Below are 119,212 nucleotides of genomic sequence, written 5' to 3'. Positions count from 1 at the left end.
CAAATTTTCAATTTTGCAGTTAGTCATCATGATGACTGATACTAACTCCGTGACCCCCCCCTGAATGCCATTTTAATGAGCCTGAATTTTATCACATAGCAAAGTAAAGCATTATTACTTGAACAGAATTGCAGATGAGATGATTAAAAATAGTTTCTGAATCCTCTAGAAATGCAAAAGAGGTTATTAAATTGCAAAAATGGCTAAGAGCCTTACAACGAAAAACCCTGTTGGTTCAGATTGAAAAATTTAAGTTACATCGGTAGCCAGTTTCTGGCAATAATGACGACTCAGAAGCAGATTTGTACTATTAAAAAAAGCAGATAGGCGCCATAGATATGAAATTTTACAGCATGGATATTCATTACATTGAACTAACTGATTTGCCATAATTGGCTAAAATTGCATCAAATCAAGTTTTTTATTATTTTGCTACAAATATAGCCAATTTAGGCAGATCTATTGAAATATTTGTGCAAATTAAATTAGCCATAGGAATGTACTATTGTTTTACATCAATTTCTGAGCATTTCAAATATGAAAAAAAACATAGATCTCTAAGATTCTATGCCTAAATAAGGAAATTAACAACTCATTCCCTAAAGTTCACAAAAATAGAAAAATTTCAATTTTTGATACTAAATTAGTCTGAATTAGTAAAGGTTGTAAGATTTGTCCGAAATTAGCCATTCCTGTTTCAAAGGGCTTATACCCTATGGTGATTTTTGTTTTGTTTTTGATGAAGTGACGTGCAAACACATCAAAGAAATTCTTAAAACAACAGTTTTATCAGTAAAATCCTTTGTTTAAGAGAAATATCTTTATCAGGCGTTTTGTAAAAGTTCTACAATACCTTAAAATAAATTCTAGCATTTTTCGAATAAACAATGCTGACTAGATTCAGGGAAATCTCTACTTACCCATTATGGTTCCTACATCATAATAATGGTTTATAGAGAGCATCGATTCCTTGTCAAAGAACTCTTCTCTGATTTCTCGTAGGATTTGGCCAAAACATTCTTTTCTTGGACCTCCAAAATCGTCTGCTTTCTGAGTACAAAAGATAATATCAAAGTTAACAATATAATAAGTTGATACAGATGAAATCCAAATTCTGAAGAAAAAAAACAAAAAACTTTTATTTCATGCAAAAAAGTATACAGTTGAGTTATTTACTAAAAGAGCCATTAGAAAATTTAACATGATTAGCTGAATAGCGTCAATTTTTGAGCTGTTGTGATTTTGCTTTTGGGCATACTATAATACATTTTGGACAATACTTCAATACTTACCTCACAATAAAACTGGACCCGGATACACATGAACTTAAATTCAAGATCTCTGATTTCTTCTAATCCAGTTTTAAGAAGTCCCTTCCGATCTACCATTATGAAATTGACAGGCCCTTCTTCTGTAGTAAGGACATCACGAATCTCCAAGCTTCTGCCAAGAACTAGACGGGTTTGCATGAATCTTAATAAATCTACAGGGCTGTTTGTGGTAAAACCATAATCGATTATTTCACTAAGAGTTTTCTCAAAGTCAAAAGTTTTTCTAACTGCATCAAACTCTTCATCTTCTTGATGAATAATTCTGTCGTTTTCAAATGAGATGTTAAATGCTGGTTGCTCTCCACCAGGTGTTACATGATTTTCGCTTTCATGAAATTCCTGAGCTTCTCTGTAAGCAGGTACATGTGGTAGGGGAATTTCATCGTGGTTAAGTGATTCATTTGTTGATTGTTCAGCAGGAGAATGGGTCGAAATGAGCAAATAGCTATGTTCAGAATCTTCATCTCTTTGGTTAATTGGATTTAGAACTGATGGTAGTTCAGTTTCAGAGTCAATGTCACCTTGGTATTCACAGGATTGCACATGCCCTCTCAATTCATTGATGGGAAAATCTTTTTGGCATACGAAACATTTATCCTTGATTGCACTTTCTTCTTCGTCATCTTTCAAAGGTAAAATTGAGAGACACTTTTGTATGGGTCGAATAAAAAGTGTTCCTTGATGACCTATTGAATTCTTTAAAGATTGGGCATTTAAAGCACATTTCATTGGAAAAAGAGATTTTGTATTTATATCTACCTTCATTACTTGAAAGCCCCCAGCCTCCTTTAAAGCTGGAAAACCTATTATTTGTCCATCACTATTTCTTTCGTCAGACATGATTGTCTGGTATATCTTTTCTTCATTATCCTCGTAGGCCAGCTTAATTCGTTTGACTCCCAGTCCAGCGTTAGATAAAATGTTTCTTTGTGTTGGATTGGGCATATTCTCCTCATCCATGTCAGAGAGACAGATAAATTTGGCATTCCATGTTTTTTTTGATTTGTTATTCTGTCTTTTTTTTTGCTTTTGTTTGCGGTCCTTGTAGGAACTAAATAGTTGTTGCCTTTCATTTAAAACTCTTGCTTGGGTGGTTGGATTTTTGGTTTGCTTGCACATGTCCTTCAGACAAATTCTGTCACCAAGTCTCATAATTCCAAGCCGTTTAAGATCATCACGCGAGGCAGACACCACAATTGTGGGATCTACCTTTTCCTCCATAAATTTTGGTAAAAGATGTGTTAAGTTTGCTTCGGCTAATATTTCCTCCATTGTTATGTTTTTATCTAAAAATAACAGCAAAGTCAAAATAATTTATCAAAAGATTAATCAAATAAGAAGTAAAGCTGCTAATAGGTTTAAAGGAAAAAACTACTACCCACTACGGACCTGAAAATGTCAATATAGATATTGTAACCCACTATTATACATTCATATACTAATATACAAGAAATAAAATGCTCAATTGAGGTTTCCATTTTTTGATTTATTTATTTCTCTTCTTGATAGTAAATAGAATAGTCATAGTACTAAATTGATCTAAATTCTGTTGTCACAACTGCCAGATTAGCTTGTGTATCAAAAACCCTTAGGATGATAAAGATGTAGTAGTTGTTGATGCTACATATTTCTGTAAAGCTAGAGCTAGATGTCGCGCTTCAAGCTCTTCCAAGCAAAAAAAAACATTGATGCTATTGTTTTCAAAAACCTGCAAAGCTTCTTAAGCGCTTAAATTCTATTGTAATGCCACCTGACTCCTACCTAGCCCTGACACACTTTTCAGCAAAAGTTTAACATCTAGCCTTTCAGGCTTTTATAAATCTATGGTTGATGCCCTTAAACAAATTTTGGTCCAACGACAGCATAAAATATAAAATATATATAAAATATATACTCATTAACTCAAAATTACAGCTTTTCTGCTGTTTTATTGTGACAGACATAAACATAGTTTTATCTTGGGTTGGTTCAACTATTAAAAATCCAATTTTTTTTATCCCCCCCTCTTTTTTCCCGACCATAATTATTTATATTTTTTGCTTTCCCCCAGTTATTTGACGATTTTGCAGTTCCCCCACATGGTTAACATAAAATGCCTCAAATCAAGTTTAAAGTTATGGAAACCTTGAAACATAGCCTTGAAACTGTTTGAAAATTAAGTTTTATTGAGAAATTGGTTTGGTTCAAGTAAGGTTTGCTGATTTTATTGCTTAAATATCAAAAGTTAAAAAATTTATTGCAAAAATGGTATATCCTAAAACTCAATGCTGAATTAAATTACAGATTCAAATTGATTGAAAGGAGATATTATCTGAAGTGCTTCGCAATAATGGCTGATACCACAATCTTCCCTCTGATCATGGGATATATTTTGAAGTTCTGATATGCAGTCCTCACTCAGCAAGATACCATCAAATTCAAATATTGGTCTTACTCCTTCATTTTCTTCTTCATTACGATCCAAGTAACCTTCTGCTCCATAAAAGTCATCCACATTGATAGGAGCGAGACCAACAGGGTTTGTAATTTGTCCTGTCACCCAGAGGCGCTGTGGCGAGGAGTTGACCGTCCTTAATCTGTGGGTTGACCAAGCTGTTCTCCATCTGCAAAGTTTTTCTGTTATCATTGGTAGATACACGTGGTGCAAAGCTGTAAGATGCAAAGTGTTGTTCAAATCGAACAAATTTTCTTCTCCCAAATAGGTAAAGATGTTTGAAAAGTATGAAAGGACACCTGCATAAACATCACGCCACAGCCTTTCCACCCTCTGGTTGTGGGTGCTCTTTCCAGTGATCATACTTCTTCTAGAAACTCCCCTTTTCTCAATCATGAAGTCTGCAACTAAAACGTTTTCTTTTCCCTTGTCAGAACGCACTCTACTAGGTAGACCATACTCATCAACTGAAGTTTTAAAACATTCAAGAATAGTCATTGCCTTATTATTATTTGTACAGTAAAGCCCAACAGGTAGACGACTGAACCCATCGACTATCCCAGTGATAATAAAATTCCACCGTACAAGTTTATGATTTGTGTCCAAGTGCCACAGATGGTTTGGCCCTTGAACACTGTAAACTCGACGATGTAGTTTCTTTTTTTTCCTATTCATCAGACCATCATTTTCATGAATACGATTCAAGCTTTCTCGTAATGCTTGCCGAGGAATTTTGATACGCCTTTCTTTCAGCAGTTCTCTCAGCATCACTTCACCACAATGAGGAAATTCATCAACTAGTTTAGTCAAAAGAACATCCAAATTTTCTTCATTAATATCTGAAAAATTATGTTTAGATAAACCATACTCTTCCATACGTCTAAATACAGTGCGCTGAGAAACATTCAACATATTTGCAATCTCCGCAATCAAACAGCCATCTTCTAAGAAATGTTCAAGTATTTCTTTGGGAATAAGAAATTTTGGTGCCCCATTCGTGTTGATTTTTACTACAGTCTCTCCACCAAAAGAACAACATTTGATCCTCAAACTCATAATTGCAGAGTTGTCATTAAGTCCAAGGGTCTTAAAATCATCTTTGGTCAATTTGGAAATAATATCTGATGTAATGTTTTCGTCCCTGAAAGACTGAATGAAGCTATTTAAACCCAATCCTCCAAGGACTGTACATAACTTTTGATCACCCATTGCAAGATGTTTAATTTTTATTGTCAAAATTTCTAAAATAAAATATTTAAAGGGAGGGTGCGCTGCTTAGTTTTAGTATAGGATACAAACCAATTCATTCAAAAATGAAAATACTATTTTCAAATTGGGCGGCAAATTTTCAAAATTTTAATAAACTTACTACATACACTAAAAGTGCTAGTTTTAGTGTTTGGCATCACCCCAAATGACAGCAGTTACTACACTGCGTAGCAAAGGTTTTCAAAACTTTAAAAAACAATACCACCACGACGGTAACTGTCTTGTAGTAACTACTTGCCCCCCCCCCCGTACATACCTCTGAGGCACTACACAACAACAGACTGTGCTCTCAATCAAAAGACATCACAAGTTACATTATAATTAAAAAATATTCCTTGGAGTTAAATTACAAACCTCCTTGAATGGCTTGAATTATGAGAGAATCATAACACATCATTTATAGCAACAAATATGGATGAAACACTCAGCAAAAGTCAGTAAAAAGCTTCATCCTTCATCAACTAAAACTTATTTTTAAAACTGAGGGCACTCTCATAATAACAAAATTTCCAAAGTCTTTAAGCTCAATATGGGTACACCAAGCGACTTCAAACCTTCTAAAAATGTTTTTACTGACTTGAAGACGACCCATTAAGATTTTCAAGCTGTTCTAGTTGCTAGGGAAGGTAGGATTGCTGTTAATTACTAACAGGCGGGAAAGTGGACGTGGTTATACTCAACTTTAAGCCAAAAAAACACTGAAGAAATCAGGGGGGGGTCAGTAGTAAAATCTCAGACATAATGACATTTACTACAGTGGTGGTGTGACAAAAAATGGAGAAAAAAATTTACTACCCAGGGTAGTAAAATACCAAAATAGGTGGTATCTATATTTAAATTTTTTACTACCTGTGTAGTAAAAACTGGTAAAATTTGCTAATTTAAACTATGCTATGTTTGTAACTTAACTTTTGGGATAACTTTCTGGAAAAATCTGAAAATTTTTGTGATTTGAAAAAAATTTCTGTTGGAAAGTTGCATTTGCTGCAAACAAGAATTTTCGAAATTTTTTGTCAAAACTTTTTAATTCTAAGGGCTACACACTTTTTTTTATAAGAATATACTTTATAAGAATATTCAAGATGAAATTGGCCGAAAAATTAAGAATAATCCTAAGATTATTGCCATCATGAAATTTATTTTGCCAACTATAAATTTCTATTTTTATCTTTTTATGTGAGCCTAACTCTCTTAATTTACTCTAAAATTTCAAGAATTTCAGGAAATTCGTCTTGGTATTGTATTATTGAGGTATGGCTTAAAAATTGACTAAGAATGCCTTAAGAATATTATAAGATGATTTTTCCCAAAAAGTTAAGAATATTAATGGTGAAATGGAAAAACACCATTCTTATAAAAAAAAAGCGTGCAACCATTAATTTTTTGCAGTACTGTAAGTGAAAAATGTATCACAAAATAATGACTTTTCAATTTATTTTGTAAACCGGTCCGGATAGCAATAAAAAATAGGTGGTCTCTATGTCATATTGTCCCAAAAAATTTTACTAACAGGGTATTAAAATACTTCTTCCAAAAATCTGGGTGGTGGTATGTAAAAATTCATGAATATCCTTTTATTACTCATATACAGTATGTCTGAGATTTTACTAAGTACCGTAAGTTGGTCTAATATCGGCATCCCTCGTCTAATTCCGACACCCTTCTTTAGAGACAAAAAGAACATGAAGGCTTGAATCACTGATTGAAAAAGGATTATTCCTCTCTGACCACTACAGTTTCAACCTTTCTATCAAGTTCAGCTGATAAAAAGGGTGTCGGAATTAGAAGCTTGAAATGTTTTGTCCCAGTCTGGAATTCAGGTAACTAAAGCTGAAAATCTTTGGCGTACATAGACATCAAAGTACCGTTCAGGCACAGTGGCATAAACATCGTGCTTTATAAATAGACCTTTTTTCAAAGAGGCCACCCTGTTGAATAATTATGTAGTCCAGCAGAAAAACAATGATAAAACCATGCATAATTATTATATACAATATGCAATGATACAGTAATTTTATGGCTGGACTACATAATTATTCAACAGGACGTCCTCTTTGAAAAAAGGTCTATTGTAGATACTTTTTCATACGCTTATGTATTTTGTACTGTACTGACGATGACGATAGTCGAAAAGCTTTTACAATAAATTGAACAAATTTTTGTTTTCTTGATTTTTATCGAACATTACTTTGCATGGCATTAATCATTCATCATGGCATAAACATCATTTTCAAAGTTTGCTAAAACTTCAATATTGGCGTAAAAAATTATTCACAAAATAGCATCAAATATATACTCCATAATCCATCGTTTTTTCGGCTTTTGTTCCGCTTCTGTTTACATTTTTCGCTGCTTCGCTGCTCCCCATGCTCAACCATTTTTTTGCTGTAACACTGTGCTTCAAATGTCCACGAGAATGAATCAGTTCCATGTTAGTCATAGTATATTCTCATTGGCATGTCTCACTCACTAAATCTTCTGTAAGAAACTCAATGTTGGTATCATCAGTTTTTAGCACGTTTTGGCGCAAGGATTACTCTTTGAAAAATTACTTTCGGCACATGCAATATCCATATATAGGGTACTGGGTTCAGTAGGGTTTCGGTAGAGCAGCGTATAAAACTGTCCAGACACTGTCAGACTGTGTGTGTAAAACACACTGTCATTCATTGTACATTGATTGAAGATGTCATCCATTTCTGACGACAATCGTATAAGGTTTGATCCAATATCAGTAGTTTGATAGTTATTCATTCAGTAGCAAACAATATCCCTCAACTAAATCCAGTTTTAGTTGTGAGCAACTACGTTAAAAAGATATTAACCAAGCAAAAATCTTGTGAGCTGTTTGTTGTTTTAGACTGGCAGTGCAAACGGGTGCAAACGGGGAGAGGATAATTACAAGGTCTCAAAAGAAGGTTGTCTACTACTCATTCCGACATCGACTTATAACCTGACTGAAATTCGAGCCGTTACTAGCAACCCTGCGGGGCCCAAGGCGCCGAGTATGCACCCGGCACAGTGACAAGCCGTTACTAGCAACCCTGACCCTACCTAACTGTTAATTAATCAATTCCAAACAACAAAACCCCCGGAAAATTTAAAATGTCGGAATGAGCAATAGACAACCTTCTTTTGAGACCTTGTAATTATCCCTTTCCGTGCAAACGGGACTTTCGATTTCTCGCTTTCACAAGAGCTCTGTGTACTAGTGTATATGTATAAGAATTGCGAAGCGATCCAGGCAGTCACTCGATTCGCAAGTTGCAAGCAAAATATTTATAGGGTCCCACACTAGACATTGCAAGTTAAAATAGATTCATAACCAATTCGTAAATGTAAACCCCGCGAACCCCGACAACTGCTCAGGTTCAGGAAGACCGAGCCTCTTTAAGGATACACTCAATCACTTCAGATGTACAAACTTCGACGTTTACTTCTACGGGTTTGAGGAAAAATATATGAATTCTTTCATGAATCGTTGTGAAAAGTTCAATAATCATTTGTCCGCCCTGAGTATTTTCATTTCTTAGTTTTTGTTTTAGACTCGTTTTACTTCCGGTTTCGAACAACTCCTTGCGTTCAAAATCGAACTTTTGAATCTTTCTAATTTTAAATTTCGAACGTTCGAATAAAAATAACATTCGAAAACTTTTTTCCTAACACAAACACCCCTGTGTCATAGACCCGCTGGAAAACTTGGCAAAAATTTCGCCCCGGGAGGGAAAATACCTCTCTAGCCTCTTCAAAAGGTCTTCCTTGCAAAGAGCCCAGAGAATCAAAAAAGTTAAACAAACTTTAAACATCACTCGATTTATTGAGACAGGGATGTGAAATACAGAGGATTTCAAGACTAGAATTTAATAGAAATAAGTTGACTCATGTCCCACTTATGTAGTTTCAAAATTCAATAACCATATTAATTAGGAATATTAACAAAGTTCTAAACGCTGTAAAATCCTGAGATAAAAATAAAGAAAAACCGGATAAAAAAAACTGAGATATAGAAAGTATTCTTCACAGATTCTACTACGTATAACCTCTAAATTTTACTGGCTGTGATTTTTTTCAAAGTTGGGAAACTCTTATCTTAAGTTTGCTGGAGGCAAGTACTTGGCAGTCTTTTACCCTTATACTCGAGTTGTTATGACAAACAGGAGCAAACTCTTCACAAGTAGAAAATATGTGACTTTTTTTGTACACAGGAATTTAAAACAGTTAAAATGCATCCATGAACATAATGTCATGTTTTGTCGTTGTATTTCGACATTTTACAAGTCATTACCATTAATTACCATTACCAACAATAAAATCCTTTTTAATACAGTCACATGTCAACGTTCTATATCTCTGACCATCGTCATCGATGCGTATTCATAAACAACAAACAACCAAAGATCCCATATCATTGAGGGTCGGTAAAGCCAAGATTTCAAAAACAACGACAAACAAACATTTCTCCTTCCACTCACTGAATAAGGGGAGGAATAAATTCTTCCAGGTTAGCCATATCCAAAAGCGCAAAATATTTTTGTTCCCATCAATTCAAAACATACAAAAAGTCCAGTGACACTTCAACATATACCAATAAGATTCAATCTAAACCAAAAGGAATGGCTTTCCCACCATATGTATACAGTTAATTTCTTCAGCTTAGATCCTCTTCTTGCAATGAAGCAACAACTCTGTTGAGCCTTGCCTGTCGATGAAAGAATAAAAATTCCATCTTTTTTCTTCTCATTCCGCAAATTTTTTCAAAACACCAATTTCTCTTTTCAAAACAACAATAAATGTTTGTTTGTTGTTTTTAGTCAACATTCGAATTTGGAAATGTTCGAAAGCCCTTCGAAAGTCTTTGCTCGAGTCAATGCAATGACTTCTTGAAAAATGAGCGCCAGTTGAACGCTTCTTGAACGCGTCCAGCCCGCGCTGATTTTCCGATCTCTTCTTTAGATCTCCTAATTTAAACCTTAAGGAGATAAAAAAAGGCTTATCTACTAACGATAACCACGTGTATTATCTCCGTAGCTTTTAAGAATTGGTATATCTAAACGCACGAGGCGACACTTTTTGAAAAAAACGAATTAAACCATCCGTAATTCCAGGTCTCTCCGCCGTGATTCTAGGTTTCATCTAAGGAAGGGCGGACGGCTTTCTCAATCATTTCTGCGTTTGAAAGATTGGATATATATAGTAATTTTTCATTTGCGCTCCCCAGCGTAGGTGAGATTTAAAGGTACATATACACGATAGCAAAACTGCTTCGCTCATGTATATTCGCTTCGCAAAAATGCACGAAAGTTAAAAAAAATATCACGAAAAAAATCTGAAGAAACAACATGAATCATGAATATGAATATTTTTCTGGCGAGCAAGTCCGCTACGTGAAGCAACAAAAGCCCCTGCGGGGCAATAACTAGGTCATAGTTTGCACTAACTGCCACCGCTCTCATAAAGGTCACGTATTTAAACAAAGCTTAACAAGACGACTTAAAGTCGAAAATTTCGCCAATTGTATGATGAGTTTTGAGATGAAATAAATGTCTTCGAATCTCCGAAAAAAGCTAAAAAAGAAATACAAAATACCTTTTTTGAAGGAATTATACGGTGTTATATACACCCGACTCGTCTGAAACTGATGTCAGCAAAATTTTAATAAAAGAGTCCTTTCAAATTTGTAAATAAAAGGAAGAAAAAAATCTTGCTCCACATTTTTCTTTATTCATTACAAAAGATTCTATTTATTTCAATCTGCTGAATCAACATACATTATAACTATGTAAAAGGTCAATTCTTTGCCACGGAAAGTCATGTGACATCTTTTTCAACCAATAAGATTTAATAATTTAGAGGGTAAAACAAACACTATGGTTTAACTCACTGAAAGATTATGTCTACTGTAAACACACAATTAATCTTTAGTAAGTGTTCTGTTGTACCCCAGTTCTGACGTCATGCCGTGGCGAAGAATGGCTTTAATTCATTAATTCTTAATAATCATAGAATCTTTCGTTAATCTTTTCTAAAGAAGTACAAGCAATGCATTGGAGAGACTGTCGATATTGAGTAAGTTACGGATTACGCTTTTTGATTTTGACTGGTTGAAAAATTTTAAGTTGATAAATAAGAATTGAAACCTTAGCTTACAGTACAAGATTTGCAAAATCGCAACTAAAAATTTCCTTATTTTAACAGAGTCTTATAAAGTAGACGCTTCTAAGAAAAATAGATATGCTCATCTTCTTCGCCATCCATTGTTTATTTTGTAAGAACTAATTGTCGAAAGGCATATAACCCTCAATAAAGAGTTATTGATTTGATTCTTATAAAGAAGATGCTTATAAGAAAAATAAATATGTTTATCTTCTTTGCCATCCATTGTTTACTTTGTAAGAACTAGTTACCGAAAGATATATTACCTTCAATAAAGAGTTTTTGATTTGATTCTTTTAAGAAGACGCTTATAAGAATCATCTTCTTCGCCATCCATTGTTTACTTTGTAAGAACTAATTACCGAAAGATATATTACCTTCAATAAAGAGTTATTGATTTGATTCTTATAAAGTAGATGCTTATAAAAAAAATATGCTCATCTTATTCGCCATGCATTGTTTACTTTGTAAGAACTAATTACCGAAAGATATATTACCTTCAATAAAGAGTTTTTGATTTGATTCTTATAAAGAAGACCCTTATAAGAAAAATAAATATGCTCATCTTCTTCGCCATCCATTGTTTACTTTGTAAAAACTAATTACCGAAAGATGTATTACCTTCAATAAAGAGTTATTGATTCAGGAGACTCTTTTGTGATATGGTCCAAGTATACAAACATCCCCACTACTACGATAAAAATACTCTTCCAAGTAAATTATCGACTCGAACACGTCCAAACAGGAGACACAATGATGAGCTGATACCAAATTTTGGTAAAGATGGATTCCGAGGCGCACAAACCAACTTCGTTCTTTTACAGTTTGAGTATACAAACTGGAATAGATTACCAAGAACGTTGTTGAGCCAAAGATCTGTCCAAAATTTGGTATCAGCTCATTGTGTCTCCTGTTGGACGTGTTCGAGTCGATAATTACTTGGAAGAGTATTTTTATCGTAGTAGTGGGATGTTTGTATACTTGGACCATATCACAAAAGAGTCTCCTGAATTCAAGCGTGGGGAGGTCAAGTATGCGCAAGCGTTCTTCATAGGACATATCTTTGCAGATAGGCACGAGTCTTGTGGCGCGTCTTTGTACACCCTCGATCAAATTAACATATTTTCGAAGTTTAGGTGACCATACCGACTGAGCATACTCCAAGTGCGGACGGACAAACGAAGTATATAGTACTAGGAAGATGGATGGATTCAGATGTTCAAAGCTCCTGTTAATCACTCCTAGTATTGAATTTGCCTTCTTTACCTGCTTTGCAATATGCTCCTCGAATGTAAGTTCTGAGTCAATCACAATCCCAAGATCTTTCTCTTCAAAAACATGTTCAAGCTGATTTCCATCCAAACAATATGGATAGGCATGTTTGATGTCAGAGAATTTGCCAATAGTTAGTACGTGACATTTGTCGGGATGGAAATTTAATAACCATTCTTTCGACCACTTGACTAGCGCGTCTATATCCTGTTGGATGGAAATAGAGTCTTCGATAGTGTTGACCTCTTGGAAGATTTTGGTGTCATCAGCAAAAAGGAGTATAAATGATGATATCACTCTTTCAGGAAGATCGTTGATGTAAAGAACGAACAATAACGGTCCAAGGACACTACCCTGTGGGATACCACTAACCACGTGATCCGTTGTCGAAAATGATTTATTTACTTTCACTGATTGGGTTCGTCCATTTAAAAATGATTTTACCCAAGACATTATCGGACCATCTATGCCGTATGCTAATAGTTTCTTGCATAAACGACAATGAGGTACAGTGTCAAAGGCCTTTGCGAAATCAAAATAGATACTATCAATCACTTTTCCCTCCGATGTACTTTCACAGCACGTATCCAAGTAATACAACAGTTGCGTAACGGTGGATCGATTTTTGATAAAACCATATTGCTTGTTCGATAAAAGATGTTGACCAAGAAGATGCTCCATAATATGCTTTCTCACTATTGACTCCATCAGTTTGCATACTATTGATGTCAAGCTTACAGGTCGATAATTTACTGCAAGATTTTGAGCACCTTTGTTCTTATATATGGGTATTACGTGACCTTATTTCCAATCCTTCGGTAGAGACCCTTCCTTTAATGATGTGTTCATTATTACTTCAAGAGGTTCAGAGACGTAGTCAGATAACGACAGTAGCATCTTAGGATGTATTCCATCAGGACCAAATGATTTATCATCGAATGGATTTCATCGATTACGGACTCAGTTCTTTTCTCGAAGTCCGGTAGCTCCCCAGGAGGCTCTCTTGTGAAAACACTGCAGAATTGACGTTGAAGTATATTCGCCTTTTCATGGTCTTCATGTTTCAAAGAATTTTTGTCATTTGGTGCCTCAAGTAATGATGATACCGTACTGGAAGATTTCATTTTGCTCCTGACATGTGACCAGAAAACTTTTGGTTTTGTTTTTGAATTGTTGCAGATTTTCCGTTCGTAATTTCTATGGGCTTGTGTCATCATTTTCGTCACTCGGTTGCGTACACGGGTGTATTTCACGCGATTCTCGTCTTTCTCTCGCGGCGATGATTTCATCCCTTTTCTATGTAGACGCTTTTTCTTTGCTATTTCAGTTCTGAGATGTTTTGGAATAGGAATTCTTCCTCTCTTTCTCCAACCCTCGCCTCCAATCGTTTTGAGCGGGATGAAACGGTTTTGCAATTTGCTTACTTTATTCTTAAAAACTTGCCAAAGTTCCTCGACTGATTTGTCATTAGCCGCATCTAGAAAAATCGTTTGCCAGTTACCTGTTTCAAGATCTTGCTTCATTGCTTCAAAATCAGCATTATCATAATTGTACCTTGCCGATGTGGGCTTTACATATGCATTGCACTTTATGCTAAAGGTCAGGGAACTGTGATCGCTTTTACCCAATGGACTGAGATATTCAAGATTTTGTGTTTGGTTGGCTTCTCCTGTTAGAATGAGATCAACCAAAGATGGTTCATCGGTTCCACGGCATCGTGTTGGTTCGTCTACGTTCTGATGGAGGAAAGACTCTTTGCTTTCTTCCTGATGTTTTGTCGTCCAATTTTCCCAGTTAATTGTAGGAAAGTTGAAATCCCCTACAAAGCATTTATGGGAATATTTTTGGATGGATGAAATATCGTAAATGAGCTTATTATAAGTCTGATGTTGTTTTCATTCGACATGTTACTGCTGGTAGGGCTGCGGTACATGCATGCAAAAACCAGTAAGTCATTACCACTTAGGCGAACTTCTATGATACAAGCTTCAATAAAGTTGACTTGATTTATTGATTTGGTCACATTAACAATCAAATGCTGAACTGATGCATGGGCAAGAATGATAACTCCTCGGCCAATGTTGGTATCCATATTCGTATGACAAACAACTTTATAATCTTTGAATTCGTACTCGTGTAGTTCTCTTAGTGTTCCATGTTTTGGTTTTACTTCACATATGGCAACAATGTGTGGTTGTTGTTTCTCTACGTTTTGTATAAGTTCTTTCTTTTTGCCTGATGTTAGAATATCAGCGTTGCAGTAATAAAACTTGATACCATTTATTGTTAGATCATGGCGAGGGACTTGATTCAGACTTTTTTGATTTATTGTTCTTTTGTTTTTTGTGTTTGAGTGAGATTTTTGAACACAACTTTCTTGGTTGCATTCTCTATTTGGGGTTTCGTCTTGATCTTGATGAGGAAGAATCCGTTTTTTGAATTTCCCCGCACTCTCCATTTTTCATTTTCAGAGTTATTATTTGCGTTACATTCTTTAGCTTGGTTCGAAAGTTTTTTTAATTGGTTTCTTTCATCGGTTGTTAGATCTTCAGTGATACTGACTGCCCTATATTTTTCAATACCCTTAAGAAGACAAGATTGCCAAAGAGTGTGGACTTTTCTCTCTCGTTTGAGAGACAAACCAAAAGAGGTCGCTTCTTCTCTTGTGATGGACTTCCAAAACGAGTGACACGCTTGATTTCAACCCGGGAGTGTGTATCTCTAACAAGATCTTTTGCCCACTTGAGGTCGTCATTAGTTTCTTGCTCAGTTAATCCGTGAACAATGATGTTGGGAGACCGTTTGAATTTATCGTTCTATTCCACGTCCTCCTCTCGCCATGCTTCACGAATTGCTTCCTTCATTGTTGTTTGTTTTGATTCGGATGTTCCCGAGATCTTAGTAGCGTCAGCGTACGACTTATTTAAAATGGATTTTAGCTCAGTTTTGATCAGTGTTTCTACATCCTCTTTGAACTTCTCCATGTTCGCGTCCATTTTTTTGTTCGACGTACTCTAAAGTATGGAGTGCAGGATTCTTGTCCATTTTTGGACCTACCCCGGTGGGGTGGAGGTCCTATAAATTAACCTGTGTTCGTCCGTCCGTTCGTCCGTTCGTCTGTTACCAACTTTTCTCAGGATTGAATCATAGAAATCTTTTGATTTTTGGTACAAAGGTGCAAAATGGTGGTGGCCAAAATGTGACGGAGCCCGATTTTCGAAAAAAAAATTTTTTGGGCAAATTTGGGCCAAAAAAAGGCTATAAAACGGGTTTTTTGGACTTTGTGAAAAATTGGATTATTAATTTTTTCTGATTTTTTGCATGAAAGTAGGGTACCATCATAGGTAAAAGATGGCTCAAGCAGATTTTTGCAAAAAAATTTTGTTGGCTCAAAAAACACATGTCTATCTATAAGAATCACTATTAATAAGCATACATCGATGTTCTTAGCCATATTATTATTATTTTTATTGCCCCCGCAGGAGCGCAGCGACGAGGAGGCACTCATAGCTTCACGCATAGATATTGGACTAGAATCTCGATTTTTTGCGAATTGTTTGTGCGTCGTAATCGGCTTTCCGGCCAATTAAGTGTTCCGCAAAAATATAGCGGTAAATTATACAGCGGTAAATGTTATACATATTTTCATATTACGTTATATGCTATTACCATTATTGCGTATTACATTTTATTAGTTTTGATTTAGTATTGAAAAGCTGAAGCGAGTGTTATAAATGCAAATTATAGAAAAAGTATAGTGATTACACCATAACACGAATCATGAAACTCAAACGGTTTGAGTTTCATGCACGAATTACAATATTACTTGTGCAAATCAAAACAAACAAAATGGCAGACTGGTTATGATTATGAGCTGATTCATATTGACTGGAAAAAGTGTTTTGTATGTCACATTTTGTTTCTTGTCTTTGAAACTGAATACTAAATACTGTAATTTAGTCAGAAGTTCATTTCAGCAATAATTTCAATTCTCTTTCTGGAGTCTTTAAAGAAGTTTGCTCAAGTTTTCAAATGTACATTTGATATTTTTATTCAAACTGTAATTTATCTTTGTCCTGTTATTATATTAATAACTAGCTTTATTGTTTATAGAGCTTCTTGAGCTTTAAAGACCATCATATGGTCGTAACTCGAGAAAGTCCTTCTTAACTTGGTAAAACAAGATACCGGCAAAGTACAAAAAAGTTGAATGTACAAGTTGAATCCAAAAGTGGTTGAATGTGTTGAATGTCAATCAATGTTTTTTTTTTGGTCTTCAAAATAGATTTACCTCACTTAGAGTGTCTTCACTGTTTGTTCAGTGTGGTAAATCTATTTTAAAAACCTGAAAAAAGTTTGTTTACATTCGTTTAACTTTGCATGCGCACGTTCAACTTTTTCATGCAGTTAGGTGTGATAGCCTAAATATCTTACGCTCCAGGGGTTTGGTGGAATAGCTCCAATTCTAGCTTTCCAAGTTAACGCATTTAACGGTGGTTAGACTAGGCACACAGATGACAGACAGTCATACAGGAACACCATAAAGTGAGAGTATATAGCTAAAAGCTCAAAAAGTCTAGTTTCCTGAAGGCCCGTCTCTTCATTGTCTGCGCTGCAATCATATCTTAATGGCTTCAATCCTTTCAGCTTGGAGAAAAGATTGCATCATGAAAAAGTACTATGCACTTGAAAAAAAATTAGGCACATTTCAACTTTTCGACTGTACGTCTGAATGGACCACAATGACATTCCTTTATTTTTTTTTTGACTGCAATCACAGCGTATGCAAGTGGAGCCCGGGCCTTAGCTAGGATTGGTCTATTTCAGATGGCGCAGAACTTTTTGATAAATTTTATCATCTTATCATCTTACTATTGTTTATTAGGCAAAGTAGCAAAGAGAATTGTTGAAATATATAGCAGCCAATGAAAAATAAACAAGCTATTTCTGATTGGTTACCTTGTTGATTTATTCACCGCTATATATTTTGCCTACAACCTAAGATGTCTGCAGCATTATCGGAAAAGGTCTATTTAGTGAATGATCATGACATATATTGTTGTAAGAAAAAACAAACAAACAAGGAGATGTGAAAGTCAGTAAGATAATGACACCATGATTTTCGAAATATGTTTTTGAAGAAGCTTTTCCAGCTTTTCCTTGAATTTTATTAAATTGTCAAGCTGCATGAATTCTTCAAGTATTTTGTTAATGGAATATGATTTTTTTTTCAACCAATCAATAAATAATTAAATCAATGAATTATTCCTGATTATTTTTTATGCTTTAATTTTTAAAGCATTAAAAGCTTTATAAGTGCATGACATGACCTTTCTGTGGGGGCATTTAGTGAAAGCTATGACTAGTTAGTTTTTTTTAAGATGAAAATGTCACGGTGGAGCGCAATGGTTTGAGTTTTCTAGAAACACTTATTATTTTTTTTGGCTGAAAAACGAATATTTATCTATAAGAATCACTATTTATAAGCATAGATCAATGTTCTTAGCCAAATTATTATTTTAATATTATTTTTTCTAAACAAAGAAAATGTCACCTTAGAGTGCGATGGTTTGAGTTTTCTAGAAACACTTATTTATTAAGCTGTGTGTGCATTTTTCTGATAGTGGATTGTTTTTATAAAGAAAGCTTTAAATAGCTTTTTTATTTCTTTTTCAAAAATCTTTTTCAATAGTGTTGATAGTTTCTCTCAATAGATACGCTTTCATTTTCTTTATTTTTTTGTATTTTGACCAGTTATAGTAGGGGGAAATTTGTAAAATCGCTCGATTTTTTTAGTCAAAGCACTTGTTATACATTTTTGGAAAGTACAACTATAGAGGAGTCCGAATTTCAATGTTTCCAATTTCTTTCGGACACTTTGGTGTGATTTTCGGACAAATATGACGGTCTCAGGCAAAAATCATAGGGTCAAAAATTAATGAAAATTTTAGCTTGAGAAAACGGAGACCTGTTGTATATTTTTGGAAAGTTCTCAAAAAATTAGGATTAGAGATATATTGCAAGTATAGGTAATTTCAGTACCTAACTCGAGATATTGAGCTTCAAAAAGCGCAAAAACTGGACAAAACAGCTGTTGCTGGCTGAAAAACACGGTTTTCAAGGGTTAATATCTCGAGTTAGGTACAGAAATCACCTATACTTGCAATATATCTCTAATCTTAATTTTTTGAGAGCTTTCCAAAAATATACAACAGGTCTCCGTTTTCTCAAGCTAAAATTTTCATTAATTTTCGACCCTATGATTTTTGCCTGAGACCGTCATATTTGTCCGAAAATCACACCAAAGTGTCCGAAAAAAAATTGCTTTGACCAAAATAATCGAGCGACCTCAAAAAAATGAACAAATTTCCCCCTACTATTATGTCTTATGTGTTTCATTGTTTCAATGTTCATTGATTAGTTTGATAACCAGGTAGGTCCATAAAAGTATCACTTGTTTTCTTCAGTTCTGCAAGTTCTTTTTTCTTTGAATCAGCTTCAGTCTTGCTAGCTTCACATTTCTTGAGAATTTCTTTCTCCTTTTCTGCTTTCACCTTTATGATATTTTCACAGTTCGTAACGTCTCTTTTTATGATTTGACTTGCTGACTTGTAGAAGGATACTTGTTGGCAATGATCTTTGACATTTCGACACAGTTTATGCAAATAAACTTGATGCCCTTCTTTTTATCTTTGATAAGCTGTATATAATAAGCTGGAAGTTCAGTGCAAGAGTAATGTACACTTCTCATGCATTCGGTACAGTTAAAACGGTCCTTTTTACGATCTGTGATGCAATGCGATGGTCGGCATGTTTGAATTTCTTCTATGCTTGTATTGAGCTCGCCAGATGCAGAGGGTGATGGTGATGGTGAACTGACTCGGCTACTGCGAAGAATCTTCTTCATCTTGGTTGATGGTGAAAGAATTTTCGAAAGATTGGTCAAAAATTGGTCTGAACTCGAGAAAAAAATTTGACGTCTAATTTTTTTTTATGACTTTTATTTTTTTCTTCAAATATTGAGTTTCAAAACTCAGATTAAAATTGAGTTTTCTGGCCGTATAACGGCCACAGAAAAGTGCTTGGAATTTTCACTGAGTTAAAAGAGTTATAACTCGTCATTAAGTTGTTGGGTTTTCTTATTAAAATTTTCACTAAAAATCAACATTTTAGCCAATTTTAAAGTGCTAGGAACAGGGGGGGGTCGGTACTAAAATCTCAGACATCATGACATTTAGTGACGTGGTGGTACTGCAAAAAAGCTCAAAAATAATTTTAGTACCATGTGTACTAAAATACCAAAAAGGGTGGTCCCTTAAAGAAATATTTGAAAAATCTTAGTATTTTGTTCTAAAATCAGCCAAAATGGAGCATTTTTTTAACAATTTATGAAAAAATTTGATTTTTTTTTTCAGGAATTTTCGAAAAAATGTTCAGAAATCTTTCAGAATTTTTCCAATTTTTTTAAGTATTTTTTAAAAATATTTTTATGTACAGTTTAGCACAGTTTAGTAATAAAATTACATTATTTTGCAGATTGATGTGCTAAATTCGACTAGGTTTGTAACAATGACCCCATTTTGGTAAATTTAAACCCGTAAAAGGGCAAAAAATGGGTGGTATCTATGTTAAATTGCTCAAAATAATTTTAGTACATGTGTACTAAAATAACATTTTCGAAAAATAGGTGGTGGTATGCAAGAAATTCTTGAAAATCCTTTTAGTACTCATGTATGTCTGACATTTTAGTACTGACCCCCCCCCTGCTAGGAAGCCAAATAAAAAAATCAGTCTTTAGAAAACATCTCAAATGCAATCCTTTGTTCAAAACAACCCGGAACAAATCGGATTACATGTTTTTTTTTTTATAAGCATACAAAAATCCGAAAACAGGCTCAGAGATGCTTATAGTTCGAAAGCTTAATAAGGCTGAAAAATGCTTGAGGGGATGCTTAAATCTAAAGCATAAATTTAGGGAAATACTGAAAATCCGTGAAATTCCAGCCAAAAAAAGCCAAAATCAGGGAAAAAATATTTTTTGTAGGCTCAAGCAATGCTTTGCCATATGCTTAATTTTTCCCCATATCTGAGCCTACATATGCTTATAAGTGCAATGCTTATAAAAAAAAAACATGTAAGTCATAATTTCAATTATATCGCGTTAATCAGTATCAGTACTCTTTTTAAGAGAACGAATGACCATTTTGCAATGCATTCATACTATGCAACCACTTACAGTAAGATAAGTTATTTCGAATTTAAGAGTTAAAAGAGTTATAACTCGGCATTACATTTTTCGGCAAATAACTCATTAATAAACCAACAAAGCTTCATGATGACGCCGAGTTTAGTTAATGAAAAGCGAAATAAACAACACAGTCAATCAAAAAATATCAAAATATCTGTTTAGGTACAACTCGGACTACCCTTTCGTTGTGAATTCGGCTTATTTGTAACTTTTTCAGTAAAATAGTCAAGTACTGTGATCAATGAATCATATGAAAATAAAGTAAAGCGCTTTTTGAAAAGCTTTTTAAGCATCCTTGATAAAGGTCAATCACAAAGAAGACGAAAAAATATTGAATAAAAAATGTTTTTTTTCTCAAATTGCATAAGTGCGCAGCTCGAAATTACAAAAGTGCGCAGAAAAATAACCAAAGTGCGCAGAAAAATAACAAAAGTGCGCAAAGAAATTACAAAATTGCGCAGAAATTACAAAACTGCGCAAAAATTACAAAACTGTGCAAAAATTACAAAACTGCGCAAAAATTACAAAACTGCGCATAACACACCTCTTAAAAGTTCATTCCATAAGTACTCCCTTTCAGACAGGGAGTACTTTCCTCTTGAGTACATGTTTTCAAGGTACTGAACTGAGAAATCAGTTTTCTCTTTACCAACACTACAAGTCTTTGAGTGTTCCGAAACTGCCGAGGTACGTGATTTTGTTGTGGTAGTTTTACCAACATAGAGTGATAAGCACGAGCACGAAATACCACAGTTTGAACATGATAAAGAATTGTCAAAAGGATAACTACGACCTAGTTGGTGATTCAATATGAATATTTTTGTTACGAATATCGTTGGAGCAAACAACACAACGTCGAGAACAGGCTTGGAAAGTTACTTTTGATATAGTTTTGAAATAATTGAAGAACTGTTACATTTTACAATATCAAGTTTGATTTGATGATGAATGAGGGTTTTGTTGATACGACTAGCAAAGCGTTCAACTGTTCTTTCATATGATGTACCTGAGAGGATGACCCATCTAACAGAATTAACTTCGGTTTCTGAACGTTCAGTAGGAGTAAGGTTATACTCGCAATATATAGGGGTAAGGTATACTCGCAATATATCTCTAATGTTAATTTTATGAGAGCTTTCCAAAAATATACAACAGGTCTCTCTTTTCATAGCTCAAGGTAAAAGTTTTATTAAATTTTGACCCTATGATTTTTGCCTGAGACCGTCATATTTGTCCGAAAAACACACTAAAGTATCCGAAAAAAAATTAGGAACCTATGTTATTTTGATTCCCCCACCCCATCCCTGTATAACAAGTGCTTTGACTAAAAAAATCAAGCGATTTTACAAATTTCCCCTACTATTCTCAAAAAAAGGTAAAGACGAAAAACAAAATTTTGTTCATTCTTGACGTTTCGATACTTCTTGTGTATCATGATCACAAGCAAATGTTAGCTTACAAGCAAAAACGTGTTGATAAATCAAAATTTCAAAATCACATCTAGCAATTATAGGTCATAAAATTTACATAATTGAACACATACATATAATTATTCAAAAAAGCTTTAGAGGATAAAAAGATACCGTTTTATTTAAATGCCGGAAATATGCCGGAAATCACCGTTTTTGCAGATTTTCATTAGACTTTATCCTTATATTTCTTTGTTTTTTTTTACACAAAAACATTATTGATTACAAGGTCCACCATCAAGCATGATTCAATTGTCAATAAAACTGATTTTTGCAACCGAAAATTTCTATTTTCCCTACTCCCCTTCCTTCTCCCCCCATCAACAATCAATGATGAAATTTAATGTGTTATGAATTTTTGTTAAACGCTATATCTTCTGACTGATTGTTTCCATTTTTCTCCTTATTAAATCTAACTTTCATCATCAGGTAGGTCCATTCAGCATCTTCCTTGTTTTATTTAAGTTCGCGTTAACCCCAAAAAAATGTTTGAAAAACTATGAAGGAACTTTGTTGTGACTTAAGATTCTTCATATACTTAATTTTTCACTTTATTTCTATCTAGGATAACCAGAATTCATGGAGAATACTAAATCTAAAGAAGTAATAACTTCAGATGAACCGGTTCAATCAAGTGGAGATTCTCCAATAAATAATGACGTAGGACACGTGAATCCAACAGCGTTAAATGATACAAACCTTAATGGAAATAATACGATCCATTCTGAAAACAATACGAACCCCTTGCAATACCAACTTCAACTCGTCGTTGTTAGTTGGGTCAGTCGATATGTGTTGCAAGAGCTACTACGAAAAGTCAACAAAAATTCTGCAGCAGGAGCCAGTGTAGTCTTAGAGGAACTCGACATAACTGAGCTGATGAAGCAACTCAACAAAAGTGATTTTTCAGTCCTTCATCCTCAAGCTAAGGTAAAGCATTGTACAAATAACAGCAATAGCCTAAATGGACAAGTAAAACATAAGGGATGTTGTAAAGATTGTGATCGTTCTAATCAGGAACATAAAAAAGATAAAAAAACTTGCATGCATTGTAAAACTACATGGCAAAATTGTAAGGATAATCAGTACGTTTGCTGTGAAGAAGATTTGTGTGAACATTGTTTAAACTGTGTAGTGAAAAACACTCAATCTGCAAGTTGGAGGGATTTGTTTCAAAAACTTAAACAATGTGATAACCCATTCGAAAAAATTAACCATGGTAGTAAATCAACGCCCCAAATCGCAAACAAAAACCTCAGTTCATCACAGAAAGACCTAATTAACATTTGCCCATCGCAAAAATTACGCATGTGCGTATTTACTATGAAAATATTAAGAAATCTAACCATGCACTTGACACCCAAAAAGTGTCAGGAAATCAAAACTGCGAAATATACAAAGGATCCGTTTTTCAAGTCGTGGAAAGATATTACAGAAACTATATCATATGCTCTGAAATTTTCTTTGAACTATTTAAAGGAAAAGGGTTGTATCACTTTAGATAAAGTCAACGAGAATGTCGATATCTTAATCGACGTTTTAACTCCACCATTTGTTATACCCTTGTCAACTCAAAAGATTGAAAAATTCCTCTCTACCGATCAGGAGTTTAAGAGTCAAAATGACTGTGGGCAGAAAATAAATAAATTATTAGATGAATTTAAAAAAATGAGCCAAACACTTAAAACAATGTCTAACAAATTGGCTGTCAGGATGGAGGCAACATTTCCCTGCCCTGGTAAAGAAGGCTTTCATTTAGATTGTTCGGAAGCAGAAAGCATGAAGAGAGAATTAAAGGAATTCGCAAAAAAATTCTCGACAAGTGGATATTCACATAACATCATTGTGACCGATTTTGATTCTACCCTGAAACCGAAACGAGCTCAAATCGAGATTGAATTAAGTTCAGAAAATACATCATTGACAAAATATAAGGATCCAGAATCTTCCGAATCTAAGATTTTATTCACGAAAATAAAGAAAATGGTTTTGAATAGATCAAAAGCAGTTGCTGTGACTCGGAAAAGCTGGCGCCAGGGGTCTATTATAATACAGATTTCAATTTTGAAAGAACGCAAAGCTGAATGGAGCCCAGAAGAACTTACCCAAATTGAAAATTTGTTACCGTTATTTGACCAAACTATCCCAAATTTTTTACACTTCGAGTGCAATTCCTCTTCAAAAATGGTCAACCCTACAGCCAGTATTGAATTCGCAATTATCACTGAATCAAAGATGCCATATGATAAGGACGACGTTATTCACCTATTACGCCAATATTCGAGCCATCCTACTATGGACATCGAGAAAATTTGTAAGTTTTTTATATATCAATTTTTGAATAAACTTATTTTGGTGACAGATCTAAATTTGGCATATTTTAGCATATTCACCAAAAAATGCTGCCTTTTGGTCTATAAGACTCATAGACAAAAAAAGGAACCAATTTATCCTGCCATATCGGCAAAGTTAAAAGAAATTGATGTCTCGCCAAAATAAGTTTCTCTCCAAATTTAAGAAATTTTGATGGGAATTTAATTTGGCGGACGGCTAGATAAATTTAATTTGGTGATTGTAGAACATTTTAGAGAAGAATTTTCATTAGCATAAAACCTGTTTGTGCCCTAATATACCCCAAATCTAAGAAGTTCATAAACTTGATTGGCGGGTTGGAATAAATTTGGTGGACGGTGGAAAATACTCGGGCAATTTAAGGGCTCTGACCATATTTTAATGGGATAAACTTTCGCGGGGGTTAAATTTTGCGAATTTCGCGAAAATCTGCGAAATTAAGTCCCGATGGAAATTTGGAAGGGCCTCCTCCGCGAAATTAAGTACCCGCGAAAAATTTGAAATCTTTCTTCGATCTGCAAAAATTTTAAATATTTATCGTCGTTTTTTCGTCCCGCAAAGGTAAATAGGACACTATCATTGTTTTCCTGTGAATATTTTTAAATTTTAATATATGATGCTTCAAAACAGGACATAGATCAGTATTCTGTTTGCAAAATTTGGAATCCCTTTAGAAAAATTAGATTTAGTCCTGATACGCGAAATTACGCGAAAAATCCGCGAAATTAAGTCCCCGCGAACGTTTATCCCGTCAGTCAGAAAATTTGTTAAGGGATCTGAAGATAGAACTTTTGTTTTGGCTTCTTTGACATCTTTGACAGAAATAAACAGTAATTTGATTTTTTGGTCCTAAGTATTAAGTCTTAAAACTCAGAGTTAAAACTCAGAGTTAAAACTCAGAGTTAAAACTCAGAGTTAAAACTCAGAGTTAAAACTCAGAGTTAAAACTCAGAGTTAAAACTCAGAGTTAAAACTCAGAGTTAAAACTCAGAGTTAAAACTCAGAGTTAAAACTCAGAGTTAAAACTCAGAGTTAAAACTCAGAGTTAAAACTCAGAGTTAAAACTCAGAGTTAAAACTCTACTTTCCAACGGTACTTTAAGCTGGGTGTCCACTGAAAAATAATGAGTTTGTCGCAAATAGCTGTTGAGAAAAAATAAATCCAGACATATGTCTGGAATTAAAAATCTATTGTTCTTTTTTACGACGAAGTAAAAAATAATAAATGATGTAGAATGAAAACGTTTTCATTTTTCATCGCTAATTTCTTTTTGCCCTATCGCAAATAAAACAATAAGTTTTTAATTCCAGACATCTGTCTGGATTTATTTTTTGCGACAAACAAATTCACGATGAACTTATTTTTTCCAGTGGACACCCAGCTTTAGAGCACTTAAAAATCACTTGTGGTTTTCAAATTTGAGTGAATTCCCCTTTTGTACCAAATATTACGGTGGGGATTGTAAGGCATGTCCAAATCTTTCAAAATGAACTTAATTTTTAATCACCGTTTACACTCCTATCACTTCATACTTCGACAGAAGTAATAATTATAATCAAAAAAGATATTAGGAAAAAAACAAAAAATGCTGACGTCAGCAAAACTTGTTTTTTGAATAACTCCTGTTTAGCTGATGGTATAAACATGAAATTTGGACCAAAGTTGTACAACATTAAAAGGATCAATATGAAAAAAATATTTTGAAATTATGATGACGTCAGAACTTTATTCCAAAATTTCGTATTATTCTCTGATTTCTGCTGATATCAGCAAGATTTGAAGTAACATTTGATGCAGAATAAGGGCAAAAGCCAAAAGAAATATTTCAATTATTTTTGTTTGTAATAGCAGATCTTTGGAAAGAATTTCAATATTTCTCTAAAAAGCATCACAATTGTATCTTTTCAAGAGTCGATTTTAGATTTTTGGCCTGATAACCATGATCCCTCTATTACTTGCCCTGATGCACTTTCCCAAATCTTGAAATTTTGAATCTCCTTTCTTTTTAAGCCACTCGCGATACCGAATCTAAAGAATTTGAGATTGTTTATGACAAATCGAAACAATTATCATTTAAAAAGAATTTTGCTGACGAAGAATCCTCCATACCAGGTGAGTGAATTGTAAATTATCCCAAATTATAATATACCAATATATCGATATATCCCCTTTCTAAAGTCTGTGTCAAAAAGGTGTCCATTGTTTTCATTTTTTACCATAACTTTCCAAGCATTTGTCGTATAAAGGTTTGCTATAGTTGGAAAAATATTTGATGTGGACATTTCTTTCCACTATTTAGTTTTTCAAAATTCGTTTAACAAAGTGAAAAAAAAAATGAAGAGGAAAAGAGTGAACTTCAGAAACTTCTTGTAGAATAGCGCTATAATTACCATTTTCACAAGATTTAAATCTTAGACGAGCAACACTGTGTAAAAACTTTTCAAAAATATTAAATCCGTCAAAAGATATTTAACAAAGTGTTCAACTGATTGACCCCTAAAATGCGTGTTTTTAGCTGTTTTTTTTGTAGTCCAGCAGAGTAAACTTTCTTTAATATCTTTTGCGATTGAAGTAAATGGTCTTGAATTAAGTTTATAGTAAACTTTCCAGAAATAGGAAATTTTTATCCTGGCATCTGAAATTCCAAAAAATTTCTGCTTGTTTCGCTTATAACTAAATCTTTATTGTTGGAATCTGGAAAGAATATGGTTTTTGAGACCAAAAGTCTGGAATTTTCAATTTGGTGAACCTGTAGCAGCTTTGCTCACCCCACTGGAATATTGTTGTTAAGAAATGGCCCCGTTGAAAATGATAAAAAAGTTAACACATACCACTCAAAATGACCTGATTTTAAAATATCCAAGTAGAACTTTTCTCACAAAAACGTCACCCACTAGAATCTTCTCCTTCCCCTTCTTCTAGAATCCATTATTTGAATGTGGAATACCCGGAAAAGGCAAAAAGAAATTTCGCCCGCCTGTGACTTCTATGGTAATTTCCACGTTATTTGGGTTCGTTATGTTATTGTGCTTAATTTTTTCGATAGCTTCAATCGTTCAATACGGTTTAACGTATTTGAGTAAACGCTTTTACGAAAATGTGCCATGGAGTATGGATGCCATAATGTAAACAACCATCTGTCAGACCATTTTTCAAAAATTTCAGTTGACAACAAAAAAAAAACAGCCACACATTATCACATTAGCAAGACAGCTCTCTTCTCCCAGAGGAAGTGGTAAAAAACCTGAAGAATGATACTCGAGTAAAAGTGCGAGCAACAGCAACGTCATTTTACAAGCAAAAGATGCCTTCTAGCTTAAAAAATCAGCAGGATCCTGCCTTGACAAAAATTGCCATCTTTGTTTCGCAAGTATGCAAAAGTGAAAGTAGCAGCAACGACAGAAAAACAAACATCTCACACTCGATGGGATAGTCAAACTCGATATAATTTTAGAAAGACTTTTACTTTTTTCAAAAATATGTATAATTTTCAAAAAAAAAACGACAAAAACAGAGCCAAAGTTTTACTAAAATTAATTTTCAATAAAATTTACAAGGTAAATGCTTCTTTTCGGTGGCTAACAGGTGCCATTCTTCAATTCAGAGCAAAGTCGACTTTTCTTTATTTTCGTGAACCAAATCGGTTGCATTTCTCGAACATATACAAATTTACGTCCCGCGTACGCAGACAAATTATAGTCTTTTTTCTGAAATAAGAATTAACTTTTTGCTAGACTGAAATGGGAATCTTATACAAATCAACATAAAAAGGCTTGCGGAACGAGCGTTCTGTTTTCGCAAAGCGATTTCAAAATGTACAAGAAATCGACGACTCCATTATTAATACAGAATTTAAAAAACAAACTAATACGACCTTTACATTTCACCTAAAATTTATTGCCAGTGAGTCTTGACAATAATGCCAAAAAGAGGTTTTTGAAAAAATTAAAAGACATATTAAAAAAGTCACTTGTAGTCGATTTTGTAATTTTTAATTTATTGAAGTGTATTTCACAGGTTTATTGAACTCTATGAAACAATCTTACATCTTTACAATTTAAAGATCTTATCATTCCATTCGTTTGTCAATTCTAGTTTGAATTTCCCTACGGACGGTGCATTTACAACATTGGTTGCCAAACCGTTCCAAGTATCAATGCTCCTATAGTAAAGTGAATTCGTTTGGTATCCTTTAATGCCGTCTTCAGAGAAATTTCTCTTTAATTCGAGATTGTGCTTACGTTGAGGTCGATTTCGAAGAACGAGTTTCTGACATAGGGAAGATTTATCATAGACATTAAGATGTTTATATACTTCCACCATGTCCCCAATTTTACGCCGGATCTTGAGGCGGGGTAGGATCATGACTTGTAAACGTTCTTCATATGAATGGTTTCTATAACCACCGGCAAGTCTTGTGGCCCTACGTTGGACACTTTCAATTACATCAGAGTGTTTGATCAGCCGTGGAGACCAAACAGCTTGCGGGTACTCAAGGTGAGGTCTCACAAATGCAATGAAAAGTGTGCGGAGCATCTCGGGAGATAGGAAGTCGAAGCTTCCTCGGGTAAATTAATGCGCAGGATCATTTTGAAAAAAATTTTTTTTGAAATTTTGCTGATGTCTGCACTTTATTGCAAATTTTCGTATATTGCTGATTTCTGCTGACGACAGCAAAATTAAAAAAAAAATTATGCAAAAATGTTTTTATTAATGATATGCAACTTTTGTCCAAATTTCATGTTTATACCATTAGCCAAACTGGAGTTATTTAAAAAACAAGTTTTGCTGACGTCAGCATTTTTTGGTTTTTGCGGTTTTTCGCAAAATTGGCAAAACCTGAATTTAAGTAACACCGATTTTCATGTTCTACATCGTATTGCGCTTCTTTAAAGGTATAATTTATTATGCTAAGAGGGGTGATGATGGGTCCGAAAGAGTAACGAAAATTTGGACACGCATTAATTTACCCGAGTCTATTAATCAATTCAACTATCGAGTTAGCCTTCTTGATCTTGGTGTAGATGTGTTCTTCGAAATTCAATTCACTATCAATAATCACTCCAAGATCCTTCTCTTGACCAACATGTTCTAGGACAGAGCCAGCGATCTCGTAAGGATGTGCATGTTGAATTTTCCAGAATTTCCCTAACACGTGGCACTTGTCAGGATGGAATTTCAACAACCAGTCATCAGACCGATATCGTGATGAAGTCTAATTGAATCTTCAGCCTTATTTATTTCTTCAACAAGCTTTGTGTCATCAGCAAAGAGGAACATTTCTGAGTTGGTAACTTCAGCTAATCATTGATGTAAATAACGAAAAGGAGTGGACCTAAGACACCTTCCTTGTGGTACACCACTTTGCACCTGGCATTTCTTACATAATTTTCCATTGACCTTCACATATTGGTAAGATCGGACAAAAATGCTTTCATCCAACCAAGTACCCTTCCTCTGATACCATACGCTTCGAGTTTTCTTAGTAATCTGCGATGTGGAACGGTGTCAAATGCCTTTGCGAAGTCGAAATAGATTACCTCAACAACCTTATCATTGGATATTGAGTCTGCACATTTATCTAAGTAGTGAAGTAGTTGTGTCACTGTCGATCGCTTACCCATTAACCCATGTTGTTTGGTTGATAGCAATTTCTCATTCGTGAGGTGTTCCATTATTTGTTTCTTTAGGATTCTTTCCATTACTCTACACGCAACTGATGTTAAACTAACAGGCCTGTAATTTTCTGCAAGGTTCTTTTTTCCTTTCTTTTAGATCGGGGACACATGTGCAGTCTTCCAATCATCAGGGGTAGTTTACTTTCTACGAAGGACTTGGTCATGATAGTATGTAAAGGACCGGCTATGTAAAAGGCCAGCTTTTTCAGCATAACTGGGTGAATCTCATCAGGTCCTAGCGATTTACTAGGATTCAAACCTTTTAGGTCCTTTCTGAACATGTCGATTGTTAGATCGAATGCTACAGTTGTATCTATTCTTGATGGAGACTCAGGTAGTGATCCAGCAGGTTCATTCGTAAAAACACTGCAAAATTGATCTTGTAGGATATCAGCTTTATCCTCATCAGTAAAACAAAGTGATGATTTATCATTTGGATCAAGGAGAAGAGGGGAAATTCCCGATTTGGTCTTCATTGAGTTCCGGATATCCTTCCAAAACTTCTTAGGGCTTCTTTTTGTTCGTCTGATCTTTCTTGTAACTTTGTTTCTCGCAGTAGCGTAAATAGCTCTATTTCTCTGTTCCGAAGTTGTACCTATTGATCTAGACTATGCTATAGTCTAAGACCAATCACTATCTAAAAAAAAAGCCCAAAGCCGAAGAAGAAAATTCGCAAAGGTTTTTTTTTCCGAAAAGAGATAAAAGTCGGTAGAGTTGCCAATGCATTCTGTTTCAAGGTAACATTCGAACGTAAATGATAGAACACTGTGATCACTTTTATGAAAAGTGGTGAAAGATTATGTTGCTAACCTAGCTTTCTTCATTTGTCAGAATCAGGTCAATAAGTGATGGCGTATCGGTACCTCTAGCTCTTGTTGGTACATCGACGTGTTGGTAAAAGAAGGAGTCTCTTAAAGCTTCGAGAAATTGTTCGTCTTCCTTCGTGTCATCGGGAGGAGTTGACCAATTTTCCCAATTGATATCTTATAGTCGAAGTCTCCGACGATACACTTATGACTGTATTTCTTATTCATTGCTATTTCCTTCAGAAGAAGATTAAGTGCTGTATTGTTTTTTGCTGTTTTTGACTTCGATACATACATCCGAAAAGCAAAGAATCCGCTCCTTTGAGTTTGAGCATACCTCCTGAAATTCACTATTGGCTGTCACTTCGACTACATTTTTGATCGATTTATGTGTCAAAACGATGATTCCACGTCCAACATTATTTAAGGCATTTGTTTCGTAGGGTTCGGAGTAGCCTTCAATGTGGTAGTCTTGTATGAGACGTTCTTTTTTCGAATGTTTCGGTTTTACTTCACAAATTGCAATGATATGTTCTTTTGGTTGTTCTTTTGAAATCACTTCATTTAGTTCTTTTTTCTTTATTTTAGTTAGTTGGTCTGCATTAGTATATAGTATGTTAAGGTTTTTTCGTTCGTTAGTTTGTTCGTCTTTCTTTTTTTTACGTCTTTTTTCGTGTTTGGTTTATTGCCGATCTTTGGCGTTTATCTTCTTTACACTGAATCCGTTTTTTCCAAAACCCCGTACTCTCCAGACTCCATCTTTTTCGGTTTGATTTCGTACCTTAGCATCTTCTGCCGCCTCTTTGTACTTTTTTCTTTCAGCTGGAGTTAGATCTTGGCAAATGCTCATCCCCTTATAGGCATCAATTCCTTTTAGCGCTGGGAGATTTCCAAAAACAATCATTTTCTCTTCCTCACTGTTCAGAGCAACAATGAGGGGACGCTCTACTGATTTACCTATTCTTGAGATATACTTGATGTTAACCTTGACGTGGAGCTTTTCGATGAGTGTTTTCACCCATGCTTCATCTTTTTTGGTAGCATCCTCTGTCTTTGGATCCTCAACACCATGGATGATGATGTTCTTTGATCTTCTGATCTTATCCCTTTTTTCTGCTGCCTCCTCCTCGTGGAACTCTTTAACGGCGGTCTTGATATTGTCATTAGGCACTTGGACATTGGCAGAAGTGGCTGCGGCATACGATTTTTTACATTACTCTTTCAATGATGATAAGATTTCCGTTTCTTTTACTCTATACATATTCGACAGTATGAAACGCCGGGTCATTAGACAATTTCTTCTCGAGATTAGTGAGCTCTTTTTTTGAGATTCAATAACCTCAAGAAGGTGTTGTTCATTAGACTTCAATTTCTTAATTGTCTTTTCGTTTTCTTTAATCGTCTCATTTAATTTTGAGTTGAGGTTGAGGTCCAGGTTGAGGAGAGAGGACCAAAAGATCTTTATTTACTTTCACACAATTTTGACACACGTATTTTCATGCGTTCGCAGTTCTTCTCCCGTCTTTACAGACTGCAATCATGTAGGGTTGTAGGCCTTGTACAAATGTAGTGAACTAGTCGATTACACTTCGAGCAGGTTAGACTTTCTTCGTTTTGGTCGTCAGCACAGGGTGAAGGACTGCAAAGCGGATTTGGTGTATTTCTATTCCTCGTGGACGTCATGATGGATGGTTATGGTGATGTTTAAGTTGAATTGGTTGATGTTTTTGATGAATTTGAGTGGGTCTGGTAGCGATTTTTCATGATTTTTTCAGAAAAACTCAGATTTTGTTGAATTCGACTGTCGCTTTCAGATTTGACCATAAAAAGTACAAAGATAACTGCTCAATACAACTTTTCACAAGGTAAAATAACAAAAATAAAAAACTAAAGCTGTAAAAGAGTAGCATCGTAGCATGGACTTAATAACATAGGGGTATTAAAGTGGTATTTAAAAGGGTAACACATAGTATTTCATACAGGGCTTTTAAACTGAAAATAATTTGATAAGTTTTAAAAGAACTTTCCAGAATTTTTCAACAAACGTATCCTTTGAAAAAAGACCCTACTTCATAATCATGAAGTCATAAAAGCAATAACGCTGATGTGTAGGCAGTTTAGTAATAGTGTAGTCTTTCTCGTCATTGTTTTGATTCTGTAGTTTTAAAATATTACAGTAAACGTGACATTGTAATATAGACTTTTTGATAGTTTAGGATGTCATAACTAAAAGTGGTAAAAAATAAAATCCATTTTTACAAAAATATCACTAATTTATAATTCACTACTAGTTTTCATACATTTATGCAATCAAAAAAGCAAATCATGCAGTGACTTCAAACCCCTTGAAACATTCCAATATTCTAAGGCAACGATAACGATTTTCTCCATGCATTTCATTTTGCCAGTAACATTTTCAAGAATTTTGAGGAAAATTCTGTGAAACAGCTTATTTTATTTGGAAATTATTTGGAAGTGTTTGAACTGAATAATCAGTCCGGAAAATCCCTCAATTGCGGTAGTAATTTTTTACTGCAATTGCAGTATAAACTTCACTTTAACATTTTTTACATACCCTAATAGAGACAGAATGCAAGATTCAAGGAGAAAACAGGCAATTTTTGTACATAATTGATCATATCTTTTTAACGCACAGACTAAATATTTTCTCCGTAGATCAAGTTCTTTTAATAAAAAAAGCTTTCTTCTCGTACAATTTTTTACAGTCGAAGCTTGTTTATCTTTGTCGACCATCACTATTACATGTAGACGTTATAAGTCTTTGTTACTTTGTAGGTTGAACACGAATGAAAACTACCGCAATTGCAGTATACCAAAATTGAGCGATTTTCGTGACTGATAATGACCACCAGCATCAGTGAATTTGAAATTTTCTACCACTGACTTAAAAAGATAAAAATAAAATGGAAGTGGATTTTCTAATTGCTGCCTTAACATGTAAAAGTTAATGTCATTAATTGTAATACACTCGAAACAATCCTACAATGCATCCTATTTTTAGAAAAACCAAAAAGTCCGATGAGGTCTATTAAAAAACAATGTTTTCTTTTTTTCAAAAAGATCAAATGGCTTGCAATCTTCACCAGTTTCCATCAGAAGAACATGTTCACAAATTTGTCAACCACCCTAGTCCAATAGAAGTACAATCATACGATGACTCTAACAAATCGGTTTCAATGAATGACAATTATGAATCGGACAGTAAGGAGGAGCCTGGGGAAAAACTTGAAGCGGAACCCTCGAGAAAAAAACTTAAACTAGAAAAGGAAACAGGTACTCTACATTTACCTAATTATCTTCCATGCCGTGATTAGTCATTAGTTTTTCATTGTTTGAGACATTTCATTCATTGTCTATAAAATTGTTCAGATACTTCACTTGATAAAAGACGGGGGGCACTTAGACACAATTGAGTCCCCTGCCCTATTGGGTCCCCTATTTAGGCTCTTTGAAGATATCTGACAAAGAAGAGTCACAAATTTACTAATTTTCATGTCGGTTTTTTGTTCTGAAAGGGTCCCAATTTTATCCAACATTCATATCTGACAGGGTCCACTTGTCAAGCGGCACGTCCCTGTCGGCCGTCAAAGTCAGTACCCCCCCCCCCCGGATAAAAGACATCCCTTTATAGATAACATTTAAAACATAGGATTTGTGATTTATTAACAAAGAAATTTGGCTGAGGAATTTATATTGTCAAAACGTTTATAAAATGTCTTCAAGGGCTGGAGACTTAAAGAATGGTCGAATTTTGCTGAAATTTTGTACACTTGATCCTCCCTGGAGATGTTTTTCATTTTTAAGGGCGTGGTCACGATTTTTAGTCCTAAAACGAGGTTAAAACTTTGGGGCAGGTTGGAGACTTCAAAAATTGTCCGATTTAGATGAAATTTTGCACCCTTGTTCCTTGGGAAAATATTTTGGGAATATATTTTTATTTTTTGAAAATTATCATTTTTGGGGTCTGGGGACGAGTTTTTAGCCTAAACGAGGCTAAAATCTATTTAAGTAAAATGACTGAATTTCAAGTAAAATAACTGAATTTTGACTGTAAACCCCAGCTAAGGAGGGTCATTTTTCAGAATATATAGCATTTTGTGCTAGAGAAAAATGATTCTAAGAGAAAGATAGGATTTCCCGTCGTTGATCAAAGGAAAAGCTAGAAAATGTTATATTTTTTTCAAACCAAAAATCTCGTTTTTTCAATAAATAAAAACACCAACGGGGGAGTATAAAAAAGCGTTTTGAGCAGATTTTTCTTTATTTTGTTATACTTTCTTATTATTTTACAGTATTTTCAGCAGGAAAGTATTTTTGGACTTATTTTGACATAATTTCAGCGGTTTATAGACTATTTTTTGACGAATTTTAAGAAAAAATATCGATTTTTCGAAAAAAATCCTCCAAAATGGAGTGCAAAAATTTCTTTCGAAATTTTTGAATTTTTCTCTGTTAAAACATTCTATCAACAGTATTTTGCATAAAAAATGGAATTCTAAAACCCTTAAAAGCATTTTTCTAAAACGTAAAATCGAAAAAACACCGCGACGGAGTACAAACTCCAACCTCGTTTACAATTTTGTCCAGGATAGACTTTTTAAGACCCGGGTTTCCGTAATCAGCATAACATTTCCGTTCCAGCAATGTATAACAATCCCATTCACCTTCTGGGTTGAGCAAAATTGCTATTTCTCGATTCTGCTCCCAGGCTAAAATCGAAATTACTATCAAAACAAAATCGAAAAAAAGAACAATCGGGAAGTATCTGTCTAAACATCCTGGGGGATATTCATATGGTCCGACCCATGTCATTAGCTACACTTAGGCCAGCGTCCAAGGTTCAGAAAAGGCCTTAAAAATGGTTTTCGTAGAGCACCCCTTAGATCAGGGCAAATTTTTGATATTATGCTCCTAATAGGTTGTAGAATTGACAAAAAAAATTTGCCCTTCGAATCTCCTGCAGTTTTCGAGTGAATCGATTTTTAGTTAATCGATAGAACTTATCAAGGGTCCCCCCTTTACTAACGGTTTTTTCGAAGTCTGAAAATCAAATATCTGATGCTACCAACTTATTCAGCTTGAAAAGTAGATGAAGAAAATGGGGTTATTTTTTAAGTTTCGACCACCTGGTGCCGAGAAATGGCATTTTTAAGGCTAAAAATCGACGTTTTGGGCGTTTTCCGATGACGTCAGCATTTTCCTAGAAGCATTTTCAGAAAAAATCATTCCCACGGCTGGATAGCCCTGAATTAGTAGTATCCAAAAATGGTATGGTTTGTTAACTTTCGATGTCAAAATCTCGAGATATTTTGGTTTAAATATTGAAAATTATCGATATTTTTTGCTGAGTCAGCAGTTTTTCAGCATATTTACGCACCTTAAAAATGAATTATCTCGAGATTTAGACATAAAAAGTTAACAAACCATGCCATTTTTGGATACTACTAATTCAGGGCTATCCAGCCGTGGGAGTGATTTTTTCTGAAAATGCTTCTAGGAAAATGCTGACGTCATCGGAAAACGCCCAAAACGTCGATTTTTCGCCTTAAAAATGCCGTTTCTCGGCACCAGGTGGTCGAAAGTTAAAAAATAACCCCATTTTCTTTATCTACTTTTCAAGCTGAATCAGTTGGTAGCATCAGATATTTGATTTTCAGACTTCGAAAAAACCGTTAGTAAAGGGGGGACCCTTGATAAGTTCTATCGATTAACTAAAAATCGATTCACTCGAAAACTGCAGGAGATTCGAAGGGCAAATTTTTTTTGTCAATTCTACACCCTATTAGGAGCATAATATCAAAAATTTGCCCTGATCTAAGGGGTGCCCTACGAAGTGACACAATTCACTACCTCGGCCGCTGGTCTAACTGTAAGGATACACTGTAAGGGTGTGTTTGGGGACTGCTGAATTGCAAGTTTTACAGTAAAAATCTGATGTATCTTTATAGTTTTGACTCGCACCCATTTTGATTTGTTTTGCACGTATTGTGTCAACATCTCACTTCAGCAAAATAAGATATGAAATCTAATTACACTGTAAGGGTCAGAAACTTTCGGTAAGGGCTGCACTGTAGGGTTCCGATTTTGAAAGCCATTTTTTTGGTGGCACATTTTGTCGTTTAGAAAGCGAGTGCCCCGGGCTAATAATGCAGCAAAACAGAAATACTAAAACCCAAGGCAGTTAACCAAAATTGAATTTCTCAGTACCAATTTTCTCCAATTTTCTCCTTCATTTTTAAAGATTTTTGAAAATAACCTTTCAAAAACTGTAACGTGCTAAGCACTGGGCTCAACTTCAGTATACGTGTGAAAGTGAAAGGCTCAATTGTAAACACTTTTTTTAAAAGGGCGATGGGTACTAGGGATAAGAGAAGGCCGATTGTAAACCTGTGGTGAATGGCTAAGTCGTAAACCCATAGGGTGATGAGTAATCAGGACTAGGGAAGGCTTTAAAATTGTAATCCAAAAGTGATGGTTACTCGGAATAAGGCAGGGCTAAATTGTAAACTTGATAAGCCTACGTGGCGATCGTTCACTGGAAAGGGAAGGCTCGATTGTAAACCTAGATGGATACTTAGCAGGATTAGAGAAGGCTCAGTCGTAGGCAATTTCAGAAATAAACCAAAATCGGAATGAAATGTCTAAATTGCAAAAATTCAAGTAAAAAATTTTAAGGCATTAACACTTGAAAAGTTAAAAAATATTTTTGACGTCAATTATTCTGACTTTTATGACGTTAAATAAGCCGGTAAAATGGGAATAACAAAATTCCGGTAAAATGGGAATAACTCGCGAAATTAAAAAAAATGAAAAAACTACCCCTAAGTTTTAACATAAGGAGGGCGTGTGCCAAATTTCAGCACCGTCAACCAATTATCCCGCTCTCTACGCTGCTCCAAAGTTTGTGGACAAACTCACAAACTCACAAACATTCTGAGATTCTAGCTCAACTGAAGTTGAGAATATTTAAGCTTGATAAAATTGAAGTATTAAATTCAAAATTTGTTAATTTTTGAAAAATTTGTAAGATTTCTTGGGCCTTTGGACGTGTTTCTCACTAATGCTACAACTAGCCATAATTTTCATTAAAGTGCCACCGCAGAAGAACGATCAAATACTGAAGCAAAATTTAGTCTACTATTAGAAATTTGTGTCCATCTCATAGTTATCTTCTTATAGAGATAAGATAAAGTTATTTATCAGTTGTTTTTTTGTCATCTCTTTTATTACCAAAATAATGGTACAATAATGTCTTGTTTATATCATACTAAACGCTATTGTACTAAACTGCCATTTTACTCGAACTTAATAAGCGGAGGGGTTGGAATAAAAATGTCCTGGGTGGAAAACTTTTGAAAAGGAGGCTAATACAGCAGAATTAGGACAAAAGAGGGAACTTCCAAAAACATTTTTCCAAAAATCAATAAGCGGGGGTGTTGGAATAAGCGGGGGGGGGAGGGGTGGTTGGAAAAATCTCAAAACTTAATAAGCGGGGGGGGGTTGGAATAAAAATGTCCTGGGTGGAAAACTTTTGAAAAGGAGGCTAATACAGCAGAATTAGGACAAAGGAGGGAACTTTCAAAAACATTTTTCAAAAATCAATAAGCGGGGGGGGGGTGGAATAAGAATGTCCTGGGTGGACAATTTTCGAAAAATTAATTAGCGGGGGGGACGGCTATTAGGTACCCGAGAGTATGCTAATTGCACGTCGAAATTTTAGTAATAAGTTGGAGATACGATATTTCACAGAAAAGTGCTACCAAGGGGTATTTCGGGTCCCATATCTTCCGAAGTACTTTTCTGTTCGCCTTGAAATTTAAAAAAATTCTTAACCCAAGGTTGAACTACCACTGGTGTAAAAATGAACGTTATAGCATAAGTAGAAAAAAAGCTCAATTTTTACAATCGCAAATTTAACCGCTAAAAATCGAGAATTTTTCAACCAAAAATACATTCAAATATAGCGCTTTTGATTCTCTGAAACAAGCAAAAAAAATTTCCATAATTATATTTGACTATCAAAAGTTACAGGCATTCTTGTTTCCACTGCCAATTATATCTGGACAGACTTTAGTTCGAAAGTTGTTGCGTGTGTTTAACAAAATGTAAAAATATATATAATTGTTTTTTGTAAAATTTATTCATAAAAGATGTCTCATGGTAATTAATATGACACAGAGAGAAACTTTGATAAACATTGCAAATTTATTGAAACACACACAAGAACTTTCTTTCTATAGAAGTGGTACGACTCGATACTTTTTTTCGGGACACCCTGTATTGTCTTAAAGGTAGGGTAGAAGCAACCTGTGTGTAAGACTAAAAAAGACAAGATCGGCTAAGGTTAGCTAGTATTGTCAAAGTAATGATTACAAAGAGAGGAATATATCAAATATGACGAAAAGTCCCGGGGGGGGGGGGTACTAGGGTTGGTGAATGAGGGGTATGTGCGGACGGGACCTCCGAAAACCGACCCTTAGAGAGACCAAATTTTAGTGAAACCCTTTGAGAGACTTTTTCGAAAAATTTTCTCTGATTTTCAAAAATTTCCTACCCTTAGTGAGACTTTTTTGTAATTTTTTCTCTCAAAATCAAAATTTTTTTCTAAAAATCGTGATTTTTCCCACCCTTAGAGAGACTACTCTGAAATTTCCTGATTTTTGCAACCCTTAGAGAGACTTTGAAAGGTGAAAAACCCGACCCTTACCGTCCGCACATACCCAGCACCTATTTTTGCCTAAGTACCCCCCCCCCCGGGCGACAAGTATTGGAAAAGACCCGATTGCTTGAAAAAATAAGTACTAGAGATATAATAATTTAGATTTGAAACATAAAAAATAAAATATTTTATCGACAACTTTGGGAGACTACAATCAGTGACGAAAAACTTGGCACAAAAAGGAAACCCACCGCGATTTGCAAGTGCTCTAAAGTAGGTTCGAAGGGTAGAGTTTTAACTCTGAGTTTTAACGCTAGACTTAAGACTCTTAAGAATCTGAGGATCCAAAATTTCAAAAATGGTCCAGTAGGGCTTGAAATATAGCCTAGAAACCAAAAAATCCCTCCTAGATCGAAATAATCGTTGAAATCAAGTTGAAGGCCCGAAATTGACATTCTCGCTCGAACTTCAATTTTCGAAAAATGGTAAATTAGCGAAAAGTGCCAATATGTTATGGCACTGATTGTAGAAATTTGACAATAGACCAAACTAGAAGTAAATTGCAACTTGGATCGAGAATTGTGGAAATTACAATTTTTTGCTCAGAATTTCATGCTCTATCAGATGGTACCAATCATTTTCGTTTATTTTGACTTTTGAAAATAAGCTATTTCTCTACCCCTTATTTTCCCTTGCAGTTTTGCCTATGACTACGAAATTTATTAGAATCAGCTTCTTCCCGAATAGCCTTTGGCGACTTGCCTTGCCAATTTTTTAAGATTTTTAGAAATACCTTTCAACAATATTAAGCTTGATAAAATTGAAGCGTTCAATTCAAAATTTGTTAATTTTCGAAAAGTTTCTAAGACTTACTGGGCCTTTGGACGTATTTCCCACTAATGCTACAAAAATACTGAAGCTGAGCTCAATATGGATCCGTTATACTATTAATTTTAAAAGGAGTTATAAGAGAAACGAATAGCAAATTAATGTTTTACTTCTTATCTTTCCAAACAGAAGCAGTTTCTGATGTGTTCCTTGCTCAAAACTTGGCTCGACTAAAATATCGTACCATCGACTCAACAAAATGTTCACCACAAAAATCACTTCATCAACAAATTCTCAGTAGCACTCATCCAATTTTAGGCAGGCAAACTAAACAGTTCAATCTCGGTAATGCGAAAACGTTCGAAGATCCTCTCCAAGCTGCGGATTATCTTCTGGAAAGAGAATACGGTGAAACTTTTCTTTTCAATCCTAATAAGCACGATCCTTTGTTTATTCCACCTGTGTTTACAGGATGGAGAGAAGATTCACTCCTCGGTGATGATATTGTACATGATATTCTGAGAACGATGGAGAATCTCAAAAGCGAACAGCCAAACTATTGGTTTACTAAAGAGTTGGAAAGTTTTCTTCTGACACAGAATATAAAATCTAATTCCATGCTAAACGGAATTCAATTTGAACATTGGACTTTAAACGTAAAAGTAATGTACCTGATCTTAAAGGAGATTGATGAAATTGACTTACCACCTACAATTTCCGATAACTTCATCGGCGAATGCAAAATTAGAATAATGCCATACATTAACACCACCAATTCAGAGATCTATGGCATCCTTTCCTCTAAATCTGTCAAGAAAGAAGTTAACAGAGTTCTAGGAAAATCACCATCAGAAGATCCCATTTTGAGTTGGTTCTTTAATTCGAAATTATGGTACAGAGGTGTAAGAATTGAGCAATGGCTTTACAATCAGCTTCATTCAATTAAGAATGATGATATTTTGCAAGATATAGTTATTCTATCATCACCTACATTTTTAAAAAACATCAGTAAAAAAATGCATTATGAATGTGACTTTCTTATTATTTCATGGGAACGAAAACTTATCATCGGAGTTGAGGTCAAAATGCGAATCACTTCGTCTATAGTATTTGAGCAGATTAACCGATACCATAACGTACTGGAGGAATATTTTGGCGATCAACTTGGACCCGGTTGGACATTTTTTCCGGCGATATGTGTTGAAGAAAATGACACGTTGCCAGACACGCAACACATTATAAGTATGGATACTGACATTAAATTATGGTTGGAAAGTACACTGCAGTCTTTTCCAACAATCCAACAAAATCATTCTCTTGATCAATTGAAGAATATTTTACGCATCATCGTTTTTACCATTCACGCTTCAACTCCAATTACATCATCAAACTTGGTAGATTACATGACTAACGTTATTGAATCAATTAAAACGAAAGATAATATCGTTTTTTATTCCAGTAATCAACTTCAAGTGTTTTCCGACAGCGACTTTCGATATAACAGACTCGTTGTATGTGGAGGATTTAGCACAGGGAAGAGCTTTCTACTTCAAGAGAAAGCTCGATTATTGAGTCAAGATGGCTTTTTCAAAGATCATATCATGTACGTTTGTCAATTTCGACATTCTGAAAAAGGCAGCTTGTTTTACTGGAACTTGAAATCATTACTGGATCCACATGGAATTATTGTTAGAACCACAAGAAATGTAAGTAGTGATATGATTCTCTTTTTCCCGTTTTGTCCGATAAACCTTAGCTTGAAAAGTAACGATAATGAGTAAAACGTTATAAAATTATACAAACCGTCCTCACAGGTCGAATTTCAGAGAAAGCCAAATTACTCGCAAATACTCTGTTCTTGGCACGAATCAATAGGAAACAAGCGACTGTGATCGTTAAGTTAATACTGACAGACTAATACAACTTTAATTTTGCATTGACTTGTTTAAGGGCTTGGACGAAGATATTATGAAATTCATTTCAATGAATAATATCAAAGCGCTTTTCTTGGACGAATGGGATATCCATAAAGAAACTATCGATAGATTACCCAACTGCGTCGAATACATCTGGATAGCTCCAAATGCGTCGAATTTAAATGAAAAGAAAGAGGAGCAACTTCAAGATGAGTTCGAAATCCTCCGCTTATCGTTGAATCTACGAAATAGTGAGAGTATTGTGAAAACTTCGAAGTATTCAGCTGACGAAAGATATTATCGCTATCCTTCAGGATTGAGTGCGACTTCGAGAAATCTCCCAAGAGGGCCTGACCCTGTCTTTACAGAAAGTGTTCCTCACGCCTTGCATATTGCTCGAAAATCAACAAAAAAAGGAATTTTGGTTGTTGCTGATATCATTAACGAGAAAAATGTCATCACCTTGGTCGATGAAATCAGAAGAGCGAGAAAGGATGAGAATGTGAAAGTTTTCCGTAGCCAGCATTGCAGTAATAAAGAAAGCTCAAATCCATGTGATATTTTGAAAGAAGGAGGAATATTAGTCACAGATTCTCTGTCAGTGTCAGGATTTGAATGGCCTGTAATTATTTTCCTTGCAAATAACGCTATCCGAGACGCATCATTGTCTCTAATTGAAGGCCACGAGTCTGACGTTGCCATGCGTTGTACAACACATTATATCATGGTAAATTATAAGGAAAAGGCATCAGCCGCCAAATCTGAAAGCTGTGACCTTACAGATCCGTCCACACAAATGTTGCAGGAACCTAACGTTAAAGAGGACGGTGACACTCAACTCTCGCCAGATTTTATAACTATTCAACAAATGATTAGAGATGGTAAAATCCTTTCCTTTGATAATGCTATGAATAAGTTCTGTGGGGGTTATTGCCCTCCTTGTGCATGAAGTTTGTTAATAAACGGTATTTCCTTATTGACAGTTTGAGAACCAGTGGTTTGCGTGATTGCATGAATCTCAAAAATCTTATAGGCGAATGTATTAATTTTCTATTTCACTCCAATTGTGTGAAATTCCCCCGATTTTTTAACACTATTTAAAAAATCGGGATTGTGGAAAATCATTTTTGCTTGGCCGCTGAGTATTGCATCCGCTGGGGGCTTCAATTATGGTCGGTTTTTGGTAGCAATATTCAACAAAAAAAATTTATATTCAACAATTTCATTTTCATATTCAAGAGATCAAAAATTGGTTCATCAAGATAAAAAAATTATCCAAGAATGATAATTATATGTGCAAGAAAAAATATGGGCAAGTGATTTTAAGTGGCCTGGTCTTCATATAGTTCTACATATTGAGGAGATTGTTCAAGTACGTAATATAAGCGTAGTAGTTCGTTATATCAAACTCCCTAACAATTTTTAGTATAATACTGAATCAAATGTCAAGAAGAAGGTGCCCCCTGGCTAAGGAGAGAAGGAGGGCACTAACCTTGACGGCCAGTAGAGCCGCTGGAGTTTGAAAAGTGGACCCTGTCAGATATGAATGTTTGGTAAATTCTCCCCTAATAAGCGCTGTGATGGAAAAACTCTACATAACTCTCTTTTAGCAAATATTTTGGTTTTTGAACCCGGGAAATAGGTTGTTCAATGTTAGGGAACAGATAGTTTTCCAGACAGACTATTGAAAAAAGTTTTTGTTGGATGCTTAGCCTTCCTTTCGCATTGTAGCTTTTTCCCAATCCTGGCGCGAAAAAAGAGTTTTCTTATATAATATGATAGAATAAGCTACAATATTACAGTATTACACCGTATTACACTTTAATATATTATTACACTTATAGGTATGTCGCTAATATGCTAACTTATATGAAGATCCGTCCACTATGCGACTTGGACCTCTTTTCATTTCCTTGAACAAATTTTAGTAGTGTTGAATATAAAAAGCCATGCTTCTAGAATCGTAATTTACTTTTTCTTGAATGAATATTTCTTTTCTTGAATGATTTTTTTCTTCTTGAATATGAAAATGAGATTGTTGAATATAAATTTGTTGTTGTTGAATGGATATTTTTTTAATTGAATATTGCTACCGAAATAGCATTGACGCTTTTTTATCTTGAATTTTTCATTTTTCGAATTATATGGGCTTTTCCAGAAAAAAAAATTTACCCCAACTGTTGAAGAGCTCAACCCCCTGGATATCCTCTCTTATAAAGATGCTTACCCCCGGATATCGTATTTTTTACTTGAAAAAACACTTTACCCCCCCCTGGATATCCGCTCCCTTGTAGATATTTAACCCCTGAATATCCACTTTTGAACAAAAATTGTTAACCCCCTGGATATCCGATATCCTCAACAGGGGGGGGGGCACGGAGTATTTCTGCAAAAGCCCAATGTTTGGTCTTGGTAGGTTGTGAGAATAATAAACTTATTGCTTAAAAGTTGACTGAAAAGTGTAGCGTGGTTTGTTACTCATTATGGAGCGGAGAAAATGCGCATCAAAATTGTATATATATTTTTTTTTCTCAAAAGTATTATATACCTTTAAGTATTCATTAATTGATCTCAATTGCACGCTTTTTTATAAGAATGATGTAAATCCATTTCATCATGGATATTCTTAACTTTTTTGGGAAAATCATTCTAAAATATTCTTACAGCATTCTTAGGTTAGTATCCTAATTGAAACTAGATTCTAACATTTAGTACATATGTCTCAAGCATAAAATGGCATTTTTGTAAAAAGAGTGAGCCTTACTTGGGGGTAATTGACAATTTATAATTGAAAGTGCTCTAAAAATGGCATTCTTAGCTTGAGTAGCAGAATTCCACGGGGGTGATATTCTTAGCATATTTTTAATTTTTTGGCCATTTTCATCATGGACATTGTTTTAAAGCTCTTTTTCGGGACATACTGTATGTTTTGCTGCGCTTTCGGAGTTTTGTATATTTAATTATTTTTATGTTAATTTTTCATAATAACCATAAAGTAATGATAACCATAATAATCAACGAGATAATCAAGATGAATCTTTTCAGATTGTGGTTTTATTGGTTCTTTTCTTTATTGAAAGGGATATTCTATAAAGATCATATCAATTTTCTTTTACTATAGACAGTTTGTACAGTAAGTTGGTCTAATGTCGACATCCCTCAAGTAATCGACCGCCTGAAGGCGGTTTTTTACCGTCGTGTTTTTGTTTTACGGAGTCGGGAGGTTGAAAGTTGAAATCGAAAGTGAAATCGTGCAGCTTAAGTTACCATCTTTAATTTTCATTTTTGGTGGCTGAATATTAGGGAGATAACCACGCAAATATCTAAGAGATATCCCGCGTGTACGGTGGCCCAGAGAGGTATGGGTGGATGGTACGGTGGCTTAGAAAGTTCAGCGTGTTAGCTAGGATGCAAGCGTTTTGATTTCAGAGGTAGTCTTTGTTTTTAGATGTACGAGTAATTTTGAATTATAACTTCTCTCGGTCCTCTGCAATTATTTTCGACATTGTTAGTTATTGCATTTTACATGTGCTGTTTTTCATTTTTTATGAAGTATCATACATGATTTGTGATGGATGTTGTTCTGTTGACTGACTGCTGAAGAAAGTGTTAATTGCTCTGTAAAACAGCGGTCGCACCAGTTTGCTCTGAAGCAAACTGTGACCTAGTTCTGATACCCTTCTTAGAGGTAGGATTAAAATGAAGGTCGGAACCGTTGTTTGAAAAAAGATGTTTTCCCCTATCACGAAGGGTGTCGGAATTTGATGAAGGATGTCAACGTCAACATTAGACCAAATTACGGTATATCATATTGTATCTACATAATTCATGCAAATTCATATGTTTTTTTGTATAGTTAAAATTTGGTAATTTTGTAATACATTTAATTATACTTTGAAATTTTTAGGGTAATATTAGGGGATTATATTTTAATAGGATTAAATTCGAAATGGCATTAGCCCTAAAAGTGTTATGTCACTGATATTAAGGACAAAATCCTGTATTACTACAGAGCGCAAAATATGACCAGGGGGGGCTAAGTTTGCGAAATGACGGGGTGTATATAGGGGTGTTACCTAAATGTTTATGCCCTCATTTTCGCGAAAAACCACGCGAAAACCAAAAGGTTTTAAGTCAGAAAAACTTGTTTGACTGGAGAGTCAGCACTTGCAAAATTTGGTATTAGATATGTTGATTTCTGCTGACAACGCCAAAATTTGAAAAAACTCTTTTGCAAAATGATCCTTTTAAAGATGCAATTTTTAATGGTGCAACTTTAGTCCAAATTTCGAATTTTTACCATTTGCCAAACTGGAGTTATTTAAGTAACAAGTTATTTGCTGACGTCAGCTTTGCTTTCCAAAAATTATGGTAATTTTCATGTTCTAGACATGCCATAACTTACCCAAGGGTATGTCCAAGCCAAAGTTCGAAATTTTTTAGTCCAAATTTCAATAATTTATGACCCTTTGAGTGATTCAATTTTTAATTTTCGTACTTTGGAGCCCTTACAGATCTCAATTGCTTTTTAATGATTCTTTTTACCCTTTAAAGGACGTTCGACCCGGCACTCATTTACCCGGAAATATGCTGACTCATCAAGAAGAGTTTTATTTTATTCTCGGGTGTTGAAACAAACCGGGGGGACGGGGTAATGGGAAAATTAAAAAATGAATTTGAATTGCCTGTATTAAGCTATATATAATTCGATTATTTGTGAAAGTTGTTTTTCTGCATTTCTTACTCTCGTTAATTTCTTATAGCATATTTCTAATTTAGTATTTTAATTTTGTCTCATTGATTTACATAATATAATAATACATACTTTGTTTTTGATGCTTATTTGAAATATTAATTTTTTCGCTGTCTTTCTTAAACTATTTCCGAAAGATCTTTTCAAGGAATAATCATTGATTATTTAACGATTGAATCCCTCCTCGAGGTGAATGGATTTTAGCTATTTATTAGAGTCTAGAAACAAAATAGCACCCCTGTGTTACAGCAGCCCCCCCCCCCAGAGGACCCAAAATTCACGCCATCACGATAATTTTTTTCGATTTCACGCCACCACGCCTGAAAAATTTGATTTATTTACGATCACGCCAATTTTTCTCGATTTCACGCCATTACGCTTAGAAAATTTAGTTTTCACGCTCATATTCTCTGGATAAATTCAGTTTTTGACCACGTTTAGACCCATTGGTATGGACAAAATGCCGTTATATAAATTTAACTTTTGCCCTCAAATAGGTGTGTGTTTGGTCGTCAATCAGTTTTTTGGCATTCTCATACGCGTAAGTCAAGAAACACCCGAAATCTGGAAGGAATTTGACCTCTGTTTTTCTATTTTAGTAATACACAGGGGTCTAATTCCAGTTTTTTCGGGTGTTTCCGATAGGAAAAATGACGTAATCTTGACTTATGCATATAGAAAATTGTTTGACAATTGGTGGGTCCCAAAAGGGCCCCGGCTTGAGGGCTGAGGTATATTTGAGTAAATTGACAAAGCCCACCATGGTTGGGCAACGGAGAAAATTTTTGAATCTTGAAGGGTTCGAAGTGCTATTTTCGCCAGTTGGGTCCAACTAAGCTTGCGTGTGTAAACCTAAATCTATTTCGGTTGGACCCACCAATCTCCGAAGTCGTGGACTGGATTACAAGGCGTCCCGCTGGAAAATCCTTGACACAGTCTTATATTTACAAAATTCCGTAATCTAAACCTTCCAGACGTTGAAAATTTTCTCGACCTGTAGAGCTTTTAGCGTATCGAATGATAATTTCTGCATCTGGTGCCAGATAATTGGGACTGAAAAATTTGGCCAAAAATTTTGTTCTCGGTGGGAAATTACCCTTATTTCAATCTCACAGGAAAGTCGACTTAAATTGCATCCCCATTTGAAATTCATGCCTGATAACTCAAACATGGTGATAACGCTAGAAATTCTTATCCCCGCTAGGGAAAAGTTATGGCAGGGGGTATAAAAGACCTTTTTCTAAACCTCCCCAGCGGAGGTTTTTCAAAGGGGCACCGAAAGACAAAGGGTGCAAAGGGACGCCTCAGATTACTAGTTACGGCATCCCTTTTCTCTTTTACACCTTAGATATGGCAGTTTTAGGCCAAAAAGAGAGAAAACACCCCAACATTTTAGTGCTCGCCTTATTTTGAACAAGATATATTTACTTTTCATAGAGGGGGGGGGCAGAATCTAAATCTTCTAAAATGGCCTCCCCAGTTTGCCCGAATTTTAGTCAACCCACCACGCTACTGCATTGGCCCATATTTTTTGAACTTTTTGATTCTCAGATCCTAAGTCTAGCCTTAAAACTCTAACCAAAGTTAGAGCACTCCCCAAATCGTTTGTGACTGTTAAAAGATTTCGTGGGGATTTCCCTTTTTTCTCAAATATTACGACTATGATTGTTTGTGGGTAAGGGAGCGGTCATTAAGTATAGCATATACCTGGGTGGAAGGGATTTTTTTGGCAGACTTCGTATTTCCATACCCTACCAAAAGTTTTTGCAAATCGTTTTGAGCAGTTCTGATCTATACATGAAAATAATAATTATTATTAAGGCTAAATGGTATACTTGAGCCCTTTTTATGGCACTTTAAAATTTCTCAGATTTCAGGGTTTGCAAGAATAATGGAGTTTTAGAATTGACAAAATTTGAAATTTTCGTTGAAATAAGATTCAGCTCAAAATATTTTCGTACCCTACCCAAAAGAGGGAAAAAATTTTCATGCCCTACCCAAATCCCTTCCACCCCGGTATATGCTATACTTAATGACCGCTCCCTAAAATCATAAAAAAGCAATTCTGTCGTATAATTGGTTCCAAACTTGCAAAAATCAAAAACTCACTGCCTCAAAAGGATTATATTTTTTGACCAAAATTTGATGATTTATAAAAATGATATCAAATGATTTCAAAAGGTCATAAAAATGTTTAAATCTGATCCGACAATATTTTCAAAATTCAGTCTTTTTTTCGTTACTCTCGCTAACCAATTATCCCCCTCATGGACCTCATAAAGTTTCTTAAGGTCACAAACACAGATATCTGTAAAGTCCGAAAGGCTACAATCATGGTCGTAATATTTGAGAAAAAAGGGAAATCCATCGGGAAGTTTTGAAACCACAATCGATTTGTAAGTGCTCTAAAGTAGGTTGGAAGGGTAGGGTTTTAACATGAGACTAGAGACTTAGGACCTTAGGATCCAAATGTTCAAAAATGGTCCAATAAGGCTCAAAATATAGCCTGGGGGTCTATAAACTCGAGCCAAATTGAAATATCCAATTAAATTTGAGAGATGGCCCAAAATCGACTTTCTCGCCCGAAATCCAAATTCCGAAAAACGAGGAAATAAGCTTAATTCTCAATAGATTTCTACCATCATTGTAGATAGGCATTTATAAGCTTGCTCCAGCAAAAAGAAAGAGAAGTGAAGCAAAAATTTGACTTTATAAATTTCGTGCCGATGGATTTGTTTTCAGGGCACGATATCAAAAAAAGTAGGTGGCAAACGCTATTTCGCATCTCTCAAACCTGCGAAATTGCTTGTTGTCACGTGATTTCTTTCCAAAACTTGCTTCACTTCACGATAAAGGCCGCAGATCTAGCTATTCGGGTTTTACAGATCTGTGGTCAAACTTCTTGAAAAAGAAGGAGTAGTAATAGACACATAGAAATCTATAAACGTGTAAATTCTTAGTTTGACAAACCTATGCAATTACGTGATATTAAAAACTAAAAATCCTAAGTAAAATAATTGCTATACTTCAAAAGTTCGACGAAAGAACATCCATTATTGATTGGTTATTTAAAATGATAAACTAATGTCAATGTTTGAAAACAGCCATTGCAGCCTTGACTAGGTCAGGGAAGTTTGGGGATCCATACCCAGTGACAGGATCAAAGCCTTCAGTAGCACAGAAACCTTTATCGTGTGTTAGACAGCCTTCGTTGCAACCACTGGTAACATCATAGAAAGCTTGTGGATTCTTGTAAATAAATGGGTTGAGGAATCCCATGACCGGCTTATTGGCATTAAGTCGGTGCTCGTTTACCATGCTAATGATACCGGCGACGGATGGGGTCGAAGCGGAGGTGCCCATGACCCCTGGAACTGGCACTCGATTATTGACGACCCAGAAATGACGACATAAAGCAGCGATGTCGGGGTAAGCACGGCCTGTTTTGTTGAAGAGATTTTGTGGTGGGACGCCTTCTGTATGCATATAGGCTGCTACTGCATCTGTTTGGTATTTAGGTTGATCGAAAACATTACTGAAACCTCCGCCACTAATCTCGTAGGCGAATTCAGGACCAACTGTGAAAGGGTTCGAGAATCCAGTACCACCAACTCCAGTAATGTAAGGACTGGAGACTGGGAATTGCGGTGAAAATTTTCCTTTCTTGCATGCTGCTCCATCGTCGCCACTGGCAAATAAAATTGTGATTCCACGAACCCCAGCTTTCATGAATTCAGTGTTTACGCGTTGCATGTATGGAACCGAAAGTGAACTTTCAACATCTCCGTAGCTGACACTGTGGACGGGCGGCACTTCTTTGGTGCTTGCGACGTTTTGGAGCCAGAGAAGGAAGGGTTCTTGATTGTCGTGACGACCAGCTGTACTCCAGAACCATGTAGTAATATTAGCTCCTGTTCCCATGATGTATTGGGTATCAAGGCTAGCTTCGATTCCAGATTTAGCACCATTGGGTCCAATAACTTTATTAATTTCAGATTGATGTGTAAAATCATTTTTCACAAACATTGACATGAATTCACCTAAATCAGCATTTGAAAAATATTGTTCTAAAAATTGTGCAACGACTTGTGAGTTGTTTGGGTGTGATCCGATATCGTCAGTAGTAAGGTTGTAACGTTGTCGTAGGATCTTTGGATAAACACCAACATGTACACCTCGGTTGTGAGCATTCACTTCAGGCATATCTTCAATTTTGGTCTTCAGCCAGTTGACAGCAGGGAACCGATGCACTCCACCCACGAAGTCCAAATATTCAGCAATATATGCGTGGATGTAATATCGGCTTGCTGATCGGATAACTTTCTTATGATATTTATCATGTCTGAAGTAGAAGAAAACAGCTCCTGTAAGGATCTCTTCAGCTGTTTTACACGACATACGACAGTTCATGTAATCTCGGTTCGCAACCAAATCACAGTCAAATACACCGTGATTTGCCAGCCATTTCTCAATAAGCGTAATCGTTTCGTAAGATGGTGCGATCATGTCGGTAATCTCATCAGCTGAGAGATATTTGCCATAGAATGGTGAATCAGGATCGGATACTTTCCAGAAAAGCTCTTCGAATTGTTGAAGGTTCTCTTGTTTCAAGGCGAAAGATAGCTCAATGATTTTGTGTGATTCAACGCGCTCCAATCTTTCCCAACCTTCATCCTGCCAATAGTCTATAGACTGGTCCGCCTCTAACGAAGAGTAGACTACAGCCTCGAGAGGTGTACAACAGCATATTAACAGTAAAAGGCCAAGCCCTTTCATATTTCTGCAAAAAATGTTTTTGAAAACGCGAAACAGTTTCAGCTCTCCTACACAACTTGAAGGTGAAGCGAGCAATAAACTGATTTGTTTTGATTCAAATTTTGAATTATAATGTATTATTTACACAAGACTGTCATGTGATAGAATAAAGCTCTATTCAGACCACAATCATGTCATAAGGCCTGTGATACATTTGAATACATGAAACTTAATCAGCTTAACAGAACATGCAACCTTGGAAGTTATTGTTCATTTTCGTAAAATTATATAACGGAAGTTGACAAAAATATAACTACTAAAAAAAGCCATTACCAAAGAGAAACTTTCAACAATGATTCTTTACCTTTCCAATAAATTTTAAAACAGAACTTTTTTCATTTATATTTTTTATTTCCCAGATTGAAAACTTAAATCGTATTTGTCACAATAAGTATTAGTTGAAAAAATCATAAAATCGACTGGTTAAAAATAAGTGTGTCAAAACAACGAAATTTTAAAATTTCATTAGCATAAAAAAACATATATACATAACACCAGCTCTCGTCCGTAATTATGTGTCAAAAAGCAGGAGGCAATCCGAGCGATCTTAAGTTCTTGTAGATAAGAATGATAACGTTTCTACGATGTATTGACACCGATAAGTCCTGGTAAAGCCATTATATCCGATATAGTTCGAATGACGTTTGAGTGTGTTATTGTACGCCACCATTGGACGATGTCCATTTGAGGCGTCCAAAAGACCACCAGTTTCGAGTTCATTACTCATTTGAGGGTTAATGTTCGACAGCGAGATATGGTATCTCTTACTGAGTTCGTTTAGCTTGATGATGGTGGTGGAGGTGGTGGTGGGGGTGGTTGTTGAGACTATAAACGAGAAAAGAAAAGAATTAAGAATTCCGTCTCAAATGCATGATTTTATAGACGGGGAACGGCTTTGAGTGACTGTCCTTTCAACCAACTCTATATCACGATTCAAGCATAGATTCAAGAAACATGTTAGTTCAGTAAGATCCCAACCAAGCTTCTTTTATTTTCTGACGTCAGTTTTCACAAAAAGTACATGTTTTTTTTTATAAGCATAACGCTTAACATAAGTATACGTGTGAGCCTGAAATATTTTTCAAGTTTGTAATTTTTTATCAGTTTAAAATGGTTTGGTTGAGGTCAAGTAAAAAAAAGACATTCCACGGCTACCACTGCTCCCAAATCTGAACAAATTACTACAAAATTTCTAAAATTTCACTAAAACTTGGCTCGGGGTGAATTATAAGCATGATTCATAAGCATATAATAAGCATAATCTATGCCTGTATGCTTTGAGAACTTAAGCATACACGAGCCTGACCACCAAGGGGCATACACTTGCTTATAAAAAAAAGATGTAGTTTTTTCTTTGGTTTCCAAATTGTTTTAAAGTATGCGAAAAAAGATGGCTTTGCTTTTGGAAAGCGCCCGCATTCAGATCTGCAAATTGAGGAATTATCAAACGAGAGGTAAAGCGTGGGACTGTCTGTGTTGTGTCAGTTCATTTTTATATGGTATACACTCAATACATTTGTTATGTTGTTAGAAAAGTAAAAATACACAGAGAGAAAGAAGTCTGAAACAAAGAACCGAACTTTGAACTTGCACGAATTTGTTTGTTATCAGAGGCACTCAGACTTGTTCAAAAGAAAAAAGCATCACTTGTATTGCTGAGCATGTAAACACAGGAAATGTTCATGTTTTCATTATAGTATATGGTTACCGCAGGTCTCAAGTGTCTTTGAACAGTGTAAAAAATGAGGCTCAAAATAGATAAGGTTCAATGTCATTAACTCTTCAGGATAAGAGGTAGTACCGAAAAGGCGTTAGGTCAAATTTAAACTGCACGCCTTTATGGTATATGCTATCACTAAAAAATATTTTGATGCCTTGTAAATTTTAATACTTTAAAGATAAGCATGTTCTCTAACTTCAATTACTAACTCTAATTAATTCCTTGTTCAAAGTACCTACGATAGCCACATAATAGCTTTGAATATCATGAGAACACCATATGAGATCGCTCGATCTTTTTTGTCCTGAAGCGCTGCCTTGCTTATTAGCCCGCCCGAAAAGTCGAGATCGGCCTTTTTTCTTAGGTGGGTGTATACGCATACATGTTTTTTTATAAGCATTGCACTTATAAGCATATCTAGGCTCAGATATGGGGAAAAATTAAGCATATTAGTAGGGGGAATTTTGTTCGATTTTTTGGAATCGCTTGACTGTTTTGTTAGAAGCACTTGTTATACATTTTTGGAAAGCTAAAGGGTAGGGGAATCGAAATTACTATGTTTCCAATTTTTTTTCGGACACTTTGGTGTGATTTTCGGACAAATATGACGGTCTCAGGCAAAAATCATAGGGTTAAAAATTAATGAAAATTTTAGCTCGAGAAAACGGAGACCTGTTGTATATTTTTGGAAAGCTCTCAAAAAATTAGGATTAGAGATATATTGCAAGTATAGGTGATTTCAGTACCTAACTCGAGATATTGAGCCTCAAAAAGCGCAAAAACTGGACAAAATAGCTGTTTCTGGCTGAAAAACACGGTTTTCAAGGGTTAATATCTCGAGTTAGTTACAGAAATCACCTATACTTGCAATATATCTCTAATCTTATTTTTTTGAGAGCTTTCCAAAAATATACAACAGGTCTCCGTTTTCTTGAGCTAAAATTTTCATTAATTTTTAACCCTATGATTTTTGCCTGAGACCGTCATATTTGTCCGAAAATCACACCAAAGTGTCCGAAAAAAAATTGGAAACATAGTAATTTCGATTCCCCTACCCTTTAGCTTTCCAAAAATGTATAACAAGTGCTTCTAACAAAACAGTCGAGCGATTTTACAAAATGCCCTCTACTATATGGCAAGCATTGCTTGAGCCTACAAAAAATATACTTTTCCTGATTCTGGCTTTTTTTGGCTGGAATTTCACGGATTTTCAGTATTTCCCTAAATTTATGCTTTAGATTTAAGCATCCCCTCAAGCATTTTTTCAGCCTTATTAAGCTTTCGACCTAAGCATCTCTGAGCCTGTTTTCAGATTTTTGTATGCTTATAAAAAAAACATGTGTTTAGAATTAAAAAAATATTTGGGGGTTGAAATTGAATTTGAGTGGCTGCCATTTCGTGCTAAGACAGCTTTTCAAAGAGGTGTTAATTTAAGGGGACTAATTTTCGCGTTTTTGGGTGTCAACCCCGAAAGTTAGTTCCGCGAAATTCAATTTTTACTTAAAATCCTCGAAAACCCCTAAGAATATGAAAGAAAGTTATTAACCTAATTTAATACACTCGCACCGCGAAAATTAGTTCACTCAAGGTATGTAAAATGGCTTACCCATGGAGGAGTTGGGTAGGCAGTGGACGGTGGTGGAGGCTGTTGTTGCTGCGGTTGTTGCTGTTGATAAGGGTTGTATCCTCCATAAGCACCTTGCCATTGACCAGGGTATGCTGTAGGTGGTGGCTGTTGACCCCAAGGTCGCTGCTGCATTGGTGGGCCACCCATTGGAGGAGGTCCTTGGTTCTGTGGTGGACCCATACTATAGTTAGAGGGTCCTGAATGAAAAGAAGGCATAAATGTTATTAAAAATTCCAGCCTACTGGAATGGCATTCCGATTGGATGAAAGCGAGCTTTAGTAGAAATGTAACTACTATATCATAATTTTTCGAAACTTAGCGGTAATCTTTAGTTTCAATCCGGCATGTAAAAACCAGGCGGGCCGCACAACTTTGGTAGGATTTGTTGGCTTCTAATGTTACCAAGGAGATTCGCTTCAAGCCCTTTGGGCTATTACTTCATTGGTTCTAAGCCTTTACCAGCCTCCCCCAAACTAGTTCTAAAATAATCAATAACCCACAGTAAATTTTGCAAAAGCCAAATGAGTAGCTAGAGTCTACTTCTGGCTGAATTTAGTTTTTGATGATTTGTGATGCCTAGTCCAGTGACTTCCACTTAATCGCGCCTAAAGTGGACCCCGGGTTACCAAATGAGGGGATAAACTATTTCATCGGAAATCTAAATTATGTTTGTCTTAATTAACCAAAACACGTGGGATTTGAAACAAAGGATTACCTCTTGGTGGAGGCCCGTTTTGTTGCCATGGTGCATTTCCACGCGGGGGTCCACCATGTCTTGGTCCTCTCGGTCCGTTATTCCACCCTACTTGATTTGGCGCTTGCCCTCTAGGTCGTTCACCACGGTAATTACTATTGAAATTCATATCCATGAGGGACTTCGGGGCGCCACCACCTCGACCACTGTTGTCGTTGGGAGGTCCCCATTTGCTACTTCTTGGTTCTCGATCGAATTTTCGTCCACCATATCCCATTGAATGTGAAGGTTCTGGAGGTTTGCGATCCGACGGCGATTCCTTTGGTGGTTCCTAGAATGTAAAATTAAAAGTCTGACTTCAGGTTGAGAAAATCTTTAAAACCACCACGACAAAAGCGTTACAATTTCATTTAAAGGCATTCAAATTTTACACGCTCCAAATTGAAAACGGATGCTTTATTGAAGCCCAGCCAAAAATATCATAACAAAATATTTTTCTTTTTATCTAAAGGTATTCCAATTTGAAAACTGATACTTTAGGAGAAGACTATCTCGTAAATGTGCCAATCGGTGAGATAAGCTTTCGGGATTTTTTTTAGCAGAATTACAATGAATAGCAAATCTTAAAATAGTGGTTAAGAGTAAGACAGAAGTGGACTTGACAAATTATGCAAGAATCTTAAAATTTTGAAAATTTTGTTGAATTTGAAGGAGATGGGAAAACGAGAATAAGTCCCGATAAGTCCCTTACCGGTAGACTTGGTGGTGCAGCTTTTTTGGCAGGTGGTGGGGCGTCCACGCCCAGTTCCGCCATCAATGACATGTACTTAAAAGAAAGAAATATATGATGAAATTAAAAAGTATCGCTGAAATAGAGAACTAAAAAGAAAAATCCTTTTGGCTGTTTATTGGGCACCCGAGAGTAACTATTTACAGAGCTATGGTTACAAAAGGCGGAAATTGAAACAAGGCAAAGAAGTGTATCTCGTGGGATTTATGCAAAATCACTGAAGAAATATTTCACATATTTTCAACACAGATTTTTCTCTCGCACTTTTTGTAACAAATATCATAGAAAGGATGATAGTGCTATTAGATAGCGCAGAAAGATACTCGAACTAGGTTTTTAAAACAAGGAAATTAAAACAAAGCATCGAAATGTTTCTTGTGGGATTTATGCAAAATCACTGAAGACTATTTCACATATTTTCAACACAGATTTTTCTCTGGCACATTTTGTAACACAAAATCATAAAACGAATGAAAGTGCTATTAAATAGCGCAGAACGGTAATCGAACTAGGGTTTTAAAACAAGGAAATTAAAACAAAGCATACAAGTAAGTGTATCTCGTGGGATTTATGCAAAATCACTGAACAATGATATTTCACATATTTTCAACACAGATTTTCTCTCGCACTTGTTGTAACACATATCATAGAAAGGATGAAAGTGCTATTAGACAGTGCCAAAAAAATTAATTCGAATAAGAAACGCGTTTAAAAGTAAAGTTTAGGTCATTAAAAATATGTCCATTAGGGAAGTTTGTCGACCCTTATTTAAGTTATGAGACAGGAGACCCGTCCTTTTATATTCCGATAATATGCAGGACGGATTCGAGCTGTGAGGCTCAAAGATTTATAGTCGGAAAATTGAATTGGTAGCGTTCTCCTCACTTAATTAAGACAAGTATCAGGCAAAATTCTAAAAAGGCAGAGCAGCGTCCGCTAGGGGTCAAAAAGGGCACTTTTTCTCCTATTTTTTCATTAACAAGGCTTTTTCAATTCTTGAAGGGCAGCGTCCGATAACCGGACGCTAAAAAGGCATGGGAAATGGTCTGAGTATTAGAACGTTTTTTCTAAGAAATCGTGACCCGATTCATCATGAAAGATTAACAAAATTTGATTGGACGTGGTTATTATGATTTGGGATATTCAAACTCACATCCCAAACCATGCTATTCATTTCGCCATCAGTATATAAAAGAGGAAGCAGGGATCTGCAGGCTATATTGGATTTGAGCTAAACATATTCGTGACAAAATTTTCAGCTAAAGGTGTAAGAAAGAATCGTCATCTTGGACGCCAAATATTTAAGTACATAAGAGGAATGGTCATGAAGATGTCCTACCTCGTTATCCATTTTAGCTTTCTCTGAGAATGTTTGCATTGGACCAGAACTGCTATTTCTGAAATAGAGAGAGGAAAGTAAGACAGAATGCAACAGGTGACCACCAATATGCCATCGAAACATCAGATGAAAAATTGGCTGTTAACGCATGCGTGAAAATTTATGTCCATTATTTTCATATGGATAAGCGTTTACGACTTTCAAGCGCAAACTCTTTTCTTTCAACTATAAAAGACAATGGTAATAGAGTGTTTGTAAAACATTATCCACGGTGAAAGTGAACGGACTGGAATAGTTCAATATAAGTTCAATAGACCTTATCGGAGTTTTTGATTTTTCAAAAACAGCAATGCATTGTGGGTTCGACAACAATCAATTTTCTCCATTTTCCCAGGGACAAAGAATTCCTAAGACATTTCTATTGTTATACCCCCGAAAGAATCTCACAATGCATAGCTTTTTTAGAAAAACCAAAAACTCCGATAAGATCTATTGTCTCACTAACCCTTTGACTTGACAATCAGCAGCGACGTGACCATAACCACCACACTTGTTACACGTGATCTGACTGGTGATATTCTTTTGTTCTTGACATTCCCAATGACGATGATCTGTTGCTCCACAATTCTTACATCTAGATGAAGGATAGATAATAATGCATTTGTCTCGTTTTTATAAGTGTTATTAGTCTTCATTTAGTTTTCACTGAATCATTAGTTTTATAAGTCGCTGCTATCGAGGCAAAAGATCCAATCTCAAAAGATAAGACTTTTTTTATAAAAAAATGAGATTTGCCTTCTTCACTTTAGATAGAATCCTTGTCCAGGTGTTTTTGGTAAGACAGACCCGATGGAGAACTTCTACTGACCAATCAGAATTAAGCCAAAGAATTTTTACAAGTTTGTGCTTTTTGAAGAGCTATATAATGTTAAATCGCGTGCTTTAACCCTACTCAGACCACCCATCTAAGAAAACTAGAACAAACAGATAGTACAGTAAAGCAAAAGCAAGTCCGAAAAATTCTTCGTCGAGGCTTCTTCAGATAGTTCAGTACATTGATCAGTTTCTTAACAAGCTACCAGCCCGATGTGTACAATATTTTCTTTTATAACTAAGGCATACTTAATGATTTCTTCATCAATAAGTGTTCCATTCAATTCTGCCAGCTCTCTCAATTGATTTCTTCTCAACTCGTTTGCCGCATCGGGACAATCAACGCCCTCTTTAACTATATCCGTAACCACCTTTACGCCCTTCTTGACCTCGGCAGCTGTTGGGGCGGTAATTAAGGCGTGCAAGGGTTCATCTTCGCCGGGCATCAACTGACCAGGTACACGCCCAACTTTTCCTTCTTTGACTGATCCTTTACCACGGATAATGATTTTACAACCAGTCTAAAGGATAGAAAAAAATCAACTTAAAATACTTCGGACATATATTGAGTGATCAACCCAACAGATAGACAAGCATATTAAAAAAGCAATTACTGGAAATTTGTTTCTTGTGGGATTTATGCAAAATCACTGGAGAAATATTTCACATATTTTCAACACAGATTTTCTAATGCACGTTTTGTAACACAAAATCATACAATAGATGAAAGTGCTATTGGATAGCGCAGAAAGATACTCGAACTAGGGTTTCAAAACAAGAAAATTAAAACAAAGCAAAGAAGTGTTCCTTGTGGGATTTATGCAAAATCACTGGAGAAATATTTTACATATTTTCAGCACAGATTTTCTCTTGCACGTTTTGTAACACAAAATCATACAATAGATGAAAGTGCTATTAGATAGCGCAGAAAGGTAATCGAACTAGGGTTTCAAAACAAGGAAATTAAAACAAAGCAAAGAAGTGTTTCTTGTGGGATTTATGCAAAATCACTGGGAAATATTTCACATATTTTCAACACAGATTTTTCTCTCGCACTTTTTGTAGCACAAAATCATAGAAAGGATGAAAGTGCTATTAGATAGCGCAGAACGGTAATCGAACTAGGATTTTAAAACAAGGAAATTAAAATTTAATTAAAATTAAAGCATACAAGTGTTTCTTGTGGGATTTATGCAAAATCAATGGTGAATATTTCACATATTTTCAACACATATTTTTCTCTCGCACGTTTTGTAACACAGATCATACCACAATGAGAGCGCTATTAGATGTTGCAGAAAGCAAAACTGAATGGACCGATGCTAATAAACATCGATAATTAAATAATTACAATTTTTCTTCGAATTACAAAAAAATTCGAATTAGGAGTCGACTGTAAACTTTCATCATAACTAAGAATCGATTCAATCGAAAACTGCAGGATATTCAAGAGGCAATTTTTCTTGTCGATTTTACACCCTCACAGGAGAATAATAACAAAACATTTTGCCCTGATTTACGGATTCCCTACGAAAATCTGTTTTTAAGAAGAACTTTTTGAATCTCAGACGCTGGCCTTTTATGAATTACAAGACCTCAGGATGTATCTTGTGGGATTTATACAAAAGCTAGAAAAAGTAAGCTTAGCATATTTTCAGCACAGACTCTCTTAATGTAGCATTCATTTGTAACACTATTCACCATCAAAACTATGAAAACGCTATTAGAGAATGCAGATATTTTAACTTATGAAAGGGAAGAAAAAAATCTTCCCTCCATAAGCGAATATATCTATTTAATTCAAAGAAAAAAACGAAAAGCAAATTCAATAATCCAACTTCTTACCTCCGACTCAAGACGTTTGAGTGTGTTCCCTCTGTAAAAGAAGAATGTACAAAAAGTGAGAATGATGTTTCAGAAATACCCCAACATCGGATGAATTGAGACAACTTAGAATTAAAATTACAGAATATCTTAACCCTATTCGGCCTAGGGGGGGGGGGCGTTGTTTCTGTTCGGAGGTCAAATTATTGGTAATAGCTCCTGAAATAATACAGCTTTTGCCATGAAATTTTCTGTAAATTCATAGACACTTTTCCAATGCAAATTTATTTTTTATGTCAAATATATCGTTTAAACCGTAATTTATTGAATATTTAGGATAAAATAAACATTTTAAACTCAGGCAACTTTTTTCTTAAGCCTTTGTTAGAATACAATAGCTATTTATAAGAACAAAGAAAATTTTCGGTTTTTGCTCACTTTGGGCATGATGAGTGAAAAGAAATTTTTGTTAAAAGTTACCTTATGTGACAAGGATCTTGTATGCCAAATTTCATCAAAAAAGACCTACTCAAAAGTTAAGGGGTGGTACAGGAAAAGCCCCCCCCCTAGTTCTGAACCGCCCCTAAAAGCCTAGGTTGAATAGGGTTAAGAAAATACCTAGCAATTAATACAAAAAATTAATACTCTGTAATCAAAATACTACTTATGATATTAAAAGCTAAATTTAAAAGAGAAACTCACCTTGGGCCGATAAGCAAACCAATGAAATTTACTGCAGGATTCCTTTCTTGTGGGATGAAAACTTTGTCACTGACCTTTTGAGCAGGTGGTCTAAAAGGAAAATGAGCAATAAATATTAATCATCTATTTCTAATGGAAATTAAGTCTTAACATAGTTCGCTTGGTTAAGAGAAGTCCACTTTACGTTGCATCAAAGTGTACACCAAGTTGAAATTTCCTTATTATTTGCTTATTTACAGTGTTTATTCTTCCTTTATCACTGAATTATGATAGGATTTTAAAAATTTGAGGGGGTATCACCAAATGTTAAAAGGGGAAAGAACCTAGTGTAGGGGGAAGCTATAGGATATGGGAGGATAGTGACCCCTTTCTGGACTATGCTATAAGGGCTAGAGGAAGCAACTATTCCTAAAAATTCGAGGTTTCGAATAAGAATGTCCTGGTTGGAAATTAATCAGGGGACGTTAACTAGGTAAGGAATTGCTCAAGTCAGAATTCTATTTGGTCTATTTAATCAGGGATTACCATTTGTCTAAATTATTTTTAAATCAGAAGCAAATTATAAATAAACAAATTTTACAAAATTACTACTTGTATGCTGATCAGGAATGATAGGTTAGTAATTTTCATGTCTATGCCTAATATTTTTCTGTAAATTTGAAAGTTTTTATTGGGCAACCTAAACCCCCTGAAAACGATCCACTTAAAGGTATTCAAGTCTACTTACTTGTAATCAGCAGGGGGCTTGTAATTCGGAATCTCCTCAACAGCTTGTTTGATCAATATATGACGTTCTTCTTCAAGCTTCTTTCGAAGCCTATATTCTCTTGTATTCAATCGTTTGCCTTCCGAATTGTAAATTGGTTCTGGCGAGGGTGATCTATAAAAACAATGGGGAAGTTTTCCCTAAGAACCAAGGGCCACTGACCTGTATTGAAACCCAGGGCTCAGCTATATCCACTATCTTTGACCATAGTTTTTAGAATTTTTTTCAGAATTTTTAAGTAATACCCAAATGATAGCACTCAGACCAAAGTTAAGAAAAACAGGGCCAAAAAGAGCCATTTTCAATTTTTTGTATAAAAATGAACTAGATTGCGTAGCGATATCATTAGGGTATCACTGATTCTAAAAACTCTGATCAAAGGTTTCGTTGACTGGGATGGAGAAACTTCTTCCAGGGTTTATATAAAGGTTAATTCCAAAGGCAAATGTTATCAACCAGTGTTAATAAATATTGATTATATCATCAGAGGGCTACTTTGATGTCTTGGACCTGAGAAAGGAAGGCTGTTGTTATATGCTGGAGTAAAAAATGTTATGAACTGAGCTAAAAAGGAAAATTTGTCAAGCTAAAATTAAAGCCAGGCAAATTATTTCATTGTGAAGCTTCTTGCCAGGTCAAAACCTAAAAACGCGCATTAACAGCTAAAATTTGAAATGTTTTGGTTAGATAATCTAAAATAAAGATTGTAATCAATGAAATTTCAATCTAGAAAATGTTAAGCTTTTCAGGTAAATTGAGATTTTTTGGAATTCTTATAGTGTATGGATGGAGCTCTGATTAATTTAAAAAAAGAGCTATTGCAAATTTTATTCCAGCTTAGCCTGTCAAGATCATCAAGGAAATGGAGATTGAATTTAATATGAAGGGGATAGGCGGGTCCTCGCAATTTTAGATTTATCTGAGCTGACTCATTAAAGCAAACTGTTCAGTGTTGAATGAACTTATTGATTCTAACCATACAATAATAGGCACTCAATAGAACCAGAAGGGATTATACTAATTTGGACGGAGTAAGATTTATAAAGAGGCCTTATTTTGGGATTTGGAAACTGAAAAACATTGAATCTAATCTATATTGGGTAAGGGAGGGGAAGGGAAAAATAATAAAGAACCAAAACCATAATTTTGTCATCCAAACAGTCATTAGCTTTAGAATGACTTTTCGAAGGAGTAGCTAGCAAGCTAAAGAGCGAGTGAAGGGTAGTCTCTGCCGAATTGTGTTCTAAAATAAACAGAATCAGTGTCGACAACTCCAACATCTCTTCTCTGTTGCGCTTGCTTCCTTCTCAACGAGGGTTGATGTACGTCACAAACCTGTCAGCTGGATCAGGAGGGATACCAAGTTCCCCCGTACGTAGCTTTTGAGTAATCTCTTCAATTTTAAATTGGACTAAGGCAAAAAATAGTTTAAAAATGAAAGCATACAGTTTCAATATTGATCAATATCCCAACCTGTCAATTTCTTTAAAAAATATCAGCAATAGCTAAAAAAATTAACAGTTTGTACATGAAGTTCAAAAGAAAAAAAAAATCAAAATGCAAATTCAAATTAGTCTTAGATTGACAGGTCGGGAAGAACCTTACTACTTACCTTGAAACTTTATATTTCTAGGAAAAAAAAATTTTCAATTAAACTTTTTTAAGTGAAAGTGAAGTATGGAATATAATATGAACGTGAAAATAATTAACAACAATAATCAAATAGTGTAAATACAATAACTGGATTGCAGGCCCAGTTGGATTTGGGGCATTATTTAAAGCTGCCTACTACTTTCACAGGAGGTCAGGGTTATAGGAATAAAACAAAAAGTAATTTTAAATATTATTGTTGTAGGAAAATGATTTTTAAAGAGAATGTTCAATGTCCTATTGCATATTAAAATAGTAGTAGTCAAAATAAAGTTTTCCGTTGCAGACTACTGAAAATGGACTTGACACAACAAACTGGCCAGATTAAAATGTTATCTAATTTTGCCAAACTTCAACCCGATCAAAAAAAGATGCTTAATGGCAAGGAGAGTAGAGCGGATTTTTTTACACTAATTTTTTTCCATTGGATTGAATGAAGTTAAGAATCCAATAAGAATTAGTATAGAAGACTGTAGAAGATGACATTTAAAAATTATATTGAATTTTGCTAGTTTTTGGGACATAAATAGCGCACCACGCTTAATCTTAAAATAGATTTAATTTTTGACATAATCATTACTCTTGATGTGTTTGTACAAGTTCCAATCTCATCAATCTTTGCGTTAATCTCTTTTGCACGTTAATTGCATCATTTGACAAAAGATATAACAACTTGCACATATCTTTAATTGAGCCGCATTGAATTGTGGGATTGTAACTCGTACAAACGTCCAAAAAAGTGAAAAGTAATAATTATGATGTATGCGTTGCGGAGCGCTATTGGGACAGACCTTTTAAAGTTAGCCAATAATTTCTATTCCCTGCTTAAAAAAAACATGCTAACACAACCCTTGACAACTCACCTAGATAATGTTTTCTTTGTTCTTCCGTCATGCTTGAAGGTAGAGCTGCTGGTCCTGTGACAAGCACTTTGTCATCTTTTGCACCCCATCTACTCCGTTTACGTTTCTTGGTAGCTGAAAAAAATCATAACACTAGACTGTTATACCTGCTTTGTGTGACAGATCCTTGAAAAGAAAAGTGCTCCTTGATAATGCAATACAAGGTAAGAGTCTTTGACTTTTCTGTATAGAAAAGATAAACTGTTGTGTAAAGTGCTTGAACAAGTATATTATAGTAGAAGAAAAATCTAACAAACTTTTAATTGCATAGAAAATAAAAAAATTTATTTTGATATTTAAATGAAAACAAATTCAACGACTTACGATCTCTTCCACGTTCTTGAGGTGGCGGTGGTGGCTGTGACTGTTTGTTTCCTGACATTGGAGGTGGTGGTTGATGCTGTGGGGGAGGGGGTTGTTGATATCCAGGCATGGGTGGTCTTGGTCCGCCTTGTTGGTTGTATTGATTGTATGAATTATTGAATTGATTTGGTGGAGGAGGGTGCCCATATTGACCACCTTGAGAACCAGGAGGAGGTGGTCTATTCCCCATCTAAAATTAATATATATAAATCGCTACCTTAATTCAAAAGGGGCCTAAGTCCTGTGAGCCTCAATTCAAAAGGGGCCTAAGTCCATTTGGGTCATTTTGAGAAAATTGCAATTAAAGTTTTTCCTTGATTCTGAAACCATTTTTGATGGTAAAGCTTTGAAGTAAATGTTTTCTGAAAGCCATAGCTATAAGTTGTTTTTCCAAGAAAAAGGCATTCGTTTGAAAGGAATGTATTTTTGTATGTAACAGGTGCAACTTAGTAAATCTTGCAGAGTGGACTTAGGCCTTTTTTGAATTAAACATGAATTTTGAAAAACGTGTGAGGGTTAATTTCTGCCTTTTAGAGTTCAAAACCTGCACATATGACACTCCAAAATAAAACCACTTACACCTAGATTCAAGATAAAGAGAAAATACAATCTCGGTAAAATAAAGAAAAACTCAATTAAACTTTTTAGGATGCGTGGACTTAGGCCCATTTGCAATTCAATTGGACTTAGGCCTCTTCAAAACTTAACACACTTATTTTGGTGGACTTAGGCCTTTTTATTGTAAAAACTTGATGGACTTAGGCCCTTAATTGTAAAAAGATGATGGACTTAAGCCTCTTTTGAATTAAACATCACTTTTATCAGAGCTTCAGTATGAAGTTTTGAACCTTTTTAACTTTAAAAACTACTTGTTATGTACATCAAAAGAGAGTAAATGAGCCAGAGATTGAGAAAAACTAAAGATCTCAAATTTCATAAAAATGGACTTAGGCCCCTTTTGAACTGGGGGGTACCTGGACTTAGGCCCCTTTTGAATTAAGGTAGCGAAATGAACTTCAAAGTGAATTTACAACCAATTAAAATAAAAGAGATTTAATTAAAAAATAAAATTCTTTAATTGGCTTAAGAAATGTTTTTAAACGGGACATATGGATCTAGCAACCAGAATTTCTTTTCTCCTAATTGCCTCAATGACATTTTGGAGATTTCAGTTTGGAAGCCGAAAACCCACAGCGATTAGCAAAAATTTTCACTGAACCATTTCTTAACTAATATACTAGCTGAAAATTACAGATCAGTTGACCTCACATTCCGTGTATTGAAATATTCAAAAAAATAGTTTGCAACAAGATACAAAATCATTTGGTAGATTTAAGTTAATCCACTACCTAGAAAAAAGAAACAACATTGATGTCATATACATAGACTTCAGCAGAGCCTTTGACAGGGTTGATCACAAAGTTTTATTGCATACACTCCGCAGAAATGGGATATCTAATCTGGAAAAATGGATCTGATCATTTCTGACGAATGAAAGAGTCTCAGTAAATTCAACCTAGTCTGCTGAAGAAGAAGTTATATCAGGTGTTCTACAGGGGTCAGTACTCGGCTCTCTCCTCTTTCTCATCATGATCCAAGACATCGACAACAAAGTCATCCATTCAATTTTTTCCCCAAAGAGACACAATAACAACACAGACAAAAAGTGGAAGAATTATCAGAAAACCTTCTCGATATTGTTAGTTCTTACAAAAGGACAATATTTTTTGAGCTTGTTTATATTTATTCTGAGTAGGCGATTAGTTTTATCTAGATATATTTTCAAGAGTATGTTTTTTAAAGTATTTTTGTTAACTATTTGATTTAAGAGATGTGGAATCAAAACTATAAAGTGCACTTACAAACATCAATTTGTCAGATCTAACAAAATTAATAACCACACTGTCATCATTGACAATAAAACAAACTATTTTCCGGTTCGAGGATTGAGCCGAGAACGCTCTGTGAACTCCTGCGCGTGTGAAAAACTTCAATCTGTCAATCATTTTCTCTTCAAGCGAATAGAGTATGCGAAGCCATTCTAGCTTCACGATAGTGCCGCAGGTCAATGAATAGTATTCAATTATCATTATACTTTTATTTTCATTCCTAGAACTTTTGCAAAAAAAAGTAAAAATAGAAAAGTTGTATTTTTTACTGCTCTATCAGGCTCTATTCACATACTGAATTTGAAAGATCTTCTATGTGGCGTTTTTTTACAAACATCAAAAAACTAATTTTTGTCCCGCTTTTGTGGGACTTTAGCGTAGGTGCTTGCTTGCAGCATAGGGTACAAAGTCCAAACATGCGTTTCCCGTAATTTTTGGGTGAAGAGTTAGGTCTACACTGTATAGTTAGATCTGAACACAACAACCGATTGGTTGGCAAACAATATCATACTCCAGGATGCGTTCATTTTCTACTTTCCTATCCTCTATCCTGTTTTTCTGTCTTTCTTAAGTGTTTCTAACTGTTTTCTAAGTATTTTTCCTGAAATTTGCCCGTACCAGTGAAACAGGTCTCCGACCCCGGCTCGAACCACCCACACGCGTTTGCACGCGTAGGGTAAAATGGCGAAATGCGAAAATCGATTTTGGCAAAATTTTTTTGAAAAATGACCCTACAAGTTTTGACTATATCTTTTTATTCCATGAAGAGATTACTTTCAAATAAAAAATATATTTACAATGAATGGGTAAGCTTTCTAGAAATCCAAACATAAATTGCATAGCTTTTACCAAAAAATAGCACTTTAGGATCAGAAACAGTCAAAACAAAAACCAGCTTTTTCCAATTTTCATCGAGTTACAAGAATTCCTTGTTTGTTTTGATCTTAAATTTTCAGTAGGGGTGGCCAACATGGTTCCTTTGCTCATATCAGGGCGGGGGCAAGACGGGGGGGGTAAGAGAATTGTAGTTTCTTAGTAAAATCTTAATCATCACCCAAAAAAGTGCCTTTTTTTGTCCATATCTTTTAAATAGATAGTCCCAGCCTTATCCCTCCTTCAGTAAAGCTTTCTATACCTTTTGTCCTTCAGAAAAACCAAAAATAATGGCCTTAATTGTTTGCTTTCAGCTCCTGTAGCCAGTAGTGTGGCCCCTGTATTTCTATTTTATTCAACACAGGTTTTTAATAGAGATGTCACGTGACTCAAATCTCGCAGTCTTATTGGACTAGAGAAAGCGAAAGTAAAATCGCGCGATCTGATTGTATGAAAAAAAGACAGTGGGAACTGGAACCGAAAATAATTCTAATTCTAAAACAAGATGGCGGCGAGAAAAGTACGTCTTTTGCTTTGGACGAAAGGTTGTAAATTCTGGTTGATTTTAATGTTTTATCTTATCTTATCCCATTTACTTTAATTAGTAGAGGCTTCCTCAATGTTTGGGGAAGGTAAGTCTATAAAGGTTATTTGTTTTTCAGTGGAAAAAAGTGTTTAAAAAGCATTTTTTGAGCTCAAGGCCAGACGATCTCAATTGAACGGAATTGACGATCGAACCAGTCGAATCTCAATCGAATAGTACCATACCACAATTTTCAGATTTGATTGATATTCGATTGTGTTCAATCGTCGATTCATTGACCCCCGGATTGTTCATCACACAATTTCTACAGGAAATCAAAAGTAATTTCAATTGGCTTGTGATGTTTGAGAGCTTGGATGTTGGGAAGCTGCAAGAATAAAGCCAGGCGATCTCAATCAAACGGAATTGACGATCGAATTTCAATCGGTCGATTGCGTTCGATTTGGTTCGATCGTCCATTCCGTTCGATTGAGATCGTCTGGTCAAGGTTTATTTTTCGTTGCAAATTTTTGGTCTTCAATCTTAAATAGATGAACGAGTATTAAACTGATGGTAATGATTTTTTGGCAGAACATAGTAAAACTATTCAGGAACTTGGACCTTTTTCCAGACGATCTCAATCGAACGCAATCGACCGATTGAAATTCGATTGTCGAACGCAATTGAATCTCAATCAAATATTACCGTAATTTTTAGATTCGATTGATATGCGATTGCGTTCGATTGATTTTCGATTGCGTTCGATCGTCGATTCATTGACCCCCGGATTGTTCCATGGCATGGACCAGGGGTTTAGGTACCCCCTAAGAAAATAGGTACCCCAAACAACAGACGTTAATAGGTACCCCCTGTGATTGGTACTCCCTGTGAGCTGAGTATATGTCAAGAAATGAAAAAATTGTATATTTTTACAATTAAAAAGAATAATGATAGTTAGATAAAAGCAAGATAAAATATAGTTCCCAAGCCCCCAGACCTTACTGCATAAAAGTAGGGCCTGCGGGCTGGGGGGGGGTTCATGCCATGTGTTCATTGCATAATTTCTACGGGAAATGGAAAGTAATTTCATTCGGCTTGTGATGTTTAAGAGCTTGGATGTTGGGAAGCTGCAAGAATAAAGCCAGACGATCTCAATCGAATGGAATCGACGATCGAAACCAGTCGAACAACAATCGAACCAATCAAATATTACCCAGAATTTTGATGTTCGATTGATTGAGATTCGATTGCATTCGACAATCGAATTTCAATCGGTCGATTGCGTTCGATTTGGTTAAATTGGTTCGATCGTCGATTCCGAAAAATCTGTTAGTTCTGAGGATATAATGAAAAATTTAGACATGGATAGTTCATGTTTGTGTTTTGCGTTCCCAAACCAAACGCACATGCACCAAATGCAAACATCCTTGGTTTACAAACCGAATGCCTAACCGCTTACGTCAACGAGACACAATGGAAAGCTGGCATTCACAAATACTTATAGCGTGTAATTTACAGACCAATTAATAAAGCTCCCAACCCTACCGGTGCCCCTACAAGGATCCCTACGGGATCCAAAGTTAAGTCTCAGGGTATGGAATGCCCCTAAGAAGAAGGCCTTCGGCCTTATATTGTGACTTTTGAGCTCCAACCCTAACCCTAACTGATAATAACCGAACCCTGTGTACGCGGATTGAAAAATTTCACTTGCATCCCGGGAGTATGATATCATTTTCCAACCCAATCGATTAGTAATGTTTGGCCTCTCTCAACACCTTAAGCACAAACTAGTTAACACTCAGATAATAAAAAGACTAAATTTTGAAAATTAAGTAATACCTGTCCAGGACTTTGTTGCCTTTGTTGTATACGATCATTGTGCATCTGCCTGTGTTGTGCTAGCAGACTATTTCCAGATTTATTACCATTGGCATTGTTTTGTTTTCCCAGAAGTATAGGATGGACTTTAGTTAAAGGCATACGATTTGCACCAGTTCCAACCATTTTTCCTTTATGGCTTTTGTTTTATAGGTTTCACACTAAAATACAACTCTTGTCATCTGTCCTTTCTTTCCCTTCTACCAGTCTACTGCCTGATGATTGAAACGCGGGCTTCGCTCATTTTCTAAACACGATGTCTCTCAAAATCCGGGGGTAATTTAAGAAAAATTATAGGTGTATTTGCTATATAGATTTTGAGTATTGATATCTATAAGATTAAAAGGAAAAGAAATTTTCTGTCAATTTATATGATAAGTGAAATTTATAAACTTAAATGTTTATTTATTGATTATTCGTGATATATATTATTTTTGATATTTTTATTGACCCCCGTCAATTTAGCAAGAAAGTCATTCGAAAAGCGTAATGACGTAATGGTATTTACCATAATGGTAGAGGAGTTACGAAGAATCCAACGAGACAGAAAAGCTTCCCAGGCATTTTAAAACTTTAGTAATATTTAACTAGGTCACAGTGTAACACACTGAGGCGACCGCGGTCAAATCTTATGAAATTTATGAATTTGTACACCATTTACCTATGAACAGTACATCGAAAAATCCTTAAATCTTATAGAAAGTTTGGTTTGACTACAGTTAGTTTTAACCAGATGGTTTTCCAAGTTTTTTAAGAATTATATAAATCGAAGTGATTCGCGATCTGAAAATGTCACGAATTTGAGCCCTAAAAAACACTGTTTTCATGCTGTTTGTAACAGTCGGGTCGAAAAACTATGGAGTATATTGTATACTTTTTCCTTTAAAATTGTTTTATCTCCGTAATACTTTGCTAATACAGAAATCTAAGGAAGATAATTACTTTTTCCGAGCGAGTGTTATTCAGAGACTTCAAAGATAGAGAAACGAGATTGTTGATTTCGTCAGCTTTCCGTGACTTTAGAGAACGGATTACCGCGCGTAAATATGCGAGATTTTTCACCATACAAAACGTCTCTGAATACACCGCTCCGCGGTCGATTAAGTGTTTAAAAATAAAAATAAAGCAGGTAATTTTTTCCTTTGTTTTTCCTTATTAGTTTATCTACTAGGTCACAGTGTAACACACTGAGGCGACCGCGGTTAAATCTTATGAAATTTATGAATTTGTACAGTCGGGTCGAAAGACTATGGAGTATATTGTACTTTTTCCTTTAAAACTGTTTTATCTCCGTAATACTTTGCAAATACAGAAATCTAAGGAAGATAATTACTTTTTCCGAGCGAGTGTTATTCAGAGACTTCAAAGATAGAGAAACGAGATTGTTGATTTCGTCAGCTTTCCATGACTTTAGAGAACGGATTACCGCGCGCAAAGATGCGAGATTTTTCACCATACAAACGTCTCTGAATACACCGCTCCGCGGTCGATAATTCTCTAAGTCTCAAGAAGGTTGTCAACTGAATGCAATAGGTTTAACTAGCCGTATTGTAAGGGTTGCGAAGCGATCCAGAGACTCTACCTAACACCGTTGTTTAGGAGTCTCGCTATCTCCACCATGTTCCACTGTGAAAACGGTAGGTAAAAATGCGCACTTTAGTACTGTAGAAGGTTAGAGGAATGTAAACATTGCCAATTTTTTTCTTTCCTTTAAAGAGAATGATTTAGATATTTGAACATGATATCAATGATAATTTTATGAATCTCTCCTGAAAATTTCACAAAAATTCATCTGGAGGAAAAGATGTTATGATTAAAAGGAGTTCTTTACCTACCATTTCTCTGCTAGGTTTCCTTACGAGAACTGGAATTTTACCTACCGTTTTTTTACGCGGGAAAGAGCGGTCACTAAAATCAAAACAATGAAAAATTGTTTTGACGCTTGCGCAGTCGACACTCCTAAACGGTGTATTCGCAAGTTGCTAGCAAAAATAAGAGCCACTCTGATAAAACCCTAAAAGAGACAGGGTCTTAAGCCTTATAATACCCCAAATACGCCATGAAAAACCATGGCAGCACAACACCCGCCGGCTGAAAATGTCGGAAATATATCGGAAATCATCGTTTCTGCAGATTTTCATGGGAATTTTTCTTTAAATTTCTTTGTTTTTCGCACAAAAACATTATTAATAATATGGCCCACCATTAAGCACGATTCAGTAGTCAATAAAAAAGATTTATGAAGTCGGAACTTTCTAAAAATCACCGGAGAACAGACTGATAATTGCCTGAAAAACCGTTTTTCTTGAATTTCTTAACGCTTACAATGGTTAATGCTGAGTCTTGAACAGTACCGTGAGATTGGGTAACTTGCATCAGTGGAGGGTAACATGCATAGCCCTCAAATGAAAGACCTGGCTGGTCATTAAAATACAAAATTAAATCAAAACAAAAATGGTAGAGTAGAGCTGCGAGCAGAGCTGCGTAGTTGTATTTTAATGACCAGCCAGGTTTTTCATTTGAGGGCTATGCATGTTAGCCTCCACTGATGCAAGTTACCCAATCTCACGGTATGACATTTTCTCGAGATTTCATCATTAGTTTTTTTCCAATTTAGTAGCAATGTCCAAAACATGGCCGAGTCTTATTTTTGAAAAAAATTCTGGTTATCCTATCGAAATGGTAGATAATATTCTCTCACAAGCTCATTCTCTTCAACGCAATCTTGTTCAAGTCCCGAAAACAAATGAATCTGAAATCAACTCTGTCCGGTGGGTAGTCCTCTCAGACACCTCATATGTAAAGGATATTGATCATTTTGCCACCCAAATCAACAGAACTCTAAACCATCATAAAGTAAAATTAGACATTGTTAAATCAACAGGGTCTTCAATTGGTAATCTTCTTTTTCACAACAATGTACAAAGTCATTTTCCTAAGCCATGTTCTCGTCGTTGTGATATCTGTTGTAATGAAATTCGAAATGAAAACACTCACGTTGAGTCCCCAACTAATGGCAGGAGCTACCCCATTAACGCACGTCTAACTTGTACTGATTGTGGTATCTACTGTATCTCATGTTCGTGTTTATCTATGTACATTGGGAAAACCACCACCCATTTCAACCAGCGTTTTAAAGAACATTTCCAACAATCGAGAACTTCAGCAGTGTTAGAACACTCAAAAGTATGTAGTGTTGGAAAAGAAAAAACTGACTTTGCTGTCCAATATCTGGAAAGCATTCACTCAAGGGGGAAATATACATTGTCTGAAAGGGAATATCTATGGAACGAACGTTTGAGGGGGGTTTTAAATATTCAAAAAACTTTGAAAAGCTGATTTTTATACTTGTGACTGATTCTGTATATACACTATTTATTTGTGACACATGATATAATTTTTATTTATCTATTTTTAGAACTAAAAACACTGATGATGATTATTAAATCGAAACATGTATGAAAAATAAAAATTAACATGCTTGGTTAAGTTTACCGACTATGCCTTCACTACTCATTTATTTTTGAAAAAAATTATTTTTCAGGCTGAAAATGCTGGAAATATGCTGGAAAAACTGGTTTTTTGGCATTTTCTCGAGATTTTATCATTAGTTTTTCCAACAATTTTTTTTAGATTTTTTAGATAAATCATTGGGATTATTATGAACAGTGTTCAAACTTCTTTTTTTCTAAGAAGGTTCTTGGTCCTAGTGAAGTAAATAAAGAGGTATTTCTGTCTCGAAATTTGGTATAATTTACCAAAATGGTCAAGATTATGATCCAAGATTATATATATATGCTAAACTAACGAAAAACCTTGGTCACTTAGCCTCATTTCTTTAATAATTCTAGATATAATATTAATTTTCTTAATTGACTGTTACAAAAAATTTTCAATTTTGACAAATATTGGCTGCTACAGGGTAATCATTAAACGTCACTCTTAATGGCAAAAGGTAGGCCTCAACACTTAAAGAATAATAATCAACCATAAAATTCCTTTGCGCAAGCTTCTGTTGTCAACTTTGCAAAAGAGTATTGTGTCTTTTTTCAATCTATAAACCTTTGAATTAATTATATATTTTTAAATAATAAAGAAAAATTTAAATGGAGTCCTTTGAATTAATTATATATTTTTAAATAATAAAGAAAAATTTAAATGGAGTCCTGTGGTTGTCTTTCTTCCATTGCAAGGAGCTTATGTGGAACTAAAAGGTCAGTACCAATATTATTAACTAAATTGTTTCCAACTTTTCCGGCACTATGGAGTAATTATATAATAAATCAAATTTTTGAGAGAATCAAAGCATTGAAATATCAACTTTATTTTTCAATGACTTACTTTTGATCACTTTTTTTTTTGAAAATTAGGGGAAGAAATTTTGGCAGGAATTTAGTTTGGCAGATGGCCGAAAAAATATTTTTAATTGGGCAGAATGTGAAGTTTTTGCAAAAAAGATATTTTTGGCCAAAAAACACTATTTTAATAAAAAAATCTTTTGAAGTTCTGGAATCTAGCACATATTTGAGGAATGAATACAGTGATTTAACATAGTTCGGACCCACCCCCCTTTCTTAAGGGGGATGACACCTTCCAAAAAAGCGAAGAAGGGGGATCAGAAATGTTCATTAAAAAGGGGGGGTTAGCAAGGAGGGGGGGGTCATTTAAGAAGGCAGGGTCGTTTAAGAAGGGAGGGGGCTTACAAATATTGTAGATTATTTTCCAGCACTGTTATGAAATTTGGTACCTTCATGGAAGGAAGTTCTTTATTTTCACTAAAAAGTTGTATTAAATTTGCCAGACTTAATTTTTCTGTACTGTTTCCCTTCCCTTTTTTATTTAACCATAAAAAATTTAGCTCAAAACCCTTGGGGGATAGGCAGTTTTAAAGGTTGGGGGATGCCAAGAAGGGGGATCAGACCCCTTTCCGCACTATGTTTAAATTTGGTATAAATTTAATTGATTAGCTGATTTTGGCCAAATCCAGCAAAACCTACCGCCTAATTTTAATTCCTCCAAAACTTCTTCCCTTAAGGTAAAGGGCACTTCTTCTACATTTTCTATAATATTAATAATCATATAGCTAAATTTCTAATTTTTTTAAATAGTCAGTTTGAAAATTTCTATTGTTTATTTTTAAAGGGGATAGGATTGAAATTTAAAAATTTGTAATTCTTTTTTTTTAATTTTAGCACTCAAAGGGCCAGATACAATGAACAAGAATACACGATAGAGGTTTGTATGTACATAGAGAATTTTTTGCAATATTTTAGTTATCGCTTTTTGAAATAGACAGCCTTGAAGTAATGGATCTACCCTTCTTTAGCAAAATATGGCCTGGACCCTTTGTGTTTGATAATGATTGTTTCCAAGTTATTGTCTTATGCATGCATGTTTTTCTTCAATACCCAGCAATACCATCTGGAAACCACTTTCAAGAGATTTGTCTTATAATGCTGACTTATGGTTTTCCACATTGCAGCAAAAAACAAGTGCACACTTTTAAGCAACTTTAGTTAACTTTTCCAGAAGTATTATGGCACTCAGATATTGCGTAAATGAGATAAAACAGGGCACTACCTGTAAGCTGTACCTGTAAGAGCTCAGGGGTTGAAAATATAGTTTCATTTTGAAAACAATGATAAACTGGAACACCAACATTGTCTTGTCGTATCTAACTATTCTTAAATATTTATTTTCAGTTTGAAAACTTGATTGAAGAGGTAATTATTTTATATTTTTGTATTTCTATTTTCTTTCTTATGTCCAGTACAGTATTGTTTCAGTGATTTTATCAAATTCAGTTTCTACTTTGATTTTTTACTGCTTGTTTTATCCATACAATGCATCTCAAAAAATTTGTCAAGTTTGTTCCATTCCAATTTTCAACCGATTTTTAAAGCTACTAAATTTAACAAATTGTGAGGTTTTTAATGCACACAAAAAATGTTTTTGTGTTCAGCTGAGCTAGATAGAATAAACATGTTTTTTTATAAGAAAATGGGCAAAATTTGATCTCTTCTACAAAACATTGCCATGAAAGTATTGCTTGTATTTCTGAAGACAATCTCCCTATATTGTTGAAACATTGTAAATCGAACTGCCAATGTATTGAAGGCAACTTTTCAATATATTGTGTAGTGTATGTAGCCCTAAATAGAAATGTACTCTAAAGTATTGTATGCAAAAACAAAATAGGCAATATAACTGTTTGCTTTTTGATTTTTAGGAGGATTTCTATCAACCGTCACAGTAAGTCTACTCTAATCTAATTTATTTTCATGGGAGATTTGATTTTTGACTCAAATAAAAAAGGTTTGAATTTAAACCATCTGTTACAAAAGGTTATGGTAACTTCATGATATCACGCTTCCGACTTCGGTTGGCTAAGCATCTATTGATGGATAAAAGCATTGTATCATCAAAGTAACTTCATGATAAATATAAGTTTCACAAATAATATCTATAAAAATGCAGGATTCATATTAAGAATCCCGGTTCCTTCCAATGTTTCACACAGTTCTTAGATGGCCTAGTTGACTGGCCATATACCCAACAATTGCAACACTGTCACATTAAATGTCTATTTTTTTTCAAAAAGACAGTTCTTTGAACATCATAATTCTTGAATATACCTGTTCCAGGCGTATAGTTTCGGATGTTGAGAAAGATTTACTGAAGAAGGGGAAGTTCAATGAATTGCTGGCTCATCAAGAAATGATCGGTCGTCAACAAGAAGACATTGTAATTGCTTCTATTTACATTTTTTGGTCATCCTTTTTCCATGTTTAACCCCCATTTTCCTAATATTTAGATACTATTATAAGGTTGTAAGATACAATCTTCATTTCCTTTAACAAAAGGCTCTTCCTCAAATTTTATGAATTTAAGAATTGAGTGTCCCGCTCCTTAAGTAGGCTGATACTACCGGGTGCGCCACAAAAAAGTTTCTCTCTTTGAAACTAATTTTCTCGAAATCTAAAATTTTTAAAAGAACCATTCCTATTTCATTGGAAAGAAGAAAGGTAGACTTAAATTTTGATGGGTCATTTATTAAATTCGATTCATTAGATCAAAAGTTAAGTCCAATTGAATATAAATGTTACTTTCAGAAAGTGCTCGAAAACGTTAAAAATCGACCTATCAAATTTTTACTTTAAATTTGGCAATCGCAATAGCCTTTACATGATTAAGAGCATTTTTCATTAACTAAACACATAAATTTTGAAACTGAAGGGTCGAAAGGGTTCAAAATCTTCATCAAAATTAATTTGATTTAGTTTTACCGAAATTTTCCTCAGATTTTTGGTTCTAGACTGGATTAAAGTCTATGTAAGGCTGAATCTACCTCGAAACCCATATTTGATGTATTTTTATGAATTCTACCAGATTTTTTGGCCTTTTTCGACGAATTTTCTTCCTTTCATTGAAATTCAACCTTCCTTTAAATAACAAAAGGTAATTAAGACAGCTAATTATCATTTTTGGACCAACCCCGGTGGGCTGTAGGTCCTATAAATTAACCTCTGTTCGTCCGTTCGTCCGTTCGTTACTAGCTTTTCTCGGGATTGGCTCATTAGTTTTTTCTAATTTTTGGCACAAAGATGCAAAATGGTAATGCCCAAAATGTGACGGAGCCCGATTTTCGAAAAAAATTCATTTTCCGGCCGAAAAATGCCGGAAAATGCCGGAAAAAACCGTTTTTTTGGCATTTTCTCGAGATTTCATCATTAGTTTTTTCTGATTTTTTGCACAAAGATGCGTATTAGCAATGCCTAAAAACATGGATTAGTCCGATTTTTGAGAAAAATTCTTCCGGCTGAAAATGCCGGAAATATCCCGGAAATCGCCGTTTTTGCAGATTTTCATTGGACTTTTTCCTTATATTTCGTTGTTTTTTCACACAAAAACATTATTGTTAGCAATGCCCACCATCAAGCATGGTTTTAATTGTCAATAAAAGTGATTTTTGAAGCCGGAAACTTTCTAAAAATCGCCAGCAGAACAGCCTATTTTCGCCGGAAAAACGGTTTTTTCTTGAATTTCTCGAGCTGTACTTTATATTTTTTCATGAAATTTTGCACACTGATGCAAAATGACAATACCTAAAATGTGACGGAGCCCGATTTTCGAAAAATATTTTTTCCCGGCCGAAAATGCCAGAAATATGCCGGAGGAAAAACCGTTTTTTTTTTACATTTTCTCGAATTTTCATCTTTAGCTTTTTCTGATTTTTTGCAGAAAGATGCGTATTTGCAATGCTCAAAACATGGCCGAGTTCGATTTTTGAGAAAAATTTTTTTCCGGTTGAAAATGCCGGAAATCGCCGTCTTTTCAGATTTTCATTATATGTTTTCCTTGTATTTCTATGTTCTTCACACAAAAACATTATTGATAACAATGCTCACCATCAAGCATGATTCAATTGTCAATAAAACTGATTTTTGCGACCAGAACTTTCTATTAATTTTTCCCTACAACCCTTCCCTCTCCCCCCATCAACAATCAATGATGAATTTATTGCGTTATGCATTTTCGCTAAACGATATTTTTCTGACTGATTTTTTTCTCCTCGCATTGCTATCTAACTTTCATCATCAGGTAGGTCCATTCAGCATCTAGCTTGTTAATGACTGAAACAAAAATACTGATATATCATGTCATTATGCTATTGAATAATTTGATAGGTCGATTTTTAACGTTTTTGAGCACTTTCCAAAAGTAACTTTTTAATCAATTGAGCATAACTTTTGATCTAATGAATCGAATTCAATAAATGACCCATCAAAATTTAAGTTAATTCTTCTTCGTTCCAATAAAATAGGAATGGTTCTTTTAAAATTTTTAGATTTTGAGAAAATTACTTTTAAAGAGAGAAACTTTTTTGTGGCGCACCCGGTACTTTAATCGTAGAAATTTTAGCGAGACTAATTTTAGCGTATATTAGCGAGACAGGAAAATCTTGATTTTTTTGGATTTATTTTAGCGAATCACGATTTCAAAAAATTTCGCGTGGATAAATTTTAGCGAATACTCGTATTACATTATTGATTGAATTCGTTTTCTAGCATTTTTTTGCACTGAAACCCTTTCTATTGATAAAAATGTATCAAGGCAATATAACCAGAAATTTCGCGGGGATAAATTTGAGCGATCTAGCGATTCGGCGTGTTTTAGGGAATGTTATCTTAGCGAAAACAGGGAAAACTCGCTAAATCGCTAAAATTAGTCTCGCTAAAATTTCTACGATTAAAGTATGTGAGAGCTGATTTTTGAATGAGAAAAATGGGAATTTGCTAATTTTCTTTAATTTACTTTTCCTTTATTTTTATGATATCTAAAATTATTACAATTTCCATATCGCAACCTTAAAAATGCAAGCCAACTATTTTATTTTCATCAATAAAGCTTGAGCAACAAGAGGAAGATGCAAGACTTGAAGATGAGGTTTGCCCTTTTTATTACATTTTCACCATGGAAAAGAAACTGCATAGTCAAAAGTCAAAAGTTCATGTTTAATATCAACATAAAATACAATTTTGCAATAAAGACTTCTTTTTGCTTTGACTTTGACAACCTCGTCTACTGGTATACCAGGCTTTATTAACGTTACTGATGGACGCCATAGAAACCCTGTTGTTGCCTAGTGGAATTGGTGAATTTCAATTAGTGTTTCAAATCAATGTCTGATTTCAATAGTAGCCACCAGACACCTAGCATTCCACAACAATTCCACTTTGAAAATATTTTCTCTTCCAGGCATACATTGAAGCAAAAAGGGAAGCAGCTAGAGCCAGTAAATCTAAAAAGGTTTGAAGTTTGTACTGTCCTAACTGCAACTGTAGCGCAGTGGTAGAGCATACGGCTACCGTGGGCAAGATTGTATTTTTAACCCCCAGCTGGGTCATACCAAAGATTCTCTCTGTTTGATGCTCAGTAATTATGAGTAGGATCTAGGGTTAGTGGTGCAATCCAGGGAGAAAGAGTGGTGCCCTCTCCTACCTTTTGATATTTAGCTATCAAAAGAGGAACCTTCAGATTGCCCCCGACTGCGCTACCAGGCTTACTTACTTAAAGATGACTCTCCACTGAGCAATCAATTGTTTTACAAATCATTAAAAAAGATCTTAACGCCAAAATCAGAAAATCACAGCTCACAATACAATAAATTGTGGTCACGTTTTCGATATATTATGTATGTAGCCCTTTTAACTGTTTCCATTTGCAACTTTAAACATAACTTTTAACTGTCAACTATGTTTTCTTATAACTTTCAGCCTCTTGATAAAAACGCTTTGATGAAGTTGAGAATGAATAATTCAGTGGAATTTTCAAAATGGCTTGCTGAAGAACAAATTGATGTCACCAGTCCAAACTTAGATGTTGAAGATTTCGATGCGTTCTTAGAGACAGTGAAAGCGAAATCTGCAAAGAAAAATGCACATAGTAAGCTATCATTCATTCCTTAAATTGGTGCGTTTTTGGGTTTGGACTAAGGAGCACAGGCATCGATAAATTAAATCTTCTCTAGAGAGGTTGCTTGCTTTTGTTTCGTCTTATCATTCTTTTTTATATGAAATACCCAATCAAAAAACACCAGTGAAAAATCTGACAAATACTAGTAATCAAAAAAGTTTTCATTCAAGTACTTGTAAAATTCTCACCAATTATTTGTATGATGCAAGCATCTCTGAAGTCCCCTTGTGAGACTTTACTTTACTCTGAATATGCACATATTTCATATCAGGACAGTGTCTTGCTATTCTTTTATTATGCTGATATATAAGCAAAAAATGCTTTTCTTCTCCTTTTTCTGACCAATCTTGCTCACATCCGTGTCAATCCAATGTGAAAAACCTTGTGAATTGAAACTGATGAGTAAGCAAACGATGTCACTCTTATTTAAAAATAAAACATTTAAATGAACAAGTTCTATGACATGGTACATATCTAGGTTGATTTACGATTTAGATTTCTGTCTTTGTTCAAGTCAACAGCAAAACATGTCTGTATGTGCAGCTGTCAGAAGCCTTTAAAGGGACATAACAGTACTTGCGAAATTTGTAAACAAACTGTTTGATGCGGATACAAAATCAAGACAAATGTCACATGTCAAAATAATAAATCAAACCAAATATGGCTAATTTTGATTGTTCAATTGTTTTACAAGTTTGTTTTGGACACGTGATTTTAATTGTTCTCTTTAATGACACGTGGTTCGCGCAATGTTTACATTTTACTACTTTAATGTCCCTTTAATCCTTAACTTTTTTTCCAAAATATCAAAACTGTGATCAATATGAAATATTTTCCAGGTTTGGATAATGAAAGTGACCATGAGCATTTTGAAAAGACTTTACAACACAGCGTTCAAGCTACCATCCTTGCTGGTGACGCATTAAATGCGTTACAACCAGTGGAATTACATGCAGTTACATCAACGGCTGCTACCACTTATGATATCTCATCCACAATAAACTATACTAGAAACACTACTACCACCACATCAAGACCCTTTACTCCAGACTTTTCATCAATCACAAGTGGAGGGTCATCCCTGACAAATACTCCTTTAAAACATGATGATACTGAACAAGACTTTTTTAACGTTTCCTCAATCAAAACAGACGCTTCATTTTCAAGTGCTTTATCATCAGTACAATCTGAGGCTGAAGCCACACCAACAAACAAAAGTGACAGTACATTCATTGTTGCCGATAAAACACCAGTACATAATCAAATAGACTTGACGACGACACCCAAAACAGCAGTTATCGATGCAACACCAATCACTACAAAAGCCATGATCAACACCCCACAATCAACTAAAACATCCTTAAACCCCACTCCACAAAGTACTCTTTCCAACACCTCAAAATCCCCAAGCACCTCCGCAAATCAAACACCAAAAGCTTTAGATTCTCATCAAACAAGGACAATAGAGACACCTAAGACTAATGGAACCATTGATGCAGGATCTAGTATGGATTCTTCATACAACTCACCAGTTGCAAGTTTCAAGATGGTCAACAATACAAACAGTACCAGCAAATCAAAAACCAATTCGAATAATACACCATCAAGGGCATTTGATAACAGTGCGTTCATGGAGGACTTCAATACTGCAGATTCACTTAGCGATGACGACGACGATTTTGGTGATTTTGACACAGCTGATGGTGGTTTTGAAGAGCTACTAACTTAATTGGTTATTTGTATCAACTTTAGATTTTGCTTATGTTATTTTCCCAAAAATTAGACTTACCTCTTTACTTATATAAAGACTTGGGTCCAGACCTACTATGCAATTTGGTTTGTGTTCTTTGTAGAAGTTCTCATTGATTTGAAGGGATTTTTTTAGAATTAGGCTTCGGCTTTAAAGAGCTATCAACTTGAATAAATAATTGTTTCCAAGAGTAGATGTTGAGAATGTTTTTCTTTCTATTATTTATTTATTCTACTTCAAAGGACTTACGTTCAATTGGACGAATTAAAAATAATGCTATGGGAAATCGATCTAATATTCAGTCAATTTGCTTTGTTTCTAAACTTGGAGAAAATCTGTTACATTTTTTGTCAATTTTTGGTTCCAATACTTCTGATTCATTATATTTAGGTGATTTTTGATGTAATTTCTAGTATCGAGATAAAAATATATTCTTTGAGGGTTTGTAAATTTTATGGTTGAAAACAGATTTTTTGTATATTTTAGAATGAATTTTTTCTTCCAATAATTATTATCAATATTGTAAATGCTTTTAATATTTTTAGGGACATACATTTCAAATTGCATTTCAATTTGAATTTTAGGTTTATAAAGCTTTTAGTCTAAAATGATTCACTTGTATGATTCAAAATTTACATTTTTAAAAATTTATTTAGCTTTTCTAGCTAAGATTATTTAAATTATCAATTATCAATATTTTCAATTGTTTATTATTTAGAAATTTTTCATCATCACAACAAACAACTTCGAACGAAAAGTAGCGATTACTGTACCACATTTCTGTATATTTTTCATCCAATAGTGGTTTCAAACCTCATGAAATGGTTTCCTTATGATTTTATCTGTAATTTTCCAAGATACCTTGGACTCCGGCTTTAAGAAATAAGTTTTCGAAATCAAACTACTTTGAAGCCATTATTCTGAAACTAAGAAATCTAAAAGTCTAAGTCGTTGAATGTCATTAGTGTTTTCTTTTCCTGTTTTTTTTATAAAAACACTTTACACGTTTTTTTATAAGAACAAACTTTAAAGGGAGAAATTTTGGCGGAAAGAAAATTGGGGGTAATTAAGAGATTTGGCTTTACAAACCCTAACAATAATCAGGTTCTTAGGAAATTACATAAATGAGAATATTTTTTAAGAACATTATTGGGCTCAAAACTCCAAAAGCTCAGAGTAAAAGATATTTTAGATGTTCTTATAAAAACATGTAAACGTTTGCTATCATATGTTTTGGTACCTTACCTTACCATTCAGGGGGGGTCCATGTACAAAAAAGCGGCATGTATCATGGGGTGGGTGGGTGTTTTCAAAAATTTGCTGTTTAGTACTTGTGTACTATACATAGGGGTGTCAGGGTCAAATTTCTGATTTGCTGTTTAGTATACGTGTACTATACAGGGTGTGTCAGGGTCAAATTTCGGATTTTCTGCTTAGTATTTGTGTATAGTACTAAAGAGCCAAGAGGGGTGTTTTTGGGAGTTTGCTGGATAGTATTTCGTACATTTTGTACTATAGGGGTGGGTGGGTGTTTAAAATCGAAATTTGCTACAAAGTACTGATACATGCCACTCTATTGTACATGGACCCCCCCTGTACCATTAACGTAAAGTCTTATTGGTTGCATTTTATTTAATCTCTTCATTTTTATTATATTCTTACCGAGGAAAAAAAGAAAATTAACATTACATAAAACGATAAAAGTACAATCAAGAAATATTAAAGGACATGACTGAAACTCGCGAGTCTATGGAAAAGACTGGCTGTGAATTTAATTTGTTGCTAGCAGCAACTGGGAGCGTGGCAACCATCAAGATACCCTTATTGGTCAAAAAGTTGAAAGAAAAATTTGGAAAGGTATTCATAGTTCTTCAAAGTTTTTCTTCCGTTATTCAGCGTGTCTGGAAAAAGTAAAAGTGAAAATTTACGGGAAAAGTTTCTCAGCTTCGATTCGTCAAATATCCTTCAAGCTCGACTGAATATTTTTCGATATCCGATTTTTCTTGTCGAATATCTGCTTATTATTCTCAGCTCCAGTAACGTAATGGGTAATGTTTTGGACAAACTGTGAGTGTGAATTTTTGTGTGGAATAGTTAGTTTTCATATTTTCCTACCCATAGATTTCCATCAAATTGATTTTGACAAAGAATGCGGAATTTTTCGTTAAACCAGAAGAAAAGGAGGACATGGAATCGTTGTGTGGTTGTCAAATCTACAGAGATAAAGATGAATGGAGTGTAAGTAGACGGGGGGTGGCACTTACGTTAAAGATAAGTTTGCGTTTTTCAGCCTTCCAAGAGTACACTCCAAATGTGTAAGAGGTGAGGAAAACGACTTTTTTAGAGCAAAATTTTGGAAATCTAACTTTTCTTGCCTTAAAATAGAAAAGGAAATGTCAAGAAAATACATCGTAAGGATAGATTTTTCGCATAAATTTACTCAACTTTTTGGCAAAATTTTCTCAGCCACTAACCTAATTTTGGGCCGCACGTACGGTCGTTTTTTAATCAAGTGCCCCTTGTGGACGTTGTAATCGTCCGGTACAGGGGTAGTAATAGACTGGAGTCGTTTATAATCCGATTGATACAGTATTATGGGTGTTATATGATAATACGATAATTGATAAAGGATAATATTATATTTTTTCATGTTTTCATTTTCATTGTTTATTTTCTACTATGCCGAATTATTAGAATGATTACGCCCTATTCCAACGGGAAAAGACACTATGATTCTCTCCGCTGGATACACGCTTTTTTTTAAGAATACCCTAAGAATACCCTCTAGGGTGAATTTCACAGAATTTGATAAGAATATAGTCATTTTGTATTTGGTTAACAGAAAAAACTGTTTCCTTTGTTACAGATAAATTGAAGCTTTGAGGAAGAAATGTAATTTTAACCTAAATGTTCACTCAATAGTCCAAAACTCTCAAATTGATCATTTCTCATGTTTGTAAAAAAAGTCGAGTCTAAAAAAGTAATAATACGTTATAATACGAAATATAATAAGAAATTCCAGCCATTTAGTCAAGCATGTGATTTTCCATCCCCATTGGCATTAGGGTTCTCGATTTTATCTATACAGAGTATAAAAGTTTTAAGGGTCATTAACACAGGGTTGTTTCATTACTTTTTAATGTTTTTCTTTGTACAATGTATAGCAATGTGCCCTCCCGGTTATTACCATAATGGCTTTTTGGCAACTCCTGAACTTGGGCACAGGATGTACGGTTTTATGTTTTTCTTTGTATATAGAACTGGAAGAAAATAGGAGATCCGATTCTTCACATAGATGTAAGTACTATTAGATCAGTATAAATTTGGAAATGTTGTTTTATCAAATTGGGGGCGTACGAGGATGGTATCCCACCCAATAACGCCTACTAAAAAATAAATCCCAAAATAGAATTGAATAGAAGTATAAGACTTCTATAGAGTACCTTATAAATAAGGGATCGGTATGCCCGGACATCAGGGTGTCGAATAAGAAGGTCTCTCGGTAGAAAAACTAGAAACATGAGGCTAATTTCAGTGTTAAAATCCTTCCGTCTCAAACGGATTTCTGTCTCAGTGGAGTAATGAAGAAGCTACATCTCAAAATTCTGCCTTCTTTACCAAAATTTTCAAGAATACACGTGCTATTTTGCTCCATTTTCTGGCTCAAACATACTCTTGCTATAACCACTGGAACATAGAAGGCTTTTGAAAAAACGAAAATATGAAGAAAGAAATGCTTATTACAGTAGGTATTCATGATATGCACCATTGCAATGTCTTCTGACATTACATCACGGACCCAACAGCTGATTGGTTTTAAGTGACGTAAAATCAGTCAATACGTCACTTTCAAGGGCCTTTCAACCAATCAGCTGTTTGGTCCGTGGAAGGCATTGCAATAGCGCATTTCATGAATACTGGAGAGGAATGATCTTCAGTGCTTGATTTTACTTTCTTTCTTGAAATTACACATCATTTCTCTTTATTTTTTTACAGTTGATGAAATGGGCTGATGTGCTCTGCATTGCACCATTAGACGCCAATACTATGGCCAAGTTATCGAACGGGATTTGCGATAACATGCTAGTAGGTCTTCTAAGTTTCAGAAGAAAAAAACCGGCAATCAATTTTGGGCACTTTTGGGACATTTTATGATGACGTCAATTAAGTGATTTCATTCCTTTGATATACGATTTAAGTAATAAGAGGCTCAAGCTGAAATATAAAAATGACTATGAATAAAATGAAGTAGTGTTGGAAAATAGGTAGGAACGTAATTTGATTTTAATCGAAACCTTTATTTGGAAGTAAACCTTTTAGTTAGTTGACGAAGTCATTTATTAGCGCACCATATACAGCGTGTCCCAAAAAAGCGGACAAACTTTTATATAAAGTAAAATCCTCGTAAATTTATGCAAAATTTTTTGACTTGAATACTGAATAACTTAAATATCTGTTGTTGATTAAGTAGAGAATTTTGATCTTATTTCAATTATTCTAAACCCAGTTCGGATAATGAGTTTTGAGGATTTACTTTATATAAATATTTGTCTGATTTTTTTTGAGACACAATGAATGTTTTATAGTGCTCACTATGCCATGCATGGGATTTCAAAAAACCAATACTAATTGCGCCCGCTATGAACACCCTGATGTGGAGCCACCCTTTGACGTCATTACATGTCCAAACCTTGTTGTCATGGGGATATAAAATGATAGCACCGATTTCCAAGAAGCTTGCATGTGGAGATACAGGTATATAAAAATTACTTTCGTCGAGCTGCATCAATTTATCCTCCTTTTTCACAAAACAGAAGACGACACTCTCTAATTCGATTTTCATAAAGGAGTGTACAGAATATGTAGTAGAGCTTTTTGTTGACGGTATCTTTCAATATTATCGAATAATAGAGTCCACCGAATAATAGAACGTCGAATGGGCTCTTCCAGAACGCTTTTGTACATGAGGTGGAGGATATATTGAATATTTTGTCCGGGGGCCGGGTTGTGAAAAATCTGCACGATTTGCCTTGTTTTGGGGCAAACTTATTCTGCTTAAGGTAGTTTTGAATGTCCGGGGGTCAACTGATGCTTGTCTTGGGGTGAGAACTGTTGTCCGGGGGTCATAATTCACAATGTCCGCGGGGTAAATTTCCAAAACAATGTTATATCCTCTAACCTCCGTATTCATGTTTTTTGGGAGAGCGTCAACCGTATAGGGGTCCTCCCTATTGATAATTAGTAAATGAATGATTAGGGTTAGAAATGTTTGGAAAGCCCATCATTAGGTAGAATTCGGTATAGTCCACGAAAAGGCGGACAAACTTTTGTAAAAAGTAAAATGCGAATTTTATCACAAAAACCAATTCAATCTCCTTGGAAATTGAATATCTGTTAATTGAACATAGAAACAAAATTGATATTTTCATTTTAGGCGTTGGTGCGATGGCTGAGGTAGATGAAATCATAAATTCGATTGAACTGTCGATGACGTAATGATTATTCCGATTAAACCAATCTGTGATATTTTGGATTGTGCAACAATTTTAAACTCGATGTCGAGCTAACGTTACGAGTTCGATCGCGGGCTTTCGATGGCATAGAGCAAGTATTATACCGCATGTTTCAAGTGTGGAGATAAATAACTGGATAAGCTAATGTGACATTTATTTAACAGATTCAAGCGTAGTTTTTAATTTTCAATTCAATCTTACAGTTCTAACAGTGTTTTCTAGGTTTAGCGGGCTACAACAATTTTCTATCGCAATCTACTGAGAGAAAGAATCTTATTTATATCTGGATCGAAAATAACAATAGACGATATCGGATTTAGATAAATGCAATCATTCTGGTTTCTAGGGACTCTCAAAGGAATTATAATCTATTATAATTGATCTATTATAATTCCTTTGAGAGTCCCTAGAAACCAGAATGCATTGCATTTATCTAAATCCGATATCGTCTATTATACCGCTCTCTCATTTAACAAAGCTCTAACTCGCGTCTTTTAAATAGAATTTCGTTGCCACAATAGTACTTATAAAAAAACCTTGGTCTGGAAGCTTATTGTTTTAACTTTTTGTTAGCTTTTTCCTTTGTTGATATCAAAAGATGAAAATCGATTTGCTCAGTTTTTGATCACGTTACCAAGTACTCCCCTTGGGATTGGTTTAAGATTTAATCACGTAATTTAATCACTAATTTCTCAATGCAAGTTCAAGTAAGAAACGATGGAAAGAAACAAAAGGCTTCCAGACCAGGGTTTTTTATATGGACTATGTTGCCACTATAGCGCCGTGTTCGTGAGATTAATTTTTACAATTGAACAAGATTTTATCGGAAAAAGGCGGATAAAGTTTGTTTTCAGATAGAACTTTGTTGAAGTTTAGTAATTTGGAGTCTTAATATTTTTGATTCAATATTTTTTATCAAATTAGGTATCTGATGAGTACAGTAGGTACTAAATTCATTTAGTGAGCTCAAAAGTATACACGTTTTATTTTTTATTAGAACCCAGTTTATAAGAACACTGAGGCTGAAATTCTTCGAAAATTAAGAACATCGTATGAACATGCCCAGCCTCAGTTTGGAAAAAAATGACAAGAAACTATAATTTTTTCCTCTTTTCAAGCAGTTTTAACCGAACTTAGGGTTGGATTTTCTAAAATCGAGAGTCAAATATTGTCCAAATTTTGCCAATTTTAAGTGCTCTTTATTTTGCATGATATTGCCGATTTAGAGTAGTCTGAAAAATTAAGAACGCATTTAAGAACATTTTAGGCTGAAAACTGCCAAAAAAATAAGCACATCCAGGCTCAGCCAAATTTTAGGTGTTCTAATAAAAAAAACGTGTATCATAATAGCAATATATCATCTTTTTGATAGGCCACTAAATTCGCAAAAGCATTTTTAGTAAAAACCGCAAATTTCAGAGTTGGAACCTTGTTTATAAGAAACTGCCTCCGTCATCGATTACGACGTCATAATCTTTTTTGCTGTTTTTCGTGAAAATGAGCGAAAAAACAATCGTGTTACACCCAGGTTGGAAACTACATAATAGTACCCTTCATACCCTTCGAATATTGCGATTTAAAGATTGTGGAAATTTTCAATTTTAGAGACATACCATATCTTACCCGAGCCACCCCCGAATGAATTTTTTTGCACGAAAACAATTTATCCCCACCCATAAAAAACATGGGAATACCCTCAATCCCCCATCCAGTTTTGATCCGTTACCTTTCCCCTCACTGGATAAAAAAATCCTATCGGGTCTGTGAGAACAGCATGGTGGCCTACAGAGACATTAGCGATATAATGAATTAGCTGATCGAAAAACAATAAAAAAGCTCAATTAAATTTAATTTTACTTTTATTTTAATTTCATTTTAAATTCATTTCAATTTCGCTACCTTAATTCAAAAGGGGCCTAAGTCCAGGTACCCCCCCCAGTTCAAAAGGGGCCTAAGTCCATTTTTATGAAATTTGAGATCTTTAGTTTTTCTCAATCTCTGGCTCATTTGCTCTCTTTTGATGTACATAACAAGTAGTTTTTAAAGTTAAAAAGGTTCAAAACTTCATACTGAAGCTCTGATAAAAGTGATGTTTAATTCAAAAGAGGCCTAAGTCCATCATCTTTTTACAATTAAGGGCCTAAGTCCATCAACTTTTTACAATAAAAAGGCCTAAGTCCACCAAAATAAGTTTGTTAAGTTTTGAAGAGGCCTAAGTCCAATTGAATTGCAAATGGGCCTAAGTCCATGCATCCTAAAAAGTTTAATTGAGTTTTTCTTTATTTTACTGAGATTGTCTTTTCTCTTTATCTTGAATCTAGGTGTAAGTGGTTTTATTTTGGAGTGTCATATGTGCAGGTTTTGAACTCTAAAAGGCAGAAATTAACCCTCACACGTTTTTCAAAATTCATGTTTAATTCAAAAAAGGCCTAAGTCCACTCTGCAAGATTTACTAAGTTGCACCTGTTACATACAAAAATACATTCCTTTCAAACGAATGCCTTTTCATTGGAAAAACAACTTATAGCTATGGCTTTCAGAAAACATTTACTTCAAAGCTTTACCATCAAAAATGGTTTCAGAATCAAGGAAAAACTTTAATTGCAATTTTCTCAAAATGACCCAAATGGACTTAGGCCCCTTTTGAATTAAGGCTCACAGGACTTAGGCCCCGGGGAAGGGAAGGGCAGCGATTTCAGGGGAAGGGCATTTTAAATTTCATTTAATTCAATCATTTTTCAGGGCAATTTCATTTCATTTTCATTTCAAATTTCATTTCAATTTCAAATTCAAATTTCATTCAATTTCAAAATTTCATTTATTTAAGTTCAAAACAAATTCATTTTAATTTCAAGGGAATTTCATTTCATTTCATTTGAACTGGGCATTTAAGGCATTCCATTTCAATAATTTCAATTTCATTTTTCATTTCATTCATTTCATTTCTTTTCAATTGCATTGCAATTTCATTAAATTCCTTTCCATTTCAGGCATTTCATTTTAAATTCCTTTTCAATTTCATTTAATTTCAGGTTTAAATTCAGGGCAATTTCTTTTAATTTCATTTCATTTCAATTTAATTTTAATTTTCATTTCAATTTCATTTTAATTTCATTTCAATTTCATTTCAATTTCATTTTAATTTCATTTCAATTTCATTTCAATTTCATTTTCATTTCATTTTCATTTCAATTTCATTTTAATTTCATTTCATTTCATTTCATTTTCATTTCATTTCAATTTCATTTTCATTTCATTTCAATTTCATTTTCATTTCATTTCAATTTCATTTTAATTTCATTTCAATTTCATTTTAATTTCAAATTAAATTTCAAAATGAATTGAAAAAAAAATCACTTCATGGCCGAGAAGGACAATAAGGGCAAAGGCGTGGACGAGAAGGACATTAAATGGCCGAGAAGGACATTAACCTTTTTTATTTCAATCTCAAATTAAATTCAAAATGAATTGCAAAAAAAATCGCTTCATGGCCGAGAAGGACAATAAGGGCAAAGACGTGGACGAGAAGGACATTAAATGGCCGAGAAGGACATTAATCTTTTTTATTTCAATCTCAAATCATAAATTCAAAATGAGTTGAAAAAAAAATCACTTCATGGCCGAGAAGGACAATAAGGGCAAAGATTTCTCCACCATAACGTAATGTTTCCTCAAAAACCAATCAAAACCCATTTCTCCTTTGGGGATTTACACACACCTCTAGAAAAATTCTCTGTTATTCGACTTGATGAAGTAAAGTGTGAAAGTCATTACTCCCGCAGCTGTGGACTCAAGTTTTTCATTGTAAATATGTGAATAAAAGAAAAAGCGATTTCATCGATTTTTGGTGGCTGACACTATTACGCCGCGAAACGTTTCTTTTTTAATATAAGAATAAATTACCTTCTCGGGTAAATTAATGCGTGTCCAAATTTTTGTTAATCTTTCGGACCCATCGTCACCCCTCCTAGCATAATAAATTATACCATTAAAGAAGCGCATTACGATGTAGAACATGAAAATCGGTGTTTCTTAAATTTAGGTTTTGCCAATTTTGCGAAAATCCGCAAAAACCAAAAAATGCTGACGTCAGCAAAACTTGTTTTTTAAATAACTCTAGTTTGACTAATGGTATAAACATGAAATTTGGACGAAAGTTGCATATCATTAATAAAAACATTTTTGCATAATTCTTTTTTTCAAATTTTGCTGACGCCAGCAGAAATCAGCAATATACGAAAATTTGCAATAAAGTGCAGACATCAGCAAAATTTCAAAAGACTTTTTTAACAAAATGATCCTTTTAATGATGTGCAACTTTGGTCCAAATTTCATGTTCATACCATTAGCCAAACTGGAGTTATTTAAAAAACAAGTTTTGCTGACGTCAGCATTCTTTGGTTTTTGCAGTTTTTCGCAAAATTGGCAAAACCTAAATTTAAGTAACACCGATTTTCATGTTCTACATCGTAATACACTTCTTTAAAGGTATAATTTATTATGCTAGGAGGGGTGATGATGGGTCCGAAAGATTAACGAAAATTTGGACATGCATTAATAATTTACCCGAGTTATCGGCCCTTTTTACACCGGGCCTTATTGGCGTTATTTTTCAGCTCGTGGCGTAATAAGGGCCGGCGTAAAAAGGGCCAAGATTTTGTAATTTTAACCTAAAAGCGGCGTTCCGAAGGTTTCAAAAAAATTTGATGCTCTTACAAAAATACGTTTAGGGGGAGGGAGTGGAGTACATAGTGGAGTCATGGACTCAGCGTCGGAAAGACTTTAATCGTGAGAAAAATCTGTATGTGAGTGGTCTGGTTTCTCAATGATTTTTTTTAATTCATTTCGAATTTAATTTGAATTGAAATAGAAATAAAAAAGCCCGGCGGGTACTGAGGCAAAAATAGGTGCTGGGTATGTGCGGACGGTAAGGGTGGGGTTTTTCACCTTTCATCAAAGTCTCTCTAAGGGTTACAAAAATCAGGAAATTTCAAAGTAGTCTCTCTAAGGGTGGGAAAAATCACGATTTTTAGAAAATAAAATTGATTTTGAGAGAAAAAATTACAAAAAAGTCCCACTAAGGGTAGGAAATTTTTGAAAATCAGAGAAAAATTTTCGAAAAAGTCTCTCTAACAAGGGTCACTTTTTCACTAAAATTTGGTCTCTCTAAGGGTCGGTTTTCGAAGGTCCCGTCCGCACATACCCCTCATTCACCAACCCTAGTACCCCCCCCCTGGGTAAAAAAGTTAATGTCCTTCTCGTCCACGTCTTTGCCCTTATTGTCCTTCTCGGCCATGAAGTGATTTTTTTTCAATTAATTTTAAATTTAATTTGAGATTGAAATAAAAAAGATTAATGTCCTTCTCGTCCACGTCTTTGCCCTTATTGTCCTTCTCGGCCATGAAGTGATTTTTTTTTTTTAATTCATTTTGAATTTAATTTGAGATTGAAATAAAAAAGATTAATGTCCTTCTCGTCCACGTCTTTGCCCTTATTGTCCTTCTCGGCCATGAAGTGATTTTTTTTTCAATTCATTTTGAATTTAATTTGAGATTGAAATAAAAAAGATTAATGTCCTTCTCGGCCATTTAATGTCCTTCTCGTCCACGTCTTTGCCCTTATTGTCCTTCTCGGCCATGAAGCGATTTTTTTTGCAATTCATTTTGAATTTAATTTGAGATTGAAATAAAAAAGGTTAATGTCCTTCTCGGCCATTTAATGTCCTTCTCGTCCACGCCTTTGCCCTTATTGTCCTTCTCGGCCATGAAGTGATTTTTTTTTCAATTCATTTTGAAATTTAATTTCAAATTAAAATGAAATTGAAATGAAATTAAAATGAAATTGAAATGAAATGAAATTAAAATGAAATTAAAATGAAATGAAATTGAAATGAAAATGAAATGAAATTAAAATGAAATTGAAATGAAATGAATGAAATGAAATTGAAATGAAATCAAAATGAAATTAAAATGAAATTGAAATGAAATGAAATTAAAATGAAATTAAAATGAAATTAAATTGAAATGAAAATGAAATGAAATTAAAATGAAATTGAAATTAAATTAAAATGAAATTGAAATGAAATTGAAATGAAATTGAAATGAAATTAAAATAATGCGTGTATACTTCCGTCCATTCGATTTTTCACAATAAAAATGAAATAAAAATTGATTTTTATCAATTATTTTCAATTTTTCATTTTTGTTTTTAAATTAAAAATTGAAAAAAGAAAAATTGAGATTCAATTTTCAATTTTTTATTTTTTGTCCATGTGGGTGACATTTCTGTCATGATGATGTATCATTTAGATTAGACGGGGGTCTGAAATGGCAATGTTTGTTGCTTGGGCTTAGGCATCCTTTGTATAATATCTCTATCACATGAAACATTTTACACTGTTTTTTAATATTTTTTCCTTATCTCATCAAATAATGGTGATGATGTAACATCATAAGTATATACTACCCTTTAAAATTATATCATACTTGGCTTTAAACGTAGCTTCTGCAGATGGGTTCAACCTAAGTATAGTCCGAGATCCGTAAATCGCAATAGGTATACTTACGCAATATAACATGCAGCAGAACAGAATTGGTGGAGTGATTCTGCAAGACAACTGCCACGCTGGAGTAATCGTCTATTTAAAGGTCCTGAAGATGCTGTAACAGGGCTGGGTGGTTCAGAAAGTTTACAAAGATTTCACCAAGTCACGGTGGAGAATAATCGCGACAGCTACAATTTGCTGTAAATCTTTAGAATTACTAAACCTAAAAAAACCTACAAAAACCTTCCGTAGAATGACCATAAACACCTCCTTTCCATAATCCCCACACCGATCCGATCCGGCTGGACATTCAAAGTAACAGATCTTACTGCTAATTTGCCAAAAGCTTCGGTCTTGCATATCATTTCAATTTGTCAATAAGATCTTATATCATTTGATCATTAAATGTTACATTATTATGTTTTTTCTGATCGTGTAATATGTTAATAATGTGATAAAGATGTTATAGGACAATATGTATAATATCTACAGCAGTCTGCGACAAATCTATCATCCTAGCTTCACTCTTGCCATGTTCAGACCCCGTCGACCCTAAATGATACATCATCATGACAGGAATGTCCCCCACATGGACAAAAAATGAAAAATTGAAAATTGAATCTCAATTTTTCTTTTTTCAATTTTTAATTTAAATACAAAAATGAAAAATTGAAAATAATTGAAAAAAATCAATTTTCATTTCATTTTTATTGTGAAAAATCGAATGGACGGAAGTATACACGCATTTAAAATGAATTTAAAATTAAATTAAAATGAAATGGAAATGAAATTGAAATGAAATTAAAATGAAATTGAAATGAATTTAAAATGAAATTGAAATGAAATTGAAATGAATTTAAAATGAAATTGAAATTAAATTGAAATGAAATTAAAATGAAATTGAAATGAAATTAAAATGAAATTAAAATGAAATTAAAATGAAATTGAAATGAATTAAAATGAAATAAAATGAAATTGAAATGAATTAAAATGAAATTGAAATGAATTGAAATGAACTTGAAAAATTAAAATGAAATTGAATTAAGTTGAAATGAAATTAAAATGAAATTGAAATGAAATTGAAATGAAATTAAAATGAAATCGAAATGAAGTTAAATTGAAATTAAAATAAAATTAAAATGAAATTGAAATGAAAATGAAATGAAATTAAAATGAAATTTAAATGAATTTAAAATGAAATTGAAATGAAATTAAAATGAAATTGAAATGAATTTAAAATTAAATTAAAATTAAATTGAAATGAAATTGAAATGAAATTAAAATGAAATTGAAATGAAATTAAAATGAAATTGAAATGAATTTAAAATGAAATTAAAATGAAATTAAAATGAAATTGAAATGAATTTAAAATGAAATTAAAATGAAAGTAAAATTAAATTTAATTGAGCTTTTTTATTGTTTTTCGATCAGCTAATTCATTATATCGCTAATGTCTCTGTAGGCCACCATAGAAGAGGGTGTTTGAAAGAAGACTTTAAAAGTCGGTTGAGGCTGGAATCGAAGCTTTATAAGTCTTTTAATATTTTTCCGAAGGTCAATATTAGATGTGTCAATCAACAAAAACATTACATCATAAATATCAAGAATATATTTATCACGTTAGTTACTATTATGAAGGCTGGAAATATTTGTATGTATATGTGCAATTTTCGATTTTGATTTTTACTATATTGTTTATTTTTGAAGATAAGAAACGAATACAAATATATAAGTGAGATTGGCGTTCAATATTCTTTCGTCAAGCTACTAAAGCTTTTCTACAATCGGCGCCTAAATAAATTGGCAATTTTGGGTATTTTAACGTTTTTCAGAATTTAAAGATTGGGTGAGAATTGCATTTTCAGTACTTCCAGGGTTCCACCTTGTTTCATTAGATGTTCGATTTGGGAAGGGTTAAGTGGCTTCCAGGCTATATTCTCAGCCTTATTGGAACATTTTTTAGCTTTTAGATATCCTGAGATCCTAGCCTCGTAAGTCTGATCGTCTACACAACATCACTAAAAGGGGAATGGTTTAGGAGGCTGGATGAATTTGAAAAAGGACTTTAGCCTGGGAAGGAATGAGCAGTGACGCAGGCGTTTACAGTGTAAACTTTGTTGCAAACTCTACCGCCACGTTTTCCCCCGTATAAACTGATGTAAAATTAGTGCATTTATTTTTTTCCCGCGTTTACTGATCCTCAGATGTGAAAATAAAAGCTTCCTACTTAAGAGTTGGACAATGATTTTGATACCATTGAAAAAGTATTTTGATATTCTTATTCTAAAAGCATTTGATTTATATGCCCTTTTAAATCAAATGGTCAGGAGTTATAGCCTTAAGACTAGGTATATTTGCAAACTCAAAATGTGTTTACACGTCTGTCGGGTTTGTTGAAAGGTTAATGAGATCATTGATAACAATTTTAATGCTTGAAGAATGCAATATCTAAGAACTTTCACACATGGGCAGCTTGGAGTAATTTTGAAAGATTTTTATAGAATCTTTCCAGCACGTAACAATTTTTGAAAAATGTGAAAATTTCTAACTTTTTGAAATCCAATAAGAGCTAAGGACACTCCAGAGCTGAAGATAACGGCATCGTCAAGTGATGACGTCACCGTCTTTTGAAAATGCTTACAATAGGAACCCCCTCTAATTATCACTCGTATTTTTTTGCTCAAAATTTAAGACAGCCTGCCTCTACCTGACATCATAAATCTTTTGAGCGCAGGGTCCCATTTTTCCACCTGCTAGTAAGTATCGTATATTTTACAAACTGGCCCAAAAATGCCCTTTTCATCTAAATCAGCCCTAGCCCCTGTGTTACTGTATCCTAGGATTGAAATATCCTATTCACATAAATTTTGACAAGCATTATTTAATTTCGTGTTTTCGCGAATATAAAACTCGCGGAATTGCGTGAGATCGCTGACTCGCAAATTTAAATCCACGCGAGGTTTTTTCAAAAGGTTGATCCGCAAAGATAAATTCAGAAAATTTCGCGAATCCCCATTTTGGGCAAAATGTTATAAAATACCAACCGCTCACGTGACTAAATTGAAATTTTGCACACTGTCTTAGATAGTAAAAAATATCTATCACTGGCGATAATTACAACTCAAAAGCTTCAATATTTACTGAGTTCCGGTAGGTGGGTAACGTGTATTTTACAGACCAGTCTTCACCTCAAGGAACCGATTTTTTCTGTTACTACAATCATGGTCGAAACCTATTGAGAATTAAGCTTATTTCCTCGTTTTTCGAAATTTGGAGTTCGGGCAAGAAAGTCTATTTTGGGCCATCTCTCAAATTTAAGGGCTCTAGACATGCCCAATTTTTCGACTTTACACCAACTTAAGTTAAATGGCAATTTCTGCATTTTAAAAAGATTAATGTACAACTTTTTTTATATGTCCTGTTAAACCTACCTTTCTAGAATTTAAAAATCGAAAAATTGAAATGAAAAAATTAAATGAAGAGGAAAACGAAGAGTTTTTCGAAGAGTATTTCACCTTTCAAAGCCCTAATCTCGGTGAAAATCAAACATTTTGGAATTTTTTTTGGTTCAGATGATGTATCTATTTAGCACCTAAAAATACAATATCGGAAAATTTTTGTGGAAGTATCTTTCCTTTAAGGTGGTAGTCTACCCAAAAATAAAAAATCATCGAAAAAATTGTCGAATTCTGGTTTTTGGGTGTTTTGAGATCCTTAGGTCTTTCTGAACATCTCCTGAAAATTTCAGAGCTATATCTTTATCATTCAGGCCGCAGTGAGCATTTTTATCCTGTTGGGTGCTTGAAAAATCGCCCTAGCAACAGAAAAAATCCCGTTGCTAAGGACTTATTTCTTCAATCTCGGCCGAAACATAGCAATGTGATACGCCAAAAGAAAGCTCTTTTTACGCCCTTTTCGAGCGTCAAAATATTATTTTCCGTGGCATTACGTAATCCTTGAAATTAAAGATGGTAGCTGCAGTAGTGTAGCACATCAAAACCAGCTGAAAAGCAAGCTGTAAGCATGATTCTGCAGATTTCTTGGCAAGTTTTAGATCAAAACTTAATCTCTTTGATTGAAATGATTTATTTAAATGAAGAATGGACTCTACAGAATCTATGAAGTTGCTCTACATTGGTTGTGTTGCTGGATTTCTGCGAAAAACATTTAAGTTGTCAGCATTTTGTTTTGAGCATAGACAGTGTGCTTTTGGTGGCTCACATATTGTTTTGTAGTGGATTTAAATGTAACTGAGATATTTCCAAGCACAACATGATATAACAGAGATAGAAATGTGCATTATAATGAACTGGATCTAACTTCTGGAGACACACATTTCTCATCTGACACCAGCCATTCATAACCGCCTAGGCGGTAACCGAAGCGAAGGCACCGCCTTCGATCAAGCCAGCTCATTGTCAATTCAAGTCTATGTGAATAAAAATATGCACTAGAAAAGTTTCCATGTCTATAGAGAGTCATGCTGGAATTTCAATGAACATTTTGTCACACTTATGTGGCTGTTTTCACCCAAATTTGATGTTATCGCAAGATTACCGCAAAGTTTGCTATATTTACGTAACTTTAGCGCAACATGTTTTTGTTGATTTTTGGATAATTTATCAATTTTTGTGAAATGTTTTACTTTACCGTAGGTCGGGGAAACTTCGGAATGAAGGAAACTTCGGACTAAAATCTTTAACAAGTGATTACTTCGCGAGGATTTAACATTTTATCGTACTTTTTTCTTTCACAGTTCAGAAATGAAGTACACTCGACGATACATATCAAGCGACGGAACGCCGAAAGAAAAACGAAGAAGAAATTGAAGAAAACCACGATATTTTACCATCTTCCATTGTAAAGAGATTTGTTGGATATCTAAAGCGGCGACCTCATAATTTTATTTACGTGATGAAAAGAGGAGACATTGAATGTCACGTTAAAAGTTATTTGGGCTAAAAATATGCATTCCTCAATCTTCAATAGCTCTTCAAAGTTGCTCCATAAATTCGTCGAGAAAGTCACTGCGAGAATAGCTTTACCGTCAGCCGAGAAAGATCTTCTTTAAACGAATCCCAAGAGAAACATAATGTGATTTAGAAGCAATTATAAGAACTTTGTTCTGACGTCACCAGACATTGATGATAAACGTGCAGATAATTTGGTGCTTTATTAGTATAAAGTAAGGTAAAGGGAAAACCCTTTTTTTATTAGAAGTCGATGATGGTGGATTTTCTTCATTTCCATTAGAACTTAGAATATGTCAAACAATTCTTGGAAAATGCTTGCTTGTTAGTCACCATCTGATCCACATAATATGTTGGATGCAAATTCTAATGATTTAAATCTAAGATTATGGTAACTAATTAAAGAGCCTCCGGTACACTTGAAGACGCGTTTGTCATGCTCTTTCCATGGTGGTGTGACAGCAGTGTATGTATTTTAGGCGTACAAACTTTCGCGAGCAGAAACTTTTGCGAATCGTTGGATATAAATGAGAACTTTTGAATGAAAATTGCCTTAAAATGGAAAAATATACCTTCAATCCGATAAAGACTGTTGCTCTTCGACTATAACAGGTATTAAACTATAAAATGATGTCGAAAACTTGATATTTATTACGATTTTGAGGTTCTATAGATTGCCAATTCTTTTGAAAAATTTTCACGAGCATAAACTTGGCCTGTTCAGAATTTTCAAAGACATTTACTTTCGCCAAAAAGGCCAAAATTTGCAAAAGTCGCGAAAAATTCTGCTGGCGAAAGTTTATGCAGAAAAGAAATTTCTCTTTCAGGCCATTCGCGAAAGTTTATGCAGACGAAAAGTTTTTGACGAAATAGAAAATCTGTAAAAAGCTGTAATAAATATAAGATTCGCACGGATTCATTGCACTTTTAGCCTGATAAAGCCTCATTCACAAGTCAAAAGACAAAGGTTGCAATCCAATTCATTCAAGAAGTGTTTTTTCCTATTAATAAGCCATTATTTATTTAAAAATTTTAAAATTAACGATTCGTGAAAGTTTGTCGTAAACATTGCGCTATTTCGGCCTCGCGAAAGTTTGTGCTAGTTTGTACGCCTAAAGTGATCAGTGATTTCGCCAGATCCAGGTGCCAATTTCTCCAAAATAAATATAATCAATTTATTGTGGCTTTGATGTGAAAGCTACCCCTAAGTTATTATAATTCAGCCCATTAACAATAGCTGAAATAGGTTAAACATTTTTATCATCTCGGTAGTCAAGACAGGAGTGTTTCCACTTAAACATTTTGTATTGAATGGTTGTGATAGAACCTGTTTACCTGTTCCTTTTTTGCCTAATGTTAATGAATGTGTCCCCGGTGAAAAAAATACTGCAAATTGACAATCGAAATATCATTAGCAAAAAGGCCGCTTTGGTGATATGACAGCCGATGGTTCTTACAGCTGGCTTACAAATCATTTTGACTCAAGAAACATCTGTATCACTATGTTACTGGAAGGTTATAGGCGGTTTTAGACCATGTCGAACTTATCAGAGGAAGATATTTGTAATTGTAATTCATTGTCTTTTAACGAGCGTTGCACTCCTTCGTATGCTTCCGACATACTTGCTCTATCGTCTTAAATCCGTAAGTGAGTGTATATAGTCGATACATTTTCGGCTGTATTAACAAACTAAATTTCGTTATCGTAACATTTAACCTTTAACTCAAATCAAAAGACGATAAGTTCAAAAATTTCAAACCCGTCAAATGGTATGTGCTTATTACACCCCTGTGTCACAGATCATCCATCCCCACTGGAAAATTTAGCAAAAATATCAATGGGAATTTTTATCCCCTCTGTTGGAAAAAATTCCACCGGGGCCACTGTGAGATAGGGGTGTCTTATTTAAAGTAAGGTAAGACATATACAGCGGTAATGAAGCAGAATTAGATACAGTATTATGTTCCTAGTCTACCATTGAAGTTCTTACTTACTCGGTAGGTATTTTGTATTTATTTCTTTTCATCTCTTTTTAATCTAATCTATAAAACCTGCATCGACGAACTTGTGAACCGCCCGTAGTCCCACTGGTAACAAAACATTTAATTAGTATTTAATTCGTGATTTACAGTACGGCGTTTCGTTCCGATTTCTTTCACTACTAAAACATAGGCAAACCTTGTGTAGTATATTGGGTTACTTTTAACCACGATCTTGATCGCGCTAACTTCCTCGCACGTCCACCTGGTCCATCGTCGAACAATTATCTAAATCAAAATTGTAGTCTACTGTTGATGAATATGAAGTCAATTTTCTATCTCTTGATAAATTGGAAACCTCATCAAAGACCGGGTTTTATTTTTTCCGCTGGCTGTGTAGAAAAAAGCTGTGGCCTCCTAGTATAGTCAAGTTGAATATGAAAGTCAACAGTAACTTAAGTTATTTAAAGCGCTATTTTAGCAAACATTAAATTTCACTTGACTTGCATAAAACACCCATTTGTCCACAGCCGATGGCTTTTTGCTCATTTGATCCCGATTTCATTGAAACTACTAAAGTGCATGTATACGTAATACGGGAATGTATAATGTGATACGGGAATCAAAACTAAATTCTCATATTGCGAAAAATAAAACTTGAAACAGTTTTTTCACAATGAACATTTAGCTCTCTCGCTTATATTTCAATAACACCCATGTTTCACAAAGCCCCGATGGAACTTCACTCAAAACAACACATAAAAAATAGGGTTGAAATTTTTATCAAAATTTCTGTTGGGGTCGTTTTGAAGTGCTTCAATTTCCTAATGAGGTTGAAATTGAAAAGATGTTTGTCCACCGGATACGAAACATCGGCCCAATTTTTCAAGTGGAGCGGGAGTCGATACAGGGGTGTTTTAAAAAGACCGTTGTTACTTTATTTGAAAGTCGGAAAAGTTTATGGGCTTCCGAAAAAAATAATACTTAGAACTTAGCATCCGAAAGTCCTGCGAAAAATAAGAAAAATATCTAATGAAATATAACGATATGATAGTAACCATAAGGAAACGAGACAGTCTAATCGAAAAAGTTCTTATAAAACGTGTTTGTTTCACCAATTCACTCTGAGGAAGACCCTCTCATCATGTGTTTAGCGTCCATAAAAAGTTACGTGCAAAAACTAATGATTGGTTGATGAGTTTTATATTATTCACACTTCCATCGCACGCCCAGCAAATTAATGACCAATTAAGCGCAATCCGTATCTTTATGTCGTTAATTTCTCGGCTCACACAAATTTGTCTCTTGGTATTTTTTAACAAATAGCACTTCAAATTCAATGTTTTTGTTTTGAAATGGCGCAGCATCCAGTCATGATGGTAGATCGTTGGAGTGACGGCAAATCATTCCGAAGTTTAACATTTTACGAAGTTGACCTTTCTGAACTTGAGATGGTGTTTCTTTCATAATGACCTGGCTGATTTACTTGTAACGTTTGTTTTCTGAAAGACAATAACACAAATGTTATGTACAGTAAGTTTGGTTGATCTTTTTTTCATATTCCAGGAGAAATAAAGAAAAAACTTGAAAATCTGTCCGAAGTTTCCCCGACCTACGGTAACTTATGAAACCTGACTGGTTTGATGAGTATTCAGTGAAGAAATTTTTTGAAAAGAGCTTTCCAGCTTAAAATGATAGCCATTTTTGTCTTTTTCTTTGATTTTCTCAAAAACGCGTTTCCGGGGGTTCGCAAACACCTTGTCAGAAATATCTTAGGATTGAGAGTAGCTACAGACTTGAAATTTTCAGGGAAGTTTTCTTAAATGATTGTGCATTGAATGAATGGATTAAAAAGTTTTAAAATTGGTTTCCTGATTTTTAATCTCAAAAAAGCGTTTTTTTTCAGTTTCTTACCCCCTGGAATAATATTTTAATTTTTTTTTTCACTCATTCCAGACCTTTTCTAAATATTAGTCATTTAAAAAAAAAACTAACTTCATAGGTCAAGCCGACTATTCAGAAAACCTGACACAAGCAAAATAAAGTATTTTACCCCCTGGCTGATTTTACCCCCGTCTTTGGTTATTTTTAGATTTTTTTTTTATTTTTTGAAATGTTAATAGTTGATATACATTTCCTGAAAATTTCATTACGAAATGTAAAGAAGTTCTTGAGTTATTGCAAAAAATGTGATTTTTTGACTTTTGAAATCTGGCGGTAGACTACCACCTTAAAATCTCCAAAAAACCTCATTTTGGGCAATTTTCTCCACTAAATTTCCATACGAAAACAGCTATAACTTGGGATGTAGCCAAATAGAAAATTTTTCCGAAAAAATCTAAATAAAGAAATTATTTTTCATTAACTTAAAAAAAGTTTGAAACAATAAAATGATTTCCCCAAGGAGATTAGGCTTTTTTGTGAAAAGTATATGAATAGCGTCGTTATGACGTTTTATTAAGGTCCATGGCACACTTTATTCCTTAATTACTCATGATGTAATTACTTAGATTCATTTTTTCAAAAGCAGTTTGTTCTTAAACATGTCAAAGAAGCGAAAACATAAGGTTTTATCTTCAAATTCTGAGATTGATTTTTCACTATGACCAGAGCCCTTAATCGGATATTTCAATTTGGCTCGGGTTCATAGACCTCCAGGCTATATTATGAGCCTTATTGGACCATTTTTGAACATTTGGATCCTGAGATCCTAATGTCTGAAGTCACATGTTAAAACGGGACGAGATGGAGTTTTTACAAGCCCTTATTTGATTTGGTTGGTCGTTAACCAGTAACAAAGCAATTTTGTTACTTTTTCTAAAGAACGCGTCATTTATTACTTCAAATGACCAATTATTTAAAAGTATCTTATAAAAACTCCATCGCATCTGCAATTTTGAGAAAAAGGGGGCCTCAAGCCCCCCCCCTAGATGCTCCCCCTAGTTAGAAATAGGAAGTTGCTCAAAGCAAAGGGTTAATTGAACTGAAATCGTGATTTACAATGTTAGTGTTAGCACTCAAAAATAATATTTCTTGAAAAATAACATACTTCAAACTGAAAAAATACTAGAATAATGCACTCTGTTAGAAAAAAATAAATTCCTAGGTTTTGGTATAATACTTAATATATTACTTAAAGCCCTAAATTAATAATTACAACGAAATAAAGTTATTTACAAGTTTTCTATATGTTGAAAAGGCGGATAGGCCATGGCGTTCTAGGATACAGGTCTGGCAAACGTGCCGCCACGGCAGTTTTAATGCAATCCTATATCGATCGAAAAGTGATTAAATTTCTTATACAATGGCATTCAAAGAACTGGAATAGGCTTATTTAGAAACATAAGTTTCTCTCTTTCGAATGTCCTGTTCATGATATGCACCACTGGAAAGTCTTCTGAGAACTTTTAAAATTTTCCACCCAATACGTCACCTAAGCAATAGAAAAAGTGACGTATTGGGTGGAACAAAAACAGAAAAGTTGCATAATTTCGTGAAGTCATTGCAGTGGTGCATATCATGAATTACTTCTTTAATATTGACGAATGTTCTTCCATTTTGTTGCATTTTCTTCACGAATGTCAACACTACAATTCAGCTTTTCCGCTTATTACTTCACTGTCATTATTACTACTAAGAAAAAAAAATCATCAAAATTAAATTTGTAGAAAAATAATTTATCAGGAACAATTTACAATGAGAAAAATATTTATTTTCGCGCATGAAGACTGGATCTGTTTCCAAAACAGTTTGATGCACAATAACACTCGTACAATCCGATATACCAATGTTTACTTCTTCGATGGAGCAATTATACCTTCCAATTGCGTCTAAAAAGAAACGGTGAAAGTTTGATAAGTAGTCCGATTGAAATTATCAATATTTTTCGATTTTTCGAAGTATTTTTTCAAATGATACACCTCTCAGTATCATTCATATGGAAGAAATTTTCATAAAATATTTGAAAATAATGTAATTTGACCCCGCGTGTGCTACTCGCAACTTCTCGAAACGATTTTAAAAAGAACTTTTTTTACCAATGAAGTAACTTAAAACGCTCTCCGTCGGGGAAAAAGAAAGCATATTAAATAGACTTTTTGAATGTCTACCAGATGAACGAAACAGACCTTTAACTGCTGATTGGTTCTCTTCAAGAATTGGATTTCCTCAGCGTGTTTCTTCTCCTCAATGGCACGTCGCTCGGTCTCGCGTTTCTCGATTGCATCACATTTAGCTTTCAAGTCATTCACTTGTTTTTCGAGCTCCGATTTTTCTTCATCTAACTCAACAATCTATGATACAAGTTATAAAGCACAGGTAACTATTGATAAGTAATTAATGTGTAATACTTGCTCAATAATTATGAAACATTGCTTACCTGGGTGTCAAAAATCAACAAAAATAAGACCAAAAAGAATTGCTCCCACATTTTAGAGGCTACTAAAGGAGAAGACTAAAGATAAGATTACAAAACTAAAAACATACCCTTTTCTCCATATCTGTTTTGCCGTGCTCCGCTTGTAATGCTTTTCTCATGCCAAATGCGACACTGTTAAAAAGGAAATACTTTTTGGTAATCCAAAGTAGCAATAATTAAAGTCAATATTATGAATAATATTTTGACATCCAGGCTCTGTAACTATGTAAAACACAAGAGGAATTGAACTTTATACTAAGTGTGAGTAAAAATATTTGTAGTTTTTGCAAAATATGCTTTATACAAACCTGCTTTCATATAATGTTTGGTATGCAGCAATAGTCATTCGGATTTCATCACGAACTCTCAACAACAATAAACCGCGTTCAGCGCAGTTGATGGTCACTTGTCGGATCAGTTCATCTGCAATGGAAAAAAAAATAAATGTATAATTAAAAAATCTTGCCAGGAGCTAAGCTATTGATGAGCGTGCTTTCAGTTTCTTTCGAATTCATAATTTATTTTCTTTCTACAAAAGAGTATGCCTAGAAGGTGCATTAGTGAAACATTATAAAGCCATATGATATGTGTAACCGAAAATCAAAATAAAACATGTCACATTTTTTATGAATGTTTCGAAATTTAATCATTGAAATTATCGATCAGGTTTTATCTTTTACTTGTTTCAGGATTCGATACCACGCGATAAGGGTTATAGATTTTATATCAAGCAATCAGGAAGAGCCAAGCTATACATACCGAAACATTGGGAGTAAAGTTCACGACGGACAGGACAGATACCAGTTTCTCTGGCTTGCCTTTGCTGTAATCGCATATCAAGTTGTTCCTACATATAAGAAATGAAACAGAGTTACCAGAAATACCCTGTTTTCACTATCAAAAACTATTTTACACAGCAACACTTTCAAACTGAACATTCTATATCATCTATCCGTTTTGTATGTTAATTATACCATATTTGATCTAAACATCAGTTATCCTAACGGAGCGATGGCCAAGTGGTCAAAGGCGTCAGCGTCTTAAACCAGGGGTTCGCGGTTCGAATCCCCCTCCTTCCAATGTTCTGTTCAGTTCATAGATAGCCAAGCCAGCTGGCCGTGGACCCCGTGAAAACAATCGAAAGACTGCCTAAAAGTCCTAGATTATTGGACTATCCACGTAAAATATCGATTCTATCTAAACTTTAATCGATTTTCAGTCAAGTAAGGTAGCTAAGCCAATATAAGAAATATAATTCCTGAGGTCAGAATTACATAAAATTGTAGTATATCAAACCTGAAGATTGACGACATCCATTCTTGTGGCTGGTGTGCTGGAGACCTGTTGAATCCATAGCTGACCATTTTCTGTCCATTCCCTATTAAAAATAGCATTATATAGATGAAACGGTTTAGTGCGGTGATTCAAGGATTACTTTAATACAAATTTGTCACAAATAAAAAGACATTTTCTGTTTTGTTCTGTGCTGTAGTTAGTCTAAAGGCAAATATGCCTGTTGCGTATTCTACAGATTCTAAGTCTACTTAAGCTCTCTTCTCGTTAAGATGCATGCAGACTAGAAAGTCTGTGAAGAGAAAAAAGGTTACATGGAGGTAGAATTGAATTCAAGATTTCTTCTGTTTGGTTTTTGTTAATCTCATTTGAAACAGATGGAAGTTTTCCACCTTTGGGTGGTGCAGGTATAGGACTTGTGTTTCCATCAATAGGTTGTGTTGAAGCTTTCAATGGCCGAGACTGTAAATGTAATATACAAAAAGAAAAAAAACTTGAACTTTTATGAATTACGAGTATTGGCAAAAACCTTCCAATTCCATCACTCTTCTTTAAATTAAAGATTGAAAACTCTTCTTTAAATTATAGATTGGAATGATATGAAGGTTTAAATCACTGATTGGGATTTAATTTCTTAAAACACTTTCAAAATTGAAGAAAAATATGTGACTCCTCAAGTGATTTTAAGTACCTGAAAAGACCAGTCCAAACGGATCGGCCAAAGAGCAGTAAAATGTCAGCTTTTTAGAGGCCAAGATTTCATTTTTACCGGCCTTGCCTCTTTTTTCTATCTGCTATGGATCAGCTACTCTTGTTTCACTTTTGAAACGGCTTTTTAACCCTATTCATACTAAAACTAGGGGGGACTTTTCCTGTACCACCCCTAACTTTTAATCTAGTGGGTCTTTTTGGATGAAATTTGGCACACATGACCCTTGTCACATAAGGTAACTTTTGACAAAATTTTTTTTGCTTACGTCACTCATTATGCCCAAAGTGAGCAGAAATCGAAAATTTCCTTGGTTCTTATAAATAGCTATTGTATTCTAATAAAGGCTTTAGAAAAAAGTTGCTTTTTTTATCCTAAATATTCAATAAATTTGAAGCGAGCGGTACTAGTGCCCAGTTCCAGATCGACGTACCAGTCTGTGACTGATTGCTTTAAAAGAGAAAATCAGTGCTCTACTTGCAGGTTAGGTCATATGAATTGATCAGGATAAAAAAAAAACTCATAAGCTTTCCCGTATTAAATTTCTTTGTCTTAATATAGCTCACTTATATTTCCCTTTGGCATGTTTTTTCAGAACTTTTCTTCAAGTTGCCATTTTTTCTAAAGTTTGTTTTTGTTTTGTTTTAAAAGTGGCGGTCTATGGAGAGTCTTCATTTGATCAAAACGCAGGAATTTTTTATGTCTACTCAGATTCAATGAGTTTCAATATACCGGTTTCCTTTGTCATTTCAAACCGGAGATAGAAACCTTGCTAAAGTCTTCTTTTTTTTCTCCGCTTCTGGAGTGTTTTGATCGCAATGTAGAGTCTTTTTTTTTCTTACTTTCGATGTTGTTGGTCACAGACCTGATGTATTTTTTGGAGTGGCAGTTGAAGCGTTTTTTCTTACGAATCTTTTTTGTCCACAGGTAGCCATTTTTTATTTTTTCTGAAAAATCGATTTTTTTTGTGTGCTTCCGTGCAAAGTTGGATCTTTTGGATTCTACTTGTTCTTTTCTAGAATTTTTTTTACACAGTAGGGAACGGGAAATAGGTCAATGCAGATAACTACATAAAGAAATTCTCCAGAGGTTAGTTTTTACGTATGACTTTTCTGGGTTCAAAGATGTTCGGTTGCCCCAACTAGACACCAGTCAAGGGACTCTAAACGGCCTCTGTTTTCACGTCCTTGACTAGCCGTTCATGTCGATTGGGCTAAATTCAGGTAAAAAGACTGGCCTATGCGGCATTTGCCGGCAATGAAAGAATAAAAACAAACCTTTTTTTAGTCCTTCTTTTCTTTTCTTTCATTAAAAAAATTAACCTGACCTGCTGCGGACCTGAATTATGTTACCTTTTTATATAATTAGACAAGTGTACAGTAATAGGACTGAAAAAGAACCTCTTCATATATATAAACCATTATATTTCTGAAGCAAGACTGTTTCTTTGCCTTGTGTGGTTACATTCGATTCTAAGTAAGTGCTCAATTTATATTCTGTATTTACTCTTTTTTTTAACAAAATAACTCCCTGGAATCCCTTCATAGCAACTATCTGGTCTTTTGAATGTTTGAGTCAGAATTTAGTCAACCTTTGTTGTGGGTTGGTGTAATTTAAGATGCACGATCTAACGATTTACGATTCACGATGCGCGATCCATGCATAAAGTATGCTGATTATTCCTAATAATTATCATAAAACTTAAATTATATAACATAATTCTAAAACAATCGCATAATCTTTTCTCGCTTTTGTTTACCACGGTAAATTCATGCAACAACAAGCGATACTTTTATGGACCTACCTGGTTATCAAACTAATCAGTGAACATTGAAACAATGAAACACATAAGACATAACTGGTCAAAATACAAAAAAATAAAGAAAATGAAAGCATATCTATTGAGAGAAACTATCAACACTATTGAAAAAGATTTGAAAAAGAAATAAAAAAGCTATTAAGCGTTTTTCTTTATAAAAACCACTATCAGAAAAATGCACAGCTTAATAAATAAGGTTTCCAGAAAACTCAAACCGTCGCACTCTACCGTGACATTTTCTTCTGTTAGAAAAAATAATAATAAAAAAACAATTTGGCTAATAACATTGATATATGTCATAAATAGTGATTCTTATAGATAAAGATTCGTTTTTAGCCAAAAAATAATAGTGTTTACAGAAAACTCAATTATTACCCTCCCCGTGACTTTTCATCGTAAAAAAACTAATAAAATAATATAACTAATATGGCCTCAGAACATTGATGTATTCTTATTAAAGTGGTTCTTATAGATAAAAATGCGATTTTTGAGCCAAAAAAATTTTTGTAAAAATCTGCTTGAGCCATCCTTTAACTATGATTGTTACCCTAACTTTCATGTTAAAAATCAGAAAAAATTAATGATCCAATTTTCACACAAAGCCAAAAAACCCGTTTTTAGCCGTTTTTTTGGCCCAAATTGCCCAAAAAATTTTTTTTAAAATCGGGCTCCGTCACATTCGAGGGTTATGGTGATGCACCTTTGTTGCAAAAATCAGAAAAACATGAGCCAATCTCGAGAAAGCTGGTAACTAACACACAACGAACGACGAACAGGGTTAATTTATAGGACCTCCACCCCACCGGGGTAGGTCCAAAAAAGAAATAAGCAAGCAATGGAACTACGAATAATTACGACCGTAAAATTATGAAAAAAAATAACTTGCATAATAATGTTGATAATGGAGTACCTTGTGAACATTCTTAAATAGACCTTTTTTCAAGGCGTCTGTTGAATAATTATGTAGTCCGCATAAAAACAATGATAGAGCCATGCATAATTACTGTATCATGCATAATGTAATAATTATGCATGGTTTTATCATTGTTTTTCTGCTGGACTACATAATTATTCAACAGGGTGGCCTCTTTGAAAAAAGGTCTATAGACAGAGAGTGAAAGTAAACAATACAAGAAATATTTTTGCTTTCCCCAGTTTAACAATCATAATTGAATATAGGAATTTCTATATATTGGCTAACAATATGTTTTGCGGACCATAATGTACGAAGCAAAAAACGGGTGCTCTATTATGAGAAAGAATTTTCTTTCGGTAAACAATTCCCCTGTATTGATTCAAGCTATGAAAAAGAGAGAGTACAGCAGGTGAATGCACATGGCATAGTGTGCAAAGGGGTCTGAACCCCCCCATTAATATTTCATCCCCCCCTAGAGGGGGGTACCCAGTGCACGAACGGCAAACTTATTTTTCTCTTTTCTGACTTACTTTTCGTTTTTACATAAATCCTTTTTGACCATCTCGTAAACAAGCTTGAAGTCCTTCTTCATTTGTTTCCTTATTTGAGGCTTCTTCTGGAATAATAAGTCGTTAAAGCGAGGCCTATTCTGACCCATCGCGAACGAGGACCGGCGCGAACGTCTTTGAAAGAAAAATTAGAGCTCGCTCGCAGGTAATCTTAACCTCTCGAGATGATAAGGGGTATACTTTTCAAAACCACAGCTTTTCACCAAATAGCGTCTTTTTTATAAGAATTTAGCGTTTTATACGGTATTTTTGTAAAGATTTTCTTGTCGTCATTTTTTTGTTTTCTTTTCAAGTTTTGCTCATCGAAAGCGGCAAGGAGTGTCTTCTTTTTTAATGAGATCGCCAGTGCTTTCGAATGTTTGACGTTTGCAATGTTTCATTTTGAATATGGTGTTCGGATCGTTCGGGACTGGACCTTTTTTTATAACTACTGGTGATATGTTCTTTGATTTTGAATTAGAGCTAACATGTTTCAATGAAATTTTGTGTGATGGAAGATAACAGGTTTTTAAAATAGGAAAGTCATTTTCAGAACTCTTCTTGCGCAAATTTTCTTATAAAAATCATTTTCTCTCGCGATCAGCCATATTTACAAAAATCCCGAATTTCGTGATTTTTTTACTTGGCCTCGTTCAAAATCGGTTTGGTGTTGTTCTAGTACTCTGTTTATTTTAATTTTTGGAGAGATTACAAGGGATAGTTTGAGGATTCTGCTGCACAAAGGAAGTTCTATAGAAGTTTGTTTTTGGTTGTTTTTTTCAAGTTCAAAGACGCTCGTTCGTGCACTGGGGCCGTTCGTGCACTGGTGATATGACTCTATAAAGGTATCCCCCCTATTTTTAAAATTTTTTGATCCCGCACCATTTACAGGGGTCCGAGCCGCCAGCATATAATTTGTACTACCAGTATTGGGGAAGAATTTTGATGAATGAAATATATTTTTCAGTGTGAATTCGTACCAATAGTCAATGAACTTGAAAACACTAGCAAATAAAACAGTAAACTAGTAATTTTTTAACCAAAAAGTTACTATCCCCCCCATTTTTATTTGATCCCCCCCTATAAGCTCAAACCCCCCATTTTAACTGGAAAATTGCCCATCCCCCCTATAAAGCCTTCCTTGAAAACTTGGATCCCCCCCCTTAAAAAAGGGGGGGTTCATACTATGCGTGGCCTTCAGTTTCTTTTGATCTATAACTGAATTTATGATGTATAATCTTACATAAATGATGTTTTTAAAAATAATTGAGTTTCAGCGAATGAAAGTTTGTAAATTGCCTAAAAATTTTATCATGATTAGCATAATTACGCATGAATTAACATATTTTATGCACGGATCGCGAATCGTGCATCGTAAATCGTTAGATCGTGCATCTTAAATTACACCAACCCCTTTGTTGTTCGATAAATCACATCTGGAATACACAAAATCAAGCTCAAAAACAAAACAAAATTTAACAAAAATGCCTGCTTACCCTTGGTGATTTCTTCTCTGTATTTCGACTGACAAGAACTGGATTATCATACTTGACAAGAGAAGCAGTTGGAGGTATCATTTCAAAGTGATTTGGCCCTGTCTGGGATGGAAAATGATGAAGGTTCAACGACTATAAACAGCTCGACCACCAGACCACGTTCTGAAGCTTTTCTCGAATGAGTATTCCGTAGTCATGGAAATGGGGCAATGCGAGGGGCACACGAAGAACTTCAGTACACCGAACATTTCGAGGGGGCGCGAAACCTTTCAAATAAAATATGCTGCCTCATTACTGTAAACTTTCTCATACGTCAAAGTTATGTTTTCGGTGTTTTAGCGGCGATTACGGCCAACGGGAGTGAGTTCAGGACACTAAAGTCAAGGCCACATTTAGCGGATGAGAAACAGCAAACAGGACCGGGAGTGAAACTGACTGATTTTTTACCATTGAATTTCTATTTTTTGCTTGGATAGATTTCACTGAAAGAAAGCCATTTATCACTTTTGCAATCATGGCGTTATTTGGAACTTCTGCTTCCCTTGGATCATCAAAATATCTGGTTGAATTCAGAGCTGGGAAAATGAACATGCGTGGAACAACAGTCACCCCTGACAAGCGAAAAGGACAAGTCTATATTCATCAAAGTGAAGATTCTCTTATGCACTTTTGCTGGAAAGATCGAACCACAGGAAATGTAGAAGATGTAAGAGCTTTTTAAACTTCTTACTAGTGTATATGTATAAGAATTGCGAAGCGATCCCAGGCAAGTCACTCGATTCGCAAGTTGCAAGCAAAATATTTATAGGGTCACGCACTAGAAATTGCGATTTTATAAAACAAACACTTCAGGCGTACAAACTTACGACGTTTACTTCTACGGATTTGAGGAAAATTATACAATTGAGTTGAGGACAAAAAACAACCAATTTCTTAAGTTCCAAAATGCAAAAACGGCCCCCTGCTTGCTTATTTTATCAATTTTCTGTGAAAATTTTCCAATCCCGGTGGCGGCAGACCTTATACAGAGGCTGGAACTTCAATTTTTGCCTCGCTAACCCAAACCTCGCAACCTCTTTACCATAAGGTCGGCGCAAAAATAAAGCCAACATTTGATCCAACATTCGAAATTTTCAATGTTGGATCAAATATGTTGGCTCCATTTGCGCGCACTGAAAATTTCCAACTTTTTAAGAAATTTTAAGAATTCCAATGTTGGATGATGTTGGGTGAAGTTTGCTTGCGATCAAACTTTTCTTGCAACAAGAGAATAACCTGATAACAGATTGTGTATTTTCTGGCCCAGTACGCTGAAGCTCTAAAGACGTGGGCGAAAATATACAATCTGAAGAATATGGTCGCGCGCCTGTACGCGGACCGCGTAGAATTTTATTAAGAGGAACAGGGCCGAGGGCAATTGCGACAGGGAAGGGTGTCATGGCGACAACTTTTGGGTGGAGATATGTAGTTTCTCAAGCAAATTCAGAACGTTTTTGGAAAGAAGCAATCTAACATATTGTAGTACAGAAAGGTTCTTTAATGGTGAATATGCTCAAAAAGAATCTTTTTTGCTTTTAAACTAATCGAAAACAAGAGAAACAAAGCATAATACATCATACACAATATTGATTAAAAAAAAAGAAAATCAAAACAACACTTTATTATCAGTAAAGAAACTGAAGCTATAGAAAATGAATACAAACTTACTGAATACTTTTATGAGTATAAAGTATAAAGACCAAAAACTGAGTTTCAAAACAATAACAACCATTTCACCGCCGCCTCCAATTAGAAATTCCCCTCGCAAACATTGTGGACAGAATTTTAATCATCTATAAAACGCACTTTTCATGGAGCGCATTTTAATTTTTAAGTTTTCGGCACTAAACAAAAAGTTGACTCAAAATTTCTGTAGAGATAGGGCCATTTTCCTCAGATGTTAGTTTTCAGCGATCTTTAGAGCTTTAGCGTGTCGCGTAGAAAACTCCACAGCTGCTATCAGGTTACAAGAGAAAGGCAGCTGATTGTGAATCATAAGACGTGGAATCTGATTCGTGTCCACCAACGAAGAAACAAAGCATTGCGGAAAAAAAACTATTGACTGAATGTACGGATGCTTTGGCATCAAAGTCTCGACCTTCAGAAACTTCGTTAACTCTCAAGGTTTCAATTTTGCACTTTATGTACCGGGTGCACCAAAAAAAAGTATACAGGTTTGCCGAGATATTGTGAGCTTCAGGATTTATAATTTTTGTTCATTGTTTTTTTCAGTTAGGGAAACCATCCAGGATCCTGCCATTCTATAAACCAGCAAAAACTAAATGACACTTGTAAACTTAAGTTTCTTCCATTTTTCCATTGAAAAACAAAACATGCTACTTTCCCAAGCCGGAGACAAAACAATCAATTCCAAGATTTGGCGCCCTTTTGGATCTATTTTAGACCATCTTAAAGTGAAAGAGTTGCGGAAAGACAGAACGCCGCTGCTTCAAGGGTGGTACGCCAAAACGCCATATGATCTTCCAACAGAAGGCGATTAGTGCCGTGAGTACGTCATGCACTCCACCGCAGTGCCACAAGCGTTTTCAATGAGTATCATTAATTTAAGAAATCTTTTGGCGTAATTCATAAACGTTGAGTCTCATTGAAAATGAAGAAGTAGCAGATAAAAAATGCGCTGGAAATTTTCATGTAACAGTTGGTCAACATCGCTGAGTTTGAAAAGTTTTTCCGACGCAAATCGCTAGGCTAAAAAAGTGCGAAGAGACACAACCCGTTTTTTAAGTGATGTTATGATTTTTTTGATTGCGGCCGCGTACAGGAACTCGCCAAATGTTCCTAACGGTTTTTATTATATAGAGGATTCTTAACTTGAATTTTGAGCTATATACTAAATTGAAAAGTAGTTTGAAAGTATTTCCAAAAAACGGACTTTTTTTCCATGTCGAAATTTCAAAAAATCATTAAAAACAGCAATCACGCTATAAATAAGACAAAATGACAAAAACACAATTGTCTTTTTGATTCTTTTTTCTCCTATCTCCTATATTTTGCCAACGGTTTGTCCATCTTATTTAAACGTCATGAATATTTCCAACAGCAGTAAACTCAATGCAGACCAGTTCTTTGAGCACGAGTCATAGTGGCAACCCCCCTTTAAAGGGGGGGTAGGAGTGTTCAGAAAATCTCAGAAAGGGGGTAAGAATTTTTTCTAGAAAGGGAAGTTTTCAGAAAGGGGGGTTCATCTAGAAAGCCAAAAAAGAAAGTTATTTTCAATTTAGTGTATATATACCAGTTCTGGTTACACAGTCTGAAAGAAGTTCACTTTACTTTGATCAAACTAACACCAATTCTATTTCCTAATTTTGTTTTTACACTGAATGTTCTGTGCGTTTCACCGGTAGAATTATGTAGGAATTTTAAAATTTTGAGGGGGGTAGCATCAAATTTTAAAAGGGGGAAGAACCTAGGGTAGGGGGGGTAGCTCTAGGGTAGGGGGGGTAGTGACCCCCTTCCGAACTATGTAGTTGAGGAATGGTGATTTATTTTTTCAAAAATTTATTCACGTAGCACACCACACCTCTCTTGGAGATTTCCAAAATATTTTTTCAGCTTTACCAAAAATATTTTTTCACATGGGAATAGCTTGTTTTACCATATTCTTAAATTTCGTAACGAGTTTTGATGAACACAGCTGCATTTTTTGGTATTTTTATGTGTAAAGAAGGTAAGTGCCAAGAGAAAAGTTTGCTCCCTGTTTGTGATGTACGATTGAATCAAATGAATAGTAGATTGAGAAAATTGACCGAAAAACGGATTAATGACGCAATATTTGATGCAGAAATGACTGAATATCAACTTCCCGAACAAGCTTTTCCAAGATCATTTCCTGTTCCACCCACTTATTTGTTCCCGCCCTCTTCATTTATGGAATTTCTACAGGGATCATCAGGTCAAGTTAGTAGTTCCAAACATTAAAATCAATGAACAAAAATCTCATGAACGTTATCGTTAGTACCTGTTAGTACTGTAATTTATATTTGAAAACGTAAATATGTTTGTTTTTCATAAGAAAGTACTTGATGATTTTACTTTACATTAACAATATTTCCATTGCCATTCTACAGCTCCTTCATTGATAAAATATTCCATGAATTTCTCTCTAACTGATTTTGCCACAATCAAAGAATTATGGCCAGTACGAGGGCCAGACTTCTAAGGGATAAAGCGAATCTGCAGGCTCTTCAAGTGAACGCCATTCCCCTTCAGAAATTTCTCCATTATCCAAACAAACATCGACTAAACTGGGTGGACGGTATGCATTAGAAGATTTAGAGCTTTTTTTCAACATATTATGAAGTACAAGCGTAGTAAGAATTATATATATCTTCGACGTAATCTGGTTAAAAATTTATGACAGTGAAGAAAACTCTCCATTGGCTTGCCAAGATGCCAAAAAGATTTTCTGAGATTCAACGGCCTCTACTGTGTCTGTAATTGTAAATTCGTTTTTCTTCGTTCAACCCTTGCTGAGGAAAAGGCCTCATCACAAATGGCCTTAGTGCAAATGCATCGTCTCCCAAAAAAACGTGCCTAATTTTTCTCCATTAGGAAGATCAACTGTTCCATCTTGAATCCCTTTCATTAGCGAAGTCCGATTCCAAATACTCGAATCATCTGCTCTCCCCGGGGTTCCTACATCTTTATAAAGACATTCGTAAATGGGACCAGCAACAGCCAAAAGAATAATAGAATGGGTATGCTTATAATTATAATACCGCGATCCTTTATTTTTTGGTTTTATAATTCGAATGTGTTTTCCGTCCACGGCGCCTAGAGCATGGGGATAGTTCCATCTTTCTTCAAAACATTTTGCAATCTTGGACCATTGGTCTTTGTTTTCAGGAGGCATCAGGAACTCGGGCTCTAATCGTTCTACGATAGCATTACAGCAGCCCTTGATGATATATGAAACGGCATTTGCACAGATTCTGAATTGAAAGCTCAGAGACTCTAAGCTTTCTCCAGTGGCCAAATATCGTAGGGTCAAAGAAAGTCGTTCATCAGCGTTGATAGGTCTTGTTCCACCAGATCTTTCTGTGGGTGAAATAAGATCCGAGATCTTACTGAGAACGAACTGAAAGTCACGTACGTCCATCCTAAACATATCTCTGAACCCTCTATGATCCTCCAAAATGAGCTCTTGAACAATGTTAGTAAAATAGCCCTTTTCCTTGCGCCGTTTCAACCATTGTCTTGTTTTCCCTCTTCTTGGTTTCTCATCATCAGAGTCAACCAGCTCACTCAAGAGCACAACTGCCGTGAAGTCTTCCACCGTTGCCGCCATTATGGCAAAGAAAATGAAAATGAAAATGTTGGACGTTCACCTCAAATGACTTTTCATGCAACATTCCAAAGTTTGTGACGTCATTCGTTCTTGCAACATTTGACGCAACATTCAACAAAAAATGTTGGTTTGAATGTTGGCTTCATTTGCGCCGGCCTTAAGTTCATCTACAAATAAAAGAAATAGTTATTTGAACAAAAGATTATGTTCTAAAAATGAATAAAAATATCGTCAACTTGTATAAGTTTCCCGTTCCTGCACTAAGATTCCTCTGCCACTTTTCTATCAGAAAAAGACCAGGACTTCGGGTAGTTGAAAAATAAGCTTCAGAAAGTTAGTCGGTCTTATCGGTAAAACACAACTTTTGTGTGTCTAATATATTTGTAAACTTTCTAGTACCGTCAACTGCTCTAACTTGGGATGAGCGGTCATAACATGGGATCGTTGACTTCTGGACTGTATTTTGACTTTCTGTTTAAATCTCTTTAATAACAATTTTGTTTTGATACTTCAACCAAGTGAGAGTAGCGTGTTCACATTATTTCATATCTATGATTTGTAGTTATGTTAATTAATGACTTTGGAGGTTTGGTAAGATGTAGCCGAATTGCCATCACATGTTGCGACCACTCATCCCAAGTTAGAGCAGTTGAAGGTAATACACCTGGAATACAAGAGAATAATACCTACTTTATAGAAACGCAACTGTCGCACAATCAAAAGTTATATTTAATGTCCTCAAAAAAACAAAATAATTAAAAATGGAAAGCAGTTGCAATAAGAACTAAGGCCGAGATCAAAAATAACTTGTGTTCACGGCATCCAAACGACACACTTTTTTATCTGAAAAATCCAATTCTTTTTAGTCAAGAAATCTGCTGTATTTTTTCAAAGAACATTATTGCAGATTTAGCGCAAGCTAGTTTTTAATCATTGAGCGTTTAAAAACGATTTTTACTTGCACTTTTCAAAGATTTTTTGTGTTTAAGAGCGCTGCATAACTGATTTTGCCCCTTT

General features: G+C 34.8%; 7 protein-coding genes across 8 annotated transcripts in view; 4 read left to right on the top strand and 3 right to left on the bottom strand.

Moving 5' to 3' along the window:
- The first annotated feature begins 24,335 nt into the window (after positions 1–24,335).
- On the top strand, positions 24,336–44,328 carry LOC136821315 (uncharacterized). The gene is made up of 5 exons (XM_067077548.1): positions 24,336–24,490; positions 26,539–26,640; positions 34,094–34,306; positions 40,710–42,226; positions 42,471–44,328. The coding sequence occupies exons 1-5, from the start codon at positions 24,361–24,363 to the stop codon at positions 43,383–43,385; spliced, it is 2,877 nt and encodes a 958-aa protein (XP_066933649.1). The 5' UTR covers positions 24,336–24,360; the 3' UTR covers positions 43,386–44,328.
- A 5,798-nt stretch (positions 44,329–50,126) lies between these two features.
- Positions 50,127–52,064, bottom strand: LOC136821296 (tripeptidyl-peptidase 1-like). The gene has a single exon (XM_067077529.1). The coding sequence runs from the start codon at positions 51,963–51,965 to the stop codon at positions 50,277–50,279; it is 1,689 nt and encodes a 562-aa protein (XP_066933630.1). The 5' UTR covers positions 51,966–52,064; the 3' UTR covers positions 50,127–50,276.
- Positions 52,065–52,487: 423 nt separating this feature from the next.
- Positions 52,488–70,654, bottom strand: LOC136821374 (splicing factor 1-like). Its single transcript, XM_067077610.1, has 14 exons — positions 70,379–70,654; positions 65,216–65,444; positions 64,853–64,966; positions 63,675–63,750; positions 62,301–62,453; positions 61,574–61,663; positions 60,893–60,923; positions 59,297–59,568; positions 58,680–58,808; positions 58,175–58,232; positions 56,797–56,871; positions 56,067–56,376; positions 55,331–55,548; positions 52,488–52,829 (listed from the first exon to the last, which is right to left on the bottom strand). Exons 1-14 carry the CDS (start codon positions 70,541–70,543, stop codon positions 52,782–52,784), a joined length of 1,968 nt encoding a protein of 655 aa, XP_066933711.1. The 5' UTR covers positions 70,544–70,654; the 3' UTR covers positions 52,488–52,781.
- A 3,875-nt stretch (positions 70,655–74,529) lies between these two features.
- LOC136821375 (AP-1 complex-associated regulatory protein-like) lies at positions 74,530–83,337 on the top strand. Its single transcript, XM_067077611.1, has 9 exons — positions 74,530–74,631; positions 75,610–75,652; positions 76,120–76,140; positions 76,647–76,669; positions 77,062–77,161; positions 79,826–79,864; positions 80,177–80,227; positions 80,695–80,863; positions 81,733–83,337. The coding sequence occupies exons 1-9, from the start codon at positions 74,576–74,578 to the stop codon at positions 82,620–82,622; spliced, it is 1,392 nt and encodes a 463-aa protein (XP_066933712.1). The 5' UTR covers positions 74,530–74,575; the 3' UTR covers positions 82,623–83,337.
- Positions 83,338–84,305: 968 nt separating this feature from the next.
- LOC136821305 (phosphopantothenoylcysteine decarboxylase-like) lies at positions 84,306–88,452 on the top strand. The gene is made up of 5 exons (XM_067077537.1): positions 84,306–84,500; positions 85,902–85,940; positions 86,640–86,729; positions 87,230–87,398; positions 88,078–88,452. The coding sequence occupies exons 1-5, from the start codon at positions 84,372–84,374 to the stop codon at positions 88,137–88,139; spliced, it is 489 nt and encodes a 162-aa protein (XP_066933638.1). The 5' UTR covers positions 84,306–84,371; the 3' UTR covers positions 88,140–88,452.
- Positions 88,453–104,645: 16,193 nt separating this feature from the next.
- On the bottom strand, positions 104,646–112,993 carry LOC136821377 (33 kDa inner dynein arm light chain, axonemal-like). Its single transcript, XM_067077615.1, has 8 exons — positions 112,849–112,993; positions 107,676–107,822; positions 107,364–107,447; positions 106,827–106,914; positions 106,376–106,490; positions 106,136–106,199; positions 105,778–105,942; positions 104,646–105,480 (listed from the first exon to the last, which is right to left on the bottom strand). The coding sequence occupies exons 1-8, from the start codon at positions 112,927–112,929 to the stop codon at positions 105,442–105,444; spliced, it is 783 nt and encodes a 260-aa protein (XP_066933716.1). The 5' UTR covers positions 112,930–112,993; the 3' UTR covers positions 104,646–105,441.
- Positions 112,994–113,222: 229 nt separating this feature from the next.
- LOC136821376 (proteasomal ubiquitin receptor ADRM1-like) overlaps positions 113,223–119,212 on the top strand; it is a 14,268-nt gene continuing 8,278 nt past the window's right edge. Inside the window, exon 1 of one of the 2 annotated variants that reach the window (XM_067077614.1) lies at positions 113,223–113,554. In XM_067077614.1, the coding sequence (XP_066933715.1) occupies positions 113,363–113,554 (192 nt within the window). In that variant the 5' untranslated portion in view covers positions 113,223–113,362. The remainder of the gene's footprint in view (positions 113,555–119,212) is intronic. The other variant, XM_067077613.1, reaches the window with a different exon arrangement.

Source organism: Clytia hemisphaerica, unplaced genomic scaffold (assembly GCF_902728285.1).
Source record: "Clytia hemisphaerica strain Z4C2 unplaced genomic scaffold, Clytia hemisphaerica genome assembly, whole genome shotgun sequence".
Classification (NCBI taxonomy): Eukaryota; Metazoa; Cnidaria; class Hydrozoa; order Leptothecata; family Clytiidae; genus Clytia; species Clytia hemisphaerica.
This window is presented reverse-complemented; position numbering and strand designations above follow the sequence as displayed.

What these genes read in the sequence shown, in the direction of transcription:
- LOC136821315 (XM_067077548.1), top strand. Translation starts at nt 24,361, where the DNA reads ATGGTCAACCCTACAGCCAGTATTGAATTCGCAATTATCACTGAATCA. An exon ending in CGAAGAATCCTCCATACCAG is followed by an intron (nt 26,641 to 34,093) that starts GTGAGTGAATTG and finishes TTTTTCAAAAAG; the next exon opens with ATCAAATGGCTTGCAATCTT. An exon ending in TTGTTAGAACCACAAGAAAT is followed by an intron (nt 42,227 to 42,470) that starts GTAAGTAGTGAT and finishes GACTTGTTTAAG; the next exon opens with GGCTTGGACGAAGATATTAT.
- LOC136821296 (XM_067077529.1), bottom strand. Translation starts at nt 51,965, where the DNA reads ATGAAAGGGCTTGGCCTTTTACTGTTAATATGCTGTTGTACACCTCTC.
- LOC136821374 (XM_067077610.1), bottom strand. Translation starts at nt 70,543, where the DNA reads ATGGTTGGAACTGGTGCAAATCGTATGCCTTTAACTAAAGTCCATCCT. An exon ending in ACAAAGAAAACATTATCTAG is followed by an intron (nt 63,751 to 64,852) that starts GTGAGTTGTCAA and finishes TTTTTGCCTTAG; the next exon opens with TCCAATTTAAAATTGAAGAG. An exon ending in ATTGATGAAGAAATCATTAA is followed by an intron (nt 58,809 to 59,296) that starts GTATGCCTTAGT and finishes TCCTTCATCTAG; the next exon opens with ATGTAAGAATTGTGGAGCAA.
- LOC136821375 (XM_067077611.1), top strand. Translation starts at nt 74,576, where the DNA reads ATGGAGTCCTGTGGTTGTCTTTCTTCCATTGCAAGGAGCTTATGTGGA. An exon ending in AACAAGAATACACGATAGAG is followed by an intron (nt 75,653 to 76,119) that starts GTTTGTATGTAC and finishes ATTTATTTTCAG; the next exon opens with TTTGAAAACTTGATTGAAGA. An exon ending in TGCAAAGAAAAATGCACATA is followed by an intron (nt 80,864 to 81,732) that starts GTAAGCTATCAT and finishes AATATTTTCCAG; the next exon opens with GTTTGGATAATGAAAGTGAC.
- LOC136821305 (XM_067077537.1), top strand. Translation starts at nt 84,372, where the DNA reads ATGACTGAAACTCGCGAGTCTATGGAAAAGACTGGCTGTGAATTTAAT. An exon ending in TGAAAGAAAAATTTGGAAAG is followed by an intron (nt 84,501 to 85,901) that starts GTATTCATAGTT and finishes CTTTGTATATAG; the next exon opens with AACTGGAAGAAAATAGGAGA. An exon ending in GCTTGCATGTGGAGATACAG is followed by an intron (nt 87,399 to 88,077) that starts GTATATAAAAAT and finishes TTTTCATTTTAG; the next exon opens with GCGTTGGTGCGATGGCTGAG.
- LOC136821377 (XM_067077615.1), bottom strand. Translation starts at nt 112,929, where the DNA reads ATGATACCTCCAACTGCTTCTCTTGTCAAGTATGATAATCCAGTTCTT. An exon ending in TGGATGTCGTCAATCTTCAG is followed by an intron (nt 106,915 to 107,363) that starts GTTTGATATACT and finishes TCTTATATGTAG; the next exon opens with GAACAACTTGATATGCGATT. An exon ending in CAAACATTATATGAAAGCAG is followed by an intron (nt 106,200 to 106,375) that starts GTTTGTATAAAG and finishes CCTTTTTAACAG; the next exon opens with TGTCGCATTTGGCATGAGAA.